This window comes from Desmodus rotundus, chromosome 1 (genome assembly GCF_022682495.2).
Source record: "Desmodus rotundus isolate HL8 chromosome 1, HLdesRot8A.1, whole genome shotgun sequence".
Taxonomy (NCBI): domain Eukaryota; kingdom Metazoa; phylum Chordata; class Mammalia; order Chiroptera; family Phyllostomidae; genus Desmodus; species Desmodus rotundus.
This window is the reverse complement of record NC_071387.1, coordinates 7,547,401-7,657,400: the sequence shown is the minus strand read 5'-3', so window position 1 is coordinate 7,657,400 and position 110,000 is coordinate 7,547,401. Positions and strand designations below refer to the sequence as shown.

At 47.2% G+C, this 110,000-nt stretch overlaps 1 protein-coding gene and 1 pseudogene across 1 annotated transcript; both read left to right on the top strand.

The window, feature by feature from the left end:
• The first annotated feature begins 2,565 nt into the window (after positions 1-2,565).
• Positions 2,566-51,936, top strand: PBX3 (PBX homeobox 3). The gene is made up of 7 exons (XM_024562000.4): positions 2,566-2,836; positions 13,481-13,671; positions 20,009-20,144; positions 45,276-45,441; positions 46,673-46,785; positions 47,560-47,649; positions 50,402-51,936. The coding sequence occupies exons 1-7, from the start codon at positions 2,645-2,647 to the stop codon at positions 50,492-50,494; spliced, it is 981 nt and encodes a 326-aa protein (XP_024417768.3). The 5' UTR covers positions 2,566-2,644; the 3' UTR covers positions 50,495-51,936.
• A 9,683-nt stretch (positions 51,937-61,619) lies between these two features.
• Positions 61,620-62,289, top strand: LOC112306614 (sperm-associated antigen 7 pseudogene; annotated as a pseudogene).
• The last annotated feature ends 47,711 nt before the right edge of the window (positions 62,290-110,000 follow it).

Genomic DNA, 110,000 nt, shown 5'->3' with positions numbered 1-110,000 from the left:
TGCTGGCGACGTGAAATGAGGACTTACTGTAGAGTTATGACAGTGACTTTGGTATTGTATTGATAGAATAGCCTTCTTAATGTTGCCTAATCACAAAGTGCTCTAGTACTTTTCACCCACAGGAGTGTGAACTTTTTGTCAGGAAATTATTTTTTTCTGATTAGATTTGTTGTATATAATTTATAAAGAAAATGCAGAAGGGTTGTATGAAACATTTTTCCAGTATTTGAAGCAAACACTGAAGTGTTGATTTACTTAGGATTTTAGAAGTGATATTACTTATCACAAAGGGAAAACATTATGCCAAATGAAAATACATATTTATAATTATCTTTATTTGTGTTCACTAATATTGAGCTTAATTATTACTTCCTACTTGTATGTTGGTTTATATGCTTATTAGGTACATATGAAAGTGCCATAGATGGCTAATTAGTTTGTGTCTTTTGCATTTCTTCTTGACAGATTTCCTTCTTCTGTCTTCCTGCTTCCTTGTGTATTAATCATTGGGCATTTTTTCTTGTGTGCCACATGTGTGCAGGGGAGTGTAATAATTTTGTCTATGGATGTTGATCTGCTATTAAAGAACCTCACCAAATGTCCATAGGGAAAAGAACAATAAATATTTGTACAAGTGGAAAACTGGAAATTCAGAGGAAACTTGAGGGCATATAAAAAACACATTTCCAAGAGAAGCACCAGCATCTGTGTAAATATGAAAAAGAAATAACAAACACACAAAAATGTGAGCAAAAATTTAGTTTAGAAGCGAGAAATGTAAGGAACTCCCAAATGAATAGTATGAAATGAAACAGAGCCTGAAGTGCCAGATAAGAGGTTGCTCAGTGAGTCATCCCTGTATGTCAAAGGCACAAAAAACCTGGTATGTGGAACTACAAGGATGCCAAGGATCATGAAATTTTAACATGGAAAGAAAATGAAAGATGTTAAAAATACCAGCGTAACCAATATTTGGCAGTTTCTTCTAGATCTAGAATAGCAAATACATGGTTGTCTATCTTTAATTATCAGCAGTGTGCTGATAGTGATTTTATCTTATTTAAGGGAGTTATCTAACTTTTCGGTTCCCTAAATAAATTATTGTCTTAGTATATTATTATAGTTTTCAAACCTTATTTATTTACCTCTGAGCAGGCAACAGATATAATTTTAAATTATTGTGAGTGAGTTTTATTATCCAGTTGAAATTATTCTGAAGTATATTTTTAAATGAAAGTGACAACTTTAAAGTGTTTTGAGGGAGGGAATTAAAGTTGTGCATTTGAGTTAAGACAGGCAAGAGCTCTCTCCTGCTGTGGGTGTAGTTCAAGACATCTAGGAATGAAATCTGTTCTGAACTGATGGTAGTTTTAGGTTAGCATATAAAATTGCAGAGCTGGTGCTCAGTTGAGTACTTGGCAGCTTATAGATGTTACTGTCATGTAAGTTACACCCGACACAGAGTGCACCACTGTGAATAAACAAAAACAGGCACAGACGTAAAAAGCAGAATCCAAATGCAGACATGCAAGATGCCAACTTCCTTCACCCCCGCCCCAAGACGCCTTTTAACTAGTGTGAAGAAGCTGCTTTTAAATAGATTTACATTGGTTAATTGGGCTGGGATATTTTAGATTATGCTATCTATACATTAATGAAAATGCTGATTTCGAGCTGTCATGACTCCAGTGCTTTTTATACCCTGATAATTATTTTAAAACTTTGTCTTCTGTGTTGTTGAAAACATCTTGGCAGAAAGCCTATGTGACCTGATTAAACCTATGAATTGTCAGCTGTGATCTATAGTACTCAGATGAGGTTGCTGACTGGGCATCACTTAGGAAGTTCTTTATTTAAGAGCAAAATTAGATTGAGACTACTGTGCCCAGCACCATATTGCCATGTTGATAGTACATTTTTAATACTGTATTTAGTGCCCTCGTTTTATAATTTGTTGACAATTGCTTAACAAAGGCATTTAATACTATATATTTTTAAAGCATAGTTAAGTACCTCATGATATACATATTTCTCTTCTCCTGAAATTACATGGCAGAGAAGCCCATCTAATCCTCTTTATTTTTAATTTTTGGATGTAGCTTGTGAATTAATTATTCTATGAGATTTTAAATTGTTCTTTTAACTGTACAGAGAAACAAAATAACCACCTTTTTTTGATGGGTTTGTTTTATATCTTTGGATGCTTATTTTCCTTTCTTAAAAACCAGAATTTTTACCTTCTTCCCATTTTATGCTTAAACCATGTAAATCTGGGAAGATTGGATGTCAGAATATTCTGGAAGCAAGGGCTACCTTTTTCCACGGATCCAATCTGGGATAAATTGAGAAGGGGTGATCTTAGAAATTCTGGGATGCATGTAAATATTATCTTGAAAAGAATTTTCATAGTTATGTTTATTGCTAAAATGTGAACAATGAAATTCTCAGCATGAATTGCAGTACACTGATGTTATTTGATCATTTTCTCGAATAAATAAAATACTCACACTATTTGTCCTGTTTCTCGCTTCTTCTCTCTTGTCTCTCTCTCTCTCTCTCTCTCTCTCTCTCCCTCTCTCTCTCTTTCCTTGAAGGTCTCAGCATCAGAGGAGCCCAGGAGGAGGACCCTCCCGATCCCCAGCTAATGAGACTGGACAATATGCTTTTGGCAGAAGGGGTTTCAGGTCCTGAGAAAGGTGGGGGATCGGCGGCAGCAGCTGCAGCCGCGGCAGCCTCTGGAGGTTCTTCAGATAACTCTATTGAACACTCAGATTACAGAGCCAAATTGACCCAGATCAGACAAATCTATCACACAGAACTGGAGAAATATGAACAGGTCAGCAGCCGCCACTCTCATAGTCCTGCACAAACCCTCTATTGCTCTGCTATTAGACTGCGCTAACCAATTCTGAGGGCCGTGAGGGGTAGGTGTTAACACAAAGAGCAAAATAAATAAGGTCAATGCAAAAATCTAAGTGAAGTGTTGGATTCATGAAATAAAGTCCCTTTGAGATTTCAGAGGTGAAGCTAAACTATTTTATCCCATCCACTTGTTTTAGTTTTATTCATTCCTCACATTCACGTGCCTTTACTACCACACCTGCAGCCATCCTTCCCCTCTAACCTCACCAGTTTATGCTCTTCAAAGCTTCTATCATTAACATTTATGCACTGGCCTTGTTCATAAGCTGTGGCAACTTTTAAAGGGAAGTACTGCATAGTGAGGTATCTCTCCTGTGATGTGAGCTCCAGAATCCTCCTAGGGATTCTTATGGATTGTGCCAGACTATAGCAGGGGGACAGGGGCATGATAACTTCACAAAGTAAGCAGGTTCTGGTCTGTTTCTCTGAGGAGACCTCCCAAGATAATTAACTTGGAGCAGGGAATACTAGGCATTATGTGTTTATTCCTAATTGGAGAGAGTATGGATTAAAAATTTTATTCTCTGCAGTTATATTAACCATATTTCATTGACTCTAAGATATCTTTGATTTTAATCTGTATCATTGTTTCATATACCTTCAAGAAAAAATTAACATCCCAATGTAGTTATTTAACTATAACATGTCATTGATTGTAAAATCCTTCCAAACTTCAGAGATGTTAAAGTGTGCGGAAAAACAAATAACTCTTAGATTCAGCAAAAAAAGGTAAAATGTTCATGGTTCATTTTAAACATATTTTAGTTGTTGGTTTAAGCCTAAAAACCTGCTTAGTTTGAGGAATTCTTATTGAGTAGTAATTAAAGAAAACATTATTATGAAAATGTTTAAATATACTGCAAAATAAAGAGAATATTAAGTCAGATCATATTTACAAGTTTTTAGGTCCAAAAAGTTGTGAGTTGGCCATTTTATAGAGTTCAACCCAAAATAAGGAACTGCCTAGATATATCCATCATTTAGATAAGTAATTATTACCTTTTTGTCAATCTTATTTTGTCTATCTCTCCCTCATCTCCTTCTTCCCCCACTTTTTTTGGCAGAGTATTTTAAAGCAGTCTTAGGCACTGTACCATTTTACCCATAAATATTTCACTATGTAGTTAGGTATGTCTAAAGTCTAAACACGTTAGTATGATGAAGAAGTCCTGGTCAGTTTTAATGCTGGTTTTTCTTCTAAGTTCCCTGTATAGTTTCAGCTGTACGTGTTATTTTTTCATTGCCTTCTCTAATATGCTGACTGTGGTGGTATTAAGCAAATGCTGGATTTTGTCCCAGAGGTGAGTGTGTTTTGAGGAAGGGTAGAAAGATTTATGTAGTTCGATGTTAAAGTGCAATATAAATTAATCATATAAGATATGTCTTTTTTTTGTGAATGAGACTTCCTGGGAGCTAATACTGTATCTCTAGTCTTATTTGTAGAGATGATTTTTGGTTGAAAACATGCAAATAAGAATTTTAGAAAAATTATCTTGTGTATACATATAAAAAAAATGGAGCTTTCTGATTTGATATATGAATAATTGAAAGTAAATAAAATAAGTAAAGGTTGAAAAGGTTGCCCTGACCATAAACAGTGGGAAGTGGCTCTAATTTGTAGTAATATCCTAATTACATAACTTTATGTTAAATACGTGTATTCATACTCACTAAATAAATACCACCAGTCACCTTGCATGAAAAGATCTATAATATTGGGCCAAATGGCTCTACTTATTTTGGCTGAGGAATTAAGATGGTTTCTTACTATCTCCTTCCATGACTCTTACATCGACATGCTCATTCCTATAGCCTTATTGGAAGTTGGGTGAAGCTGGCATTAGTCAATGTTACAGGGTTTGGGGGTTTTCTGTTGTTTTGTTTTGTTTTGTTTTTGTGCTTTCAAAATATACATGTACACACATGTTCTTCATAAATTAATCTACACTTAAGTATTTTTGGATTAAATATCATATTGGGAAATAATGAGTTTTAAAATGTAATCATGAACCTTAATTTTAGATTATTTAGTAGTAGGCTGATAAAAACTATTTAAATGTATATTTACTTTCTCATTTTTAACACTTTTGGAAGGAAAAATATATAGGTAAATGAAATCAATGCAGTATTATGGACAAATAAATAGATGAAGTATGATGACTAGTTGGCTGATTCAACAGAATATAAGTTTACACATTTTCTTCTGTAGGTTCTGAATTGTTTTAGAAATAACAGCAGAATTTCATTCTTTTGAGTTGCTTTTGTGATGGCTTTTACAGCTCTTCTGTGAGTTTTGACATAAGATGACAGCTTTTCTTTTTAAATCTTTGGGATACAAGGTCTTCATCTGGGATAAACCTTTCAGGGATATTTTTTGGAATTACTAGAAGGGCTAAGCAGAACTAAATGAGATGAAGGGGTGACATTGCTAAAATAGATGGTAATAAAATTTCCATTTTACAGATGAGAAAATGAGACTCAGGTTATTTGTCCAATGTCACACATCTAGTTAGTGTCAGAATCAGGCATTGAAATCTGTTTCTGACAATATGTCTTCCTTTTTCATTGAATTATGCTGCTACTTATGTTGAATTGGAAAGTAATTCAGGTACATTCTGGTTTTCTCTGATTTGCTCATGGTGGATTGCATTTGGAATGGGATCAGAGTAGAGATGGAAAAAAAAACAACTATTTTAATCACTTTGCAGAAATTATATTTTTCCTCCTAAAAGTGCGGGTACTCTGAGTGACAGAAAGCTTATTAGTAAATTGGAAGAGCATATATGTTAAGGCAGAGGCTTCATCAGAAAATTGTGTTGAGTCTTTTACTAAAAGAAATAAACTACATTGGAATCTAGAGCTATTCACTCTACTGTGTTTTGCAATGAAGCTGTAATGAAAATGTATCTGAAGCCTGTTTAGATTTAGATTGCCATAAAATTAACAAACACCACCAGTGCAGTAAATTAAAGTACCTTGTAAACATAGCCACATTTACAAAGCTAAGCAGACTAGAGCTACAGTTTGAGCAAAATTAAATCCAAGCTGCAAGGCTCTGTTTTATGTGTATGTTTTAGGAATGGTGTGATCTTTAAAATACTGTCCTTTTTTCTCTATAAAATGTCCTTTGATTATACGTCTCCATTACATAGGCTTAGATGTAATGATTTTTTGGTGATAATCATCTAAATTCACTTATAAACCCTTTTGAAATATTAGGCATAGAGTAAGGTTCTTGAATATGACTACCACCCCAAAGGAAACAAAACTATATCGTTTTTCTCTTGTTGATCCTGACACCAGACAGGAATATGATAATTTTCCAAAGCTCGCAGCAGCAGTCTTACAGTATTTCATCTTGGCTGCATTGCCTCCCTCTTTAGCTCGACAGAAACCTTGTTGATTCTTTGTCTTCTTGTTAATTAGCAACAAATTTTGAAAAATGCTTTACATTACCTTTCAAATATGCTCTTATGATTAAAGGCCCAACTATTAGAATAGGTAAATTCCTATTGAACTTTTAGCCAAGGCTCCTGGGAAGCCTGTTTTTAAGAATTAAAGGACTTCTTGGTTCCTTCACCTCTCTACCAAAGGGAAATGGACAAATTTGTATTTGCAAATGAAATTTGACTTAGACACTTGTTCTCAGTTAAAACGGAAAATATATATCGTGCCCCATGCAGCTCTCCCACTTTGCTTGTACCAGAAGAAATGCTTGTACACAGGCAATTCACTTCATAATTTATAGCTGCTATAATAGAGATGACATATTGAAAGCTATCTACTATAATTATATTGAAATACATTTTTGCTGAAGGCGAAAGTGTTGTAAGGGTCCCAACCCTCCCCAAGCATCTGGGAACCTGCTTTCTGAATTCACAGATGTCAGATGAATTCACCTCAAATCAGGTAAAGCTTTGGGCCAAGCACATACACTGAGAATGTGCTCAAGACCAATCAGGTACTGTTCAGAGACTAGAGGACTTTCAGATTACAGAGGATTGTTAGGGATATGGGGAATGAGTATGGAACCTAAACCATTGTAAAGGAATGGCCTTAGGCTTTTTGAGGATCTCAACATTATGTGCTCACATTTCCTGGCAAAAATCTCCTTTGCCTGTAAAGGAATTTTATTTTTATTTTTTTCAGGTTAAAAAATGCTGTTGTTATTACACTAGAGATTGTGTAGTCCACAAACTCCTAATCACACATTGCTATTTCTTTGTAACAGTTAAGCAGGAAAGACAAAATGGTACTACTACTTGATGTAAACTTTATACAGTATTTCATTTATTCAAGGAAGGTTTTGTCATTCGTTGGCCAAAGGGAAGGGTTTTACTTCTTGTCAGCTTTCATGCTGGGTCTTTCCCTTGACTGGAAGGAGTGTTTGAGTGTTCCCTTTTTTCCCTCCAGGTTTCTAGTTTATTGACTTTATGTGCCAAATGTATCTTTGACCATAAACTTGATTAATGAATGAATTGTTTTATATTTGAATACTCTTTTTTTTTTTAATTCAACATCTTTGGAAGCAATTTTGTATTCAGGCAATGGGAAGGCAGAACTATTCAATATATTATATATTAGGTAATCAGAGTAGGGACTTGCTTGCAAAATTAACACTCAAAAAATATGAATTTCATTAAATTGCCATTTTCATTGTCAATAACTGCCATTTATTAAATATTAATTATGTTCCAGACTATGAAAAAACTTAATGTGCATATATTATATAATATAATCCTTACAAAACTCTCATGAGATAGGTCCCTGAACCATGTTATTAGGTGAGAAGGGTTGAAGTACAGTAGATATTTCATCTTTGTGGCTGTTCCTTGGGCATTAGAGTCTCATTCTAGTTGGCTTAGAAAATCTTTAAACGAATCTGTTGATTTAATAATAAACATTTTGTAAATACAAAACCTATAATATTGGAGTAGAGTTACTTGTAATGTTATAAAGACATCTAGAAAATGAATGCATGCAAATTTGAGAGGCATTGACGTTTAATATTCTTTCTTTGAAAAGTGGATTTTAGAATAGGCGGTATTATGATCTCTCGTCTACAATCACTTCTCTAGATGGTTACAAAAGACTAATTCAATTTTTAGATCTGATCACTGAACCATTTAAAGACTTCCTGTATAATCAGTGCTTTTACTCTGTGTTAAATTTTACCTTTTTATATTCAGTGATCTGAAATTATAGGCAAGAAAGGAGTTGAATCTTTTATTCACAGCTGAAAATAGCACCACCAGAAAACAAGCAAAATGCCAAACAGTTTGAGTATAAACCAAATAGGTATGAATATTGAAGAGAAAGTTTTACTAGCCAACAAATATCATTAAAACAGTATCAAAAATTCAAATATTTCAAGTTCTCAATTATTATTTGGTTTGGGTTTTTAAGGAGAAAGGAACAAATGGCAAAAAGGAATGCTCATATTAAGAATTGATTAAAACTATTTTTATCAGATGAAGGCTTCCATGCTTTATGTTCACTTAACTGTTATGCAAGGCATGTTTTAAAACACAAACCAAAAAAATGCATTCTAGATAGTTTTCAGCAGCTGGATTAAAAGAAAAAGAGGTTTCTGCTATTACTTTAAACCAAAAAATTTAAGAAATCCAAAGTCTATTTTAATAACATAGTCTTGGAGGTATATTGGAGGATATGATAAATGTTTGAGGTGAGCATCCCATGTTATAAATAGTGTTGATGCTAGTATGTGGTTGAGTGGCCCTTTAAAACAACTCCACAATCATTTCATCATTCTTACTGCATTTATGTGTTTAAAAAACGTTTACCTTTTAAGGAATAAGAAATCAGGCAGTACTGTGTTCTGCTCTGAAACTGGTACAGATGATGCTGTAAATGAGGCTGTAATTTACTTTCAGTGGTATAAAGGAAAAAAATCACTTTGCCTAAAGTGTATGCATCTTTCTTAAGGGTGTACCCAGATTTTAATTATCTAAATGTAAATACTTAACGAATTTTACTTAGAGTAATGAGCTGAAGTGCACACTACATAAATGAGATTTTCTAATTAATCATGTATGAACTACTGGTTTAAAGAAAAGCTCTGTGAATTCTATGAATGTTGGGCTATGGCCAAATTACTAATCAGCATTTGCATTCATAGATGACTTCACTTAATAAGTTGTGGGACATTCAGCAAATGTTTTAGAAAATTATGAGTTTTTGCTGAAGAAACTTTTTGCTTTTAATCTGTCTCACCCTCTCCCCTACATAAGCCTTTGGCTTCTTCTTAGAAACCAGAGGCAAACATTCATTCTGGAGAGACTAAAATACAACCAGAGAATACTAGAGAGCTAACATCTCAGGTATCATTGACATGGGGTACTTGAATTTTTTATCAAGACATGTGCTACATCATAGATATACCATAATGTGTGAGCTGGTTTGTAGGAATTAGCAATGTTATTTGTGCAAATAAGTGGTTGCATACTCTTAAGTATAGCAGTTCTCACACTTCCTGGTCTTTGGACTTAGACTCTTACTATTGGAGACCTGTTAAGAGCTTTCACTTGATTGGTTACATCTGTCAATATTTATTACACTAGAAATTAAAAGTATTAATTTAACAATAGCAATAATAAATCATTACATTAGCCTAAATAACATTTTTTTAAGCTCCCCAAACTTGCCCTGGCTGGTGTGGCTCAGTAGATTGAGTGCCAGTCTGTGAACCAAATGGTCGCAGGTTCGATTCCTGGTCAGGATACACGCCTGGGTTGTGGGCCAGGTTCCCAGTTGGCAGCATGCGAGAGGCAACCACACATTGATGTTTCTCTCCCTTTCTCTCTCCCTTCCCCTCTAAAAATGAATAACTAAAATCTTAAAAAACAAAACAAAACCCCAAACTCAAAATTCAACGAGAAGAATGGCATTGTTTTTACATTTTTGCAAAACTCTTTAATGTTGGGCTTAATAGAAGTCACCTGGATTCTCATGTGTACTTCTGCAGTCAGTCATGTGGCTAAAGTATATGAATACATCTGGCCTCACACAAATATGTCACTGGAAAAGGGAGGAGTATATTAATAGCCTTTTCATATAATTGTGGCTATTCTTCTGTTATATTACACTAAAACTTGACAAGTTGCAGTTTCTTAAAGATTAGTTACAGTGTGGAGTCTGAAACAATTGACTATACTCTGTTCTTTTAAAATCCTGTCTAGTTTGCACTTTGAATGGATCTTCTACCTATGCATGTTTTTGTAACTTCATGCATTGATTATCTGGAAAATATTGGTTAAGTGGGCGGATCTTCCAGTGTCAACACATTTCATTATGCTCTTATAATATCAAAATACCACATTTATCAATACCAGTACCAAACTATCAGAAAGTCTAATGGGAAACTGTCAAATTCATAGTGGTGGATGCAAGTTTTTCAAAATTGTAATTTTCACTTGAAAACTCAAATTTCATCACTGACGCAACTACTCTCAGCTGTTTTCTTTGATGTGACAGGCTCACTTGGTTCATTTTTGAGAAAACATCGGCAAATACGCAAGTCCAAATAATCATAATTTGTCTGTTATGCTTTCAAATAATAGTGTTCTATGAAAAAAGCAGTGTCATTCACAACTTAAATAATCACATGAGTGCTTTTTCTTTGAGATAACCATCCATCGATATTCAGAGAAATACTTTTTGTGTGCTTCGTGCTTGTCACAGAATATTAAAGACATAGTCAAGTATTGAGACACAGTAAAATCAATAATTTCTCTTGCTTCATTAAGGACACTCCTAAGTGAAACTGTCTTTTTTTGTGTATTTGTGTGAATGCATGGTTGTGAGGAATAAAGAGAAACATCAAAGATAATTTAGTACACTGTTTCCCAAAGAGTTTTTTATAGCACATTGGTCTGCAAGATGCTGTAGTGCTGTCCAATGCCACTAGTCACGTGTAGTTATTGAGCCTCGAAGTCTGGCTACTCTGAACTGACATGTGCCGTGAGTGTAAAGTGCCTACTAGATTTCCACAGTGTATGAAAAAAAGGATGTAACATGCTTCATTAATAGTTTTTTAAATATTTATTATGTGTTTAAATGTTAATATTTATATATATTGGGTTAAATAAAATATATTGTTAAATTAATTTACCTGATCCTTTTTTTTAATGTGGCTACTATTTTAAAATTTCTCATGAATAGAATTTTAAAATTTCATATGTGGCTTTCAGTATATTTCTGTTGGACAGCACTACTGTAGAGAAAGGAGGTTTTGTGATCAAATTTACTTGGGAACAGTTGGATATACTGTTCCCCTTTGAAGATTTACTATGCGATTGGTATAGTAGTACTGAGAAGTCCCGCAAAAATAAAAAAAAGGCCTTTTAAAATTTTGGTTAATATCACATAACCAAACATACTGTATTATTGGGCCACGTATTAACATTTTCTGGAATTAGCTATGGAAGTATAGAACTTGCTGATCCCAGTTTGGGGAAACAGTTCTAGTTCAGTTTTCTTCATTTTACTGATAAGCAAACAAAGGGCTAAAGTTTGTCAAATTATATGATTTTGAAATTATAAGAACCATCTCTTTAAGGAAATTGCATGAAAAAAATGGCCATTTTTTAAAGTGGGATAACCAATTCCTTTCAGCTCCACAGAAGATAGTTTAAAATGGCAATACAGCAGGGAGAATCTTAATTTACTTTTATGTTGGTTTCCTTAAAGATGGAAAGAACTACTTGTTTTGGAGTTGCAAAGTTCCTTACTGTTATGTGTGTGTGTGTCATAATCTAGGACAATAATTCTTAGCCTTCCTTCGTTATAGACTGACTAAGGATGAAATAAAAACAAACAAAAACTCCACAAATTGTTCCTTTAGGAAATACATACGTGTACATAACTTGTATAAGATTTCAGGAAGTTGTAGCCATTCTAAACCTCTCCCTGGATTGCAGGTTAAGAACTCTTTACTTACAGTTCAGGGATAATTTATTTAAGGCTGTTGATCAACATTACTCTCAAGTTGTAATACAAAAGCCCACCAGTCAGTAGATGTTTATTGGATGCCTACTGTGTGTATTATGCAGTTCGACACTCTGAAGAATTCCATAAGTATAACAGAATATCGCTACTCACAAGGAATTTTAAAATTCTTAAGACTTAAAATGTATAAAAACTTTGATAAGCAAAACTCCATTTTACCTTACCTTAGCAATATTTTATTTATAGAAAAGCTTCATAAAAGCTTAGAGTAACTGAAACACCCAGTGTACTTGAAAGGTTAGTTCTCTAATGAGCAGTTAGAAAAACCATCATGTGCTAGATGTGAGCGATGTTCAGGATATCTGTAGGGAAGTGGACATTATTATAGCTTCAAAATGTGTCTTGCAGTGATCGATGAATGATCTGTCTGCTCACCCTGCTAGGGGCATCTGTGCAGTAGAGATGTAGAATCTCCCATCTTGCCTTTTTAACCAAAATGCCAGAAGATGCTCTTTTTGTTCAAGGGTATAGACTGATGCTCTATTTACCCAGTCAGTACTGACTTTCATTTTAGACCCAGTTACATTGTTTTGTAGATGTAAAAGATTATAGGTAACCTGAAAGAGATGGGGGCTGAGGATTGTTAACTAAAATCTGATTTGTTAAGACGCAAATCTGATCAGGATTTGACCCTCCCCTGAAGAATTGAGCTGTCTTACCCATCTTTTGGGGATGGCTCATGTCCACTAATAGGGCCCACACCACAGCTCAATTATATTAGGACATTGGCATGCTTGGCATTCAAGGCCTTTACATGCTAACACAAACCTGAATCCTCTCTTCTCTAAGTATTCTCCCAGTTCCTCTGAACTTGCCACACACTGTTATTTCCAGGGTTTTTCTTGCACCTAGAATATCCCCTGTTTCTATCTTTGTCCACATTTCAAAAATCCTACCCATTTTTTTCAGCCCAAACATCACTTCTGCCATGCACCCTGACATGATCTCTGCCTTCAGTTAGCACTTCCTCCTTGGGACTTAGGAAGCACTTATTCCTATCTTCTTGTGACACTTTGCACAGACTGACTTGTTAGAGAATGAGTTTTTTATATATTTTATCACATTGAAGTACAGGTTTATATCTTGCTTGTTTCTATGCCCCTTAATAGTACTTGGAAAAGTTTGAATTTCATAGTTATTCAGTATACATTTGGTGAATAAATGTAAACCCCCTGAGAAATTAGAAGGTGCTTAGCATTAACAATTAACATATATTTATATTTACATATAAGAGTTGGTAGAGAACATTCCCCTAATGGGAAAACTTCATTTTGGAACGGGGACAAGGGTTGGTGGGAAGGGTAGTTGAGTGCAGTGTCTCCCTTGCATGCCTGGCCATTCATAGCTTCAGAATTCGTGCTGCCCCATCTAACTGCCACTGCCATTTCACAAGTGTCTTAGTTTTCATCTTATCCTGCCCACGCATCATGCCATTGGCAACTGCAAATGAGGTGGAAATTCAGATGAGTTAATGTCTGGGTGTGATATAAAATAGCAGATTCCTAAAGAGTGATTTTTTTCCCCCTTACAGGCATGTAATGAATTCACTACACATGTGATGAACCTTCTCCGAGAGCAGAGTAGAACACGTCCCATTTCCCCAAAAGAGATTGAAAGAATGGTGGGCATCATCCATCGAAAATTTAGTTCCATTCAGATGCAGCTCAAACAGAGCACTTGTGAAGCAGTTATGATTTTAAGATCAAGATTCCTTGATGCCAGGTATGTGAGGCCGCGAATCTATTGATGTGGCTTTTTTTTCTTTTTACTCCTTGTGTATTATTTTCTATAAAAATGGTCAGTTGGCTTTAGATTCTTCATTAATTTGGCTGTAAGAGCTCTTCTCTACGATGGACAAGTAATTCACCTCATGGCGTCTGCGCTGTCAGGCCTCTTGTCTGGAGGTGGTAGTGCTATTAGCTGCCAATTTGGTGGCTCAGGAAATAGATAGGATTAGTGCTGCTGCTAATGACTTAGGAGTATGTAGCCTTTCAAATCTGATGCTAAGAAGTATTATTAAGGATAACTTTCAGTCTGTAACTCTGTTTTAACAAAGGTTTGTTTTCTAAGAATTCCATCATGTTACATTGCTTGTGTACCTTATAAGAAAATAGTTGGAAATACTGATGCACCTAAGAAGGAAGTGGTATTTTAATTAATAGCCTTTACCACAAAACCCCCAAAACTCTGTTTTTCCAAATCAAGTAAGAAAGGCTATCAGTTTCTCCTGTGAGGATGAAAATTTCTCTTTTACCTGAAGCTTTCACCAAGTTTCACAGGAATTAGGTAATAAGTTGTATGGTTTATTTGACCTACTGGGTGATAGAATAAAAAAATTGTCCAGTTGCCAGTTCTGCATATGCTGCCTCTGCAGGGATGCCTCTTGGGCATTGCTAAAGCTTGTGCTCAATCTTCAGCTTTGGAAAGGAGTTTCTGTTTTATTTGGCTTTCTCTGCCTTGGAATCTGACAGAGGTGATAATTATCATCCCGTTTTTACAGTATAAAAGAAAATAACTAAGTTAGCTTCTCAATTGGAAAACGAGGTGTGTGGAACAGGCTTCATGACAGAGCTATTAAAGCCAGAAAAGGAAACGTCTGCCACCTAATGTAACCGCCATGCTTCCAGTTAAGCAAATCCCTGTATCATCATCTTTGGTTCCTTCTTCTATGATAAATCAGTTACTAGAATTCACCACTGCTTTGTTTTCGGCATTTTTCGTATTAACTCTTCCTTTCCACCCTTACTTGCACTGTTCAGTTCATGTTCATCCTTCTGTACCTGGACTCCTACTAGTCTCCCTGTCTCTAGTCTTACTCTGCTCCTGTCCATCCTCCATATACCTTTTGTGTTTCTATAGCATCTCTATGATCTCTAATGACTTTGAGTAAAAACCACTGTAGCTTTTCAGTGCTGGATAACTCATATACATACACACTGCTTAAGCTGACATTTAAGGCCTTATGTGAATGACCTCCTGTTTTGTTGTTAAGATTTTTCTAAAATTTTATTTTATTTTTTTCCTATTTAAAAAATACCAAGCTCACTATGGAAAATTTTGAAAATATATAGAATAGAAGGAGGAATGAAAAACAACCACATTTTTAATACCTAAAGAAAAAAAATCGCTATACATGTTTTAGTATATTTCCCTCAGGTTTGGGGGACTTTTAAGAAAACTGTTCTTATAATGGTACAATATGTATAATTTGGCTTGCTTTTAAAAAATTTACTATGAATATGTAAATATTTTTCATACAGTATATAAGCTCTAACATTAAATAATATTTTACTGATTGCTGAAGTCCACCAGATGGAATTATGATAATTTACTTCTCCATTCCTTTATTTATGAGCATGTAAGCTATCCTTTTAATTTTCATTTTAACTTCTTTCTTCCTTCCTTGCTTGCTTGCTTCTTTTCTTTTACAAATATTTACTTGTGCTAATATAAAGATATACAAGTTAGGTAGACGTATTTTTGCCAATTGGATTTACATTCCCAAGTAAATAAATATGCTATAGTATTTTATTTAATACTGTACTGGAGTATAATAGGATGATAAATGCTGTGAAGAACAGTGAAGCAAGGTGAGGAGAGAGAAAAGGATGGAGAGAGGGTACTACTTTAGACAGATTTTTATTGAGACTAGTGTTTTAATGAAAATCTTCATGACTTGAAACTTGTTCTCCCAAGGATTAATTCTGAGAAATGAAATAATTAGATCAGAGTTTGAGCATTTTTAGTGCTCTTCCTGTGTCACTAAATTGTTCTTTCCTGTGTTTAATCCAAAATGAAATACCTCTTGGTCTTATCTGTTTTCTCTGAATAGAATTCTTTCTTTTCCTTTGCCTAACCACCTGTGTTATACCACACCCACCCCTCAACCCTATCCCTCACCCCCACACACACCTCCCAGCTTTCCATAATGAACCCCGTTCTCCCAACCCTTTCCCAAGTCCATCACCAATTATGAGTTGTCATCTGTGAGGTTGGCTAGTATGGAGCCTGGAACATAACTGGAGCTCATGTTAGTTGTCTACTGAGACCTTGCTCTCCTGCCAGGCCTGGCCTGAATGCTTCCTCTTTAGGATGCCCGCTTTAATCACTCCACTGACTGGTCCTTACCTTCTCTTCAATACCGAGACTACATTTATACAATTCTCTTGACCAGCGATTTTCAACCTTTTTCATCTCATGGCACACATAAACTAATTGCTAAAATTCTGTGGCACACCCCCAATTTTTTTTTTTTTTTTTTGCTGATTTGACAGGAGAATAGGTATAATTTTGATTCATTCACACCAGACAGCTATTGTATGTTGACTGTTGCCATTTTTTAATTTGACAATCAAAGGGAAAAGAGGTCAGTGCCCCTGACTAAATAGTTATTGCATGTTTTAAAAATTCTTTAAATTCTTCTCTGTGGCACCCTAGTTGAAAATTGCCGCTGTAGACCAAACTTTATGCAAACTACCTTTCTTGTATCTTTTCATGAATATTCCTTCTCTCCCCTATTAAGTCAAGAGTCATTGAAAGCAACAACCGAGTTGTACACATTTACATTTCCCACAATTCCAACAAGTGTATTACATGTAATAAGCTGCAAAAAAATAACTTACTAAACAGATGAATGAAGATTTCTACTTAATACTTCTAAAAGCTCAAAGAGTTAGGGAGGTGAAAGAGCAACAAACATTTTAAAATTATTTGCCAACTTTGAGGATTTTAATAAAAAAAATACATAACAGAGACATTTAAAAGTACTTCCAACAGAAAGGAATCTCTTCTTAACACAGTTGTGATCCTTATTTCTGCTGATACTTTCCGGTTCTTGTCAACGTGCATACTTACTATTTTTTTTTTTTTACATAACTGCATGCACAATATAGACACCTAAATGATTTATTTTTCTTCCAAGAAGAATGTGTTAACAAGCCAGTGTGAGCAGAGCAAGAATGAGAAGGTGGCAGAGCTTGGAGCATTGTCCCTTCTCCCACAGAGACTACTGTTAGTGCAGTGATGTTGATGGGACACAGCCCTGGGACTGATGGGCCACTGTACACTGGCCTGAGGCATAGCTGCATCGTGTGTGCTGAACCCTGGGGGGATGAAATTTAGGGGAAATGCTTAATGGCCATGTTTTTCTAAAAAATAAATAAATAAAGTATAAGACCAAGTTGTCTTTTATGCCTTCAAATGAATGCAAATATTGAACTTCAGTTCTATCTATTCTTGTTATACCTCTTAGCAAGTCCTTTTCACTGAGAAGGGAAGGTATTTCTGCTCTAGGCAAACACGATCATTCAGATATATGATTCCCTCGCTCACTCTGGTTTTTCGTTAAGGCCATACTCAAATTTTCTTGGTAATTGGACAAGCCAAAGCCTGTACCAGTACAAAACAATGAAGAATAAATGTGCATAGGTCCTTCTGCACTTCTGTAGTTTGGACTCAGCCAAAATGTTTGGGGGGAGGTATTGTGTTCTGTACATAAATTTGTCCTCTGTGGTTTTCCAATGTTTGCTAAAACCACTTGTAGGCAAAATTATTAAGTGAGCCAAATATATGTTTTCCCAGATATGTTCTGCTTATTCCTCCTTTCATAAGTCCTCATTTCCCCCCAAAAGGCCCATTGTCATCCACTCCAGTGTTCCCTGGGTCTTGCTGCTGGACTACATGTCTTAGACTGGGAGTGACAAACTCACATGCTTACATATTATGGAATTGAGTAGAGTGGTTGGATGAGGAGCAGTGAGGATTGGAGTGGGTGGCTGCATATCTGAGGGGACAGCCATCACTCACCTTTAGTCTCCGGCTGCCTCCTGAGAATGCAGCCCTGGTGTGGCCTATCTTCCATTTTTTAAATAAAAAGCCAGAAACCTAGATTTTTATGAGCAAGACATTATTGTGTAGCCTCAGTAAGCATTATCTGTGGATCAGGTATGGTAATTATCTGTAGGCTTGACAGTTTCCATATTTATTCTAGATGTTTTCCACCCTATTCACCAAACCACCTACTCATCTGAGTGTGTCTCCAAAGCACCACCATGTCAGGGCTTTGTTTTTCTTTTCAAGCAGTGCATGGCTTCTGCAGAAATGCTAATTGCTGTTCCTGGTGTGTATCTTTTCCTCCTCTTCTCCGTCCTCTGTAACCATCTCCCCCATCCAATTCGTCATCGAATCCTGTTGATTTTAATCCCCCCAGAAGATCTTGATTCTCTTCTTCATTCCTTAGGAAACAATGGTTTAACCTTTCAAAAATTACTGAAATAAGAAATTTTAGTTCTGATAATCGGAGATGTTTTGATCAGACCCAGATTTCATGCTCCCTTGACTCTCTCCCAGAATGTTGAGACATAAATTACATGCTTGACCTGCTGGGTTAGTAACATCATTTTAACAAGAAGGATCTCATGGGGTATACACATTTACAGCTGCCTACTGACTTTCTTTTTTGAGTGTAGGATATCATGGAGAAGGTCATTAAAGTTATTTGGAAGGAAGTATTAAGAAAATTAATTGGGGAAAGTATGTTCCAGTTACTGGAAAAGTAAAATCTAAATTCTTCTTAAATCCTCACCTGAGGATACTTTTTTAATTTTAGAGAGAGAGAGGGAGGGAGAGAGGAGGGGGGACAGAGAGAAAGAGAGAGAAACAGAAACATTGATATGAGAGAGAAACATTGATCAGTTGCCTCCATCCTGAATGCGCCCTGACTGGAAATTGAACCTACAACCTTTTGGTGTCTGGGATGACATTCCAATCAACCAAGCCACCTGGTCAGGGCATAGAGAATCTAATTAAGGTGGAGAGAGACAAATGCTAATTTTCAGGCTGGAATTCTTTAATACCTTAGTAACAAAACCCAAATATAAATGACATTTTTTCTGTTTGAAGTAAATATGCTAATAACTACTTGATCTTCTGACACTCTGCCACCCCTCTCCCCATAAGAAATATTTTTCTCCCCTAGTCTTTCCCTGTGAGCAGATCACACCTTAGTCTAGTCAGTCGCTTAAGCAGACAAATCCAGAAATCTTTGATGTATTTTTTCCTTACCTTGCTTTTCTCTCTTCTCCACCCACTTCCCCCACCCAATTCATCATCAAGTCCTATTGCTTTTACCTTTCAAATAGATCTTGAATCTTTTTATTTCCATTACTCTCACCTTATGCTAAGTTACCATCATCTCTCAATTTGACCATAGTAGTTGTCTCCTTAAATAACTCTATATTTTCTTTCATGTCCTCCTCCCACTATTCTTAGCAGTCAGAACAATCTTTTTAAAAACATAAAATTAAAAACCTTTAATAGCTTCCTGCTGGTAAAATGAAATCTAGAAATTCTTATGGGGCCCACTAAGCCTATATAATCTGCCCCCTGCCCATCCTTCCACATTCATCTCACACATTCTCTGATTTTTACTGTGCTCCAGCCTTTTTTAGCCATTTGGATTTTCCAACCTCTTATCTAACACAGGACCATTTCCTCTGCTCATTCCTCTTACCCTCTCTCTTTGACTAACTCCTACACATTCTCCAGATCTCAGATTAAATGTCACTCCTTCAGGGAAACCTTTCCTGACTCCATGATCTATGTTAGGTTTCCCTCTTACACACTTTCATTATATACTATGCTTTTCCTTCATGGTACTTAATATGGTCACTACAGTTTATAGTTATTTATTTCTGTGTTACTTGTCTAATGTCTTTCTTTCCCCTTTCTACTTTTCACCTTAACCCTCCAGTCTCCTGTAAACTTTCTGGTAGATCTTATTTGTTTCAACTTGTTCTTTATTAAGTATCTAGAACACATTAGGTCCTCAATAAGTATTTGTTGAATAAATTAGAGAATGAAGTTAATGGTGCTTCACATTCTAGTGTTTTTCTTTGTGACTCTAAACCTTAAAATGAATTGGATAGTGCTTTGGAGGATGTCAAGGGCATAAATTATGATACCATATGGATAAACTAGACCCTAAGAATGTTTAAAAATAAAAATTTACTTTTTAGTTAGTGCTGATTTTAACTATAGTTCTTTTTGGTTTTTGTCATAGACGAAAAAGGCGTAACTTCAGTAAACAGGCCACAGAAATATTGAATGAATATTTTTACTCGCACCTCAGCAACCCCTACCCCAGTGAAGAAGCCAAAGAGGAGCTGGCCAAGAAGTGCAGCATCACAGTGTCACAGGTGGGTGAGGACTCAGGGGTCTGCCTCGTTTCCCTAGGAATATAGGAACCCTGCTCTTTCCACAGGGCATTCTCATCAAATGTCATGTCCAGATGTTCTATCATCAAAGAAGATATAAAGAAAACAGATATTTCCACATGTTTGTCCAAGCTTAGATAATTTTTTTTTTAATCCTAAGTGGCAAGGAATCAAGATAGTCACCCACCACCGTAGTGTAAACCTTCGATAGAAAGGACATAAACGTGCAGTGGGAAGAGACACAGTTTAATGGCATGTTGTCCCGCTTTTCCTAATTTAAATGACTGACCTTCCATCAGTGAGAAACCAGGTTGTTTATTGCTGAAAGGATATTTAATATAACTAACTCTTTGGTGAAAGTTTTGAGGAATTCACCAAGTCCTTTCTAAATGACAATGCCATTACGATATTTGGGCCCCGATGATTTCTGTGCTTCCTTGTTACCCGTTAAACAAAAAAATTAAGTTCATTTCTGTCATTATTTTGTATTTTGTTCTAAAGGTCTATCTGTAATACATTGGGGCCCTGAAGTTAGCTGTCATCATCTAACAAAAATACATTTAGTTTTAAACAGATTTACTAGTATTTAGATTGAGGATCAGCAACAAATAAACAACTGTGCCTCCTTAAAAAAATAAGTATATCCTATTGGCATTGGCGTGAAAATACAGTTTAAATATTCATAGTGTTGCTTATAGATTGGCATTGGAGTATTATTTCTTTATAGCATGCAAAAGCGATAATTACCAACCAGTGCTTGCAGTGGAATTTAAGGAAAAGCTGACTCTTGACAGAAATTTCAGTGTTTCCGACAGGTCACATAACACAAAAATTTTAAGGTAGTTTCTAAATAAATACTCCTGCTTGTGCATCTGAAGTCCAACATACTAAAGGTCCCCTTCACATTCCCGTGAAAGTGTCATATCAGCATTATGTCATTGTTATTTAAGGGAATAGGGGCTGGGTTTAAGATGTTAATCTAGCTCCTTTCTTGGCATTAGTTTCCGTAGAACCTCTAGAGCAAAATTAGATTTACAATGAAGATTTTACTTATTAGTTATTATCATTTTGGAGGAGAAGAGGGGATGAGGGGCTCAATTTTAAATGGAATATAATTGATCTGGGTTACCAGCTTATAAAAACATGCAATCTTTAAAAAGACATCACTATAAAGGTTGTGTAGTACTCATTGCCACTTGAAATATGAAGGAACAGTATAATGTGCTGGGTCAGAGCGGGAGGATGAAGTTAAAAGCATGCGTACATCAAGTGGGTATTTTATGGTGCGTACACTTCCCTGAACGTTAGGATTGGGCTCATGCTGATCACCAGCTGATGATGCCCAGTCTGCTTTTCTGGCTCTCCCTATAGCTTTCTGACTTAGAATTCAAATGTTTGCAGGTCCAATGTCAAACAATGTGTTCCTGGGGTTCCTCTTCTTTCTTTCTTTCTCTTTTATTTCTATAACATTACACATTTCTGAAGAACGATGGAACCCTGGGTTTCCTTAGTTGTAGTACTAGCATCTTGCGTGTCATAGCACTTCTGTACTAAGTGAGAGGAAAGCTTCCTTCTGGCTGTTCTGAACTAGGGCGGTTGTAGTCTACCTCTAAAATAGGCTAGGAACCCATTTACTGGTGACTTTTAAAAAAATAGTTTATGACTGTAGTCATTTCACTTGTTTTCTGTAGCAAAATGACTTTGTTAGGTTTGAAATTTTTTAGTAATTGCTTTAGTGGTAGAAATAGCATAGGCCTAGATATATTGCTTGTGTATAAAAGCAGACTTTCTGATCTTATTTCTCCCAGGTTGGCCCTTCAAATGCAGAACTTTAGTGATCAGTTCAAGCATCAATTTAAATTCTGACTATTTCTTCGCCTTTTTACCCTTCTTCTTAACAACACCTTTACCCCACATCTCTGAAGTGGGAACAATGATGTTGACATTTTAACTAATGAAGCATCAGTTGCTAGCCTTATAAATCAGTGCCCTTTTGTTTAAATTGTTTGGAAGTTAAAGCAGAGAATGTTCTAGACTTAATGTGTTAACTACTTTCTAAAGATAAAAAAAATTATTTAAAATAACCTCACACTAAAATACAATTAAATATAGAATCCAGAAACTGTTGGTATACAAAGCTAACTTAAAAAAATTGAAACCCACTGAAAATAGGCAACTGTAGCAACACTATTTTTGCTAGGTTTAGAGTATATGAAGCTGATTTATTATTTATTGATTAAAATACTTAAAATACTGCTCAAATACTTAACAATTAAGAATAAGTATAGAACTTTCAGAAGAAAATGGAAGGAAATATCTTTACTACTTTGAAGATAGGAAAGAATTTCTTTAAAAATGCATAAAATGTGTAAGCAACAGAGGAAAACGTTGATAATTTCAGTGATAGAATATTTACTAACATCATTTTAGTAAAGGTTGGATTGGCAAGAAACTCAATAAATATTAAATCTAGGGAGAAATTTTGATGAAGAACACCGTTTTAAAGTATTTCTCTGTAGGCCTTTTATTATTTGCAAGGGATTAAAAAAAAAAAAGCAACAGAGTGGAGAAATGGAACAAGGCATTGACCAGGTCATTAGAATCAACATCACTAAAGAGGGACAGATGAACATTGAGTGTAGTATTTCATCCAAGAGTGTAACCTGAATTTAATCACCAGAAAACATTGAGCAAACCCAAAATGAATAATGTTTACCAGGGAAAAAGGGGGAGAGCAGTATTCTTTAAAAATGCCAAAGCAAGGCTGTGGGAATGTTCTGGATAAAAAGAGGCTAAAGAGTCTTGACAGGTAAATGTGATACCTGACCCTCGACTGGATACTGCACGAGAGAGGGAAATATGCCATAAAGGATATTATCGGGTTACATTTACTAAAGTAAATTGCAGTTTGTAATTGTACTATGGTTATATAAGAGCATATCTCTAGTTTTAGAAATACACGTTGATTTACTTAGGGGTAAAGGGCTATGATGTATAAACTTAGCCTCAAGTGGTTCAGAAAAAATGTATGTGTTTATGTGTATGTGTATATGTATATGAGCAATGTAGACACAGTGCATACGGATGTATGCATGTAGATGATAAGACAAGTGGACAGATACCGTGCTAGAGATAGAAGAGACATGTGTGAATTTAACAGGCAGAAATCCCTGTCCTGCTGACAGAACTGTGTATGTCTGTCCACCAAAAGATATGCATAAAAATATCCTTAGCAACAGTACTCTTAACAGTCAGACTATAAACAATGGAAATGTCCATCAGTAGGAAAGTGGGTAAATAAAAAGTTTATTTATGTATATTTTGAATATTATATAGCAGTGTGAACAAACAAACTAGACTATAAGTAACTACATAATGCTAAGTGAGAGAAGTCGGGCACTCAGTATGTGATTCAGATTAGGGGTTCGCCTTGGGAGAAGAGTGATTGGAAAGGGGACTGTTTCTTGCCCTAAATGATGATTTCATGGATGTGTTCACTTTATGTAAATTTATCAAGCTCTATACTATATGTCCCTTTTTTGTGTATATGTATTTTTACTTCACTAAAAAGTTTATTTAATACAGCAATAACAAACATGCCCTCATGGAGCTACATTTTCCTGGGAGAATATGAACAGATAAAATAAGTAAATGAAATAACAAATTAGGCAGTGATAGGTGTTAATGAAGAAGATAAAAGGAGGGAAAGGGAACAGGTAATTAAAGGGTATAATTTTTAATAGGGTAGTAGTAAGGAAAGCCCCTCCTGAGACAATAATTTTTGGGAAATACTGAAGGAGATGAATGAGCGAGCTATGTGGCTAATTGGTGAAGAACATTTCGGGCAGAGGGGAGAGTAAGTGCCAGCGCCCAGAGACAAAAGTGGTCTGAGTGGGTGGTAAAAGTAGTAGGAGAGGTCCAAATGGTGCAGGGGTCTTATAGACCATGGTAATGACTCTGGCTTTTAAGGAAAACTGAGGAGTCGCCTGGTCTGACTTAAGTTTTAACAGGATCACCATGGCAGCTATTTTGACAATAGACCTTGGAAGCGAGGGGAGGCAGAGACACCAGTTAGGGTGCCACTACCTATCACAGAGTAAGATGATGGTGCCTTGGACCAGGGTGTTAGTAGTAAAGGTGATGGGAGGCAACTGGATTTCAGATAATTGTGAAGGGATAGCTGAGGGGGTTTGCTGATAGATTAGATGTAGGATCTAGGAGAAGAGTAAAGGATGACTCCAGTTTTTGGCCTGAACATGGAAGGATGGAATTGTCATGAAGTATGTTGGGGCAGCTTTTGGGAAGAGAAAGATCAAGAGTTTGGTTTTGGACACATTAAGTTAATATATACTGTCGGTTTTTAAATGCACTATATAGTATAATAGGCACAGGTAAGTAAAAAAATTGCAATTTATATTAGTCCTACATTAATTTGGACATCCTGAGGTTTGGTTTGATTAAGTTGGATTTCCCCTTTTACATAACACCCTAAAAATTCACAGAAGAAGAAATTATTTCTGATGCCACAAGCACTGAGAATCATACTTAAGTTGTCATGTATTCTTAGTGGAGCAGATATTAATATGCTTTTACTTTTTGAAATAGAACTAACTTGCACTCATTCTTCAAGTTACCAATCACAAAAAACTTCATTGTTCTCCTGATTCCAATTTGGAATTTAAATAATTCTGCCTCTACTTTTGTGCTAGGTGTTTTTAGAATGAAAAATATGAACTTATTCTACATTGCTATTCTAATTGAGACATACTATAAAGAAAAGATGGATTTTTTTTTAAACAGATGAGAATCTGAAATGCTAAAGAGGTTAATTGGCAGTATTAAGATTCATTCACACATTCATTCATTTATTCATTCAACTAACATATTTTAGAACCTTTAAAGTGCTGCACAAGACCCGGTATTATAAATCTGGGTGAAGAAAAGTACCTAATCCTTACAGATGAAGAGACTAATGTTTAGAGAAATTAACAGATTGGATGAGAGACACAGGTCTTCAGGAATGCTGGAGGTTTGTACATAGAGGTTATTGACAAAGAGGAAGAAACTGGATTTTTACCTTTTTTCCTGCAAGAGGCAGTATGATTCCTCTATCCCTGAGGCCTCAGCTGCAGAGTCCTGGCTTTTGAGGCACAGGCCAGGGCTTATATCACTTAGGCTGCAGCATTTCCCCCTAGCTACTTCAGAGACTCCAGGCTAGTTAGTAGTCTGAGGTCTCCTTACTCATTAAACTACTTATTCCAAAGCAGTGAATATTCAGTAAGCTAATTAAAATTTGTAAGTAAGATTTCCTTATTAAAAAAATGTATTAAAATAAGAAGCCTGTTAAAATAATAATTAGAGCAGGGGAAAAAAAGATGACTATCAAATTATAGTATCTTTTTCAGCTATCCATAATGGCCTTTTCAGTTACTTTGGCAGTAGATAGAAGGTAGAAGTAGATTTTACTGTGAGTATGCAGTTGGTGAACTGGAGACAAGTTGAAGGAAAATGGCAGCTATTTTGTTGAAACTGGCTCTTTCGCACTATCTTAAAAGAAGGCTACAGACCCGCTGTTCTATAAAGGCTCTGATTGTGTGTCCTAGTGGAGATGGGATGTCATTAAACAGTGTGCAAAGAACAAAGAAGCAGCCTGTAAAAAGATGGAAGCTTTGAGGATGCTATAACACTGAGTACAGATAAGGCATATCTGCAATATTTAAAGAAAACAAGGGAAGCCTCTGATTTGTTTTGTTTTTGTTCTCTACAATCAGCTCAGTAATTAGCATGGTCCCTAAAGCTTGCTCTAATGATGTCAGGTATTATATTTATTTTAGAACTGACTTTTTAAAAGGGAATCTCTAACACTTACTTGACATGATACCCAAACGAAGGATAGGTAGAGACTATTTCCACCTTAGATGGGGTATTTTTCAGTTCTCCTGTGCCTTAGAAGAAGCCGTAATCAGAATCCTGGTCTCTCCAGTTTTTGTACCCGTCACCTCCTTTTGCCTATTCCTTCCTTTTGAGTGTTCCCATCAGTCTCCCCTTACGCCTGTCCCTGATCATTGCATCTCACCTTTCCTATGCCTTGCTTCTGTGAGGCATGTCAGACCAATAGGCCAATATATTAGTCAGGGTCCCAGCAGAAAACAGATGGCACACTCAAATTAGAATAATTTCAGGAGAGTTTAATAAAGTGACTATTGACAGAAGTGTGGGCAGAGTGCAGGGAAACCAAAAGGATAATACTAGTGTAACACTTGGTTTTGTCACCTAAGACATAGAAGGTGTGTGGAGGACAGTACCTGAGTCCTTAAGTACAAGCAGTATTACAGTGAGGGAGTCAGGGGGACACATACTCTGACCTTACTTTCCTTTCTTCTCATCTCCTACCAGTGACTTCCTTTGGCCAGAAGCCTGAGGGCATATAGCTCTGCCTCTTGGAGCCCAGAGCAGGGTGAGATTGGATATGGAGGAGTATATACAGTGTGAAGCCTGAAGGACAGAGACGCCAGATCAGGACAGACTCCACTTTCTAGCCTCCTGGCTTCCCACTTATGTTGACTATGTGATACTTCCAGCCAGGATAGCTGGATCTCCAGAGATCCAGAGATGTACTTCCTTTGTTCTCGTCTTTGGCTTTTCTTCACTTTTTCCTGACTTTTCCGTCAGCTATGTGGAGAGCATATCACTTTTCAAAAATGAGTATGGATTTTGAGAGTAGAAGCTACAAACAAGTATAAATTACTTTGATCCAGCCAAAGGTATCTTTCAAAGTTTTTGGCTTTTTTTGTACTTCACTCAACAAGCACTGAGTGCTACTGTGTATCAGGCATTGTTCTTGGCACTGTGGCAAAAGGATGGATCAGATAGGTTCTTTACCCTTAGAAATATCAAATTTCCTGGGGGAGGCAGACAAACGTGTTACCGACAGGATACAAAAGTTACCCGGGGGAATGCACAGTTGCATATGGGTGCTATTTTGGAATATGGTACAAGGAGGGGGGTTATTCTATTCAGACGATAAGGAAAGTCTTCCAACTTATTAGCTCTATGACCTTGGAGAAGTCATTTAACCTCACTGTGCCTCATTTCTTCATATATATAATTTGTACAAAAATAGCATGTATTTCATAGGTTTATAGGAACTTTGGATTGATAATATATGTAAAGACCTAGCAGAATGCCTTTCACAGAGTAAGGAAAAAATATAATAATTATTATTATTATGCTATTTCTCCTGCCTGGAATTGTGTAATCCTGCCCTCCCTATGCAAATGTATAGATATCTTATTAATCACTATTTCAGAGCTCATTTCAAACATCAGTTCTTCAAGAAAGCTTTCCTTCTACTGCCAGTTCATATCCTCCATCATATATTCTCATAGATTTTTAATAGTACTTACTACAATTGTAACTACATAATAAATTGCTGAATGCTGTTCCTATAATAGGTAGTGAATTCCATGTTGTTCGAGACACAGTCTTATTCAGTGCTGTTTTCCTAACACCTAGCACAGTGCACAACCCATAGACACTCAGTGTTTGTTGAAGAAATGATTTAGGTAAAAAGTAAAGCTTGTGCTTGATTTGGGGAAGGTCTACAATTATGATGTTTAGATGTCTGTAATTATGCCTGCAATTATGAGGTTGAGCAGTTTACATGTCTATTTTGTACTAATTAATTAATTCAACAGTATTTATACAACTAGTGATTTCTGGTTACTGTGCTACATATAACAGAGAGTCTGTCCTTGTGGAGCTTATTCTAATGAGGAGAGAGGGATAATTGAGATATATATAATTATTAATACTAACATACATAATTATATGGTAATAAGTGCTGTGAAATGAATTATGGAAGGTAAGGATTTCCGGGTTGAGTTGTATGGTCAGATTGAAGGATAATCCTAGCACCAATGTGAATATCAATTTGAGGGAAACCCGGAGAATGAGAGTGACTGCATAAATTATTAGTATAATTCAGGCAAGAAGTGGTGAAGATTCAAATTAGGCCACTGACAGTAGAAAACAGGGATGGATTTGAAAAGTATTTTGTTGGTAGAACCCAAATTTTGGAGATTGGGGAAGTAATTGGATATGATTTTGAGGAGGAAAGTGTCACAGAAGATAGCTGAGGTTTTTAGCCTAGAATGAATATTTGCAGATGGTGACATTATTAGCAGATATAGGAGACACATGAGGAAATGCTGCTTTGATGGAGGGGAGAGTAAAGGTTTGTAATAGTTGTGCTAGGTTTGCCCATTTGGGAAATGATCAGTTTGGAAATATAATTTAGGAGAAGGTTCAAGGTTAAAGATGTAGCTTGGGAATCATCCACTTAAGTTCATAGTTGAGGCCCTGGGAATGGATGATGTTGCCCATGGATTTTGCAGATAAGAAGAAAGTAAGGCCAAGAGAAATGATTTTTCCCTGGGTCATTTTTCAATTTTGAGAGGGTAACTAAGAGAGATTAAACAGTACTTTTGACAGCTTGGCAGGGCTGAGAGGGTGGGAATTGGTGTCTAGGTGTCTGGGACATACCAAGGGAGGCTTCTTTATTTCCCTTGCTTTAGGTTAAGACTTAAACTACTAGGGCTACATTTTAGTAGCAAGGGTGCATTGGAAGGACACAGACCCTCAAAGAGACTGTAGACCTGCTTGGTTTACATTACCTCAGTCCTTGAAACTGGATTGCTAGTACTTGTAGGTGCCTAGGCCAAGCAAATATAATTTTTTTGTGGAGAGAGACAGCATCATTCAAGGCTTCAAGTTGTTTCTATAAATAAAGCAAATACAACACTGGACAATCAGAAAACAAAGACAGACACACAAGAAGACATGACAGCATGTATTGAAGCCAGCACAATCAACCAACAATAGAAACAGATCCACACAAGTCTAGAAAATAAAAGATCTGATATTAAATATAAAATCACTGTGCTTAATATACCTAAGAAAATAAAAGTCATTTATGGAAGTTTTGTCAGAGAACTGGGAAACAAAGAAAGGTAAATAGAAATTTCAGAACCAAAACTACAACAATTAAAGTTAAGAGTTCAGTGTACAGGTTTAAAAGCAGATCAGACATAGTTGAAGGGAGGATTAGTGAACTGGCAGATGGGTCATAAGGAAATAACCATACTAAGGAATGTGAAGGTAACAGTATAGAAAATCATGAGAGAGAGTAAGGGATGTTGAGGATACAGTAAGAAGTCTGCAATAAAGGTGACTGGAGTCCCAGAAGCAAACATAAGAGTGGGTCAGAAGCAATCCTTAAAATGGAAAGACTGACAGCTTTCCAAAATTGGTGGAAGATTCCAAACCACAGAGTCCTGAAATACTGCAGTATCCAAACAGACTTCATAAACACCAGTGCACACTGACACAGTCGAAACAGAAGCCACCAGAGGGAAAAACTGAGATTGCCTTCAGAGAAGCTGCCATTAGACTACTGAGTTTTAAATGAAAACAATAGAGCCGCAATACAGTGGGATGATATTTTTAAAGAAGTGAAATAAATTAAATGTCAATCTAGAATTTCACTTGTGCCAAAAATGCCCTTTGATAGTGGAAGTGAAATAAAGACATTTTCAGTTAAAAAATTGAGAGAACTTGTCCCATTTTTTCCCCTAAAGCAAATATTAAAAGTATCATTCAGGAAGAAGTAAAAAGATTCCAGAGGGAGGGTGGGCAATGCAGAGAAGAGTGGAAAAGGAAAAAAGAGGCTAAATGTGTATGTGAATCTAAATGAATATTGACTGATTGTTTAAAATAATAAAGTCTGTTGGGTTAACAATTTACACTGAATTAAAATACACAGCGATAATGCCTTGTAAGTTATGAGGGGAGGATAAGTGTTCTAATGCTCTTGAGTTTTCTGCAAAAGGTGGTAAAAGTACCAATTAATATAAAAGTACCAGTTAGTGTTAGATTTTGATAGTTAAGAATGTATAATCTCTAGGGTAGTCACTTAAAGAATACTGAAAGAGTATGTAACTTCCCAACCAATAAAGAAGGAGATGTGGAATAATTTTTAAAAATAAGTAATCTAAAGGAAGACAAGAAAGGTGAGGATAAAAGATCATAGTAAATGGGACAAATAGGAAGCACTTACTAAGATGATAGATTCATATCCATATATATCAGTGCTTACATTAAATGCAACTGAATTGAATGCTGTAAGTAATAGGCAAATATTGTCAGGCAAGATATAAAAATGAAACTTAATTACATGTGCTCTTTGAGAGACACATGTAAAACATAAGGACACAGAAAGAATGAAAATAACAGTATGGGGGAAAATGTAACACGCAAACAATAACCCAAATTAAGTTGGTGTTTCTCTATTCTATCAGATAATGAATGCTTCAAGGCAAAAAGTTTCACTAGAGATAGAGACACACTAGATAATGATGATACAGCAGTTCTATATTTACATGAATCTATTAGCAGAAGCTCATAAACATAAAGCAAAAACTTATAAAATTTCAAAGAAAAAGAGATAAATCCAAAATCACTGTAGGAGACTTTTGCACCTTTCTCTAACAGAGCACACACACACATATACACACAATCAGTAATGATGTAGAACAGTGCTTCTCACACCTTACTGTGCATGAGAATGATTTGGAGAGCTTGTTGAAATACAGATTCCTGGGCCCTGTTCCCAAAGGTTCTAATGCAAAGAGTCTGCAGTGGGGCCTGACAATTTGCAGCTACCAGGTGATTCTGAGCCTGGTGGTGTCAGAACCATACTTTGAGTAGTACAGATATAGAAGATTGGAACGTCATGATTAGCAAACAACCTAATGGACATGTATGGAACACTATACCCCACGAGTGCAAATTATTTCTTCTTTTAAAGCATTTGCAGAAAAGCTATGTTCTGGGGCATATAGTACCTCTCAATACATTTTAAATAATTTAAAACATAGAGTATGTTTTCTGACTACAGTGGACCCAAACTAAAAATTAATGACAAAAAGATGTTTGAAAATAAAACAATATACAGGGAATGGCAAAAGTAGGTTTACAGCATTTGTATGGAAAATAATACAATAATTAATAATACGAGAATAAACTGTGTTTTGCATACTCTCAACTATAAGCCTGCTTTTGCCCATCCCTGTATTTCTTAGTAACCCATAGGTTAATGAAACCACAATGGAAATTGGAAAATATTTTAACTGAATCATAATGAAAATACAGCCTATCAAAATTCATGGGACTCGGTGAAAGCCATGCATAGAAGGGAATTTATAGCTTTAAACATATATGTGGGTTGTATATATATCATGTATGTATTCTATACTCATATATGGAGAAGTTCAAAAATCAGTCAACAAATGGTGCATTTCAAGCTATTAAAACAATAAATTAAACCAAAAAAAGTGGGAGGAAATAATATAGATAAGTACAGAACTTAATGAAATTAAAAGAAACACAGTAGAGCTCAACAAACCCCAAAATTGATTCTTTCAAGTCTTCCTTCTATCTCAAGAGTCTTAGTTCCAATCCTCAAGGAAGTTAACTGTCATATATTTTTTGCAGCTGTTTCTTAACATACCTGCTTTTTTTCAGATATTCATTCTCAACCATATTTTATATACTACCTTTTTAAAAAATATAAGGGGGAAATGGAACCTATCTCACTGGATTTTATGAGGATTCAATGAGTGCTTAGAACAGTACTTGGTACTTTAATAACCCTTATGTATACTTTTACAACTCTTATTACAGGGTCCGCTTTATGGGAACACCATGCCTGCTGGACACTCTAAATGTGTGTAGAATGAATGATCTGTCCAGAGATGAGTCAAAGGGTAGAATCAGTGGCCTGAGCTTGTGACTTGCCCTAGCAAAGTTCAGAGCCGAGGAGTGGAAGGGGATCAAAGAACTGATGGGTCAACTCCTCTGGGGCCTTATCAGGTGACTGGGCCAAAGATCGAGAGAGGAAAGTTCTAAAGTAGTATATATAGTTTCCTTTTCTCCCTTTTGATTTCCTAAAGTTAGATATTTAGATCATTGCCCTATAGTTACTATAGGTTTTTTTTTAACCAAAACTAAGTTTTGTTATTTGTGTTCCATTTCGGTAGTGGTACTGTCGTTTCATACTACTGATTTTGAGGAATTGGTACTTTGACTCCAGGTGATTGTACGTATTTAGTATAGGAAGGTGCAAAAACTCCACTCAGACTCCACCCAGCCATTATTAAGTAGTAGTGGGATCTTGAGCTAATTATTTAACCTGAAGTTTCCCTTTTTTGACCTTAAAATTAGGATGATGATAATTTCTTCAGAGGTTTGAGGGCTAAATGAGATCATATATGGAGAATGCCTAGTATAAGGCCTGGCATATCATTAGTGCTCAATATATGTAATTTGTCACCCATTCAGCCAGAATGTTCTCGCTGGGTGTGTTGTACACACAGAGCCTTGCAAAGCTTCCAAAAGAAGAAGGGCACGGAGGCTCTGTGCCCGGGCAAACTAGTGTGCTAGCAGCCCCCGGGCGTTTGTAGGCCCCTAAAGGTGAGAGCCAGAGGGGCTTGGGTGGCTGCGAGGGGGTGGCAGGTGGGGCTGTCTACTCTTAGTCTCCGAATAGACCTACCCTTGGTGTATTTTTCACCCTAAAAATGCATGTGAGTCATTTTTAGTGGGAATTAATTATGTTTGTTGAAAGGGTAGCATACCTTTTGAGGCCAAATATATCTATTTTAAATAAATTCAGTAAAAATTGCTGGATTTTTAAAAAGAAAAGAACACTGGAGTGTATATTTGGTAGGGAATGGTGTTTGAATAAAATAAGGGTTTTCATGAAACAAAAGGCTTGACTATAGGACACTGAATACATTTTGATGTTTTCAGGTACAGGAATTAGATTTACACGACACTTACGTAGACAAAAAATCCGGTCCGTTATTGTTCATTAAAGAGTGCTCTTGAGTTTTAATGCTGGCGTGCTGCCTGGTAAATGGCTCCACCTTTCAGTGCAGCTGATGGGAGGCAGTTTCACAGTTGGGTTGTCAGTGTTTTAAAATCTGCCAAAGGCTTTCCGTGGAGCTTATGAAGGAACCTATTTAGTTGTATACCTAACGCATTTTTTTTAAATGAGAGAATTTTAAAGAAAAACATCTTTAACTAAAAACATCATCTGTGGTCATTTAGAACCACCCCTCAGCGCATGTTTTAGGGAGATGATTGGTGTCATCTGTTTTCTGTGTACTGTGGCCGCGAGGCTGACGTTTTATATACTTTTGCGGATGAACCTCTTTGTGACTGTCATGAGTAGCTGTCCGTCTATCATGCATCGAATAGAAAGGGCAAAGCCAAACTGCAAGGGTGTCCGTGTACTATGGCAATAAAATTTTTCACAGCCTCAAATACAAAAAAAAAAAAAATTAGTACTTGACAAGTGAATCTGTTTTAAATTATTTCAAATACTATGGAAACTGAATTTCTATTTGTTCAGTTCTCCCATTAGAAATGGGTTGTGTTTCAAAAGTTGGTTTTCAAGATAACTGTTAGGAATTTGGTACTTATTTTCTAAAAAGAAAAAATGGTTTGGTTTCTTGGGCTAGCCCATGTTTTAACCATGAAAGAGCCAAAATACTTTGCAATGAAAAGGTAGAATATACTTTTGTAGCCCTAGCCATTTACTAGGGAAATAAATACAATTGAGTAGACAACTTTTAATTTTTTTTAAATTAAAGAGTATTAAATTAAGACAGTTATTACTAGAGAAGGCATAGTGGAAAAAGCACAGGAAAGGCTGTGTGATCCCAGGCAAGTTATGTAAACTTTCTGACCTCAGTTTCTACATTAGTAAAATTGTGTCTTATGTAGTCTCCATAAATGGCTGCTACTATAAGTATATATACAAGTAGGATATAAACCCAGGTTTCCTGCAAATTCTGGGTCCACAGCATTGTCGTGCAAGTGGCTATGTTGGGGCAGGCAGGAGTCAGGAGAGACAAGGAGACATAGGTAATATCAGCTCCTTATGCGGAGAGGTAGCCCAGCAGGTGTGTGGCAGACAGGAGTCCTTGGTCTGGGTTTTATTCTCCTGGTAGGAAGTTTATTCTGCTGAGGTGTATGGGGGAGCACCCCCTTTTCCCCTCTCTTACTGCTACCTATTTCCCCAATGCCAGTACCCCACCAGCACGGACTGGCTCTCCCCAGAATTTGAAGCTCCCGTGGAAAAGGCAGCCTGGCCTTTGGAGCCTGTAGAGGGATTTGTTGCTGTTGCTCTTGTTGCTTGTTTGTTATAAGAAAGGGGAGCGCTAACATTTATTGGCTGCCTAGTACACCTCAGACATAGTCCTGTGTATTTTAACATGTTATCTCATTTAATGTTCATGACAGCCCTGTGAGGAGTATGCATCACTATCCCATCTTGTACATCAGGAAAGGAGAGCCTCAGATGACATGATTGACCAAGGTAACACAGCTAGGAAATCACAGAGCTTGGATTCACACCCAGGTCTGTCTGGCTCTCAAGCCTTTGCTCAACTGCCTTCTGGGTTCTCAAGGAACTACACACACGTGGTTATCTACAGTGTGTCCAGACTTTCTGTCCTTATACTGAATGTGCCCCCTTGGGAGGGAGAGAAGTAGAATGAGATTTAGTTTATTAACATCATTAACTTTAAAAATTGAACCGTCTCTGGCTTCTATCCCTCATTTCAAATTGAATCGCATAATAGAGATGAAAACATTGATTAGGGAGAAACTATTTATTAGAGGTAAAATTGTTTACCATGTAAATATGGTACATGTTCCATTATACACAACTTGGCATTTCAACATTTCATAATCTGTTGCATTTAATTAGGCACAGTACATAAAGTATGCATCACAAGTAAACATGGGAAACACAATCACGTATTTCTCTAAGATTGTGCTTCATAAATTTTTAGTTTGCTAATCTCAATAATGATGTTTTAGTGTCAGCTGCTTCTTTTCCAAACAAATGCTGATCCTCTCCTTAACGTGTTTTATGCAAGGAAACAACTAAGGAGACTAAGGATAACCTCTAAAGTTCCGCTGATTTCTCAAAAGAAACCTTGCAGGGAAGAAGGGGTGGAAAAAAATATTCAAAGTTGTGAAAGGCAAGAACCTACATCCAAGATTACCGAGCAAAGCTTTCATTTAGAATGGAAGGGCAGATAAAGTGCTTCCCAGATAAGGTCAAGTTAAAGGAGTCCATCATCACCAAGCCCTTATTATATGAAATGTTAAAGGGACTTATCTAAGAAAAAGAAGAACACCAAAACTATAAACAGTAAAATGAAAACAAACTCACAACTATGAACAACTGAACCTAAAAAAAACAAAAAAAAAAACAAAAACAAACTAAGCAAACAACTAGAACAGGAACAGAATCACAGAAATGGAGACCACATGGAAGGTTATCAGCAGGGATGGGGAGCAGGGAGAATGGGCAAAAAGGTACAGGGAATAAGAAACATAATTGGTAGGTACAAAATAGACAGGGGGAGGGTAAGAATAGCATAGGAAGGAAATGGAGAAGCCAAAGAACTGATATGTGCGACCCATGGACATGAACTAAGGAGTGGGGGGAAATGCTGGAGGGAAGGAGGGTACAAGGCAGAGGGGGTTAAAGGGGAGAAAAAAAATGGACAACTGTAATAGCATAATCAATAAAATATACTTTAAAAAATTAAAAAAGAAAAAAGAATTCTTGGACTTGCCACCTCCGTCCTTCAGATAGAATATAGTAATGGAATTGTTGGTTCCTGGAGCTGTGTAGACCAGCACAGGGCCAGGAACTTACATTCTTAATGGTTGTTAAATGAGTTCTAAGTTGTTGTTTTAAAAAACAGATTGGTTACTTTTTCACTAAAAAGTACAATTTTTAGCCCTGGTTGATGTGACTCACTGGATTGAGTGCCATCCTGGGAACCAAAGGGTCACAGGTTCGATTCCCAGTCAGGACACATGCCTGGGTTGTGGGCCAGGTCCCCAGTGGGGAGCACATGTGAGAGGCAACCACACATTGATGTTTCTCTCCCTGTGTTTCTTCCTCCCTTCCCCTCTCTCTCAAAAATAAATAAATAAAATCTTTTTAAAAGTAGATTTTTTATGACTTAAATTTTTTAAATCCTCACTGGAGGATATGTTTATTGATTTTTTTTTTCAGGAGAGAAAGTGAAAGAGAGAAGACATCCATGTGAGAGAGAAATATGGATTGGTTTCCCCTGTATTTTCCCTAACTAGGGACTGAACCCGCAACCGTGTAGTGAACAGGACAGTGTTCCAACCTAGTCATCCAGCCAGGGCAAAAAATTCTTTATCTGAAATCAATTTGGATAATACTTGAAAACATACAGAAAAAAACACAAAAATAGAAATTACTTATAAATCTTCTATAAAAAGTAATCATATATTGGTGTGTGTGTGTGTGTACTCTTTTTACCCCCCAAAAAGTTCTTATGCTGTATGCAAAGAAAAAAGTCCTGCCCTTCTATACTCTTTATATTATGAATATTTTCCCCATGTCAGTATTCTTCCTCAAGATTTTTAGTCAGTGATCATATTCCATGATACAGATGTGCTATAAATTAATCACCTTTCCCCCCCAGCTATTAATACAGAACTGTAGCAAATCTCTTTGCACACATATCTCTAAATACTTCCTCAGAATAAGTTCTCAGTAAGGCTGAGTCAGAGTGTTCTGCATATTTGCTAGCTTACTCTCCAGAAAGGTTATGCTAAATAATAAGTGACTGTATCTACCCCTTCAGGTTGATTTCTTTAATCAGAACACTTTTGATCTGCTGAAGCTGGCAGATTTGTCCTTTTTCTAGCTCCAGAAAGGTCTTCGTGACGCGCGGAGGCGGTTGCCTGTGCGAGCCCTGTTGTTGTGACTGAAGGTCTTTACTAGGCGCCGGCCTTCTGAGGGGCCCCCGTGCTGTGCTCACACAGTGAAGTTAAGATGTGATCAGAGTTAGTCTGCTCACTTAAGGCAGCAGTCTCTGTTAGGGTTAAGATGCTCCACAAAGGAAGTAAAGATTTTCCAATGGGTCCTAGGAGATGCCTGGTTTTGAGGTTTTCATTGGCCAGCTTTCCGTATATATGTATGTCTGTGGGTACTCCTTCCTAAAATCCATGTGCCTTGAAAAGCTGCTGTGATGGAAAGCATGTGTGGGGTTTCTTTTTCCCTCCTCCCCATTCCCACTTGGCCTTTTTCCACTTTATGAAAGGGATACTCCCACCAGTGCAGTAGCTTACTGCCCCAAAGTATTAGACCCTCTTTGGTACAACACAGGATTATGTGAAATATTAGTGATGACCAAACCTCCTTCAATCAGCATTTTATAACTCCATACCCTCCTGATTTTAAGAAATGCATGTATTATAAAAACCTTACTTTTGATAATCAAAGTAAGTTTCTATTTATCAAAACAAGTATATGTGTTGCTTTGATCAATTTTAGAGTGTAATGATAATCCAGAAGGATACAGTAAACATGTAGAGGCTTATAATCACAGGAAACAAAAACAATCTAAAATTTTTAATTTCCATATATTTCTATTGGAGAGCATTAAATAATATTTCATTAAGATAATATGGGAGGGAAACAAAATGGAAATACTTTTCCAAGAACAAAAAGAGAACACAAAAATTTTGACTGTTAAAGAAAAGCAAGTTTACGTATTTTTAAAATGGATAGTGGGTATAAAGCTGTGGTACATTTGTACAATGGAATACTACTTGGCTGTAAAAAAAAAAAAAGAAGGAAATCTTACCCTTTGCAACAGCATGGATAGACATGGAGAGCTTTATGCTAAGTGAAATAAGCCAGTCAGAGAAAGACAAGTACCATATGATTTCACTCGTGTAGAATCTAATGAACAAAATAAACTAACAAACAAAGTAGAAACAGACTCAGAGATAGAGAACTGAGTTGACAGCTGTCAGAGGGAAGGGTAGTTGCAGGGCTGGGTGAAAAAGCTGGAAGGATTAAGAAAAAAACTCAGACACAGAGAACAACATGGTGGTTAATAGGGAAAGTGGGGTCAGGGGAGGTAAAAAGAGGGTACAGCAGGGATAAATGTTGATGGAAGGAGACTTGACTTGGGGTGGTGAACACAATATAATACACAGATGATGTATTATAGAATTGTATACCCGAACCTATATAATTTTATTAACCAATGTCACCCCAGTAAATTCAATTATAAAATACATAAATAAAATAGTGGGTATCAAATTGCTTTGCTGTTTAGATTTGGTTGGATACATTTTAAAGAATAGTGTTACCATTTTATTTTAAAATGTCAACATTTATGACAAACTGAAATAACATTGTTTACAGCTACATAAACTTGTGAAAAATTGCAGGTGCCGACTTTTAAAATATGCAAAGGAGAAAAAAATATGTGAGTAGATACCTGATTTTTCAAAATTTCTTTAGGGAGTATCACAGCAAAAAGTGTGTAGACCACCGATATGGGACAGGTACGTGGATGGTAAAGCTGCCTCATGTGGCCTCAGGTGGCCTCACCGGAACCTATTCCTCACTGTACTTCCTAGAAATCTCAGGCTCTGTCTTAGTCACTCCTCTGCTTGCCTGGAACTTAACTGAGCCCGTGGGGGGTGGGGTATGACATAGCCTGCAGAGCCCCTCCTCAGGCTTTTCCTTGCCTAGAGCACCCTCCCCAGTCCTGTTCCCTAGTCAGAACCTTTAGGTGCTTTCAGGTGCCTATACTCGCGCTCATCCCCTGATACCCACGCCCTCCCCTCTCCCACTGCTCCCTCTTTCTCCCCAGGGGAAATACTCCTCACTGTTAGCCCTCCACTCAGATGTTACCACTTCCATGTCAACACTCCTTGATTCTCCTTTCTCTTTTCCTTTAGAATGGTATCTCCTTCCCTTTCACTACAAAGAGGAGTTTAGGAAATTTTTAGAGAGTAGAATAAGTCTCTGGGATCTTGGAGAGGTCTAGGGAGAGGGAGGCAGCAGCTTATGTTTTCGGTTTGTTTGTATCAACACAGCTTCTAGAGCAGGGGTGTCAAACTCATGTTCACCGGGGGCCACATCAGTCGTGCAGTTGCCTTCAAAGGGCTGAATGTAATTTTAGGACTGTATAAATGTAACTACTCCGTAACAGTTAAGCGAGAGCTTGATGCTATTGGGTAGAAACAAGGTGGAGGGCCAGATTCAGCCCTTGGGCCTTGTATTTGCCATCTGTGTTCTAGAGGATTGTACCTCTGAAATATGGAGTCTCAATAAAAATACGATTGAATTGAATTGAAGGTGAGGTCCAGTTCAAGTTCCCTCTTACCTCGGAAGTCTGCTCTGATTTCCCAGACCTGCTGGGGCTTCTCTTCCTCCAAATTTCTGCAGCACTTAGAATCTGTACCATACAGCTTGGTGTGTGTTCATCACTGTCCTGCAATTTTTGCTAATTATTTTGTGTGTGTAGCATTACTTCATAACCAGATTGTAAATTCGAGGCAGGTAGAGAGGTGCATGTTTATTTTTTCATCTCCCCATGGTACCTAGTACAGTATAGCAGATCCTCGAATAACATCGTTTTGTTCAATGTCATTTTGTTATAACGCTGAAATACCATAGGAACTTAACTCTTTATATCAATTAGTCTATGGTTAAATTGGTTTTGTTATATGTTGTTTTGCTTAAAGTTGTAGAACTTACCATTGGCCTTAAGTGAGGCCTTACTGTATTGACCATAATAGATACTCAGTAAACACATTCCTGTTGATTATAAAATGGAAAAAGTGGATGGGAAGTTCTGGGGTTGAAATCTGGATCCATCACATTTTGCTCTGTGATTTTGGGTAATTTCTGTATAGTCTGGATCTTGTTTCTTCATCGGTAAAACCTGGGTGGTAGTAATAGCCAATAATTACCAGGTAATCACTGTTTGCCAAAATCATTCATTCAACCAACAATTTCATGAGGAAGATATTACTACGGCAGAGTATGGATTTGAAACCAAACCCTGAGTCCCAAGCACTTACCCATTATGTGAGACTGCCCACATCTGACTTACCTACTTCAGAGTTGAAGGTTCTGAGTGAATGAAACATTCTGAATACCTTTTTGAAGAAGGTAAAAAGGCAATACAGAAGTTGAATTTACTTATATTTTGAAAGGAATTTTACTCTTTTCCCCTAGCTTTATTAAGATGTAATTGTCACATAACGTTGTATAAGTTTAAGGTATATAGCTGTTGATTTGATACATTTATGAATTGCAAAATGATTGCCACCACAGTATTAGCTACCACCTCCATCCATTCACATAGTTACCATTTCTTTTTTGTGGTGAGAACATTTAAGGCCTACTCTATTGGCAACATTTAAGTATATGATACAGTATTATTATCTGTAGTCACCATGCTGTATATGAGATCCCTAAACTTGTTAATTTTGTAAGTGGGTATTTGTACTCTTTGACCAATATCTCCCCCCCCACCTCACCCCCATCCCCGGCCACCAATCCCTGGAAACCACCCTTTGTATGCTCTCTTTCTGTCGTTTGTCTCTTAGAGTCTGCATGTAAAAACATTTTGCTTTTTAAAAGCAATTGGCAATCTGCAGCTCGATGAGATAATGCATGGCTAAAGTAAATGGGAAAGACCAGAAGCTTTTCTGGGCACTTCTTGCCTTTGCAGAAGGGCGCAGAAAATGAGCAGCCAGCAAAAAATGTTCACTACACATTCCCCTGATGCGCAAAGCTCACAGTCTGGGAGCTGATAGCAGTGAACATCAGTAGAATGAAGAGAGTGCTTGTGTTTTTATTCTCATTTTTAATTGATTTTGAAATTCTTTCCTGGCCCTTCGCCTTTTGCATAGTCCAGAGCTATGAGTCCTTGATATGTGGCTCAAAAGAGAAGCACAGGACAGTGTATTCCCTTTCTCTCCACGAATTTCCTGCCTGTGTTTCTATTTGGGGACCAATGTACAGACCATTCCAGTTCAGAGATGGAACACACTCTGCTCTACTTTAGTGCCCCATGTGTATAGCTTGGCTCCACCGAGAGCACTGTGGAGGAGGGGACACATGTGATCTGTAGCTTTGGGTGCTTCCTACTGGGTAAGGGTAGGGGTTCTTTTGCAACTAATTGTATCCATCTGTTTTAAAAGGGTGCAAAAAAAATGCCTGAACTTAGGTGTCGATTTATACATTAATTACGTTGATCTCATTTGCAGCAGTGTGGTCTTAATAGCCATATTGCTGCAATGCCCAAATCTGTGATATCAGAATGTGACGTGCATATTTTAATTTGAGAAATAGTTTAACATTTTTAGATATTCATTTAGATGTGGTTATGCAGGTTAAACATAACGTATGATCACTGCTTCTTTCATTGCTTCCAATTAAACCTTGCTTGTTAGTTTAACCTCTAGGTAATCCCATCAAACAATTGATGTCAAGGAAACACTGCCCACAGTAGCTTCGGATGAGTGGCCATTAATTTTAATTGCCTGATATTAAAGATTAAGAAGTATTGGGACTAGCAGAATAGAAACGATCTGATGTCAAGCAAATCCACTTGCTAAAGCTTCCCCAGGCTGCTGGTGATATTAAAATTTTACTGTGAGAATTAAATAAACCTTTATTAGTGATGACTGTTGTTTGATTGGTCCAGGGGTATGCATAAACACTGGATTCTTACATATCTAGAGATGAGACCTTCAATGGTACAGAGATTTCTCAATTATGAAACTGTTAATAAAACTGTAATCTGATTTTCCAGGCTAGGTTTCATTAATGTATTATAGCTTCTCTGATTGTCAAGGTAATATTAACTACAAAGCACGGAATCCAACAGAGAATTGTTTAGAAGAAGAGAATTCTAAGATGGGCCTTTGTTGCTAAACTCAGAGTTGGGGAATTTTCATTAATTATGCTTAAGAAATGCCCAAATCCCTCTCAACCAGGAGTATCTCCCTTTGCACTATAGATATATTCAATATTTAACTCTTTCGAAGGCCTGCCAGTCCTATTCAGACAAGCTAGAGTGGTAGTTTATGTTGAAAGAGCTTTTGGCCAACCAGCTAGGTCTGCCTTCTGAGCTGAGAGCGTACTTGTGACAGGTGAGCTGGGTTCTAAGAGATCTTGCATTAATAGGCATAGTCAGAATGGATACTTTTAGGGTCCCTTTTTAACCTTAATTTAGAAATTTTGTTTTTATTTATTTTTTATTTTTTATTGTATTTTTTCCATTACCGTTTAGCCCCCCTTATACTCCCCTACCCCTGCAATCACCACTGTTGTCCATGTCCGTGAGTCCTTTTTCCTTTTTTCTCTATCCTTCCACCCCCTGAGAGCTGGTATGGGAATGGATTCTAACGGTCACTGAGGCTGACTTCTCCTTGTGCAGAAATTCCTCCCAGAGCATCTGTCTCCCACCCCCTGGAGGCTTGGGCACTATGTGAGTGTCATCTGTGGCTTCTCCCTCTCCCTGCCCTTCACAGCTAGTCAGTGGCCACACATTCAGCCTATTCCTCGTTCTTGATATCTGCCCTCTCCACTCCCACCTACAGCTCTCCCTGGCTCAGGCCCTCCTTGCTTCCTCACCTGTGCACTTTCCTAACTCTTCCTCCCACTATCATGTCCTACACAATTACCATGCACACCAGCCCCAAGCATATGTGACTCAAAGAAGGGAGGGCAGACAAGGGTTTGATCCCTTAGGGCTGTTGAGAGCTTATATGTTTCGGTCTAGATCACAGGTGGCAAACACAAGGCCCACGGGCCGAATCGGGCCCTCCGCCTTGTTTTATCCAGCCTGGCACCTTGTTTCTACCCGGCAGCAGTGCCGAACTCTTGCTTAACTGTTAAGGAGTAGTTACATTTATACAGTCCTAAAATTACATTCAGCCCCTTGAAGGCAACTATGAGGCTGATGTGGCCCCTGGTGAAAATGAGTTTGACAACCCTGGTCTAGGTGCTTGAACTAAAACCAATGAGTAGAAATGAAAGGGAACTAGATCTTAGTTCCAAAGAGAGAACTGTATATCCATTAGAACTGTTTAATGGTGGAATCGGGGACTGCGTGAAGTAGTGAGTCCCATGTCCCTGGAGGGGCTGATGCCACGATCACAAAGAGAAAACAGAGAAGGAGGCACAGGTTTAGAGGACATGTGAGTTCCATTTCAGACTATTGAGTTAGAGGTCATGGCAGAACGTTTGTATGGAGATGTCTTAAAAATTGAGAACTGAAATTCTTCATAGAAGGTAAGGGTAGAGATGGAAATCTGGGAGTCATCCACACAGAGACAGAAATGGAGAGAATTGATATGGATATGGTTGCTCAAGGAGAAAGAAAAGAGGGCCAAGAGCTGAGTGTTGGAGAAAACGCCCACGTGCACATGCACACGCACCTGGTGCGTCAGGGAAAGGGGAGAAGCAAGAGCACAGTATCATAGAAACCATGTAAAGAAGGTGCCTTAGAAGGAGGGGTGGTAATTACAAGTATCGAACACTGCTAAGAGGTCAGACAACTTGAGGAGAGTGAGAAAGGCCACTGGATATGGGACAGGTGTGATGCCTATTGTAACCACCTCACCCACTACCTAGGCCTTGAGATTAAGATTAAATGAGAAAATGTATGTAAAGGGCTCTGCGTAATGCTGGGCAAGCACATAGGAGACAGTCAGTAAAGGACAGTTATGATAACCTCTGCTGTTTGGTATGAAGGAAAGAAGGGATGCGTACAGTCCTTCAGGGGAAAGAAATGGTGGTGGAACAGAAATTGCTATGGAGTCCCCATCTGTAGCACGTTCCCTTCCTGATGATTTTTGGCTTGTTCCTGTGTGTTGAACCTATGCTCACGGGAGCTGCAGAGGTTTCAGTGACTGTGCCTGCACATGCGTGTACACACAGTGATTCCCCAGGGGGAACAGCATGTGGGCAGTGGCACAACCAGCATTGTCTTCCTCATGTGGCTCCCTTGCCAGGGCTCTCTGGCTCCTTTCAGAAGGATGAGTGCCATAGGTTGAAGAATGAGAGTTCTTTTTCCAAAGCAATTAAAGACTTGGCAAAGATGGTGAACAAGCATGCCCACTGGTATAAATTGGGTTGGAGGGCTCATACCGCTCCTTTTTCCTCAGGGCTCTGAAGAGCTGATCAGGGTAAAATGGTGAACCACTCAGGCTGATACCATAGCAACACGCTCCTTTGACATATTACTAAGAAATTATTGAAAAATATTTTTAAGAGTCACTTTAACAAAAGAGAGGCCAGAGCCTTTGATTTAGCAATTGGTACCTTCTTATAAATAGCTGTGTGGATTTTAGCTTCTTTATATAGCTCAGCTACAGGTGCTTGAATACCTAAGGTAACTGAGCCACGAGTCTCGGTTACTGAAGTTTTGCTATCAGTGAAATGTGATAAAATCTGCCTGTTGACAAGATCCTCTTTAGAAATCTCTTCCATTCGCACTGGCTGATGTTACACGTAGTTTGCAAAAGAAATAAATGGAGTCCACCGGATGAAATCAGAGCTGCTCCTGTGTATTTGCAGTTGATACTACTGGAGTTATTTGGGTTGTCAAGTTGTGACCTTCTCACGTGTGAACTGCAGAGCTTGAGCATCCGTCCTGGCAGATACACAGTATCTTCTAAGGCAGGAGACAAAGGGATTTTTCATCCATTACTAATTGATGTTACTCTTTTCAGCAGACCAAACATGATTTCTTCTATACAGCTGCCAAAATTATTCGAGACCCAGAAAGAATAAGTTATTCTTTCTCAACTATTTCTTACTGTTTTCCTAACTTAACAAACATTTCCTTTAGTTTTTAGCTACTTTTGGTGGGACTGGTCACTTACGTAGTAATTGGTATACACCAATTCAGTATTTTTTTATAAACAGCAGGGCTCGCAGCCACTTTAGTGTTAATGTGACTAGCTCCAGAAGCAGTATCCTTCCAAGAGTGTCGAGAGGTTTGCCAAAGGAGAGAGTGGACTCCCAAAACCATTCTGCATTGTCCACAGGGCACGATTGTACGAGTGTCTCCCGAGGGATCCCCTTGGTGTCCAATAGTTCCTGGAAGTTTGACTTCTCCCCACTCTGACCTCTCTCCTCCTCACTCATGACCTTGTGATTTGTAGGTATCCAACTGGTTTGGCAACAAACGAATCAGGTACAAGAAGAATATCGGCAAGTTTCAGGAAGAAGCCAACCTCTACGCGGCAAAGACAGCCGTGACAGCCGCACACGCAGTGGCCGCAGCTGTGCAGAACAACCAGACCAATTCGCCCACCACGCCAAACTCTGGTGCGTACCGGTGCTCACTCCCTACGCAGCCCAGGCAGCCTTATGCCACACAGCCCTGTCCCACAGGCCAGGAAACAAGAGCCGTACTGAGGACACAGTGCATTTATAAAGGAAGGTTTATACAAAAATGTAGGCTTTCCTGGGATGGATGAATGATTGATGGCCAGAGCCTGTAGACCCACCGTTCATAGTGAGTTCCACTTGCTACCGGTAGACTGTGGAACTTTCACACTCTGTAGTGGTTTTTAATTCGGCAGTTAGGCAGAGTGCCATCACTAATGATTATTTTAACTATATTGTTCTTACATCATTTGAAGGTCAATAGTGTCTGTCATAGAATGATGTAGCAGAAGTGGGAAATTTACCCGTCGCTGTACAATGAAGCTAGAATGTTGGAGTTCAGGACGGTCGTGCTTTCTCCCTATAGCAGCCGCACACTCCAGTCCGCTGCCCTTCTTAGCACTTCTTCAGCACCCGCGCTGGCTTGCTGGGGTCAGTAGGTAGTTACCTATGAGGGATATGGGATTTAATACTTAGACGCAGTTTGCTCCTCAAATACATTTTGGCCAAATTTTATGTGACATTTGTGATGAAATTAGAAACGTCCTAAAATTATAGGGAACTTGAGTAATAGGGAAGGATGTGCAGCAAGTCCAAACAAATGGACTTGAGAAGCAATTCAAGGACTTTTTAAATGAGATCTACTAATATATCTTTAAAAGTTCAGAAAGTGAGCGGTTTTTTGATCATTTTGTTGTCTTCCTCTCCCCCCTCCCCCTGCCCAGCCCAGGCTGTTTTTCATGGAACGTGAAACAGATGAAAGGAGAGTTAGGTAGAGTGTAGCTAAGAAAGCACCACAGGAAAATGTTTCTTCTCTGGCTCATTGTCCACCATGGCAGTTAGCGATGGTGAAGAGCACGTTTAACGACCAGGTCCCTGTGATAAATGAAAACAAGGGATGAATCCAGGCCAGCCACTGGGTGTTTTTCTGTTTATTTTGATTTTCTCTTTGTTTCTTATTGGGGCTTCCCCATTGATAGAATTTCCCTAGATGTAACGGGAGTCACAGGACCTAACTCTTGGAGATATTCTCTATCCTCTGATACCCGGAAAAGCTTCATGTTATGCACATCCTTCCCTTCTGTACCTTTCCTCCTTTCCCTGCCTCTAGGTCATGAGGATTGTGTGTGTAGCTCTCTGTTATTCAGCTACTTAACTCTTTCCTTTCCAGGTTCTTCTGGTTCTTTTAACCTCCCAAATTCTGGGGACATGTTCATGAACATGCAGAGTCTGAATGGGGATTCTTACCAAGGGTCCCAAGTCGGAGCCAATGTGCAATCACAGGTAGGAGAAATGCCCCAACTGGGGCCTTTCTAGCAGGGTAGGGTTTGGGCTCAAAACTCCTTACTCTCACCCCATGGAAGTGGTCTGCACACCTGTGTAGAACCTGGGCTGGGTGCTTCCAAACGGGACCCATCTGCCCCACCATTTAATTTAATGAGAAGTCAAGTGAACAGTGACGTTTGATGATTCGAACTTGATAAATTTTGTGAATGCATTCGGCTCTGGCTTGAGCTCATGGAGAGGGGTTGGGTGCATCTTACTTTTGTACCAAAATAGACCAGAGAAATCGTGTGTGCCAGTGTGTGTATGGTTTTAAAACGTATTACTGTTTCTGAGGTTTTTTTTGTTTTTAAGTCAGAATATAAAAACTTAAGTTCTTAGAGTATACTCCAGGGTCAGCATTTATCTCATCCTCTTAAATGAGAACAGTTTTATACACAAAGATGCATGTGTGTGTGAGAGAGAGAGAGAGATCCAGTATACATATTTATAAGGAGTTTCCACCCACAGCCACTGCACACATTGGTCGGTGTAGATGGAAAGTTTGCATTGCCATGAAGATATTACTGTTTGTCTGGCATAAAAAACAAAGATGTGTGAGCCTCAATAGGCAAAGAATTGTTGAAATTCTGCCAGTCACATTTGATCGATAAATTTGTCCTTCATTGAAGATGCTAAACCCTCGTGGCACACATAGTTCAAGTCGTTTCCTTTTGTAAGTGGTGATGTTTTAATAGGTTTGTGATGGTGCGTTTTGTTTCATCTCCCTTGTAGGTGGATACCCTCCGTCATGTTATCAATCAGACGGGAGGCTACAGTGATGGCCTTGGAGGAAATTCACTGTACAGTCCACACAATTTAAATGTGAGTACTCTGGGGAGCCAGATTTGAAGAGCTATAGGAACAGGGTCAGATAAACAGCGACTAATAAATAAACTGATGGCCATTCGACTTGGTTTCTCATCTTGTTGGCAGGTTGGGGAAGGCAGGTGGGGATTCTTCACTACACTTTCATTTTATGGACTTAAATACTTGATGTTACCTAGGTGCCCTTAGAAGTCCTCACAGATGCCCACAGTGGCTGGTGTTCTGTCATCAAGAGGGACTTAAGCACCAGCCATTAGGATGCTGTCTCCTACTGGCAGTGCTGTATGGTCCCAGGGAGACGGTGAAGAATAGGTCATTGATCTTAGAATCCAGCGTCAGGAAGAATTCCCAGACACAGCTCAGGTGAAGGTGATAACCTTGGAGGGCCCAGGCCAATCAGCAAACCAAGCTAAACAAAGAATTCTTTTCTTAAGAGTGATTTGCTGTGTTGTCAACGTGGGTTACAAACATAGCTTTTTTAATGGCCTCTCGGTTTTTAATTGTGGAGGAAATAATTTTAACTTTTGTGGCCAATTCACCAAAAGTTTACTTTCCTCTCCATCCTGACATGGATGGAAAATGGCAGAAAGCTCTTGAAAGGGAGCCAGGGATTGGGTCCCCAGGGTGGAGCTGGGGTGGAGGGGTGGACAGGACCCGGAAGGCCAGACTTAGGGAGGAAATGGGCGCCTGACACAGGGTGGTAGTGTCAGAAAGGAAGTGGACAGAATTCTCCCCCTTTAGGGCCTTGGCTTGCTATGAGAGTAAATATTAATGATTTAAAAAGTGATTGAGGATGTTCAATTGTAAAGGGGAAAAAGGACCATTAAATACTCAAATCTTTTACATTTGAAATGTCAAATCTTTCTTTTTGGGTTTATAAATAACTCATAATAACCCACAACAAACCATATAAAAAGCCTTTTAGTTGCATTTCTCCTTTTTCATTTAAGTGTTTTGAAATGCTTCAGAGAATGTGCGATATCCTTATCAACATGATAAAATATGAAACTGTGATTGCCTGCAGCATTTTACAGACATGAATTCCATCTTCACTGATGAGGCTTGATAAGGCGCTGTTGTATAATACAGTGCATAATCTCAAACCACCAGAGTAAGGATTAATTTATTTTGAAAAAAAGAATGCTTGCTGACAACCTCTCCTCCAGCTGCCACGCTGGGTAAAAATATTGTACATTTGTTGTTTATAAATTTGGATAAAAGAGGAATGATGTTGACTTCAGATGGAATATCTTTAGACTTGTATCTGTGTAAGAGTTCTTCTTTTTCTAAGTAGATTTTCATACCTGAGGGTGAAAACAACTTACCTTTTAAACAGAGAAGAAGATTCCTAAGAGTCCACACAAATACCTATAGCGTGTCTGCAGCCGCCTGCGCTCTTGAGGCTTTGAAAATGTGCCGCCGTCACTTTTCCCTCCCCCCCCCCCCCCCCAACCTGAATTGGCTTTGCCTCAAGCCTGGAAAATCTTTTTCCCTTTGGCTCTGGTCATCTCAGCGGTGTTGTGTACTCCCCACTCCTTTCTCTGTGGTCCTAGGGAGAGGAAAGGTACGTTATATGCAGAACTATGCAGTCAGTCAGAGAACGGAGAGTTCTCTAAGAACTGTGACCACGGGGGGAAGGAAAAGTTCCCAGCCCAAGGCTCGTCTAACTGTGGATCCAAGCTGAGCAGGGAATCTAGAGAATTCTCAATAGCTTAGTGACACAAACCTTAAAGAAGACATTTTGGGTGGACTCTCAGAAGTTGCAGATGGATGTGAGGGAGGTGGGGTCCTGGGGAACCCTGTGACCTGCAACTACAGTGGTGTGGGAGGTGCGGGTCTGGGGGCAGCCTTGCATGAGGCCGGCCTGTGCTGCAGGCACCGGGCGTCAGCCAGCTCACCCTCGCCTTCTCTCCAGAAAGGCCCGCCCCGTCACTTCCACTCAGTGTTCCCCAACTCACAAGCCCAGCACCTCCCTCTTGACTGACATAAAAATATGTAGCGACAAGCTGTCTGCCACAGCAGAAATCTGATCAGACATTGATTTCTGCAATTGCCTCTATAGGCCAAGACATGAGGCAAATTTGTTTCTGAGTACTGTTATTGCTGATGCAGACCTGAGGCAGGAAGGGCCAGCGGCATGTGAAAGGCGGTAGCAAGATCCCGAATAGGAGCTCCAGTTAGAGATAATTGGAATACAGATTTGAATAGTGTGTGCTCCTCCACAGTTCATGTGTTTTCATTCTGGAGGATCCTATTTGGAGGGAAAGTCTGGCCTTCATTTCCCAGGGTTTAGAGTAGCTGGCTGTCAGGCCTGTGTGGATAAGGGTGGGCAAGTTCTTCTCTATGGAAATGAGGATTAAGCCCTGCTGAAGTTTCTACTTCATGGAGCCCGAGGTCTGGCTGGGGCACTGCACCGAGCTTCTCTACGGCTCCCTTCTTAAAAGATTTCTTCTTGAGTCACTTTATCTTTACCATCAAATCAAAGGCCGAGCTTCATGCCAGCTTGAGACTAGCCGCAGCCCTCCTTCAGTTTGCTGATTTATTGCCAAGTCTTTACTTGAGGGGACGGATTTGTTTTACATGCATTTAATCCCACTTTAACACATGCTTCATGGTGCTGCCAGAGTGGGCTTGGAAAATACGTTTTGCTAATGCAGCTTTGCTCTCCTGTTGTCATCTGGGTGTTTTAAATTGGGGAGTAGAATTAATATGTAGACGTGCACCCGTTGAACTGTGTTTCTCCTTTCAGGCTAATGGAGGCTGGCAGGACGCAACAACTCCATCTTCTGTGACTTCTCCTACAGAAGGCCCAGGAAGTGTGCACTCTGATACCTCTAACTAATCTCTGGCAACACTTTTCCCTGAGCTGACATGCCTTGATAAGTGCATTCAGAGCAATAGGAGGAAAAGGAAAGCGTTTTTGTAGCCCACCATCTACAGCTTTACTGTAAAACCTTGTCTTATTAGAGAACTTGGTAATCTGTTTTTTAAGGAATCATAATCATTTGTATTTATACTTAAAAACACACAATGTTAAAAAAGCACTTTATCCAATTAGGCCAAGATTTAACATTGTTGACAGTCCTATAGCTACTTTATCATAATTTATTGTCAATATTTTACATTAATGGTTTCACAGTTGCCAATTACTTGGCCTTAAGGGTAAAAAAAAGTACAATATATACTAAACCTCAATCGTTAAGGCAGATGCAAAGATTCACCTCACCTAAATTGAACTTCTTGCTGATTTCCATCGCAGACTTTGATTGTCTTTCTTTCATATTGCTAATGGAGTTGGAATAAAGGAGCTGTTTGGCTATCTCTGTTAATGATGGTTGTGTTTAAGAATCTTCCTCGTCACATTGTGTTGCGATCTCATGTGTTATAATTAGATCAGAGACTGGTAGCATCTTTTCTCTCTCTGAAAGCACCAGTGCCCAGAGTCTGCTTGGTAATTAAATTATGGACCCAGATTGTTCTGGGAGATGAAGGTACTTGCTGCTGATAGAGGTGAACACGAGATCCGTCTGGGTTTTACGGTGTGCGCTGGGTGCTGCACAGGCTTGTCAAGGTTTGCTACGTCCTCTGGGCATTGACAAAGGCCCTGCTCTTTGGAGTGTTGTATATAGTGTAGCAAAAGAGTATTTATACATCTCACCAATCAAAACACAGCTTTATTACCTCATGCGAACTCATACAAACCAATAGAATTTCAACATGTTCTGTAGCTTAGAGTGCTCACTTACTACCTCTGAACAATACTCACGCTGTAGTTTGTCTCTTTCTTATCTTTTTGCATCTTGTAATTAACTCTTTGTTTCCCTTCATAAAATGTAATGTACATTGTAATCTTTTAAAAGAAAAATCAGGGTTGCATTTGCAACTTTTAAAAAACCGAGAGTGGAAACATTGGGTCTTAAAACAGGATCAGTAAAACTGTTGTAAATACTGAGAAACATTTTGAATGTTCTTCATCTTGTTACTAATTCATGCAAAAAAAAAAAAAAAAGCGGCGACTAATTGTGATGCATTCAGATTTCAGTATTCAGTACTGTATATTTCACCCTGTGTAATGGGGCCCCCCCTCTCCTTTCTCTCTTTTTGTATTGTATGCGATTCTGAAACTGATTGAGTCATGAAAATAATTTGTGGCGGTGATTCTAATGTATTAAAAACGTTTCGTGTTCCTTTCTAACTGGATTACACCCTGGATTGAAAAAGTCTTCCTCGTGGTAGTTATATGTAGTTTCAAACATGAATAAACTTTTTGCTTTCATGATTAAATGTTGATGCCGTTTCTTACACCACCACGTGAGCCAGCCAGAACAGGCGAAGGAGGGAGCCTGCCCAGAGGCAGGCCCGGGCGCGAAGTGTGTGGCCTGTGAATAGCGATGTTGGGAGGAAAGAGCAGGCCCTGCGGACTGACGGCTCTCTGTGTGGGTTCCGGGCTCGCTGCTGCACCGCTGTCCTCCCAACCCTTGTGCTCTCCCCACGCCGCAAGGCAAATGTCCCCATTTTCATAGATTAGGAAACTACAGCTCATAAAAGTTAATAAGCAAATGCCATAAGGTAACACGACCTAGGTCTCTACCCTGGGGACTCCCACCCTCCTGACCTGATGATGCAGGTGGCACTTGTTAGGTAGAAAAACCTTTGTTGGCATTTTTATCACATTCACTTCTTACATTCATAACTTCTGTGAGATACCAGCTAAGAACAAGCAAAAATTTGTCTGAAAAGAGTGAGCCTCACAAGCCATTAAAAAAAAAAAATAGCACAAACCCATAACATCTCTTTAACATATCTTTTAAAAAACTCTAAACTTGAAAAATGTAAGACCAACTAGAAATACTTTAACTAGATTAAACATTGTTTTTGTATTATTTAAATGGTCAGAAATTCCATATATTTACACATACATCCGTTGCTAATACCTAAATCTTCATAATAAAAGAAGTCAATAACAGGTAATTGGCCTGTTTACTATATATCTCAAGGAAATTGACTCATAGGAAATCAGATTAATGTTAATCAGTTGCAGCAAATTGTCTATGATAAATATAACTCCTTTACTATTTCAGTTGGTAGAACCAGGCGAAACAAGGTCTAGGGCCACCACCCCCATTAATCTTGAGGCAGTTGTACTGTGAGAGTAAACTTTATAAAATAGATTGCCCTGCAAAGCTGTCCTCCCTCACACGGGCGCTCGGCCTGCCTGTAGGGATCTCTCCCAGGGCTAAGTAGTTATTTGCATGATTCAATTAGCTTATGGGTCAGCCCTTCTTATCTTTTACATAAAACAATCTCTATGCTGTGTGGTTTTGCAAAAATATCCTATGGAAACCTCACACGTGCGTGCATGCACACACACGTACATCTTTAAAGCCCAGAAGCACACTTCGCGACAACTGTGTCAGGGTTTGCGTCTCTCAGGCCACTCTGCTGAGAGAAGCATACACCAGCATTTGCTGGACCACCTTGACCAGCAACCCTTGAGGGAAATGGGAGTCTAAGGCCTTATTCTGGGGCGGCCTACCTAAAAATAGCAATTTCTTTCCTATGTGCTAGCGTAGGAGGTGCACATTTCCCTCTCTGGTGGGGGTGGGGAGCAGAAGCACCTCGCTTCGTAGATGAGGAAACGGGCATTGGGCCCCAAGGTTCTTATGTCATTCAAGTTGGGTGAAAGGTGTTGATTGGATAGGTTTTCACCAGGTGCCTCTTCTGAGTCAAGCAGTGGGTTAAGGGCTGGACCCAGACATGCATGAAATCAGGGCCCAGCCCATTACGGGCTAAGATCCAGCCCTCATTCAGAAGGCAAATGCTTTAGTGAGAGTATTGGAAAGGCTGGTGGGTTTCTGAACCCCAAGACTGGAGAAGAGAGGGTCCCACAACTCGTTCTCAAGGTCAAAACAACTAACAGCAGGAGACCACCTGAGACATCCAACCACAGGCTACGGGGCCTGTCCACACAGTTAAATGTGCAGGGCACAAGTGTGCTCATATGAGAATGCATGTAGTATGTTCACAAGCGTCTGGGACCCAAGTACCGGAGCAGCTCCTCGCATTGGACAGGTATCAGCCTTCCCCGTGGAGGTACACAAGCCATGTGGGAACCTCTGAGCAGAGTGGACCAGGCGGCCTTGCGAACGAGGTTAGAACATCTCTGCAGCCCTGAACCGAGCAGCGGCCTTGTGCCACTCCCCGACCGGAAGTGGGGGTGGGAGGCGCTGTGTGGAAAAGTGACGTGGGGATTCTCCCACATGGGGTGGTGTTTTAGGTGCAATATGTGTGTTGGGCCATGAGAAAGGGACCTTCACTGGGCTGACAACTACAGTTGACAGGGAGCATGTCTGTGGACCAACCCTTGGCCAGGCACTTTCTATACAGTGTCTCATTTAATGCCCATGGAGCCGCATGTGGTAGGTGCTATTATCACTTTCAGATGGGAACTCTGAGGCTCAGAGAGGTGGCACCACCTGAGCAGTCTCCCACAGAGCTGGAGTTCACCCTGTGAAGGCCCCACGTGACACCTCCCAGCAGCCACCTGTGGTGGGATGGAGAGAGAGGCTTCTGGGAACGTGAGCCATCCAGCCTCCAGTGTGAATCCCTTCTGAGATGAGGCGACCACTTCTGAGAGCTTGCCACGCCTGCCTAGGCCTCTGTTGCCTGGGCCACCTGCACGTGTATGTCCTGTGCTGTGTCCAGGACGTACTGGTTCTGTCTGTGTCCATGGGTCACAAGTTTGGGGATTAGAGACAGGAAGAGCCAAGCCTCGGGCTGGGCCTGGCACCGTGACGAATGGAGAGAGGCCGGGGAGAGCAGCAGTTGTGACACATGACACGTGCTCAGCATGGGGCCTGGGCACTCCTACATGCACTTTATTTGGGGCAGACTGCCGCCTGTGCCCTGTGGGTGCCTTTCCAAGTCCAAGTCCTGGCCTTGGGCCCCTTATCCCACTGTCCACACAGCCCACTCTGGACATGAGCAGATCTGACACCAGGCATGGATTTGAATCCTGGCCCTGCCTCCTACCAGCTGTGTGACCTTGGGTGAAGGACTCAGCCTCCCTGGGCTTGTTTCCTCACTCCCTCTTCTGGGAACATTCCGTATGTACCCTGTCTCCCTGGCGAATGCCTGTCCTTTAAGGCTGGGCCCAGGCCACTGTGTCCTTTGATGGAGTCAGGCCCTCCCTTTTCTCTGAGACAGCGAAAACCGGACTATGGACATTCAAGCAGAGACTTAAAGAAGGAGGAGGCTTAGGAGGAAGAGGAGTGAGTCGGGTGGGGGCGTGGGCACAGGGAAGGGTGGCCCAGCCAAAGGAAGGGCATGTGTAGAGACCAGAGGGCTTGATAGCGAGTGTTGGAGCTGCGGATGTTAGCTCTCCCAGCGTGGGCTCCCCAAACCCTCCCAGCAGCCTCAGGAGGAGGGTTCTGTCATTGTCTCTACTTCACAGATGAGAACACTGAAGCCACTTGGCCAAACACAAATACGAGTCTGGGTGTGTCTGAAGCCAAAATCCCCATTCTAAGCCCTTTGTGCCTGGCTGTCTTTTCTCTTTCTTATCATGCTGGGCAGTCTCAACATTTGTGAGCCTGAGGTGGGAACTGAGCAGAGAAGGGGACAGGCCAGCCCCTCTTTATCAGGCACATTGGCTCCTCTCCCTAACAGCTTGGGACCCAGGGACACGCTTGGGAAGGCCGCTGTGTGCACAGTCACTTTAGGCCAATGAATGGTCCGCAACTTGTCCCTGCTGGGCCTCGGGACCAGCCCCATGGACTCCAAGCCTCAGCCGTGATTACTCAGCTGTCACGGACTTAGCTGATGTGCACGGAGCCCACTTCCAGCTGGGCCCTGCCAGGCGCATTGCCGGGAGCCACACCTCACAGCCTAGTGGACACGGGCCCCATCCCAGAGGTGACCGCGGGTACCGGGGGGCTCACTGCAGCCCATGACTAGGGAAGCACCATGGCTTAGCTAGCACTCACGAAAGCAGGCTCCCGAGTGAGATGCCTGGGGGTGAGTCCGTCTCTGCTTCATACCTGTGTGTCCTTGGGCAAATCATGCAACCTTCTTCTGCCTCATTTTCCTTTACTGTCCAGCACCCGCCTCCTGGCATTATAGAGGTGGGGTGGGGGTGTCAAGCACGTTGGTATTGTTCAACTGCCTTGCGTGTAGTAAGGGCCCAGGTCGGCTGCTCTTATTACCTGTTAATCCCTGATTGGCCCTGAAGTGGCAACTTGTTCTCGAATTCCAGCTTGTGTCCCAGTTCACTCACTGTTGATAAAACCCAGGTATGCCTCGCAGATGACTCACCTCCTTCAAAGCAGCACGATGGATGTGAAGAGCTAGGACATTGGAGTCAGGTCCAGTTCTGCCACTTATTAGCTGTGTGTGACCTTGGGCATGTCCCCTCCTCTCTCTGTGGCCTCAGTTTCCTCATCTGTAAAATGGGAAAGTTGTTCCTCTCTTCCTCATGGGGACAGAAAGATTAAGTGAACGGCTGTGCATGTGGCGCCTGGCCCAGGGGATGGCTGGGTTCTCTTCTTACTGTTACTGTCTCCAGGGTCCCAGATCAGAATGGGACAGCCAGTCTCTGGCCCCTCTGGCTGGGATGATCACTTTTGGCCAGCAGAGGGGTCGCCAGGGGTGTCAGCAGCTGAGTGAGGGCCCTGGGAATGGCTCGGCCTCTGTGGTCCACCTGCTTGGCCTCAAGGCTGGACTGAGGCCTCGGCCTCACCTCTCACCACCATCTAAGGAGATAATAAAAGGCTGGTATTTTTTTCTTGGTAAAATTTCAGCAGAAAGTGTACGCATCATTAAATATGGAAATCCAGAATTTTATTAGCAATCTGCTAGATCTGAACTGACGCCAATTAAACAAAAAAGATATCATTTATAAAAAGGCAGAGTTCAACTTGTATTAAATATGAAATGCAATTTTCTCCTGGTTTTGATTTATTACTGGTGGTCCATTGTTCAAAGAAGCATGTTATATTTCAATAGAGAAATATTGTTTATTCATTAATATTTTAAAACGGGCTTATTGCTGTGCATGGCTCTCACCGAATGAAACTTATGATTTAAAACATGAATTAATAAACACATTTGAAAGTGTTAGGCGAGATCACAACCTCTCATTTTTCATTTTCCTGGAAGCATATTAAATTTTTATAATTCTGCATCTACAGTGTTTTCTTTTAAATAAAGATGCAGATTCCCGAATTACTCTGCTAATTTCAGGTAACCAGGAGAGAAAAGCAATATCGTGGGGACCTGTGTCAGGATCACAGAATCCCCGGGAAGATGCTCAGGTTTATTTTTGTAATATTCATAAATCAAAATAAATGAGCTTTGTGCGGGAGGCAGCCTCCACGGGCGTGAGGATGCCGGCTGGAGCGGACCCCTGCATTGGACTGTCTGTGTGTGCAGGTAGGTTTGGCGTGTCCTTGTGCACGGCACACACAGGTGTGATTATAAGCGTGTGTCCACTGAAGCACATGCATGTCAGCCTAGATGCGTGAGTGCGTGTAGCCTGAATGCATCTCAACTATTTGGTTCAGTGTTCGGTTATTTGTTGAGCACCTACTATGTGCCAGGCACTGTGCTGGTTACCGAGGGTGAGTTGGTTACAAAGTGATCTCCCTGCCCCTCTCCTCCCACACACCTGCCTGAGAGATCTCTCCATGGGGAGCTGGGGCAGTTGAGTTCCCTACAGTTCCTCCAATGCCAACAGCAATGCCTTCTACATGGTGAGCTCTTAGGAAATATTTGTTGATGGGCTGATAGACCCGAAGCTCAGGCAAGGAAGAGGTCTTTATGGGCTGGAGGTAGGGAGAGTTTCTGCAGAGATGAGTTGAATTAGGCTGGGAGAAAGGTACAGCCTGGATGGCGGGGAGGCACTGGGGACGTGGGGGCCCAGGTAAGGCAAAAGGGAGGGGAGCATTCTGAGGACAGAAAGTGACCCATCCAGCCTCCCTGCCAGCTCACTCCTTGCTCAGCCCTTGCTGAGCCCCACTCACAGCAGCCCCACTCTAGGGGACATACGCTGTCATTTTATAGGGGAGGGACAAATGAATCATGACATGCAGCCATAATTATAGTATCACGCAGAATGGTTTCGCTGCCCTAAAAAATACCCTTTGCTCCACCCATTCACCCTCCCTCTTCCCTAACCCTGTAACCACAGGTTCTTCCACTATCTCCAGAGTTTTGCTTTTTTCAGAAGGTCATATAGTTAAAATCATATAGTACGTAGCCTTTTCAGGTTGGTTCTTGCACTTAGAAATATGCATCGAGGTTCCTCCATGTCTTATCATGGCTCGATAGCTCGTTTCTTTTTAGTGCTGGCTCACATCCCATTGTCTGGATGGACCAGCTTATTTATCTATTCTCCTCCTGAAGGACATCTTGGCTGCCTCCAAGTTTCGTCAATTGTGAATAAAATTGCTATAAACATCTGCGTGCAGGATTTAGCGTGGACGTAAGTTTTCAACTCCTCTGGGGTAAATACCAAGGAGCGTGGTTGCTGGGTCCCATGGTAAGAGTGTGTTTAGTTTCGTAAGAAATGCCCAAACTGCCTTGCAGAGCGGCCGTGCCGTTTCGCATGCCCACCAGCAACGAAGCCGAGCTCCCGGTGCTCCTCACGCTCGCCGGCATTTGGTGTCCGTTGTCTGGATCCGGGCCCTTTTACAGGTAGGTAGCGGTCTGTCTCACTATTGTTTTAATTTGCAACTCGCCCATGACACATGATTTTGAACAGCTTTCCATTTGCTTGTTTGCCCTCTGTGTATCTTTGATGGGGTGTCTGTTCAGGTTTTTTGCCCATTTTTAAAATCAGGTTGTTCATTTTCTTATTGTCGAATTTTCTAAGTTTTTTTCTGTATGTTTTGGATAATGGTCCTTTATCAGATGTCTCTTGCAAACATTTTCTCCCTGTCTGTGCCTTGTCTTCTTATTCTTCTGATGCTGCCTTTCATAGAGAAGAACTTTATAATGAAGTTCGGCTTGTCAGTACTCGTTCCGTGGACCGTGCCTTTGGGGTCATACCCGCCACCCCCCACTCCCCCACCCCCCTGACCCCCGTCTCAAAAACCTATGGAGGCCTCTGCTCATGGGCTTCGGCTCTGGTACGTTGTCATTCTTTGTATTTGCCTCTGTCTCCAGTTTTGGGAGCAGTGATGCGCCCTGCGCCTTTACTTCTCTAGGAAGAGTTGTTGAGTCGTCAGTGTGTTCAGCTTCTACTTGCTGTTAGAATGAAATACCGCGCCAGACCAGTGTGGCAGTGCCTGCTGGCTTTCTCGCTTTCCATTACACCCCGCACACATACCTACGTGTGTCATCATTCCGTACAGGCGGTTTTCCTACTTTCCTTATTATTATTTTTTTTTTAAAGAAGTCCGTCCTGGAAGTATTTCCATTGTCTTCCTAGACATTTACCACATGTGGCCTTGGTGGGGGTGACTGGCACTCTGTGGCAGGGCTGTGTCCTCAGGTAACTGGTCCCCTACTGATGGAGCTGTGCCCTGACTGGAAACTGACCCCACAACATTCTGGGGCTCCCACCAACTGAGCCACACAGCCAGGGCCTCCGAAACATCCTTGAACATGAGTCACTGCAGACACGTCTGGTGAATTCTATAGGATAAGTTTGTAAAGTAGAGTTGCTCAGTTAGAGGGCACACACATTAAAAATTTTGAGGGAAACACCCAAATCTCCCCTAAAAGGCTGCCCTAGTCTGCAGAGGGTCTTTTTCAGGCAGCCTTGCCATTTAGGCCGGGGGGGTTGGGGCAGATGTGGGGTTGTCACAGCCGGGAGCCCCCAGCCAGGCCCCTGGGCTCAGCTCAGAGCATTGCCCACCACGGGTCGCCTTCACCCCAAATTGTCGACCATGTTGTGCTGAGCCCTCCCAGGCCTCAACCTGACCTGCGTGGGAGTGTCTGGATGTTGATTTGCTAGAAAACCCTCCTCTAACATTAATAAGAAGAGAAATACCATATTTTGCCATGTATAACGTGCACCTTTTTGCCCAAATTTTGAGGGAAAAGTAAGGATGTTCATTCCACATGGGCATAATGATTACGTACCATGGGCATGATAATGGGCATAATGATCCCGTGTATAATGTGCACAAAACCATGGGTGCGTGTTTTACATGGCAAAATAGCCGCCAGTGACTAGTAATCATTTCTTAAGGCAGGTCCTGGGCTAAGTCCTTTGTGAATGCCGTCTCCTTTGGACTCGTTAGCCCCGTTTTGCAGATGAGAAAGCCATGCTCAGAGAAGAGGAGCCCCTTGCCTGAGCTCCCAGAGCCGGGACCACCATCACGTTTTCTCCGGACCTCGGTTGTGGCCAGGGGCACAGGATCCCGACCTCGGCTCCCCGTAGTGTGGTGAGGCCCAGGGGAGCGAGAGGAAGTCTTTGGAACTTGAGCTGCCTGTGAACGGATCCGTGGTCAGTGTCAGAGGCTGGCCAGGCCAGTGCCCACGCTCCGCCTGGGGTTTTCTGCCTTCGCCTACAGGCGCCCAGGGTAGCAGTCCAGGGCTGCGTGGCGGCTCAGTGAACGCTGACTGTGGGGAGGGGGTCTCTAACGCAGGCTCACGGGGGTCGTCTCAGGAAGCCTGGCTACCCCTCACATCACTGCAGCCTGCGATGGGTGTGCCAGGCCTGGCGGTGGCAGAGGGATAGATAGCAGCTTGGCCTTTGGTGACCAGCACCCACACCGTAATCTGGGCACCTTCCCCAGGCTGAGCCTGAGCTTCCCCGTCTGTAAAATGGGGATGGTCCCTCACAGGGGACAGTGTGTGAGGACTGGATGAGTTCTTGCTCGTGCACTGCTGAGACCTAGGGTCATGCATACAGTAGGTGCTCATGAATCAGCACTCCTGGTTCAGAGTGGCCAGGGCGCCCAATCCAGACACCTCCTTTGAGGGAGCATTTGTTACTATGGTAGCAACTGCTGGTCAGGGTCCTCAGGCTGCACATGCCCACCCCCCAAATTCCCTCCTCTCCCTGCCGCCCCCTCACTCCACCTGCCAGGCCCACCTGCAGCAGTTGCTTAATTCGCACATAGGAACCAAATTGGTTTGGAAGCATTCAGCGACGAATACGAGCTAGAATAGGGACCCCCAGAAGTGGTCTCCCAGCCTCCCGCGGGCCCCCAAAACAGAATAGGTGTCTGATACCCTCGCAGTACCTGGCACCCTGCCCCGCGAGGAGCGAGCCCTCTACTAAGCCCACAAGTGTGCTGTGTTGTGTGCACATCCCGGCGGCCACTGTGTCCTGTGTGTGTTTCTGAGCAGTGTCACTTGGGCTCGTTGTGCTGGGTGCGTGTGCGGGGGCAGCCGCCTGTCCACTGGTGTTTTGCCTGGGTGTGGCTCTGTGTGGCACAGCCCACCCAGGAGCAGCTGGTAAACCGTTGGTGAGCCCTTGGTCTGCCCTGGCTGGCTCCCCCTGGTCCGATCTCCACTGCTGGACAGTGGTCCGTCCCTTAGTCGCCCTGCCTCTGTCATTTCACTTCCCTGCCTGAGCTTCCCGTCCTGCCTCACCACTGCCCTTGAACCCTCGCCGGCAGCAGAGGGAAAATCAGGGTGCTCCACTACGTGTCTCCCTGAGTCTATGGAAAACTAGCCTTCCAGCCTTGGGAACTTACAGAAATGTGGTTTCAATGTTCCCTTTAAATTGTGGATCAAGAAAAAAGTGAGGCCAACACGTATTTTTTTTCTCCATCAGGGTGTCATTTACTTTGGAGACCGGGGCTGGGACGGTTATTAGGAGGTCACTTCCAAACTGAACTTGTGTGTTCCCATCAGGGTGGGAGTGGGGCAGCTGGGCATGAAGGGGCTGTGGAAGAAATGGGCCCTCGTACTGGGGAAACCGAGGCCCAGAGAGACCAAGGTCATGGGTCAGTAAAGGGTGCATTGAGGGCATTTTGCCCTTCCTTTTGAGACACACTGTCCCCACTCCATAGATGGCAGACCGACTGGGCTCCATACTGAGCCCCACAGAAAAGCCACCCCGCCTTGGTGACCAGGAGCCTCTGCGCGAGGCCTGAGACATGGCTGCCAGCCTGAAGAAACTACAAGAGCAAGAGAAACAACAGAAAGAGGAGTTTCATAAAAGGGTGGAGAAAGAGGAGTCAGATTTCCTCCAAGACAGGGGCAGATCAAGAAAAACGAGGAGCAAGCTAGAGGAACATATTACATGACGTGGTGGAAGCCGCTGGCCTGACATCCTTCTCCTTCGGGGAAGACGATGAATGTCGCTTTGTCGTGATCTTCAAAAAGGAGTTTGCACCCTCAAACGAAGAACTGGACCTCTGTCAGCATGGAGGGGAGTGGGACCCCCGAAGGCTGAGGGGAAATATGCTGAAGGAGCTGGCTTGGCGGCAGGAGGCGGAGGAAGCTCGGGGAGGGACCTGGTTGGTGAACCCCAGCGGCCACTATGAGGACGAGTACAGCCACCTCAGCAGCAAGGGGGCAGCCAAGGATGTGGCCCAGATGCTATGGGCCAACAGGACCTATGGCCATGTGCCTGTGGCCTACAAGAGGGACACACGCTCCACTGAACAGGCTGCGAATGAGATCTGAGCGAAGAAGCGTCTGTGGCAGAGACAGGAAGAGATGCCACCTACTTCCTAGGCACCCCGGCTCCCTGGGCCAGGGCAGGGGGAAGAGAGGGACGAGGCTGCTGCTGTTAGAACCCGTTCTGGAGCCCCACCTCTGGGCCACCTCCTGAGGGCCATCATTAGGCTGGAGGAGGCAAGCGTTTCATTTGTCACTGTGGGAGCTTAGATGTGTATGTGGGCGGGGGGAGTGTGCAAGAGTGTGAATGCACAGGTGGGCGTGTAACCTGTATTATGCTGTTCTCCTTTAAACTTTCTTCCCCATGGAGATGGAGTTACTTCACATTCAATAAACACTGTTTGACCCCTACCTGACCGCCCCCCCCCACACACAAAAAAGAGCGCATTGAGGATCTGAACCCAATGCAGGACGAAACCTGTGACCATGGCCTCCCCACACACCCAGCCCAGGACACACCGGTAATCCCGGTGCTAGCAGCAGGTACGTGTTCCCGGGGGCTCCGCACACATGGACACTGAGCTCGTCCCGTGGGAGAGTGGCTTAAATCCTCCAGGGATCAGGGAATCCATTGTTGCCATTTAATGGATCAGGAAACAGTCTCAGAGCTGCTATGTGGCTGATCCATCCTGCCCACGCCTGGGTTGCAGGGGTGGGAGAGCAGAGCCCTGGAGCCCCATCAAGTGGTGGGTGAACCTTGCACCCCAGTGATGCCCACCCCATGGGCCCTTCCTTCCTCCCTGCCCAGGTAGGAGGGTAGTTCCAGAACCAGGCTCTGAGCCCAGTGGGGGAAGCTAGAGGGAGAAGGTTCTCTGGGATCGAACCAGGGGTGGGGTTCGGGGTTTCGGGTCTGGCTCTGTCCTGCAGGTAGCTCCCCGAGTGGCCTCAAGCAGTCCACAGCCCTCTCCAGGCCTCAGGGGGAGCTGAGTGGGAAGAAGGCTTTACCCTCGAGGGCTGCGGGAGCCACAGAGAGTGCAAGCAGGAGAGTGGCTTGGACGGATGTGGGGAGGACGGACCAGAGGAGGTGGGAACAGAGGCTGGGAGACCTTGTTGGTCCGGGAGAGAAACAGTGAGTTCTGAAGTAGGCAGTGGTGGCAAAGAGGAAGGAGGGGCGATGTGTGGCGGGGATACAGGGCTTGGCCGCATGTGAGAACTTCCTGGCAGTTCTGATTTGGTGGGTCTGAGGTGCAGCCTGGGCACTGCCCTGGCCACTCCAGCACTGAGCCCAGGTGAAAGCCACAGGCATACGGGTTGTGTCCAGGGGGGCTGGGGGTGTGAGCTGGCTGTGGTGATAGCCTTACATGGGGCTGGGCGGGAACCCATGGGGATGGACCCTAGGTCTGGGGGGTGGGTCCAGCCATGCTGCTCTCTGCCTCCTGCCCAGGCCAGGACAGTTTTGAGAACTTGGGGGCAGAGGGAGGCTTTGGTGGGGATGGAGGTGAATAGGACTGACAGGCAAGGTGACACCTCAGGCAGAAGTGTCCCTGGAAGACAGGGAAGTAGTGTGTGGGCTCCAAAGCGCATGTGGCTTGTGTGGCCACTGCCCTGGGCAAGGAGGGGCTGGTCCAGGCTTTTTGGTGGTGTGAGGGGCCTGCTACAGAGTTGAGGCCTGAACCAGCCCCAAGGGAGCTGAAAGGTGACCCATGCGGCTGGAAGAACCAGCTGGGGAAGCTTGGGACAGAGAGAGGGTAAGTGGGACAGAGAAGCCCAGAGCTGTCCGCTGCCCTGGGCTGCGTCCCTCCGGACCATCCCCATCCAAACCCAAATCAGCAGGAGCAGCTTTCCAGGCCTATGTGGGGGAGGGGAGGGGCAGCCCCTCTGTGAAGTGGGACTGATACGTCTCCCCAGAGCAGGTCCTGCAGCTGATCCCCCCATAGTCTCACATGCTGTAGAGGGTTTGCTGGGAGACAATATCAAGTGTGCAGAATGTTGGAGAGAACGAACATCTCTCTGCGGGCTGGCCTCTGGCTGGAGGGGAGGCTGGGTCTTCATCGGCGGGAGTTTTCACCCAGAGCCCACAGACTTTCTCGATTTCAGATTTACAAATTGAAAATCATTAATAATTCTAACCAGGCGGTGATAAATCTGAGATCTCTCTCGATGAACCCAGACAGCATTTCATAAATCAAAAAGATTACTTAGAAATTTTTTAAAATCTGACGTCAAAATGTCACGGTTACTAATGGTTTCGGTAGATCTCGTGCGGTGATATATCATTTATCTGCGCTACATCTCAGATGTGACACGGGGGGCAGCGATGGGATGTCTTTTAATATCGTGAATACATTTTGGCCCATAATAAAGGTATTAACAACTTCTTGGTGAGATTTCTTCCGGAGCCAGGGGTCTGATTTAATGCCATTGTGCCGGTGGCCCCATCCCCTCACTCCCCAAACTTTTCGAGGCAGAGGCTGGTGAGGCCCTGGAAAATTCTCAGGAGGCTGAGAGAGGGAGCGGCCCCCAGCCCGATGGGAGACAGTCTGAGTCGCTCAAATCCAGCTCCTGAGCACAGATGTGAGACTCTCAGACACCCTCAGCCCCCTGAAAACGGTGAGGAATAATCTAATGAGAAGCAGCAATAATCATAACTCCTTTGCATCGAGCACTTACTGTGAACTAACTTACACCCAATGCCCGACAGGCATTAATTCACAGATTGCTCACTGCCACCCAGGTTTCACCACCGTTACCCTGTGGGCCCAAGTTCAACATTCTCTGCCCCACTTACCCTCTCTGTCCCAAGCTCCCCCAGCGGCTCTTCCAGCCACATGGGTCACCTTTCAGCCTCCTGAATACCTGCTGGGGCTCCTGCCTCAGGGCCTTTGCACCTGCCTCTTCCACCATCTGGAACAGTCTTCCTCAGGTATCTGCTTGGCTCCCTCCCTCACACCTTTGCTAGAATCTGACCTCTTTGCTGAGGTCACCCTGACACCTCATTTAATCCTGCTGCCTGTCTGTCCCCTACCTCCCTTACTCTGCTCTCCCTTCTTTTCGTTCCCACAGTACAGTCTGTGGCTTACTCACCTCTCAATGTCTGTTCCATCTCCGCTGCTGGGGTGCCAGCTCCATGAGGGCTGGGACCTTGGTTCTGAGGTGTGGACAACCCCTCTGTCGGGCCATGGGAGGCACTCCTCCACCTCCTGACAGCTGCCGGCGGCTCTCTCTGAAAGGCTTGTCTGACCCTCACTCCCCTGCTCTGGAGCCTTCTGCGGCTCCCCAGAGCCTGTAGGGCAAAGGCTGGGCTCCTCAGCTGGACTCTTCAGCCCTTGAGCCCCTCCAGCCTCAATTCCCACTACCACACCTTTGGTCCAAGTGGCCATCTGCAGCTCAGACCAGAAAACTCCCACCTTGGGAACAAGGTAAATCCAGGTGACTTACCCACTACTCCGGCGGCTCTCTCTGCAGCCATCCTGACCCCTCCCCACTCTGGTTTCACCACTCACCAGGGCCGTGGGTTCTGGTGTCATAATGGGGCAGGGTGGGCACGGGGCATACACGGCAGAGTCAGCTGGGGCACAGGTGGCTGTGGGCACTTTGCCCTCATCCTGGGGAAACATTCCTAGAACATCCCCCCAACTCAGGTCAGAGGAAATGGGGCACTTGGAGGATGTGACCCTCTCCTGGTATAATTGGGACGCCTGAGGCCCAGAGAGGGGCAGGGAGGGCCCAAAGACACACAGCAAGTGAGTGGCTGAGCCAGGCTGGACTTTCTATCCTTCCCCACCTTCCACCCCTGGCTCCACTATATGAAGCTATAGAGGAAGGGGACAGGCCCCGAGTCCAGTAAACACAGGTTCAAATCCCAGCCCTGCCACTTACATGCTGTGTGACCTTGGCACGTCCCTTCATCTCTCTGGGCCTCAGATTTTTCTTATGTAAGATAGGATTCAAAATTCTTCCCTGGAAAGGTTATTGTGAAGGTCGAGAGTTGAGTGCTGTGCCTGGTATGGAACAGAAGCTCAACCCAGGGTCATTTCCCTCCCAGGACTGGGAGCTCCTCCAGGGCACAGGTCCCAGAAAAGGCCGGGCCTCCTTCCACAACTGCTCACTCTTAGCAACGGTGATAATGCTGTGGGGTCTCAGAGGAAGGACGAGGAGCCTGGTTTGTCTGTTGTCTGGCCCCCTAAATGCATCTCCCTGCTTTGGCCTGTGCTCTCTGTCACTCCTCTCCATTCCGCAGCCAGGGTGCTCCCTTTAAAACCCGAGCAGCCCTGGCCCCTCTGCTCACACCTGTAGTGCCCTCCCTGTCGTGGGGCGTAAGGCCACAGCCCTTATTTAGGGTTGCTTTCTCTCTGCCCTCCCCACCAGCCACACTGGCCTCCCTGCCTTTGCACTCGCTGTTCCCTCTGCCCACAACTCCCTCCCCCATGTCAGCACCCTCACTGCCTGCCCTCCTTGAGGTCATTCTTGCCATCCCAGGGAGGCCTACCCTCGACTCCCTGTTACACCCTGCATCCCCCATACCACAGCTCCCCCCATTTAGCACCCTAACACCAACTGGCCCACTGTGCCCTTTTCATCTGTCCTGTTTGACATCCACGGCTCCCCTTAGAATGTCATCTTTGTTCACCACTGTACCCCCAGTGCCTGTGTCTGGCCCATCCCAGGACCTCAATAAGTGTTTGTTGAATGACTGAATGAGTGAACGATTCTGCAAAGGCAGGGGGGCAGGGTCCTCGCTGTTTCTTTCTCTCCATCCACCATGCTGCGTTCAGGGCCAGGTGAGTATTGTTACCTCCTGTTTGCCCTTCAGGCCCCTCACCTGACCCAGCTTCCATTCAGGTCCTGGACAGACAAGCAGACCAAGGGCAGGGGGACTTAGTCTGGACTTGAGTTCTGGCTCTGGCTCTTTAGGACAGCCACCCGACCCTGTGAGCCTCAGTGTCTTTGTCTGTAAAATGGGATAACGATAGCTTCCCCAATATTCATTGAAGTTCTCTGTGAGCCAAGCTCCGTTCCTGCTTCCCAGGTTGGTTAAAAGGATAATGTGAGGTAAGGGCAGGGGCTCCACGAAAGGCAAATGGGACTCAGGATGCTGAAGGATGATGGGAGGGTCCAGCCTGGCACTGGACACCTCAGCTTCAGACCTTGTTTTGCAAACGCCGCTTAATGAAGCCGTGCAGGTAAGGGGGCAAAGCTACCAGCCCGCTGGCCTCCAGGGGGAGCCGGAGACGTGCCGGCCTCTGTCTGGGTGATGCTGTCTCAACACCAGGCTTGTGGTCGTGGAGGGTGATTCTGTGCCAGGGTCCCAGGGGGACTTCCCACCCCCATTCCCATCCCCCACCCCGGCTCCGCAGCCCCAGTCCCAGCTCTGATCTCAGCCACAGATGAGCCTGTCACATTTGGCTCTCATTTCACACAATTGCTTCGCCTGTGGAAGAGCTTCTCCTCTCAAATCAAATCAACTCCAGGTGGGGAGAGGGAAAAATCAATGCCTGGTGGAAAGTTCCCCACGGAAAACTAATTGGTTCTCCTGGAAAGTTCTTTAACCACAACAGGCCCTTGCATCCTCCGGGCCCAGTCTGTGTGCTCGGGCTCCATGGTGGCTGACGGAGGGCAGAGGGGAGCTGAGCAGCCTTTCCTAGGCCACCCACCGAGGGCCCGGTGCTGCTCTCCGAGGCTGGGAGGCAGGATGGTGGAGAGGCCTGGCTTGGAGCCCCAGCCCCGGGTTCCAGGGCAGCTCCAACACTTCCAGCAGGCGGCCCCTGGGCAAGTCACTTTGCCTTCCAGTGCCTCGGTTTCCCCTTTTGGAAAGTGGGGATGGGACTATAGACTATGTGTGTGCAGCATGCGGTAGATGCTGAACTCAGCGAAGAAGGCTCCCTGCAGAGTGTGCCCTACAGGGCCGCACTCTCTCGGGGCAGAGGGCGGACCCTCTACCACTACGAATCAGTATCGCAGTGTTTGTTGACTGAGTGCTTACTACAGCCAGGGGCTTACTTTGTGTTATATGACTTAATCCTCTCAGCAGCCCACAAGATGGCCATTGTCAACACTTCCGTTTTACAGATGAGGAGACTGAGGCCAGAGGTCACACTACTGGCCATTGCCAACCCCAGAAGGGTCTGAGAGCTGACCTGGGGCTCTTCCCACTGTCCCAGGTCTCCCTGGGCACAAACCTTCCCAGTGGGTCCCGAGCTGGCTCCAGTCATGCCGCTGGGCCCCGCCTGGTGACTCTAACCCTCCCTGAAGTGACATCTGTATAAATACTGTTAATGGCCAGAACATAATGTTAAGGCAGGTTTTACTGGACTCCCTCATCCAGCCTGCGGATTTATGGCGATAGGGTTTGAGGTAAATGTTTATTGGCCCCAGTGAGAGTCAGACCCTCCTCTCCTCTGACTGCCAGCTCCCGGGGGCTGCCCGAGGGCCCTCCGTCCGTCCACCTGTCGGGAGCACACTGGGATAAATCTCACCGAATGAAATATTTATTAATTTTGCTAACCAGTGTTGATCTCATAAATTACGCCGACTTTTTCATGAAACGGTTATTAACATCCGAGGCGCTGTGTTAATGGCTTATTGACCAAATATGGGATAATTAGGCCCGGGGAGCGTGGCCTAGCTGATCTGTGAGAGGCCAATTTGGCCAGGATTATGCCAATGACCTATTTTATATCACAGCCAGGGTTGTGGGGAGATTCTGGAGCCGGCTCTCTGAAAGCTGGGTTCTTCAGGAGGTTCCCGGCAGGGAGCCGCTCTGACCTCCTGCTCACCGCCTGGCCCAGAAGCCTCCCTGCCGTGTGGCCAGGTCCATCTCTCTGCAGGGAGAGGGGAGCATGGCGGTGTCTCCCCTCAGGGCCCCCATCCGGACCCCAGCTCTGGGAGCCCCTGTTGCCAGGGGCAGATGAGGAAACAGAGGCCTGGAGCGGCGACAATCGTGTAGCTCATATCCCCATCTGCTCCTGCAGAAGCTGGGGAGAGGAGGAGCCTGTCTGCTCTGAGAGCGAAACAATTTCCTCCAGAGAGAAGGCAGCAGGGAGCTGGCGCTCTCTCTCCCCAGGGTGCTGTGCACGTGTGTACACGCCTGTCTTCCTGGGCTGGCCTGTGCATACGTGCTTAGGCATGCACATGTGGCCCCGATGTATGCATTTGTCCACACACTTGTGACAGGGCCTCTGCATGTGGCTTCGTGATTCCTGGGGCCTGGCACGCATGTGTGTGCAGGGCAGTGTTCGAGGCCATCGGCGCCCCCTGCCCGGGACGGGAGTGGCCTCAGCATACTGCCTCTCAGGACCTGGCTTTCTGGCTCACTGAAAACTGCTCTGCAATCTGACTGGTGTGGTTCAGGGGGCTGGGCGCCAGCCTGCAAACCAAAAGGTCGCCAGCTTGATTCCTGGTCAGGGCTCAGGCCTGGGTTGTGGGCCAGGTCCCTGGGCGGGGGCCTGTGAAAAGCAGCTGATGGATGTTTTTCTCTGTGTCTTTCTCTCCCCTTCCCCTCTTGCTAAAAATAAATAAAGTCTTTTTTTTTTTTTTTAAAGAAAACTGCTCCCTCCCCTGTGACTCTGCCCTCCTCCTGACCCCCCCCACCCCCGCCCCCACTGCCGTGGTGGGACCAGTGAGAAGAAGGGGGACGGTGTCTCAGAACCAGAGATACTCTTACAAACTTCCACTCGGGCCACGCTTGCCTCCCCCCGCTTCAGGGTCAGAGCACTCCCTCATTTTGGGCAGGGCACTTATCGTTAAACAGTATTTAATGACAAACAGGAACACAATTAGGGAATTGTGGCAATTCGGGGTCATGGCTCGTGAGCTGCCGTGAGCCCCTCACAGTGGATCCTGCCGGCCATGCTTGTTCTGTGCCCCCTCCCTCCCGCCGCCTCAGCTGACGGGGCCAGCGTGGGGCATCTAACCCCACCTGGCCACTTGGCTTCTCTCCTGGGGGGTTGACCAGGGCCAGATGCCAGGCGGCCTCTCCTGTTGGTGCATTGAGGCGGTGAATATGCTCAGCTGGTGAACTTGAAGAAGCAGAGAGAAGCTTGGAGAAAGGGAGAGAGAGATGTGGGGGGAGTACCTTTGAGGCCCGCAGTCAGAAAGTAAGACAGGTGGAGACAGGGCCTCTGCTTCCTTCCCAGCCTCGCTGGGGCTCCTGCTTTCTCTGGAAACCAGTGCCAGGGGCTTGTCTGAGATGGTGGGTAGGCCTGCGCCCACCCCATCCCCACCCTCAGGGTCTCTTGTCGGGAAGATGTGGGAGATGCACTGGGCTGAGCGCCCATCTGTGCCGTCAGGTGGTCTGGCGGAGCACCCCCTCCCCCCAAGCCCCCACCACCATGGGCTGCATGGAACGCCGCTGCCATGCAGGTTGGCGCTTTCTGTTAACAAAATCGTTAAACATTTTTATTTTTAACTCTGAGCCACTCTGTGTGGCAGGGTAACTGTGAGCACAGCTACATCAGCACATTTGTCATTTCCCGAGCACAGCTGCGGCCTGGGGGTGCCTGGGTCCCGAGGGGCGTCTGGGTGGTGCCCCATGGCATCCTTGGTAGGCCTTTGCACCAGCAGAATGTTTCTAGAGCTTCAGGCCTCAGTTTCCCTTCTGTCCCCCAGAGAAGCCATGACTTCACCCGGACTGTGGGAGGCCCTTTCCCCCTCCCTGGTCTCTGCCTGCTGCCTGGTTTATTTCCCTTCTGCAACTCGTCCTGATTGAGAGTTATTTTTAGTTCTTCATCCGTGGGCTACTTCTCCCCCTGGACTGTAAATTCCTTGAGGGCAGGGACTGTGTCCGTCTTGTTTAGAGTTTTGCCCTAGTGCCTGGCAGTGAACTTGCTGGATGAATAAAGGAAGGGATGGCAAGATGAATGAACGAATGAACAGGCCCTCTGGTCAAGCATCCTGTGCCCCCCACCCCTTGTCTTCCTCTGGGTCCCTGCTTCACTCCTTCCACAGCTTTCCGGTCTCGGGTTCAATATCACCTCTCTGTTCTTAATTAGGTCTCTTGCATTTTCCTCTTCTCTCCCCTCCTGGCAGTCACCTCGACTTGCAACAATGTGACCACTGCTTATGATTATTTTCGTCTCCCTCACGAGTCTGCAAGCCTGGGAGGGCCTGGCTGTGATGTTTGTCATTGTACCCCAAAGCCAGGCCCTCATGGAGCTCCTGCTGAATGAGTGAGTGAATGCAGCCGACGTCCCCGAACGCTAAGGGGGATGTTTGCCTCTGAACCCAGGGCCCTCTTACCCCTGAGCCGTCGCTGCCATCGCCTCCCTGCTGTGTATGATGTATTTTCATTGAGTACATTGACTGCAATAAGCATTTTTGGAGACATCTGACCCAGAGGGGCCCACCTACTGTCTGTCCTTCCAGAGGTCTTCCTCCAGATCGGGGGCTTGGCCACTGAGCAGAATGGAGGGCTCCAGGGCAGGCACACGCAGGCAGTACCCGGGCCCTCCAGGGTTGGTAAGCGGAGCTGGCCAGTCCAGCCTGCTTGTCCAGTGCCCCCTCCTCCCTCCCCTCCCTGGCTCTGCCTAAGGTGCCTCGGCCGGTGAGTGGGTGGTCTGCCTCCCAGTGGCCCCTCCCCAGGTGACACAGCCCCATTTTCCTTGACTTCTGCAAGGATAAGCTCAGGGAGGTGAATGAGTGTTGGGAATTTGGGGTTTCTGCCCTGCTCTGCCCTTTAGCCTTCTGGCCTTCGGCAAGGCCTTCACCTCCAGAGCCTCAGTTTCCTCCTCTGTACAATGGGCACAGCATCACTCACAACCCCAGGCTGCTGGAAGGGGGGATTAAACAAAATAATTTGCACACAAAGCTCAGGGCAGGGCCTGGCATGTATCAAGGTTTCTGGTGCCTGCCAGCTCTGAATTAGCTCAGGCTGCAGGCCCAGGCTTGGTGTTCAGGGCGTGGGGGTGGTAGGGACCCCAGTGGGAGGAAGAATAACAGTCCCCAACTTACTAGCACTGCTCTGAGTGGGGCAAGTCATCCCCGTTGGCTCGGTGCAGGGCCAGTGACCGTGGGACCTGCGCAGTTATGAGCAGGGGTCCCATTCTTTAAAATGTCCCAGGTTGGATGATAACTGTGGTCACCCCAGTGCTGAGCGGCAGGAGTCTGTTTGGCTTCAAAAGAATGTTATGTTATTTGGCCCTTTCTATATTTTCTAAATTTTCTAAAAGGAGCAAGCATGGCTCTTGCAAAAAATAACACCCGTGATAGAAACAGAGGCTTTCCTGCTCCCAGATGGGCGTGGGGACCGGCCGCTGTGCAGTGTGAGGCCGGCACCCAGAGCTGCCTGAATCGCCCTTCCTCCTTCCTGGCCAGACACCTGGGCTCTTCCCTCCTTGCCCACCGCCCAGGGTCTGGATTTCAGCTGCTAACACGGCTCAGCGTGCACATGCGCATGCGCACACACTCCTACCCGGCCCCTTGTGCTCCAGCCCCCGAGCCTTGTCCCAGACTCTGGCCCTGGAGGTCGCTGCCTCAGTTCAGGTGACATTTAACACGCCTGGAGAAGAGGCAGTGCCCCGCCCCCACCTTTGCCAGAGATGGGAATGAGAATTTTAATGAGGGTTTATTTTTAATAAAGGTTAATAAAGTTTAATTAAATTAAATTAATAAAGTCCAATATTTGCAGAGCTGTGTGTCAGGCTTGGGAGTGCAGGGAAGCGCTGGGGATTAAGTTCTGTGTTTGTGCTCCCTCCCAGGTAGGGGAGAAAGCCGAGGGAGGAGGGGCCTTGGAAAGTGATCCCCTGCTTATCCTCATGGTGGGCTCTCCCCCCCCATCACCAGCCCGTAGGGTGCTGGGGAAAGAGGAACGCCAGGCCTGGGGAAGCTGCCCCCACAGAATACAGGCTCTTCCCCAAGCCCCCTTCCTGCCCTAGAGGGTGGCTCAGCTCCATGTCCCAGCATTCAAGGCCTTCAGAGTCTTCTGTGTACCAGGCCCGGTCCTGAGATGTTTTCAAAGTATTTCATTTTCTCCAAATGAAATACACAAATGTATGTATGCTAAGCCAAGAAGCATGCCCGCCAGAGGCTTTTGAACAGGGAATTGATGAGGACCCGGAGGTGCCCAGGCAGGGAGCTGAATGATGGTGGGAATCCAGGTAAACATTTGGTCAGGCAGAGGAGGCGGAGGGCCAACCACATTCTTGGGAGCGAGGAGAGGCAGCGCCTGTCTTGGAACACACACCTCACTTTAGGGCTCAGTCCAGCGAAAAACCTTTCTCATCCCAGGGGCTCAGGACAGAAGGGCACCCTTGAGTGGCCCAGGTGGCTGTAACCTGGAGAAGGGGACAATAGTGTTCTCTTACCCAGCCTGTACCTGCTGTGTGCTGTGCCACATGGGTGACAGGCCTCCCCCCTGCCACCTCACAAAGGCCCCTGGAGGCAGGGGCTGCTACTCTCCCCATCTTATAGCTGGGGAGCCTGAGGGTCAGAGCGGCACTTTTGCTCAATGACCCCTCTCTCCCAACCCTTTGTCTCCAACTCGGCATTGGGAGGGAATCAGGGCCCTAATGAGCATCTGCCGGGGTTCTCTGATTGGCTCTTGCTCCAGGAGGGCAAGGGGCAAAGGGCAAGGCTCCAGGGCCAGCCTGTGTGGTGCCTCTGGCGCCAGCTCCAGCGGGCAGCCCTGCCTGGCAGACGGCGTGAAAGATGGCGAAGTGTTATTAACAAAGGCATTGATTTTTCTATCTCTGCTTTCTGCATTTTATTAGCCTAACACTTTACTGTGTAACCACTCAGCGCCATGCTGGCTGGCGATGAATCTGAAACGCCGGGCACGTAAAACAGAATTGACCACATTGCTTATGCGCCAACAACAAAAATAACAGGCAAAAGTGTAATAAAATGAATAGCACCCGGCAATGGCCATAAAAAAATATTACCCAGGGGACGGGGGAATTTCCCGGGCTGTGAAGTAGCTGCATGAGGGGTCGTAGCACTGAAATGATGGCAATTTCTCTCTTCCCGGATGTGGCCGGTCCTGAGGCTCACCCGCGTTGGGCGCTGGCTGTGGCCTCACCACACTGAGTTGGCCACCGCTGCTAAGTCCTTTTCCATTTGGGGTGTAGTGGGCACAACTTGAGTGGTGAGAAACGAGGCCCTAGAATCAGGCTGGATTTAGGACTTTGTGCTTGCTGTGTGACTTTTGCAAATCACTGACCCTCTGTGCCTGCCTCCTTCTGTTGACGGGTGGGAGCAGGCCCTTCCCCAGCTTCGTCAAGGCATCGGTGCTTACAAACGGGAGCCGGGGTTACTATGCCCTCTATTATTCGAGAAGAGAGGCCTTCCTGCGTGACTTTCTGAGTGCTCCGACAACCTGTCCTATAGATAGATCTCATGGCCCGCAGGGCCCTCCATCCCTGGGGGCCCACTGTGGCTCCCCTAAATCCTTGCTAATGACTGTGCTTAATGAACAGCAACGCCTCAGGGGCAGGAGAAAAAGACGAGCCCTGAATCCATATATGGATTCCTCCGTCTCCAGGACTCTAAATTGTGTGATAACTGCAGGAGGGCGGGTGGGAGGGGCGGCGTGTTTGCAAGGGAAGAGTGACTGGGATAGGGCTGGCACCCTTGTGGGGGCCTCCTGGGGTGAGACACGGGCTTCACTACTGTGATTGCTGGGCCCCACGCAAAGCAGGACAGATGTGTCTGCAGCAGGAGGCCCAGGGCCTGCCCGGCTGTGTGCATGCCTGGGGGTGGGGGCTGGGCAGCCTGGCCCAGCACGTGGGAGGTGTTGGATGCTGTGACTGCTGGTCTGCCGGGCACCTCCTGGGTGCTTGGGCACTTGGACATAATCAGCCAGCAAAGTCTCGAGGCTCCTTTCATAAGAGAGGTGACAGGTTCAGAGAGAGGTTCGGGTTCAGGCTGCACCTCCTCCTGCAGTGGCCCTCAGACGGCAGTGGGCGCCAGTGGGTGTGGGCTAAGAATGAATTTTCTGGGCTTCACCTCCAGAGTCACCTCCAGAGTCTGTGCTGGGGGATTTTCGTCTAGTAACCTCTCCAGGAGATTCTGACCCTGGGGACTCAGACAAGAGCTTAAGAGAAAGGTGGCCTTAGGGGCTTCGAGATCAATAGTTCTGTAACCCACCCCCAGCCTTCTCAGGAGGTAGGGGTCAGTGGGAGGCACCCCCTTCTCCTGGCGCTGCTGTGGCGGTGGGACCGGCGCCTTAAGAGGGTTGCTGTCTTTGCACACGTGTCTGTTGGATGCCTCCGACCTCTTTCCAGGGCCTGATGGCACCCTGGGAAGTCAGGGTTCGCAAGCCTGGAGTCGTGGGGAGGAAAGGGCTTAGGAACTCCAGGCAGGGACTGGAGGGGGCCTGATTCTGCAGCCCAGCTCTGTGACCCCATTAGCTACTTGGCCTGAGCCTCAGTTTTTTTGTCTGCAAAATGGGAGAACAATACCCCCATCAAACGGCTGGTTCAGCTAAGGGCAGTGTGAGGCCTCGAGCCTAGTGCTCTCATCAGGCCTGTGGCTCCCTGCTCTGAGGTAAGACTCAGGCTTCTGAGATAATTCTAGGGGGGATCCTGGAGAGTGTCTGCATCAGGCTTGAACCCAGATCTTGCTGACACCAGACTACACATTCTCAAGTCCAAGTGCCACTAACTTGGGACCCAGAAATAGACAAGGCAGGCTGGGTTCAGACCTCTTGGGCTTCCCAGTCTGGTGGGGGAGGCAGACCTCAGCTCTAAGCAGGTCGTCTCCAAACAGTGGTTAGCTGTGATGGGGGAGGCCAAGGGGGCTGTAGGAGCCCAGGAGGGGCTCCTGGCCAAATCTTGGAGGTTCTGGTGGTTGGTTGGTCCGGGAAAGCTTCCTGGAGGAAGAGGCATTACAGATTAGACCTGAAGAGTGATATAAAGTTAGCCAGACCAAGAAAGTGCAGGAAAATTAAGGCTGAGGGCACAGGGCTGTGAAGGCCTGGAGGTGAGAGTTGGGGGACTCTCAGTTGCCCGAGGTGTACTGTGTGAGGGGCTGCTGTGGACCAGGCAGGAGGGGACAGCTGGGGCCACGCCAGGCAGGGCCACGGAATGGCAGGGCCGTGGACCCACATAGTGTGGCTGGGCCTTTCTCTGGGCCCCATGACCCACCCAGGTGAGACTCAGTCGATTTTGATTGTACCTTTCTTTCTTATTTTGTGATTTTTTTTTTCTTAAAGTTGATTTTGACTCTTGGAATGCACCCTCCCCTTGGCCTCCACGAGCCTAGAGCAAGCACACAGACCCACTTTGTCAACCGAGGGAGGAAAACAGCTTGGTTATTACACAGTAACTACCACGGAATTACCTGATTGTTTATATTTTTCTTGCTACGTAATTGTGTTTGGCCTTAGCATGTAAATTAGGCCATAATTACTGTATAATTTATAGTTTTTATATCTTATAACAAGTTAGTGTCTAAATCACACACCCCCATGTAAATACTTTAAAATTATTCAGTAATTACTTATTTACATTATAATTAAAAATAAGTAATTAGCATACATTTACAAAGGATTTACATACTTATTTCTGAATATCTTGGCGGTGCCAGCAAAATCTTTGGCTGATAATAAAGTGGAGGCATGGGAAGGGGGAAAGGGGATGTGGCTTGGGGGTCCCCTGGCTTCTCGGAACCTGGTCCCAAGGTGGCAGGCAGGGCAAGGAGGACACTGTGGGAGGGAAAACTTAAAAACGTTCTTTTGGCCAAACAAGGGCTTTTGGGGAGAAGAATTCGATCTTCTTTTCCTTGGAATAAAAATAGGCTGTAACTGCAGCATGAGGAAGTCGGGAAAGACAAGCAGAAGCACTTCCCAATGATCCCACAAGAAGATGCCAGATGTGGGGGACCTTCTGGCTCTCTGTCTTGACCCTGACCCTGTCCCCATTGCAAAATGGTGACTCCAGTGATGGTGTAGAGACCGGTTGCCACTGGGTGGGAGCTTGGCATGACATTTTATTAATTCCCATTTAGTGGGTAGAAAAATAGAGGCTCAACACAATGAATTCACTCACTGAGACCTCCATGGCCTCGCCACCTCGGTTCCCAGACCCAGGTGGTGTCCCTGCCGAGGACACTGCACCAAATAATGGCTGTTGGTTTAAGGCGTCCCAGCCCCCAGGGGGCCTGTCCGAGATGGCAGCTTGGCCAGGCCCTCCAGCCTGCCCTTAGAATCCCATGGGTCGAACACCTTGTTGGCTGCCCTGTCCCACCACCCTGTTAGGCTTGTTGCTTCCAGAAGATGTGGTGGGTGGCGGGACTAGTGGGTCCCCTGGCCAAGTGCCCACAGTGTTGCCATCGAGCAGGTCCCTGGGCCTGAGGCTCTGTTACTGGGCTCTGTGAGGCTTCGGCCAGCGGTGCTGCCCATGGGAGGAGCGAAAACACTACACTTGGATTCACATCAGCCCGTCCGGTTGTTCCTGCCAGGATGGTCGGTGCAACCAACCTGCCCCATCCAAGGATGGCGCTGTATCGGGCACCGTGTCGGCCTCTGTTCCTGGCAGATCCGACGTTCAGCGGTAGCAGTCGTTAGGCCAGCCTTGGCAGAGGGAGCCCAGGCCCTGAGATCCATGTAGAACCCCCATCCCTGACCAAAGGGTGACTCTGTGGGTGAGTGCACTGCCCAAATTTGGGGGGCTGAGGCTGGAGGCTGGCTGACACCTGCTGGCCGGGCCTTCCTGTCCCTGTTGTGGCCAGCCTCCCTCCTGCGGCACAGGTGCCCTGGTGGCCTTCCCACATCATGCAGACCTTCACGCGTTGTGGCCATCCAGTTGGTCCTAGCAGGCCGAACAGGAAGCAGATGGTGACTACAGCCTCTGTGTCTTTTAAGTCTTTGAAGTAGCACGAATCTTCGTCTGTTCCCGTGGGGCACATTTAGTTTTGCTTTTTTATCTTGGCTGGGGCAGCGGGAGTGTTTCCTATGCTACTAGGGCCTCCTGTGCAGGTCAAGGGCCAAGGTGAGGGTTCTGCCCACTGTCCCTCCCAATGGTGTGTTTGAAAACTGATGAAATGGCCCTTGAGTGGCCTGTGAACACAGGGGACCCTCTGTGAAGTGACCTGGACCAGGAATCCATTTATGACCTATTTCCTTTGTGCCCTTACTTTTTAAAATTTTTAAAAAATATTTGTTTTTAGAGAGCGGAGAAGGGAGGGAGAAAGAGAGGGAGAGAAATAGTGATGTGTGAGAGAGACATCCACACCCCCCAACCGGGGGCTTGGCCCGCAACCCAGGCACGTGACCCAACCAGGAATTGAACCAGCGACCCCTCGGTTTGCAGGCCTGTGCTCAGTCCACTGAGCTACACCAGCCAGGGCTGTGCCCTTTCCTTAACAGGGACACAGTGATGACTCTCTGGGGGTCCTGCCTACAAGTGTCACCTCGGGCCCTACACCCCCAGCCTGAATACTCCCCTTTTGCCCCAAGTAAGTGGGAGAAAGACATGGAAGTCAGTGCTGTCACCCCTAAACCCTCGCTGTGGCGTTGCGGGATCCTTCCTCCCGGGGACTTGCTTCTCCTCCAGGTTCTGGGTCTGGAAACTGGGCAAAGGATTATGGCTTCCCATCGGGGCGGCCGGCCTCAGCCTCCTGCTCCTCCACTCTGGTTCTGTTTTGATGATGTGGAGTAAGGAACGCCCCTGTTGGCTGTCCACCCACCCCGACCCTGGGACCACCAGGGCCTGCTGGCCGCCATTCTGACCTTGCCACCTGCAGTGAAAACTCGTCCACTTTGCTTCTGACAGTCAAGCACGGCCACCTGCCCTCCTAGTGAAGAACCTTAACTCCCCCAGGGAACCCAGTAACAGCCCCCACACAACGTCCCTGCACTCTGGGGACGGCCCCCGCTGATCTCGAATATTGGGGTGCCTCCCCCTCCCGCTCCTTCCTCCTGCGTGGATGAAGGAGCTGTCTGGGCCCCTTCTAAGGGACCCTTGGCTCTGGGGGTGTAGCCTCGCACAGTGGATTCGCACTAGCAGACTCCCTTCTATGAGCTTTTCGCCCCTCCTCCCATTGGCAATGGCAGTTCTGGGATCTTCATTCAGTGACAAGTGTTACTTTGTTCAAGCTCTGGACAGTTGTCCCGACAGCTCTTGGGGCCCCTGCCAGAGCAGTAAATCCTGCGTTCCTGGAGACTTCTTGTGCTGACAAATTGGTTCTGGCTCCTGCTGGTGCACGTTAGCCAGGACCTGCGTGCTGCGCCTCTCCTCCCTCAGTAAGCCCACACTTGCCCAGTTGGGGTCCTGTTCAATTTCACCAGCCCCTCATTAGAGGTCTGATGACCAGGAGGAGCCAGGCTAGCGCATCTTCTGGGGCATCTGCCTCCCTTGAGACTTCTGCAGAGTCTTCATGAAAGGGTGGGTGGGTGGGGGCACTGTCCCCTAACAAAGGATGTGGCCCATTTCTGCAGACACAGTGAGTTCAGGGCTGTCTGTGGGTCAAGGTTCTCAAGGGCATCTACCCAGATAATCCTTGTCCTGTGTCGCTGGGTCCCCCACCTTCCTTCCGCAGGAGGCCTTCCCATTGGCATGGTGTAGATGGATCTTGCAGTTCTACTGCCCCGATGGCTCTGAGCCTGGCCTTGGGCTCTGTCTGCCCTGCAGCTGCAGGAGGCGAGGGTTCTTTTAAACACAGCCAGGAAGACCTTCCATCGTCCACATTCACTGAGAACCGGGGATTGACCACTTTGAGCCTGTCATTTACTCTCTTTAGAGCTTGTAGGCATTTAGCAACAGCCACCCAGACCTGTCATCCTCACAGGTACCATTGCCCCTGCACTTTGAAACACCGGAGTCATTCACCAGCCCGGATGTCCACTTCCACTGTCTTCTGTCCGAGCTCACCACACGTGGAAGACAGTGGGGACTCCATGCTACAGCATGCCGGGGACTGTCAGTTCTCTGAGAGCTAACAGTGATGGAGTCCTTAGAGTCCTCGCCAGCCAGTCACCAGCAAGTGACAGAACTCAAGAATCGCCCCTCAGGTCAGCCTCCTGGGGCCTCTGTGGCTACCCCAGCACCAAACTTCTCAACTACATCTGTGTCTTGCTATGATGGATTCTGTGCCGACACTGAGAAGGGGGTTCAGGGTCCCCTGGGTTGTAGGGGGAGAACCCCCAGGGGAAAGGGAGTGGGGGGTGGTCATACTGGGAGGGTGCAGGATGGGGCAGGCGAGGAGCTAAGCTGGGATGTGGTCTCAGCTGGAGTCTACCTTCTCCCTGAGCCCATGGCAGGTCCTGGAGTGTGGACTCTTCCATGGAGAGGTACCCTCCTGATGCAAAGGGCCTGGCCTTTTGAACTCCCACGTGGGTCATCCCCCTGGCATGAGGGAGTCTCAGCTTCTGAGTGAGGGCATCTTGGCTGAGGGCAGTTCTCCAGAGGAGGGGTGGCCGTGAGCCAATGTTCAGGGCAGCTGGAGGACAGATGCCCTGTCCAGGGAAGGGGTCCAGGAGGGGGCCACCAGGACCTGCTACACACACCTCCCACTGTCTGGGAGCCCAGGGTAAGGTGTGCTTTCTCTTCCTCCTCTTTTCTTTCTTTTCCTTCTCAGCCATAAAAATGGTCTGGACCCAGAAATGTTGTGTGCGTGAATGTACTTCTTGGTTGAAGAGTGTGTGGACTGGGTTTTCATTAAGGTAGCAGCCACCTGGGGGCCTCTCAAGGAAGCTGCTTAAAATCAAGTGCTCTACCCCTGGATCTCGAGGTGGGAACTGTGATCGCCTGCTTCCCCCTGGGAAAAGGCCTGGGAGAGATTCCCCTGCTACACAAGTCGGGGGAGAGGCCTGAGCTTCTGGAGGCAACATAATATCATGGAAAAGAGTCCAGACTCTGGGGCTCCCTGGGTTCAACTCCAGACTCTGCCACTTACTCGGGGATGTGACCTTGGGTGGGTCACTTCATCTTTCAGTTTCCTCGTGATAAAATGGAGGATGAAGAAGATAACACCTGCCTCGTGGAGGTTTTGGAGATTAGATTGATTTGTGTCTTTAAAGTGCTTAGAAGGAGCCTGACATATCTTCAATGCTCAGTACGTATTAGGCATCATTTTTCTGAGATTCCCATCCCCACCGCACCCATAGGCAGGAGCCCAAGGCTTTACGGGTGAGAAGAGACCAAGATTCCAGCCTCTGATTCCCACGAGTCTCAGCTGGGGAAACGTTTAGGATGGAGCAGAGAGATTGGACCAAGGCTCAGGGGCAGAGGAGGGCGACCATGCCCTTGAACCGCTGTTACTCTGAGGAAATGGAGGAGCTAGCCCTGGACCCCCTGCTCCACACAGGTCCTCACCAAGGCCTTGTGGGGGGGCTGGTTTGGGCACAGCTGTGCTAGAAGCTCCTCTGGCCCCAGACAACGTTACATGGTTGTACGCTTTGAGGGACAGAGGATGAGCCTGGGAGTGGGAAAGAGAAATAAGTCTAACCTGGGTGCCTCCCTGGCCTGGGCAGAGCCCTGAAGCAGCAGAAAGGGCAACTGAAGGAGCCGGGACAAGCAGAGCCACTGAGCTGTGCGGTTCCAGTCTTCAACAGCGGCACCGTGTGGCGGAGAGAAGCAATAGCAGTTGGCAATGTTACTGGTATTCTTTCTGCAGACCGGGCCATTCCAAAGGGTCCTTAGACAAGTGTGTTTGTGCGTGTGTGTGTATGACTTGGGCACATTACTGAACGTTTCTATGCCTGGGTGCCCTCATTGACAAACGCGGAGTGGCGAGACGACCAGGGCTCGCCAACAGAGTATCCATCGGAGTCTCCACATTTCCCAGCCTCCCTTGCAGTTAGGCTGGGGCCATGTGACTGATTCTGGCCAATGATGGGGAGCAGAGTGGTGGTGTCACTTCCTGTCTGGGAAGGTAAGGTCTCCTGTGTGTTCTTCGCTTTCCATTCCTGCCTTCGTGACCTTAGGAGCTGCCACCTGTTCCTCAGGGCACAGCTACAAGACCAGCTGTAGAGGAAGACCAGCACCGTCAGACCTGTACTGGGTGAGTGAGGAACGCACACGCACAGCGACAGGCCACTGAGGGTTGGGGGCCGGCTGGCGGTTGCGGCATAGCCTACCCAGTCTTGATTGGTAAGAATCATCCTCGTCTCGTGGGAAGTCCTCGTGAGATGGTCACGAGGACTGTAGGAGTTAATGTGTCCCCAGGGATAATTGATGGAGCCTGCTTCTTGGGGCTTTGTGAAGATTCCATGAACAGGGCTGTGATTCATATCTAGTGGGTGCTCACAAAATGCTCAAGGAAGAGTGTGGGTGCACCTCGGAGGTAGTGCGGGTTCCGTTCCGGACCGCCGCAATAAGGCGAGTCCCGCCATGCAGCAAATCGTAATCTTTTTGCTGGTGGAGGTTGTTGCCTTCCATTGCTCAACAGGCCCCATCTGTGAAGCTCAATAAAGCAAAGGGCAGTAAAGCGAGGTGTGCCTGTGTTGTTCTTACCGTTCTTCAGTGAGATAGGATTTCTCATGAGTTTAATTTCCAGACCCCAATCGGAAAGGCTACCTCCCATGGAAGGGTGACTTGGGCAAACAAACAATAGCTATGGTACGAACTATGTGCCCTTGGTGGCCGAGGACTGCTGGGGGCCGGGCGGGGAATGAAGCCCAATGGGGCCGCAGAGGGAGGGGCCTGCGGGATCAGGCTGAGAGCAGCTGTTCCCCGTCCCATCCTGACCACGGAGCACCCGGGCAAGGAAGGCTGTCTCCGCCACGTGTAGCCCCTGCAGGCGGGGCCTGGAGCCACTTGAAGGTTCTGCTGAGGGCACTCAGATAGGCCTCATATCGGGCGACCCAGGCATCGCCGTCATTGTCAGCGCACCTACAGAGACCCTTCCATGGGCCAAGTCCCAAGTCCACAGCTTCATCAGCCTTAACTTAGTTTCCACGGCGCCCCAGCGGGCAGGGTGCTTCTTTCTCCACCTTCAGGACAGGATACGAGGCTCCGAGACAGGAACGAGCTTGCCCGAGGTAGCAGCGCTGGAGCCGACCGCAGAGCCCCGGGCTCACCCTCCGCCTGCGCCCTGCTGCCGCCCAGGGTGCCTGGAGCACGCTCGGGATGGGTGCGCCAAGCCCGCTGGGCAGTCCCCTTGAGGGGTGATGAGGACAGTAACAGGCATGCCAGGTTGGAGGAGCAAACCTCAGAAAATCACGGACAGTGCCAGGCCATTTCTGTAAGAAACGAGACGAAAATCATCTCTGTATTTCTATAGGGCCCTATGCACGTGGAGACAGAGAAAATTCCAGAAGGAGACTCACCGGACTGGTGCTTCCTTCCTCTGGAGAGGGACAGGGTAGAGGGTGAAGGTGGCCTCAGGGGATTTTATCCACCATACTTACATTTTTTATACAGTGAGAATGTATTTATATATCGTTTGCACAGTTAAGAATCCATTGAACAGTTTCAGAAGGGCAATAATAGACGACCTGGCTGGGGTGCGGCAGTGTAGGACTCCCTTCCCGCCAGCTTCTCTCGGCCCCATGCGCCCCTGTTATCAGGACATCTGTGCGCTAAGGATGCATGTTTTCTTGCCTCGGGCTTTTGAACATAACCGTCCCTCTGTCTGGGACACTCCCCCACCCCGGCCCCCATTTTCAAGACTTCTTTCCAGCCTGTAGGTCAAGCCGGAGGCATCATCAACACTGGTCCTTCCCCTGACTGGCCCCTTCCTCAAGCTTTGCCTGCAGCCCCCTCCTCCAGGCTCCTTCAGCCTCGTTGTTTCCCCCACTGTAGTTTTATCAGCCTGTATAATCATCACCTGCTTTCTTGTCTGTCTGCATCGCCAGGTTATAAGCCTGTGAGGGTGGGAATTGGGTCGGCCTGGCTCTGTGCTGATCTCCAGCACCTGACACTTAGCAGGCACTCAGTAAGTGCTTATTGAATGAATGAGCGAATGAACATGTCAGAAGTGGTTCCAGCCGCACGGATGCGGGTGGAATGATCACCTCCCTCTTTCTAGCTGGTGTATCCGTTATTACAGCCTGAGATGCCATCAGCTTACTGGGGGCTGCACCTTGCTCAGGGCTCCATAGGCTGGTTTCTGTGTAATTAAAATGCGCATCTTCCCCTTCGCATACTCCTTTGGGAGACCCAGGCACCTGTCTTTCCTCCTCCTACAAGTCTTTCTGAAGGTGCTCAGTCCGCTCTTGGCTTTCTCTTCTGGCTCCTGGTCCCTCGAAAATCTCATTCGCCTGTCCCCACAGGCTCTTCAAGGGGCAGCAACAGGGACCGTGAGTCGGTTGGGGGTGGAGAGTACACCGTGAGGAGATTGCAGAGAGCTGAAAACAGTGTGGCCTTCTCAAATGGGAGGTCAAGGTGCATTCGTGGCCTTGAGAGTGACAGTGGCCACCGTCCGGTCCCACGTCCAGCTGTCATGGTCCCGGAGGGAGGACACAGCCAGAGGCCGGGGCCTGGTGTGCTGAACATGGATGTCTCACGCAGCCTCATGTCTGACGAGCACTGCAAACTCAGGGGCACCACGGATCCATCCCTGCCCCTCCCCCACCCGGCCCACACCCTGCCTCCCCTGCCCCCCACCCAGGCCTTGCTAGAGCCTGGGAGCTGAGGACAGGAAATCACACACCAAGGCCCTATCTGATACCCATAAGTTTGCTCAAGCTTATGTAAATCACACAAAAACTGACAAGTTTTCCTATTAAAAGATAATTGTAATCAGGGTGCCGGACGTGCGGCGTGGGGAGGATTGGAGATAGACGGACAGCACGAAAAGATGGATTGTTTTAATTTGCACCAATTAAATTGAAGTTCATGGGATCATCTTCTTCAATCTTCATGAATACTTTATTTTCTGGCTGCTACGGAGCTATTAAAAAGAATGATTGAGGCACGCGGCAGGCCGGGTATATTTTATGAAATATCACCTTTAAAGAATTTGAGTACGCCATTTTCATAATGAGTTTTCTAGTACCTAATCCTCTTCTCTATTACTACGTTTAAGAAGCGGATTGATCTGGGAAGTGCCGAGGGTGCAGGTAATGATACATTTTGCCAGGCGCAGGCGGTGATAATGGATCACGTTTTGGCGAGGAGGATAAATGGATGGGTGCGGAGAGGGGGTGTGTGTAGGAGTTTGGTGCAGTTGGGCCAGCGTGGGTGAGGGGCTGTGCTGAGTGAAGCGCCCGTCCTTGCTGGGTGCCGGTTTTGGCTCCAGGTGGCTGGGCTGGCTAGGAAGGTGTGGAGCTCAAGATGAGTGGAGTAGGGCAGGGTGGGGGATGTGAGCTGGGGTGGGAAGGCTCTGGGGTCTGGAGCAGCCTGGAGAGGTCTGCGGTCTCAGCCGCAGGGAGAGGCTGGAATTGCTGTCTTCACCCTGAGCCCATTTCTGATGCTCTGGTGTGTAGCCAAGGACTTGAATTTTGGGACAGGGTGGAGGATCGGGGCTCTTTGAGCCCACAGGCAATTAATGGGATCCAGACTCAGAACAAGATCCGCAATAGCCCCAGCTGTGGGCCTGATCACAGCAACTTCACCCTTGAACTTGACTTTCTCTAAGCCTCTCTCCCAGGGGTCTAGAGGGAAAAGGTGAATGAGGAAGTGGGTGGTGTCCACTCTCAAAGGAAGCCAGGACAGTGTGGGCTAGGGGTCCCTGCCCAGGAGTCGTGGGTCCTTTAGTGTGTGATCGTGCGCGCGCGCGGGCAGAGGCAAGGACTTAGATGTGACATAATGGTCCAATCAGAGGAGCCAAACTTACGGCCGTGGGCCTTGTTCCCTTGTATCAGGTGACGTCTGAGAGCACCGACATGGCCCTCATAGGCCTACCCCTGGAGTCACAGCACCAATGGCTTCCTGAGGTCTCTGACCTTGGGAGGGCACCAGACATCAAGCAGGAGCAGCGCGGAGGAGTAAGCAGAGGGGGGAGCCCTGCCCACCCCAGGCTGGGTCTCTATTCCGTCACTTGGCTGGGCTTTCCTCCCCAAGCTTCAGCAGCAGCAGCCGTCATAATTAACCCTGCTAATTAATCAGGGCAGGACGGATTAATTGAGATCACAGGAGACCAGGAGAGCAGGTGCGGCTTCGGGGCTGACGGGATAACGAGCTCTCCAGATGCCCAGGGGGCCTGGCCCTGCCCGGGGGAGCCCTGGGCTTGCTCAGCGATGAACTGTGCCAGGCGGAGGCCTGAGGGACCCAGCCCTGTTGGGTGTCCTGGGCCCTCTCGGGCAGGCTTTGACAGGCAGAGCCAGAAGGCTGGCCAGGCGGACAGAGTCTCCATCGCCCCCACCGCCAAGCACCAGCCTGGTGCAAGTCCGAGTTCCAAGATAACCCATGAACAAGGGGGCCCCAGGCTGCGGGGGGAGCCGGAGCAGAGCAGGGTCCAGGCCCAGGGCCAGCCCATCTCTCCACCACACAGCGAGTGTCCTGCTGCTCTAGAGGCCCCTAAAAAGGGGCCTCAATTTGAACTGAGACCCCCAAAGAGTGGCATTTTGTAAACTATGGGAGAGAGAGCTCACTGGAGTTCCCAGCAGGCAGTCAGTCACATGGTCATTTTATGTTTATTAAGATCTCTCTAGCAGCTTCCATGTGGATCGAATTTGGGAGGGGCCCGAGTGGAGGCCGGGATCCCCTGGAGGAAGCTGGGGCTGTGGCCCAAGTGCAGGAACGGTAGCTTAGACCAGGTGGTGGCAGTGGAGCAGCGGGGGCTCTCAGGGGCTGGCAGCTACAGACCTTGGTGGCTTTCCTATGGTGGAGTGAGGGACAGAAGTCAAGGGCCACTATTCAGTTTCGAGGATGTTCTGTTGCTGGGGTGGGGGGCGTGAAGCAGGTTCAGAGGGCAAGAAGTTTTTGACACACTTTGGGTCCCAACCTCAATTGCCTGTTGGACCCCTCGCTGCTACCCCTCCCAGCTGCTCTCACATGGCCTCGGGCAATACCCCTCCCCCACCCGCTTCCATCCCGACTTGCCAGGCTGCTGGGACACTTGAGTCCATGTGTGCGCCCATCCTTGCCGGCTAGTCCTCCCTCCAGAGAACCACTCATCCTCCCAGACCCACTTAGGCTGCCCTCCCCACGGAGCCCCCCTCCCCTGAGTGCTCACCGCATCTTTGTAACATCGCTCCTGCCCGAATGCCCTTCCATCCTTGGAACCAGGCGAGCCCCTACTCCCCCTTCAATGCCCAGTGTGAACCTCGTTTCTCCCTCTTCACTTGGTGTTTGTGGCTTCTTCCTTGCAGCCTCACTGTACTTTTTACGCCCCTTTGGCAACCCTGAAGCTGTCCCCTTAGCGCTGTGTACTTTTGGAATACATTTGGGAATTGACATTGCCAAGTGCTCCATATTGCTGACTCCTTGTTTAGGCACCGCGAGCCACTGGTTCCTTTAAGGCGGGTCCCTTGGCCTCAGCCCCATGGACACACGGAGCTGGGTCGTTCTTTTTGGGGGGCTGTCCTGTGTGTTGTAGGGTGGTCAGCAGCACTCCTGGCCTCTACCCACAGGATCCACTAGCCACCCCAGTTGTGACAACCAAAATTGTCTCTAGATACTGCCAAATGTCCCCAGGTGGGGAGAGGAAAGGGCCATTCCCAGCTGAAAACTATTGCTTTGAAGAGAAATAAGAAACATAAGGAAGCCAAATGACATGAGACTTCCTGAACCGACAGGCCTCATGTGGCTCTGGGGTGAGTTTTGAGAATATTAACATCAGTGCTCCTCCAACACAGATGTTCCCGGCTCTTGTGCAACTGTGCTCCTCAAAGCACACACATGCCACCCTGACTGGTGTGGCTCCGTTTGTTGGGCATCATCCTGCAAAGAGAAAGGTCGCCGGTTCGATTCCCGGTCTGGATACATGCCTGGGTTGCGGGTTGGGTCCCCGCCTGGAGTGCATATGGGAGGCAACTGGCTGATGTCTCTGTCTCGAATCGATGTTTCTTTCCCTTTCTTTCTTCCTCTCCCCTCTCTCTAAAAATAAGTAAATAAAATCTTTAAAATATAAAAATAAAAGCACATGCATGCCAAGGCACACGTGTTAGAAAGCCTACGGTGACACTGTCCAAGTTAATCTCCACACTGGGCCGAATGATCGCCTGTCACTTGCAGTAGAATGGGTGGGAAAACGTGGGTTCAGTCAGCAATGAGCACGAACGGTCTAAATATGCAGCAAAGGGGATGAACCTCCCCTTTCGAGAGAGGCAGCGCCAGCATTGGGAGCACCTGGAGGACCCCTTTTGTGGAAAGCAGTCAGGTTGGTGGCTGCCCTTGGCCTTCACCTCCCCTCGAGGGGCTGGTGGTGTGCTCCTTGAGCTGAGTGCTCGTTTCCTGGCTGTGTTGATCTGTTGAAACTCTTTGGACCAAACACTTAAGATTTGTGCATTTTTCTGGATATGTGCTGTGCTTCTATAAAAAGCACGCTTAAACAATAATAATACCTCCTTAAAAACAAACGAAGAGGGACATTGTAAGGAAGAGACTTCGGCTTGCTGAAAACTAACGAGTGTCACAAAACCCTCAATTGCATTTACCTTTTATAACCGATCTCTGCTGTTCCATTTCTAGCAATTTCTTGTCCTTTATTTTTGTTTCTTTGCCTTCGTGATGGGTGCCTGATGTCTGACTCTGGGCTGGGAGGCGGGGGCTGATGGACCGTTTTCACAGTCTGGGATCTTCATCTGTGTCCCAAGGACATGACCATAGGTTTCACTCCCTGAGGTCGACGCACTCATTAAAGAATATTAGCATTTGTGCAAAAAAAGAAAAAAAAATGACTAGGACAAAATGTGAATAAAAAAAAAAAGATCACGAGCTTGCAAGGGCTTGGGTGTATTTTTTTGCATTTACCTGGTGAAATGCAGGCGGGACACTGCTGGGACAAGCTGTAGGTTAAGGGAGGCAAGTGTTCCCAGTCAGCTGATACACAAAGTTGGAATTGTTTGGGTAAAGTGTAGGGTTTTTTCTTTCCCCCCCCCAAAGGGTCCACAGAGGATGTTTTGAAACTGTAAATTAGAAAACTTGAACAATTTTCATTATCCAAACCATGATCTTATTTACTGGGGTTGCATCGTTTTCATCAGTGCCAAACAAGTTGTGACACCTCCCGTCCAACCCTCCCCGGGGCCCTGCTCTCCTGCCCCCAACACTGCCCTTGCTCCTCTGGAGCAGAATGCCCTGGAGAGTTGTCTTCACTTGCTGCCGCCGCCCTGTGCCCCGGGTTTCTCCTCCACCCTCCCCGGGAACCGGGTCACACATGGCCAGTCCCACGGTCACTGGCATTTGGTGCGCTTGACAGAAACCTCTTCCCTTGGCTCCTAGACGCCCCGTCCCTTACTTTTCCTTTGTCTCCCTGGCTGCTCTGCTCCAGGGTTCTTTGCTGGCTCCCTCTCTGGTGTCGGTGTGCCCCGGGGCCACCTCCTTCTCTTCTCTGGCTCCCAGGTGACCATCAGGCCCAGGCTCAGGCCTAAGACCTTCCCACCTCCCCAAATCTCTAGTGGACTCTCGCTTCTGATGCCCACCCACCTATGCGACAGCTCCATTTGATGTCTTGGTTTTCCTTTTCACCCCCACTCTTCCTGCTGTCTTCCGGTCTCAAGGGGCAGCGTCTGCATCCTCCCTGTGGCGTACCCCAGCCCCTGGAGTGCTCCTGGACCCTGCAGCTCAGCCATCAGCAAGTGCTGAGAGGAACGTGATAAACACCAGGACTCAGGCTATGGAACAACTTCCCAAACGTGTTGACTTACTCGAATACGTAGGTCCATGAAGGCAGGTCTGTAGAGGAACGCGATGGGACTCTTTCACGGATCACTGTTTTTAACAGGACCTCCTGGGCACACTCTTCAAAGCAGGCTGACCGAGGTGCAGGTTTCACAGGCTGCAGAAGAGTCGTGAAGACCTACTGCTGCTGAGGGGACAGGAGTGGCCCCAGGCACATTCCCCAGGCCTCCCTGGCCCACAGCAGGGCCGGCCTCTCTTCTCGGTGGAACTGATGATGATGGCTGTGGTTTCTGGGGGTCTACTTTGAAGGCCACATGGGGGCTGACCCTGGCGCTCCTCAACAACTTCCCTCCATTTCTCCACCTGTCCTGGTCACCACTGTGTCCTGGCATGGAGCCTGGCATGTAGTAGGAGCTCAGTACACGAATGGAAAGTGCTCTGCAAGCTCCGGCTCGGGGGCGCTCTGTTGGGGGGTGTGCATGGTGTGTACGCCGTCCCCACGCCCCTCTGGCTGCGCTGGTGGTTCCACCCTGCGCCGGCGGTGACAACCGGCCCCCCCATACTTCACCAGTGCTCACTTTAATTGCCCGAAAATTGACGATAGATGCAAGGAAAATAATGAGGCCTAATTATGTTAATTAAACGGCTAATTCATTAATTAACGCACTCCCATCCTTGGCTGGGAGAGGCTCCTCTGCTGTGGCTGGGAGGCTGGGTTTGTTCCAGCAGCGAGGAGAGGCCCCGCCTGGGCCTGGGAGTCAGAGGCCCTCTTGGATGGGGGCCAGGGAAGCAGGGCTGCTGTGAGTCCTCTTCAGTCACTGGTCCTTGGACACCCCCTGTGTCCTAGGACCCTGTGCTTGTCTTCTGGCTGCAGCTTATGAGCCCCTGGGAAGCGGGTGGTAAGCAGATCTGGGCGGGTCTGTGTCCCGGGGAGCTTCCTGGGGACTTCTAGAGTGGAGGAGGCAGTGTGGATGGGCAGAGACCCCAGAAAGAGGGTGAGCAGGTTTGCCCAACAGGGGGAGCTCGGGGTGACCACCGAGGTAGACAAGCTCCTCGTGGCGCCCCATCCTGGGCTCTGTGCGGTTGGCCCTGCCGCTCTGGGCACCTCAGCTCCAACTTCCGGTCCTTCATTCCCTGCCTGTGGCCCCTCCCCACCACCGCCTGGATCTGGGCTCTGATGTCCTGTCTTTGGGTCAGGAGCCCCACTGTGCTCTCCCAACAGCCCGCCCTTTCTGTGTGGAGCCCCTGGTGCCGTTTGTAACCATCAGATTCTGGGTAGCTTTCTCCATTCTTGTCTCCCTAATAAACCTCCGGGCTCGGTGGCGGAGGAACTGGGGTCTCCCTAACTCCCTGGTCTTCCCTCAGGGCCTAGCCGGGGGCCTGGCACAGAGCAGGTGCTCACGAGCTGTTTGGGGAATGAATGAATGAATCACTCATGAATGGTGGGGTCTGTGGGAGGTGGGGCCTTGTGGCTGAGGCCTGTCCCCCAACTTCCTCCTGCTCCTCATGGTCACAACCTGTACCACGTTATCACTAAAATCATCTGTTTCTCTTTGTCACCAGACAGGGCTGCCTCTGGGTCCCCTACCCAGGGCTCCTGAAGTAGAGATACATTTCATGGTCACACACTCAGATGAATTACAATGTCACCTGGGGCCATGTGGAGAAGAGGCGGGGTCTGAGCATTGAACCGTGGTTTCACCACTTTCAGGCTGTGCAACCTTAAGCAAGTGTCTGAGCCTCTCTGGGCCTCAGGCTTTCCTTTGGCAAATGGGGACGGTGAGTGCTCCTTTCTCACAGCGGCCTGTGGGCTTTGGGTGAGATGCCGTGTGCAGAGCGCGCAGCCTGGGCCGCCCGGCGAGGCAGTTATGTACACACGTCAGCAACTTTGATTTCTTTCTTCCCCCGATACCTTCATCTGAGCTGCAAGACCCCCTTCTTTCTGGTGGCAAAAGTGTAATCCGGCCAGAGTTGGCCACGTCTGGGAGTGTCCAGTCACTTCCAGTTGGACAATTCAACACCTTAGCGCTCTCCTCTGGCCTTGCCCCCTTTTTCTTGGGGTTGGCGTGAAGCTCGGAGCTCCCACCACACCCTCGCCTGCCGGAACTCCTCTCTGCGGGGCTGCTGGCCGGCCCCCTCTGGGTTCCTCCTTGTGTCTGTCTCCCTGGGTCTCCCCAGTTAACCCACACTTTGAACCAAGGGGAAAAGATTCATAGAAACTCCACAGTCAGACCTATGTAGGAAACGTGTTTGCACAGCATGTCAACCTCAGCACCCGCCACGGGGACGTGGGCTGACTGAAAGACCCCCCGAGGTGCACATCAGGGCAGGGTCTTCATTTGGATAGTTTTCGTTGTGATTTTTTTCTATCCATTCTGATATTTACAAATATTATTTCTCTTGATCTTCGAGTTTTGGGTATCCCCCTAAATTTTGTGCCTGAGGTAAGTCCCTCACTTGCCTCACCCAAATCCAGGCCCTGTCTCCCCCATCCCTCTGGGGGGTCTCCCCTGCAGGGCTGCTCCTCCCTGGGCCCCCATCTGCTATCCCCCCCCCCCCCGCCCGCTCTGATGTGCTCATGACCTCCTCTAGCTTCCTGCTCTCACAAGAGGCTGCTGGGAGTGGGCATCCTGGGTGGGGCCTGGGAGGTGCGGACTTCTCTGTGTTGGGACCCCCATCCCCACCTTGTGGGGTCTGTAGCCATTTTTCTCTACTTGCCTAGGAATCTTCCTGGACAAAGACGGGCTAGAAACACTGAGGAAACCAATAGCTCCTCTCCTCTGTCCTGGGGGTTTGGGGAGGGAGCAGGGACCATGGCATCTTCGTTCTTCAGGTTCTTGAAGCCAAGTAGGGCTCTCTCAGCTGGGTGCCCTGAAGGGAGCAGGGAGCGTGGGCGTGAGCCCCTTCCCCTGTGGCCCTCTGCCTCTCTGGTACCCAGCACACCTGGCTGGGTGCTCCTGAACTGGCCTGGAGTGAAAACTCCCGAAGGTGCTCAGGGTCGGCCAGTCACGCAGACGGCTCCCAGACTGCCACCACGCGGGCTTGGGAGGGAGGGTCCACGGAGGGGCGCCCAGAGTGCCAGCCGGTATGAGGTGGGGTTCAGCACTGTCTCCCAGGGAGAGAGAACCGATTGCTTTATTGCTGAGACTTCATTTGAAGGCAGTGACACTAAAGCTTCATAAGAAATGTGATTATTATAAGACACTCAGGCCTCTGCCCGGGGGTCTGGGCCCTGCACCCCAGTCTGGCAAAGCAGAAGCCACCATCTCACGTCTGACTGGAGCAGATTTCAGAAGTATAATAAAAGCTGCTACGGAGACCAGGGGCTTGTCGCTCACAGCTGTCTCTGAGCAGACTTGATGAATGCGGGGCTTCTGCAAAGCCCGCATCCCTGACCTCTGGCCCCAGGCTCTCCCCTCCAGTGGACGACAATAACAGTGACAGTGGTGACAGTAGTCATCAGTGGCAGAACTTTTACTGAGCATTTACTATGCACCGGGTCTGGAGTGTATCAGCACTCGGCAAGCTGGTCTCACGGAACCCTCACATGAATTCTGTGAGGAGAGGTACCGTTCAGCTGTTGCTACAAAACTGCCGCATGACAGATGGCCCCAGAACGCAGCTGGTTAAAATGGCAACCAGTTGTTGTCAAGGACCCATGGGTCCCCTGGGAGTTAGCCGATCTGGTCTGGGCTGGAGCACTTGGCTCTGGTCCAGGGGTTCCACCCTCTCCTGGGAGCAGCTCCCGGCCTGAGCTTGTTCTCACAGGTGGTAGAGGCACCGTGGGCCACAAATAGAAACCCCCAAGGCCACAGGAGCTTCACCACCCTTCTTCCTTCTTCTTTGGCCAAAGCAAATCACATGGCCAAACTCAGTATCCTGCCTCTTTAGTGGGAGACTGCAAACTCACACGGCAGAGTATGGCTAAAGGAGAGGTGAAGAGTTGGGACCATTTACGCAGTCTACCCCAGGTACCAGTATTACTGTTCCCATTTTACAGGTGAGGAAAAAGAGGGCCAGAGAGGGAAAGTTGCTTCCCCAGGGTCACACAGCCACAGCTGGGGCTGGGATTCAGAGCTGAGCCCAAGTCTGAGGCCTCAGCAGCCCCTTTCTCACGACCCACTCAGTGCCAAGAGCCCCCACCCCCGATGGGGCAGTTCATTAGGACCCACACACGTGGCCTTGGCTTGACCCCTGTTCCCCAGGTCCCTGGTATTCCCTCACCCCACCGCCCCAATTCTCACCGGACAGGGAGTGGGCTCTGGGAGAGACAAACAACCCCTTGGTACCAGACACCTTCCCGTCTGGTCTTTGCTCTGCCCTACAAGGGACACCTGGCTTCTCCAGCTGGAGGGAGTGGAGTCAGGATTCAAACCAAGCTCCTGACTCCGCCTCCCTGGTGCAGTGACCCCCACCTGAGCTTTGACACTGTTCTCTAGCTCAGGCCTCCACCAGTGGCCAGCTCCTGGGGTCTCACCCACCTCTCCTCCCTCCTCCACACCCTGCCCTGAATGCTGGGAGCTGGCAGACACAGGAACAGGTGCTACCCTGTCCCCTACCCCCCTCCCCGGCTCCCTGGGGCCCTGTGCAAGTGGCCCCCATGCCCGGGAACCCGTGGCTTTGTGATCCTCAGGGACCCACGGACTCGCACCACCTGACTCATTTTTAAGCTTTTATTATTTCTCTATTACCCAAGTAATACATGTTCATTGCAGGAAAATTAGAAAATACAGAAAAGCATAAAGGAAAAAAAATCAAGTGTAACCAGTTTAGAGGCATCTCCACTCATTAGGGGTATAAACATGAAACGGTTTTATTTCTCCAATAACTGCTGCCACCGTGCTCTCTCTGAACTGCCTCTCCCTGCCCGCTGGGTGGGAGGCCGTGAGCGAGGACGCCTCAGCCCGGCTCCATAACTTCCCACCTCGGCTGATTCAGACGGGCTCGCCCTGGTGTCTGACTCAGGCCAGTGGATTTGAAAAGCCCACGTTGTGTTCAAAGCTCGTCCTCCTTTCCCCTCCCACCTCCCCTCCTGGGGGGCTGGCCCACACCCTAGCTGCCCAGGGTGGGGTCTTCTCAGGCCCCTCCCCTCCCTCAGTAGGGACTGGCTGTGGTGTTGGGGAGACAGAGCCCATGTAGCCAATTTGGGGGGTTCTGGCTGCTGACATAGCTTGTCCATGGGTGGATGGTCATTCCTGAGGTCCTGCCTGGGGACAGAGGGGCTCTTTCCGGCCTTCCTCCCAGGCCTTGTCAGTCTGCCCATGCCCCCCACAAGGTAGCTTCATCTATGGCCTACTCCCATGCGGGTTTCTGCTGAATCCTTCTGATGGGTGGCCCCTTGCCAACTGGTGGCCCCAAAACTCATCTTCCCCAGTGATATCGAGTCATCGAGCCTTTGGGTAGAGGTGCCGAGCCATGGGGCCGGAGTACTCATGAGGTGGGCCCTGTGCCCACCCTATTGTGCAAACCCCACCATCTCGACCAGTGAGCCCTTCTCCTGGGCTCTGTGGGCACAGGGGTGGCCAGTGCAGCCAGTGGCCATGGGCTGGGCTAGAAAAGCCAGTACCCCATCTTTGCAGGCACCCGGGCTGAAGGAAGGAGCCAAACTTCTCCCCGTGGACGAGAGGGGAGGAGTGGTCGCTCTCTTTGCCATCTTCTCCACGTCTGGGAGAGGGGGTCCATTTATGGGGTGACCACCCAGCATGTGAGCGGTAGGCCTTCTCTGTTCCAGGATCTTGTTTTCTGGAGTGAATCCTTGGTAATCACATTTATCCTACGTGCCCACCCACCCTCCGGGCGGATGGGGTCAGAGATGGACAACTGGCCCCCAGACTCTGAGCGATAAGGTCTCTCAGGGACCCCTTGCTAACTTGGGCTCTTGTCCAACAGCCTGTTCTTCCCGGTACAACCAGAGAGGATCTGCAACTTGAAACAGGAGCCCTGACTAGTGTGTGAAAGCTCAAGGGAGTCTACGGAGAACGTTTAATTATACACGATCAAAATGTGATCGCAGTTGCAACATTTCCCCAGTTGTTGTCTATTGATGTTAATAGGCTCCTGTGAAAGAAAGGGGTCTGTCCACCGTGTGTGGGGGGGTGGGGGGGAAGCACTGACCGTACCCCGTTAAGTCAGGTTTCTTGATCGCGGGGCTCCGCAGAGCAGCCAGTCATGTGCGTTGGTGAATGCGCACCTAGTTTCCTTCCACATTCATCCGATCACATTGGGTCTCTCTGAACAAAACTCTACGGGTAACAGTGGGGGGAGAGCTAGATAATTGTACGTACGCCGTGTGGTCGTCTTCATTAACCTCACGATCTCCACTCAGAGTTACGGAGGGCTCCTTACCCGGGAGGTGCTCCCCGTGAATTATCTATCACATCTCCCCATTCCTGCAGACGAGAAAACTGAGGCCCACAGCGGTTCAATAATTTGCTGGAGTTACAGAGAGCCGGGACAGAATCTCCTGCGCCTCTTCTCACAGGGCGGTGGCACTGCTTTCCCGACGTAACCAGAAGTCGTGGCGTCTTCTCCCATGTGTCAGTAATCACACGCGTTGGTGGGCGGCAGTCCTCTGGTGGACGTGCCTGATTTAGCTGCCTGGTCCCTTCTGCGAGACATTTTGTGCGGTTTCACCGCAGGGTGCCAAGCGGCCTGCAGGGCTGTTGTCTCGTTGACACTGTGCTGGCTGCCTGGGAGAGGAGCCCCTGCCCTTGGCACCAGGCCCTCGGAAAGCTGTGGCCTTTCTGCCAGATGCCTGACTCGAAAGCTCGGAGCCCAGCCAGTTCAGGCCGGGGCTCCTGGGGGGCAGGGTGGAGGGTAGGCAGGCCACTAGCCAAGGGCTCCTCCTGCGTTTGCTCAGGAGCCCTTTGGGGCAGACAAAGGGGACAAGTCACATCTATGGGCCACACTGGGAGGGGTAGGAGGCACCTCCAGCTGCCCAGAGCACGCTCCTGGCCACAGTGGATGGGACCCGAGGCAGGCATGTGACCCAGTCAGACTTCCCTGTGACTTTCTCCCTGGGGGATTGGAGTTGGGCTTCAGGCATGCCGGCAGGCTCCTGAGGTGGCCTGAGGTGGAGGGACGCCTGTGCCTGTGGCAGGAAGCAGAGACGGGCAGAGTGCAGAGGGAGGAATGAGGGGGAGAGAGTAGGTGGGTGGGGGAGGGAAAGAGGAGACAGGTTGTCGGTGGTGTGTAGCTCAGGCAGCTCTCTCGGCCCAGGTTCCAGTCCCTCGCCAGGCCTGGCTGCACTTCGGCCTTCAGGTTCCAGCAGGGTCCCCTTTCTCCTGCCAGTGAATTGTGTGTCTGCCCTCACTTCAGCTTGTACGTGTCTCTTACTTGCGGCCCGTGTCAAGTCCCCTCTTGCAGCATTAGTACAAGCAGCACCTGGGGAGAAAGGAGGGCTCGGCAGAGGGAAGATGCACTGGAAGCATCCCGTGCTGTGTGTGGTATTTAGCAGGTGCTTCGTAAATGGTAGCTCCTGTTACTATTATTTTTCCATGCAAAGCAAGCATCCAGGTCTTTTATGCAGTACTGAGAGCCCAGCATCCTGGACAGGGGAAATGCCGACCTGGGAGGCGGGGAAAATCCTGCTACACTGTGAGGTGTTAGTCTGTGCCCAACGGCACAGATAGGGTCATGGCCTCATACCCAGCTTGGGAACTCTGGGTCTTTAGGGTGGGCTCCCGGAGTCCGGATTTGCATAGGACTGTCCCCCCTCAGAGGGGGAAGGACTCGGGGACTGTTGACCGGGCCGGTGGTACCTACCACGTACCACGCACTGCATGTGCTAAGGGCATCTCAGGTGGGGATTTTCCTGCCTCCTCATCACAGCCGTTGAATCAGGTGCCGTCATCACCTCCATTTCACAGATGAGGGAACAGGTTCTGGGAGCTGGAGTGTAGTGCCCAGGGTCCCACAGCCAAGCAGTGGCCACTGAGAGTTGCTCAGCTGTTTGCTAGAGATTGCCTTGAGTCTCCCCACAATGTCACTCCCTTGTCCCCATGCCCACTGCTAAACTGGCACTGAGACAAATCCCTGTTGAATCAAAGGATATATGAATGAATGAATGAAACCAAGGGTTACACTTCTAACCCTGAAAAGGGTTATTTTAGGGCTGCTGCTGGATTTTGGAAGACAAACCAACCAGCCATGAGTATCTCGGTCCTCCAGATGGGGAAACTGAGCCCTACACCCCTCTGTGAGGTGGAATCCTCCAGGTAAGTGGGCTGGGGACATATCCGGAGCAGCTCCTGCCTCGACCGTGGCAATGACCTTTGAGGCAGAGTAAGGAAGGAGCTTGTTTGACAGGTGGTTCTTTCCTCTTTCCCCCTCCCCTCCTCTTGGTCACCATCCCGAAGGTAAAAAGTTCACGCAGGCGGCCATCCGTCGCGGGCTGTCAGTGGGCCATGTAATCTCTCTGTGGTTTTATTACTTAAAAACGACACGGCGTCTGGGCTGGGAATTTTCCAAGGTGTTCGAGGCTGCCACGGGCCCCATTTATATTGTGCCGGAGTTTTCTTCCCAGTCTCCTTGAGACAAGTGACCAGCGGGCCCCGCTGTGAAGGCCATATCAGTCATTTGGCAATGGGAGCCAGGCCGTGAATTATCAGGGGAAGGCACGGTGGGGAGTGTGGGCCGGGGGCGCGGGGTGACAGTAAACATGTCCCGGGAATGTGTCCCCCATCACTCACAGGCAGATAGCAGATCTAGGCACACACTCGGCCCCTATCTCTAAATCTCCGCCTGACCTGTGAGCGAGATGGAGGTGACTTTCCGGGGAGTCTGCCAGGGAACTTGGAGGAGAAGTTATGGCAGGCCGGGCCACATGTGCCTGCTGGGCGGGGCGGCACCCATTCCCAGCAGCTGCCAGGAAACCGCTGACCGCTGGTTAATTAATTTAATCATTGGTTTATATTTTCACTCCACAAACATTTATTATTGGGCATCACCTGTGTGAAGAGGAAGCACATTTTGGATTTCTTACAAAATGCAAAGTGAAAGTCTTTGTTTTAGGAGACAAAGGGGCCCTAGCGTTGGGATGCTGTCACCCCCTCTGTGTGGGCCCTGGTCTCCTTGCCCCAGCTTGAGTGCCGACTCATCCTTTTGTTCTGTCTGGGGCTGAGAGGCTCACCAGAGGTCATGGGAAAGGTGGCCGTGCCCAGGAGAGGGGCAGCTGCCCCCCATGGCAGGCCTCTTCCCCGGGAAGCTGCTGGGTGCCAGGCTTTGTGCTGGGCACTCATCCCCCCAGGCTCATCAAACCGTACAACACCCCCATGTCATGGGTACCATGGTCACCCCGTTCTACAGATGGCACAGCAGGGCAGCAAGGCTGAGAAATTGTCCAAGGTCGCCCAATGAGTCTGTGCCAGAATTTGACCTTGTGCTCGGGTTTGTCTGCCGCTAACGCCCCGTGGGAGGCAGGTTCTGGCTACTGCCGCAGTCGGGGTGGGGGGTGTCTGAGGACCCTGTGAGCTTCCTGTTGACAAGTGTCCCAGTCACCTGCCACTGAGATCTGGACATTGGTGTCCCACCTGACGCTCCAGCCCACCTAGTCTATTGTAAAGGGCCAATACTCTGGTACAGGACAAAGACTGGGGACAGAAAAGGGTCTTTGAAAATTGGGAGGAGGGCAGAGAAGGGAAAAATGAGGTTTATAGGGTGGGGTGGGGCTGAGTGGAGGCAGAGGTGGGGGGAAGGCAGGGAATTTAGACAGGTGAGGAGATGGGAGACCCTTCCTTTGTCTGATTGCCTGCCTTTGGTCTTTCCCCACCCCCCAGTCCTTTTCCCCCTGACCTTCTGGGGCTCCCAACGGTGCAGCTGCATGGTCTCGGACAAATGACCTCACCCTGCTGAGCCTGTCTCCTCACCTGTAAAGTGGGGACTTGGGCACCCGGTGCTGCGGGGGTCCACCCTGGGAGCAGGGTGCCTACGGACTGGGACTTTGCCGGCTGGAGCTGACAGTCCCCCATCCTGGGCAGTCAGTGCCTCAGTGCCCGTTCTCTGAGCTCCCGGCCCACGGCACTCCCTGCTGTCTCTTCTTCCTCAGGGGCTCCTTGGCTCTTCTTTCTCTTCCCTTATGTCTGCCTTCTTCACTGTAAGTGTCCCTCCCCGCTCCGCTGACTGTCCCCTTACCACCTAGTCCCAGACTCCAGCTCATTCTTCCCTCCTCTTCTGTCTCTGCCTCATCCCAGCCCCTTCCTGCCCTGTGCACCCTGCCTCTCCTTTCTCTGCACTCTTCCTCATTTCCAGGGACTCGCTTTGGGCCCCAATCTCTGTCCTGTGCCAGAGTGTCCCCCCTTACCATGGGTTAGAGGGCCAGATGGGGACACCCACTCTCCCTCACAGTGACCCTGAGGTCTTGACCTGAGCCCTGAGACCCAGCTGAGGGTCCTGAGGGCAGGTTCAGGGTCAGCCAGAGGGGCAGGGCGGGAGCTCACCTACCCTGCAGCTGCCCTCAGCCTTTTGGTGCTCGGACAAGGGCTGACTTTTCAAAGATAATTTATAGGCTGATACCTCATTGCACATGGTAATAGCTTGTGCTTAAATAATAATAAGCTTGATTGCCGTGCAGTCGTTAAACTTTTTTTCCCATCTAGCTTAACTGACCGTTCTGTGTGGTTTGGAAGAAGTGGGGAGAGGGAGCCGGGTCATTATCCCGGACCTGAAATGAGAGTTAATTTCTAATGAAGGTATAATTTTATTTCAATGATTTTACATTTAATTAACTAAAGCTACAAGTAATTTGAAACTATACAGTGATGGGGCCTCACTTTGGGGATCACAGAGGGCAGAATAGGGGTGCTGAGGGTGGGCGTGGGGGCCAGGGAGGAGGGGTAGGCGGGCAAGAGGGTCAAAGGGAAGGGGACCCTATGTCCATCAGCAGCTGGGGTCTAGGCCCCAGGCCAGCACCTGATGCCAGTTACCTCTTTTTTTTTTTTTAATATGACATTTTGTCATTGCTGAGAGAGAGAGAGAGAAAGAAAGAGAAACATGAATCAACTGCCTCCCACATGTGCCCCAAGCAGGGATCGAACCTGCAACCTAGATATGCCTTTCAGTGTATGGGACAACGCCCCAGCCACCCGAGCCACATGGGCCAGGGCAAAGCCAGCTGCCTCTTGAATCTCATCTGAACCTTTGCGGCAGGATGTCCTGTCATTTCCACTTTACAGATGGGAAGGAAGGTTCAGAGAAAAGGGCTGGGGGCTGCATCTGGGTCTGCCCTCCCCATCCCGTTCTGGCTAAAGCACATCCATCCACCCAGCCCCTCCTCCACCGACTCCTTCCTCTGGGGCCACAGAGCTGTTCTCTCCCTGACCCCTAGATCTTGGGTAGGAGAGAGTCCGGCAGAGGGACCCTTCGATGGCCTAAAGGTAAGACGTGCTTTTCTTTCTTATCTGATTTCACGTACATTCAGTAAGGGGCACACATCCGGAGTGGGCAGCTGGTGATGAAATCTTACACTGGCTCACACCCCCCATGTAACCGTCAGCCCGAACACGTACCGGGCAGGCGCCCTCCTTCCTCGGCCCTGCCAGACCCTCCCCGAGAGCGATTCGGGATCTCTGTCATGGTCGCCTGGTGTCGTTGTTTTGGTGCATCGCGGAATAGTCAAGCAGCTGTATTCTCCTCCCTGGCTTCCTTCATTCAGTATTACGCTTCGCAAGTTATCCAAGGAGTTGCGTGCGGCGGAAGTCCGTTCCTCCTCGTCACTGTGCAGGACTCACTGTGTGAACTTGCCATAATTTCCTTCTTCTCTTCTTGGCAGACATTTACGTTGTCTCCAGTTTCGGGTTATTCCGAACGCTGCTTTTAGGGACACTCTCGTGCTGTCTTTGTTGGGACAAATACTCGTTTCTCCTGGGGTGATGCCCAGAGTGGACTTCCTCGGCTCTGTTGGTCTCTCTCCAGCGTTAGCACGTGCTGCCAGTGTTCCGAGGTGGCCGTACTGACCTCGAGTCCTCAGCCAACGTCAGGTTTCTCCACCTTCTCTTCGACATTTGGTATCCCCAGTTCTTTCGTTTTAGCCATCTGGGTGGGGCTGCAGGGTATCCCTTGAACTTTTCCTGATGGCTGATGAGGCTGAGTGACTTTTTGAGGCTCAGTCACTATTTAGATATCTTTTTCTGTGACATGTTGTTCAAGCCTTTTGACTATTTAAAAAAAATTGGGTTGTCCACTTTTTCTTCTTGCTTTTTAGGAGTTGTTTATCTGTTCTGAGACTTGCTTTTTCACTCTCTTAATGGCACTTTTTGGTGACTAGGGGCTCTTTATTTTAATGAAGTTGGAAGTAAAGATTTAAATGTAGAACCAAAAAGCGAGTGTTGGCCATGTTTTCTGCTCTGGACACGAGCCAGACCCCAGCAGAAGTGAAAGCCACCGTTGGAGAGCCATGAAGGAAGGGTCCTGCCACCTTCCCCATCGCTGGTTCCCGCTGCTCCTGGGCCTGGCTCTGTCCCTGCCCTCCTGTGACCTGGGTACTCCATTCCTCCTCCAGCCCCACGATATCCTTGATTCCGGCATCCTTCCTATAAAATCCCCTCTTAGCTTACCCTTATTCATGTTGAAGTTCCTTTGTGTGCAATTCACTGAGCCCCATTTCACAGAGAAAACTGAGGCTTAATGTCCCACCCTGCTAAGTCTTGGGGTTGAGATTCAGGTCCCACCCAGCCCAGCAGGAGGGTGACTCAGGAGACCCTGCAAGAGTCTGGGGACAAGAGAGAGTGTTCAGAGTTTGTGATGAGAAGGTAGAGTGGCAGACTGAGGGTGGGTCAGAGGAAAGCGGGCCGTAGTAGAAGCAGCAGGCTGGGCAAGGGTGGGCCTGGGAGGGCGGGAGTGGGGCCCGGCAGGTGTGTCCCAGCTCTTTCCAGGTGAGCCTGATCTTGACCTTGAGGCAGATCTAGACCCTGACCACCATCATGCCTGTCCCCCTGCCTCTGGAGTTGGTCCATTCGAGGCAGGTGGGGAGGGGCCCTGTGCTGGAGAAGAGTTCCCAAGACTGCTGTCTCTTTGCCCCTGGGGGGAAGGGGCTGAGGCAGGGTGGGTGTTGGTGAGGAGTGGTCTTGGGTGTCCAGGCCTTCCAGCCTCCTTGGGCAGGGAGCATGTGCCAGCGTACGTGTGCACACAAGGCTGACGAGACGGTTTTCCCGAGCTCTAGTGTGCCTTGTCCACAGACTGCTGAAGGCCAGGTGGGGCCCAGAGTGAATAATAACCCTCAAAGTACAGCAGTGTGCAGTGAGCCCTGACGCCCCCTGCCCCGTGAGGCAGGCACTGCCGGCTTTGGGTCTTCCTCTCCCTCCCCCTCTTCCCCTACCCATACACGTACATACATGCACACATACACAGATGCACCCACAAGTTCATGGAAACAGGCAGAGACACACGGAGACACATAGGAATGGGGATCCGAAGCCTCAGAATGGCCCCAAGAGCCGCACAGGTGCCCAAGCTTCACGAGAAGCAGTCGGCCTCTGGGGTGGCTCCCTCAGCACCGCAGCTCAGATGGCACTCAGGGCTTCAGCGAGTCTCCAGAAACCCCTCCCCTTCCAGGACTTAGGCGTTAACCATCAGCTGCATTTTACAGAGGAGGAATCTGATGCTTAGAGAGTCACACCAGGCCTCTGAGATTCTAAACCCTGGGACCTCCATTGCTCCTTCTGTCCTGTATCACACATACCCAGAGGCTTAGCTTCCCACCCAGAAATATAAGCACAGGGGCAGGGCCATGGGCAGGCAGTGCAGTCACCAGCCTTACACATGCAGGCGAATGCTCCCAGAGCCCGGAGACCGGGGCACACATGCACACACTTGGAGGGTGGAGCAGGGAGACCCCAGAATGCCCCCTGCCCTCCACCTGGGCGGCCCTGAATTCACTGCTTCTGACATTCCAGGCTCAAGGTTTCTGCCAAGGTCATCCTGTCCGTGTGCCTGTATGCACATGACCCTGACCAGGCTGCAGAGCTCCCTCGTCTCCATGGCCACCTGCGGCCAGGCAGGTAAGAGTCGAGCCTGTACTCTTCCGCTGCCTGTCCCGGCCCCTGACGTCCTGTTGGACGGACGGACACTGGTGGCAGCACTGCTAGGCCGCTTGGCCTTGGCCTCTGTGCAGGGGTGGAGTGTGCTGGCGCAGGGGCCGGCCGTCCTCTGCCTCTGTCTATAGGGCTGCACACGCAGGTTTGCATGTGTGCGTGCACGTGGCGATGCCTGCGAGGGGATGCGTGTATAAGGCTGTCCGAGTGTCAGAGGCACACGTGTAACGTCTGCACTTGTAGGCTGTGCTCGGCCAGATTCTCCCTGGTAACGGGGGGGCCTGAGGTTGCTGATTAGGGAGTAAAGGGTGGGGAGAAGCCGGACCACAGAGGATCCTGGGCCCTTTCCCTGTGCGTGTGTAGTTGTGTGTGAGTGTGTGCACGTGTGCAGCTGCAGTACAGAGGATATATCCCACCCTATTGGAGAGGAGCTTTTGAAACGCTATGATCCTGCCCTCCGCCCCTGCCCCCCAGGGGCAGCATCAGCCAACCGGTGTGTCCAGCAAAGCCTCCCCACTGAGGAAATGGGGGTCCCTTCATCCCTGCCTGCCCCCATCCCTCTGGGGCATCCTTGTTTTCAAGACCTTGAGGCCTCATGTGTGACTCCCAGGCAGTGGCCTCCTCTTCCTCCTTCCCTTCTGCCAAGCCCAGATTGGGGTGAGGTTCAGTGGGGGACGTGTATGTTGGGCTGTGGGGGCGGGGTATGGGACACATCCCGTCGGGTGGGGGGCAGCTGCAGAGGCCCAGGATGTCTCCTGTGGAGCAGTGTCCGAGGAGGGTGCAGGGCTGGGGACCCCCTGTATTTGCAGGAGCTCTAGGTGGGAGGGGCCCCAGGATAGAGGCAGGCGGTGCAGGGAGGGAAGGAGTAAGGAGGACCGTGTAGCAGGGCCGTGGGCCAGGCCCTGGTTCATGCCCCAGCTCTGTCCCCCTGCGTTGGTCGCCTGTAGCTCCCAGCCTTTGTCTCCGCATCTATAGACCAGGGCTAACAACACCGACAGCCCTACAGGACTGCTTTGAGGCCTTCCTGAGATAACAGGCCCCCAGTGCTCTGTGAGGACAGACCAGCCCAGGGCCTCTGTTGGCGGGGGATGTGGGGTGGGTGCTCCCTCTGCACCAGCCTCCAGGGCGGAGGTGTCGCCCTGTAATTATCTTTCAGGGCACAGACCCCCATGGCATGTGTGGCGATTTTATGAGTCTGGGAGATTGGTTCCTTAAAGAAGAAACTCGTCCTCCCTGGCCTGGTGGGGGACAGCTTGCCAGGGCAGGCGGTGTGCTGAAGTGGCCACGAGCGATGCTTTATGGGGCCTGTAAAAGCTGCTGACCCCACTCCTGTACTTAATGAGATGAGTGGGGCCCGGGCAGCTTCCAATAGCCTGAGCTCCAGCTGAGCCCAGCTGACCCAAGAGGGGACAGGGACAGGCCTCATCTCTGCATGAGACCCTGGGTGAGGGCTGTAGAGGAGGGAGTAAGGAGGCCGACCCCTTGCTCCCCACCCTGTGCCTGGGTGCAGGAAGCCTGGACGCAGACTGTGCCCAGGTAGGGTGGAGTGTGGAGCAGAGTCAGACAGACCGGGGCCCAGGGGGTCTTGGGCCACCTGTTTCTTGCCCTGGGCCTCAGTTTCCTCACCTGTGGAAATTATAATCCACACCTGCGGGTTGTGCTGAGGTTGGAGAGGAAGAATGAGGAAAGGAGCCTGGTGCCCAGAACAAGTGCCCCAGGGGGGTGCTATGGCTCGGCACCCCCAGGGTGTCCCCTGCTTGGTCCCTCAGCCTAGGGTCCTTTTGGGTTTGAGCCCCTGCTCCCAGAAGGGGCCAGCGCCGGTGTGCTTTAGTTGGGGGACAGGTGGTCTCAGACAGCAAGCCTTCTTTCTCCCTTGAGTCGGTCACCTGAGCTGGTGTGTGGCCCGGGAAGCCTGCTTTCTGCCACTGAGGGTGCTTCCTTCAACAGAGCAGAGCATTCTGCTTGCCAAGAGTGGTGAGGAGCATGGGGGGCGGGGACAGCGGCCCGCGGCCCAGATCCATGCCCCACATCATGTGTGACCATGAGCACCCCCACTAGCACCCCCACTCAGACCATGAGCCTGGCCTGGTGGAGGCATCCCCTGGGCGGGTGGGGTGGGGGTGCCGCTCTGGGGACTCTGTCTCTTGGCTTACTAACTGGGGACCTGTCTGCCAGGGCAGGGTGCCGTCATTCCTTCATCCACTCAGCCATGCTCGTCCCTCCACTCCTCTGTCCAGAAACCTGCTCTCTCCTTCAGCAGACGTCCCTGAGACACGTCCTTGTTCCACATTGGCCCCTGTCCTCGCTGTGACCTGTCCAGAAGGGGGGATGCCCCTTTTCCACAGAAGAAGAAGCTGAGTTTCAGAGAGGTCGGACTCCTTGCCCAAGGCCACCATGACTGAACCACAGTCCCTGTCTGTCTCCACTGCCCTTTCCTGGCCCCTGTGTCCTGGGTGCCCCCTGCAGGTTTGGGCTGGAATAGCAAGGAAAGTGGGAGTGTGGGGATGCCTCAAACACTAGGGATCTGCTTTGCTGGCTCTGTCCTCGCAACTCAGTTTGCCTCAGTTTCCCTGTCCGGCACTCCAGGGCTGCATGGTGGCCAGCTCTGAACAGACACCCTGACTCCATTTCTCCCACTCTGTGCCCCTCCTCCACCCTCCTTGCCTCCATGGACCCTCCAGTCCTGCTTTTGCTTCTAGCCACGTGGTCTTGTGCAAGTCCCTTCCCCTCCCACCAGCCTCAGTTTCCTCATCTGTAAAATGAAACAGAGGGTCTCCGTTGGGGGGGGGAGTTCATGGGGCCTGGGGAGGGGCAAACACAAAAAGATAAAGGAGACATCTTCCCAGCCTCATTCCCCCTCCCCGCCATGGTTTCAACTGTGCATCCCCCCAACCTCCTCCGAGTCTTTTTAATCAAAGTCCCAACAGCCCTCAGACCAATGTGTCGTCTTAATAACATAGGAGAGATCCCACTTTGGGGACCGGCCCTCCTCTCCCCTGCTCCCCTGCTCCACTTCTGGGGTGACGGTCCCTCATTTCCCACAGGGTATGTGGGAGGGCCTAGTGACGCACTTAGCACAGGGCGTGGCACAGAGCAGGCCTTCCGCCCAGAGAGTTCCCTTCCTGGACCCTGGCAGAGGCTCAGGCTCCCAGATTCCCCCCCCCCTCCCCGCTGGGGGAGGCAGTGCCATTCTGGGGGAGGGGCTGGGCTTCATGATTCCACAATGTGGCTTCTTTGCCAGGCGCTGTTTAGCAGCCAGATCTGCCCTCCAGTGGGGTCTGCTTAGGAATCCGGGTGGTCCTGGGGCTCCTATAACATCCATTTTCTTCTGGGGACAAGGCCCTCGGGGATGTCTGTATGCATGTGTGCACTAGGGGGAGAGCAGCGGGGGCAGCCAGTCTCAGGGCCTTCCCCCTGTGGCTTGAACCTACCTGCCCTCTCCCAGGCAGGCCCCCTGTGCCCCAGTCACCGCCAACCACCTGGTTTCCGCCAGATGGGACACGGACAATCCGGGACACATCTAGCATGGCTGAACACCTCCCGTGGGGCAGCAGAGCACAGTGGTTCTAGTGCCTGGTTAGGCCTGGGTTCAAATCCCAGCACCTGCTTCTTTGCTATGTGACCTTAGGCAAGTTGTTTAACCTCTCTGGGCCTTGCACATAGGGAATTTATTTCTCTCTGATCAGGCAAGTGTCCCTACTGCCCCTACCCAACAGGTAAGGAAAGGGGGCTCTGAACACCTGGTTCCAGAGGGCTTTGCTTACCTGCTCAACCATGGCCTCCTAACCAGAGGCCAAAGGGCTCTGTGAGAAGAGGGGTCTCTTACCTGGTGGGAAGTACATTGGGCAGAGCCAGGGGAGATTGGGGGTCTGGTCTGGCTGTCCCTTGAAGGTCTGGTGAGCCCTGGCCTCACCAAAGACCCAACTGCACGAGAACTCCAATTAAAGGTAATTCCCCTTTTTCCTACCTTGAAATTTCTATTGATTTCCTCCCTAAATAGAAATTCCCATTGATTCCTTGTCTGTTCAGATTAGTGTCCTCGGCTATGGCCTTCTGTGCATAATATCTTCCCGCTCCCGCCCAGGCCCCAGTGACTCTCCCCAAGGTGACCCTGCCACCACCGGCTGGGTTGGGCCCATCTCCGCAGCTGGTGTGGGGAACCGTGGGTGGGAAGAGGCACTGGGTGGGGCTCTGGCCCCCCCTCTGACAGCCCATCACCCTACTTCCACCCCAGATGGAGATGAGGGGAGTGAAGTTAGAGATGTGACTACATTTGGCCTTGGATCTACCTTGTTGGATCCGCTTCTGCTCAGGAGCCATTAGCCCATTGCTTGGGTGAGAAGCTGAGACCCATAGAGGCATCGTTGCCAGGAAACAGCCTCCCACGTGTGAGAAGAAGTAAGGGCCACTCGGGTGGCCCCAGGAGGAAAGCCCCGACCTCCCCAGGCTTCCCTGCTCAGACTGGCCCACAGGAGCTGATTGTTAAGTTTCCAGGGACTTTGGGAGCTGGCTGATGTTGCTTTGGTAGCTTGAAATCAGCCATTGTAGGAGAATTTACATCATGTCTGTTGGCAAACGCTACAACTCAGGGCCTCTTCTCCCTCCCCCATCCCAGTTATTAAAGAGCCAGCTGTGAAGAACTGACCAGCACACCATTGGCCCAAACTCATTCTGTTGCTGGTCTCATTCCCATCCAGGAGCACCGGGCGGCTCCAGTTTTCTCAACAGTGACCTCTTCCACACCTCCCAGACTTTGCCTGTGCTGCTGTCTCTGCCCGTGCTGTTCCCTCTGCCTAGAATGTTCTCCCCATTCCCTGGGCTGGGCATGGGGCTTCAAAAGTAAGGAAGACAGACAGGTGTCCACCCTTAAGGAGCTCACAGCTGGGGGGTTGGCTTCAGAGCCAGCTGGGTCACTCAGGAGCTTGGTGGGTTTGAGCAAGTCCCCATGTTCTGGGGCCTTTCTCACTGCTCTGTGCAGTGTGTCTGAACAACCCGAATTGTGGTGACCCTGCTGTTGGGGTGTCGGCCCCGCCCCTGGTGTTGGCCTGGTGTCAGCTGGCTGAATACTCTTTGACACCCCTGTGAGGAGGTGCTGATGCTATCCTCGTTGGGCCTATGAGGAAGACGCACAGAGAGGTGCAGGAATATACCCAAGGTCACACAGCTCGAAGTGGGGGTCTGGGTGTGATTCTCCTGTGTTCCCAGTGTCCAGTGCAGGGCCACGCACAGGGGTGGCAGCAGAAAAGTCAGAGTCGTGACTTCTGATCAGGAGAGCAGTGGGCACCCAGGGCCTCCCCACCCACACTGGCACCCAGGGTCCGTGGTGCTCACCTCCCAACCCTGCCCCACATCCTACTCCAGCCTGGGTTGGCTCTGCTACATGCAGTAACTGCAGCCTGCCTCAGTTTCTCTACCTGTCCTCCTGCTGGAACCTGGAAGTGACCCCAGCTTATACTGACAGGACGTAAAGGAAAGAGAATGGTGGTTTAAAAAAAAAAAAAGCGATTTCCCGTGTGCCTACTGTGTTTGGTGCTGGGCAGCTGCTGCTGTTATGAACGTCTCCATGTGCCCCACAACATGAGAACTGCTGAACCCTGGGGTCCACCTGGACCACCAGGCCAGGGGACTGACATGTCTAAGGCCACATAAAAAGTCGTTTCCTGGCTGGGTTTTGAGTAGGGCCCGCCTGACATTGTCCTCTGCATCCCTGGTGTCACATAATGTAATGTCAGAGGCAGAAGCCCTGGGGTCCCTCTGATCAGTTCAAAACCAGCTCTGCTGCTTCCTATGCGTCCTCTGTGTGACCGGGACAAGCAGAACCACCTCTCTGAGCCTCAGCGTCCCCCCTCTGTAAAAACGCGGGTGATGGTAACAAATCCTCGACTGGGCCAGAATCCAGCCAGGTCCAGCTCGTCGGCCTCCCACGCTGCCCATTGCACGTACTGGAGGACGGCTGTTTTGACCATTTTTCCTGGCGCTGCCCGGGCCCCGCCCTGATCCCACCCACCCACCCGGAGTTCTGGCTGCAAGTGGACTGAAGTCCCAGAAACTTGGAGCTTAACTCTTTTCCCCCACCTGGTCCAGCCTCGCACACACTTGGACCCTCTTCTGCCTTGGGCAGAATCTGCCCAGACTGACCCTGTCCTTAGAAGTTTCAAACTGCACTCAGTTGGAACAGCCCGCTGCACCGCCCCCCCCC

Coding starts and splice junctions, on each gene's coding strand:
- PBX3 (XM_024562000.4), top strand. CDS start 2,645: ATGAGACTGGACAATATGCTTTTGGCAGAAGGGGTTTCAGGTCCTGAG. Junction 20,145..45,275: donor GCAGCATCACAGTGTCACAG/GTGGGTGAGGAC, acceptor TGTGATTTGTAG/GTATCCAACTGGTTTGGCAA. Junction 45,442..46,672: donor GCCCACCACGCCAAACTCTG/GTGCGTACCGGT, acceptor TTTCCTTTCCAG/GTTCTTCTGGTTCTTTTAAC.